The following is a 107607-nucleotide window of genomic DNA, read 5'->3' on the forward strand; positions in this document are numbered from 1 at the left end:
ATTTTTTTAATGTGCAGGGGGCCCCTCCTCTGAGTGCACCCTCACCTATAGGAAGATCCGCCACCGTACCCTTGTGGCTCTGTTTCACCCTCTGGCAGAGGTTACTGGGATCTCAGCTGCCTCCAATATATTCAGTTAATTATCCAGTGAATGAAAACAGGCCGTCATCTCGGTAGCTAAGTATCTGTTTAAACATCATTGAATATGCTGAGCCTCTCGCCTCCTCCCATCATGCCTCCAGCAACACGAGCTCTCACCTCACAATGAATGCATCCTGCATGCAAAGTATGCTTCCCAAAATAGGTTTTATTTTGGAAGTCTAGATTTTGTCTTTTGTTGCCACATCTTTGGTTATAACAAAAAAAAGTCACTTGTCACATTTTGCAAATCGATACATAGTTAGGTGTAACATGTACTTGAACCACATGAATGATCCTGTTCAACCAAAGTCCATACGTCAGGTTCGGATCACAGACCAAAGAGCGTGTGTCACTCACAGAAAAACCTTTTGAACCATTGAACAGAGAAAAGACTGCAAAGGAAATGGAGAAAATAAACAAGCATTTACAAAAAATATGTCCTTTATTCTTTTGGCTTTGAAATTATATTACCATATGAGTGGACAGTAGTCACTTCTTGCATGCAGTTCACTAAAACACTACAAGCGCAATGAGAGATGGCTACTGATTGCTTCATGGTGTCTATCTACAGATATGGGGACCATACATGTGTTTCATCGTGTGTTACAGTGCAGAAAGGAAAAAACGAGTTCTAGAAAAAATGTAAATCAAATCCGAGGACTGGAAAAATGCACTCATATCTACAGTAAAAATGTTATTTATAATCGGTGGAACACCCCGCAGACCCCAGATGCACACAAACACACGCACTCACATAAAGAGATAGATGCTTACATTCTCCCTTTCTTACAAATAAACACATAGACACACGTCTCGCACACACGCACACTTACATGTATGACCGCCACACGTGGTATTACATAGCAGTGGGGATAAAAAGTGCTCTTACATCAAATGTAAGTGTGATGCATACTGTGGGCCCAAATAGCGATATTATTTACAAACCAAACCACTACATTAAAACCACTCGCGTCTCAATTTAAACAACATGAAGGTCATACAAACATTTGTGATATTATAACCTTTAAATGTGATATATTGTCACGTTCTAGCTTGAGAGCAGTTAGAAAGACTGACATTTTCTTTTTAGAATATTTCATTACTTAAGGTTTTTTTCTTTACAGGAGCTCTGGGACGATAGAGGGGAGGACAACAAATGTGTTAGAGACACTGCAATACGACAGAGTAGATATGAGTGCCACCTGAAAGGAACGGTTTTGACGTTTTAGGAAATAGGCTTCTTTGCTTTCTTGCTGAGAGGTAGATGAGAAGATTGATACTACTCTTGTGGAGGTACAGCTAGGATTGGACTAGAAGCAGGTACAAATTGCCTGAATCACTACTGAAGGGTTTCCACTGTGCGACCAATGCGCAGGTGACAGGGTTGGTCAAGAGATGTAACATGTTAACAGGTCCTTCTCACAGCAGACATGTACAGAGTTGTCATAGCAGAAAAAGCACAGGTGAAACCACATTTACCGCCTTGTGTTTATACTTTTCTGCAAACCTGGTCAAGTTTGTCTTATAAGTTTACATCTGTGTCTCTGAAAACATGAATGCTTCACCCACACATCTTCCCCCTGACAGCACAGTTTCAAGGTGGGCACCAATCCAGTGTCCGACCAAATGTCTCCCCTTCCGTTCCTGAGTCATGGTGTTAAGAAAAGTGTTTCTGCAGAACGTTGTGGTGTCACAGTGAAGCTGACCTTTGACCTTTTGGATATAAAATGTCACCACTTCATCATTTTATCCTATTGAACATGTGTGTGAAATTTGGTCATGATTAGCGTATGAATTCTTGAGTTTTGGCCAAAACATGCTTTGTGAGGTCACAGTGACCTTGAACTCATTTTTGAAGCAAAGTGGACATTTGTACCGAATTTCAAAATTCCGTCAAGGTGTTCTTGTGATATTGCGTTTATAGGAATTAGACAGACAGACGGACGAAACATAGTGCCTTCAACCATGGCTATCTGACACAAAGACATAAGAAAACCTGGCAACCTCTGGGGCTGAAAAATGAAGGCAATGTGGATGTGCCAAAAACTGCAGTTCCACTAATGACCACTTGAGGCTGGCTCCAAAAGTGAGTCAATCCCCATAGACTCCCATGTTAAAATACCCAAATAAACATGTTTACAGCCTGGTGCAAAAAACTGTTAGGTAATGTAACCATAATATAAATTCAGATTCACAGAGTATAGGCGTAGTTATTGCTATTGCTGTTTCAGTGTGTTTTCAGTTCATTGAAATTAATTAACATTTTTGTGGTGAGGTTGCACTTAAAGGCCCTCTTAGGAGTCGGGTGTTCAGTTTTTCCAGAAAGTACATTTTGTTCTATAGTTTTACGACTGTTTTCTGTTAGCAACAATTAGCGTTAGCATTAGTGATATCACAGTTACCCAGAGCTGCAGTTGTCTAACCATGCTAGCAGGTAGTGTTGGGGTTCTCTCCACCCTGGTCACTCCTGGCTCCAAAAAACCAAGATGGCAACGGCAAAAATGCCAAACTTAAGGCTTCAAAATGTTCTCAGACCAATGGGTGATGTCAAGGTGGCTATGTCCATTATTTTAAACAGTTTATGGTGAAACACTGACAACGACTCTGCTCTATGAAAGTGTCCCAGTAAACCATGATGGTGAGCCACAATACGCAATCCCAGGGCTCGTAACTAGCTCACCTGAACTGAATGGAGCCATTTTTAATGTCATGGATTACACCTGTGCTTTTCCTGCTATGACAAAGGCAAAGGCCGGACATGAACGTGGTACATACTAATCTTCTCATCTAACTCTCAGCAAACAGAGTGACTAAAATTATGTCCTAAAACGTCAAACCATTTCTTTACCTGTGTCTCATTCCTTGCATACATTCAGCTTCTCTGTATTCAGAGACTTGTGTTTTCTACTGAAATGGGGAGATGGCAGTCCAGATAGAAGCACAGTACAGATTTCAACAATCACTGATGGCACACCAGTGAACACAATGTATCTGCTCATTGCACTTCAGCGGTATGCTGTTTGTTTCAGCTCCATATACTGTATGAACTGAGAGCATTCTGGCGCTGGCCCCTGCACTGTAGTTTCAGACGGTTGTCGCGGTTTCCAGCATTGACTTTATCTGCCCTTGGTGATTTTACAACAGTGAAAGCAGTGGACACATTCTCACGAGAAGAACACAAAAAAGTAGAAAACATTCTTTCTCATAAAAAAACAAACCTTGTAACCAAAAAAATGAGCAAAAAAAAAAAAAAAAAGCAGAGTACTTGTTACAGCGATTGTTAAATTCAAGACACTGGATTTATAGTAGTAGCAGCAGCACTAGCTACAGACAACTGAACAGTACACTCAAGTGTGTCAGATAGTAACAACAACCAATAGGAAAATCACAAGCGTTTTGCAGAGAGGCTTTTTCCATGTTCTGTTCCATTTCTGACAGTGTCTGCTGGATCATCTGTTTCCACATCCCCTCTGAGAAGACCCCATGTATTCACATAAAACATCACCACACTCCCATTGTAGGCCTACCTGGCATAGCGTTCCTCGTATTTTAACAATAAGCACACAAGCGTACATCTACCTACCCCCTTTAGAAGCTGTAAACAAATTTCCCCCATGTCTCTGATGCATTATTATTTTTTGTTCCTATTTAAAAAGTTTATTTCTTTCTGTCTTTCCCTTTGTTTTCCTTTTCACTTTTTTCTTTCTCGTATTTGTCCTTGTCTGATTTCGTCACACTGTTGTAGGAGGGCGGTGAGGCTGTGGAGGGGGTCATGTCCGTTTTTTCCGAGGTGGAGTTCTCATTAAACTTGCTGATGACCATCACGTCCTTGTCGGGGTCGCGGATGCCCTCCTTCAGCTGCTCCTTGTAGAGGGCTGAGGCCTTCTTCATGGCCACGCGGATCATGTAGCGCCGGAAGGCTCTCTGGATGACTATGGCCGCCATGTCCTCCTGTTTGCGGCGGAGGGTGGTGGTGATGGGCTCATAAGACACCTTAGAGGGGTTAGAGGCCATGAAGCGCTCCTCCATCTGCCCACGTAACACGTCCATCTCGCCGCCTTCACCCAACACTCGCTTGGTGAAGGCAAACAGGATGTCGAGGCAGTGGATGCGCTCTCCACTCACCATTGGCAGATCCATAGAGATGAGCTGGATCATATTAGGCTTGGGCATGCGCAGCGGAGGATCTAGAGCATCTGCAAAGTCAGAGAGCTTGCTGTACTCCATGAACTGAGTGGCGTCGGGATCAAAGCGCTCCCACACTTCGTAGAACATTTCAAAGTCATCTTCGCTTAGTGGCTCGGCGCTCTCCTCTGTGGCGACACTGAAGTTCTCCAGGATGACGGCAATGTACATGTTGACCACGATGAGGAAGCAGATGATGATGTAGCTGACGAAGAAGAAGATGCCCACTGATGGGTTTCCGCAGTTGCCTTTGTAGGAGTTGCCCGGGTGCTCCATCTGGCTGTCGCAGTCGGGCTCCCTCTTGTTCAGTATGGGTGCGAGGAGGCCGTCCCACCCGGCGGAGGTGGTGATCTGAAACAAACAGATCATGCTGTTCCCGAAGGTCTCAAAATTGAACATGTCGTCGATTCCCGCCTCCCGCTTGACGTAGGCAAAGTTGGACATGCCAAAGATGGCGTAGATGAACATGACCAGGAAGAGGAGGAGGCCGATGTTGAACAAGGCAGGGAGTGACATCATCAAGGCAAAGAGAAGCGTCCGGATGCCTTTGGCACCTTTGATAAGGCGAAGGATGCGGCCTATCCTGGCCAGACGGATCACTCGGAACAGCGTCGGGGACACAAAGTACTTCTCGATAACTTCAGATAAAAACATACCTGCAAAAGCAAAAAAACATTCAGCATATAATTTTCAACTTCAAATTCACTGGACAGCTGAGGCAACTGAAACGTCTCCTTACCTACAATAGACAGGATCACCACCACAAAGTCAAATATATTCCACCCGATGGTGAAGTAATAGTGACGCAGAGAGATCATCTTGAGCACACACTCCCCAGTGAAGAGCACAATGAAGACCAGGTTGATCCAGTAAAGAATTTTGTCCATGTCAGGCGTCTGGTCGTCCGTCTCCACCATCATGGTCACCATGTTAAGGCAGATGAGGATCATGATCACGATGTCGAAGGCCTGCTTTGTGATGCAGTCGAACACACAGCCTTGAAACGCATTCTGGGGACAGAGCAGGACAACAGACAGGAAGGCGGAGGTTATTTTACACCACCACTTGTACTTAATTAGTAAGAACTGAGAGTCTGAGCACTAAGAGTCTTACTGTTGGGCGAGGTATAGGTTTCTGTGGTTTCTTGGAACCCAGCTTCTTCATGGCGTTGTAGTATTTCTTCTGTTCTTCTGTCATGAAGATGTCCTGACCTCCAAAGTAAAGGGAGCAAAACAAATTTTGATTACAACCACATGGAAGAATCTTACATTTAGGAGAACAATGCAAACAACAGAGCAAGCACATGACTTACAAATATCTAGGTTTTGTTATCTCTGCCAGGCGTAATGCGAAGGGATCATGCACTTGGTTGTGTGTGTGTGTGTGTGTGTTTGTGGCTAATCTTGCAAATACTGGACCAATCAGCCTCATATTTTGAATGTACATGAATAACTGTATGTTCAAGGACCTCCTGTGGTTGCGGAAATTCACAGTTTTTGTAAAGGCTATTTTTTTTTTCCATGTTTTATACTGTCGATGACTGATCACTTCTCTCAACCGACCACTAGGGGCTGCAATTTTTTTACGGAAATTGGTTTGGCTAAAAACAACAAGTCATCTGTTGTCGTAGCTTAAAAATGAACATTAATTGAAAAGTTTAGTCTCATTTTGACTCGGAGCATCTGTAGATTAATTCCATATCTGATGTGTTATGGTCCACTAAAGTTAGGCACATTACGAGATGAATTAGTCCCCATTTTTGTTTTCTTTAATGCCATCTTGACTACAAGGGAGCCAGGAGGAACAATTCTACCAGGTTCAGCTGCGCCACGTTCAGGCTGTGACCTGGTTTTGTCATACCACACCAGGAGTGTTTAAGAAGTGAAGCATTTTGTCTGCCCAATTTTCTATGGAGTGCACTTTTTAGGTTTTAATTAAAATTATGAGCTTCACAGGGGGCAGAAAAGTACTGTCGGAGTCAGCAGGAGGAGTGATAGGATATGTGATTAAAAAGGGAGTGGTTTCCTTGAGATTTACAGACAATTGTACATTTAATTCACTGGTTCTTGCTTTCAGATGTGATTTGTTTGTCTCAGGCTTACATGATAGTAAATTCTACCTTGGGTTTGAACTGTTGTTGGACAAACAAGGAAAGGGATGTGGGAAATTGTGGACATTTTTCAGGATTTTTTTTGGCATTCATCCATAGTGAAAATAAAAAAAAAATAAAATAGTCATTAGATGGTGCCCTCATTACTACGCAGAGCCACATGTCAAATCAAATTTACAGAGAAGGCAGAGAAACTGAGTCCACCATCAAAAAATCAGCTAAAATCCTTCGATTGTTATGACTGTCTGAAGAGATTCATAGACAATGTCTGATGCCGAAGACGGAGAACACTGTATCCCTCGTAATAAGACACCTCTGTAATATAAATTGAATACTGTTTGTTCTCATTTTGCATTTAGACGTTATGATTTGTCAGCGGACCATTTTGGTTGCTGCTGTCTAGTGTCTTGTAACTCCATACAGGCACCGAAACCAACCAATCCATCAGGTGGTGAGAGGAAACAGGTGCACTTCTCCTGCACTGAAGCTCAGTTGGGTTCTCTGCCTCACTAAAACCAGCATGTCTGCCTCCATCAGAGTATGTATGACAGCAGTCAGGTCCCTTTTTAAAGGACAAGTCATGTGATCATTAATCAACAGAATCAATTACACCTGCAGGATAAACCTCCAAGATCCTTCTGCAGGTGTGATTGATTAGCTCTCCAGCTCTCAGTTTTCACAGGGACACTGTCTCAAAATTAAATCTCTTGAAAACTGTATTTGTATTTGATCTGAGGGTAAATACATTCTGTAGACTCTCTGCATCACAATTCTATCAAAATTAAGCTCAAATACACTTTAAAAATGAATAAGTGCCAAAGACACTATTAAATCATTTCCAAATTTCAGCCAGCGCAGTCACTTTATTCTCATTAATCAACGCAATGAATCCCCCTCCTGATATGATACATGAGGCACACATCACACTCTCAGTGCTGCTTGCTGAGTGTATGATGCATGTCTGGAGGGAGGACTGGTGTCAACACCGAACAACCATCTGTATGACGCTGTGGCCGCGGGGCAGCTGAACTCATAATACAGTGTCTCAGTCAGTCAGTCAGTCAGTCAGTCAGTCAGTCAGGTCGCCCCCTCCCCCCTTCCTCTCTTGGCTGTTGCTAATCATACTTGTTAGTGCTTGGTTGAATGAAGGCCACATTTCCAGACTACACTCACTGTGACACTGCGTGTGTGTGTGTGTGTGTGTGTGTGTGTGTGTGTGTGTGTGTCTGCAGGCTGGGTGTTTCTCAGTGACTCATGCCCCCTCAGTAATCCTTGGTAGCAGCAGGTCCTCACCGTGCTGAAGATAATCATTATTCTGCAGCTCAGTTCTTTCTTTAACACCGCTGCTGTGGCTCTAAATCTGGGCTGCTTTGTATCTGGGCTGTGCATGGAGTTGGCACAGTGTGGCACAGGACTGGTACCTGTTCCACTGCACATGTAATACCAACACAGCGCAGAACCAAAGCTGTGTGTCAACATTAATAACAGCGAGCAGCGTGGACCAAACGCCTGGGACCACCTGAGATTTCATCTCTGCTTTGAAATATTATTACATCTAAAAATAAAACAGAAAAAGTGATGGCTGTTTTTCTTCTCTGATGTGTTCCCAGGGCTGTATAAGCAAGATTTTAGTTTTTGGCCATATCACTTGGCTCCACTCAAGTGTGTTACTAAATGCAACTTATCTTCTTCTTCTGCTGGTTGAAGTTGTCGATGATGACACCGATGAACAGGTTGAGGGTGAAAAAGGAGCCGAAGATGATAAAGATGACAAAGTAGAGGTACATGTACAAGTTCGCTTCGTATTCAGGCTGGTCTTCCACCTGCAAGAGGCAAGACAGAACAAATTAAACATGTGACTGGCTGTCATAACCACAACTTAAAAGTCCCTTTGTTAGGCACAGAGAGACTTACATTTCGAGAGTCCACGGCTGCATACATGATGTCCGTCCAACCCTTAAAGGTTGCCTGAGAGCAGATGAGAGGAGAGTCAGTGTGTCAGTCTATAGGAGATCATTTCGGTCCTCATTTTGGTCCAATAATGCAAGATGTTATTTGGGATATAAGGTGGCTTTGGGAATGCCCTGTTGTTGCAACATTCTGTGAGAGGATTTTAATGAGTTTGGGTTAATATTTCCCACTTTTCAGTTATTATCTAAACTGCTTGGGACTAGAACAGAATTACTTCATATATGTGACTTATTTTTTTATTTTCAGTCACACTGAGGCCTGAAACACATTTTGAGTTGAATACACTGTTGGGGAAAGAGAAGATTTTTAGCTTTCTAATGAGATTGATGAGATGAATGAATCCATATTGTTTCTGTAACAAAGGCCTGAACAAAGGCCTTCAAACTTTGCCATATGGTGGCTGCAAAGATACATGACAGAGCACATTTACCTACAAATTTGAGAGCACCTGCTGTCCTCTGGGGTGAAAAATACACAGAAAAGCTAAAAAAAAACAAAAAACACCTGTTTTAATGATGGTGGACATCATTACAGCTGCAAGAATTATCCTACTCTCATATTAGGTATTTGTATTTATCTAATTCTTAAAATTCTATTGAAAAGTGCTTTTCCTTCACTTGGAGAGGGCTCTTAAGATAAGAGTGAGTGTGGCTGAGTGTGGATTTGGACAGAGGAAGAAAAGAAAATCTTTATTCTCCATGGAGAGGTGTGCCACAGCCCACAGAGGGTTTGCAACATGATTGCATCATCACAAAACTCAATCACATCATTTTGTCATTATCTGTTGTATATTATTGGAATATTTAAGACTGGTGCCATTTTTTGACAATATAAATATGAGGTGAAAGAGCTGCAACGATTCAGTTAGTAGCTCGACAGAAAGTTAACCGCTAAATATTTTGATAATCGTTTCAGTTATTCAGTTATTTTTCAAGCAGTTGCAGCTTCTCTGATATGATATTTTGAGATTATTTTTCCTGTTATATAATATGACAGTAAAGCGAATATTTTAAGGAATGTAAATTGGACAAATAAATCCATCTGAAGACACCCCTTTGTTAAAAGGCCATGTGTGCTAAGATCTTGTTTGTTCCGTATTAGAAGTTGACACCGTCTGTCAGCAGCACTCCCAATCTGCTGTGACTTAACAACACCTCTTGTGCTTCATATTGAGGCTTGAACAGGTTCCAGACTTGAGCACGTTTTTTGGATTACTCTGCATGCTCAGACGTAGTGAGATGTTGTTTTTCTGAGTCTTGTGGATTGTGTGCTTTTGATCTGTGTATTCAGCTGTTTTATCTTAACATAGAGCACTGGGAAGAAGCACTAATTTCCTCATTTTAAATGCCCAGTGCACTTAATTTCAATGAATAAATAGTGGTAATTTGTCGCAGTGTGTATTGCAGTAGTGTGACAAACTATTTATTCATTGTCTTAATGGTGTGGGTGTTATGGCTGGTGTCCCTTTTATCTCTGCTGTAGCTCTGCACAGGTGTGCTGTATTGCTCAACGAGGCGCACCTGACCTGGGAAGAAAACATTCCCGTACAAGCAGCAGAGGAGGGAGGCATGTCATGTGGGGACTGTCACAGTGTGGGTTTAGTGTTGTTTTAAAGTTGTTTTCTGTGGTGGGTTTGGGTCATTGGGAAGTGCTGTTTGTTCCATAGTTTTTAAGTTTAAAATCAGTCAATGATGGAAAATAATTGCTTAACGTGTCCTCTGTGTGAGTTAGGTGCGGTCAACTGTATGACAAAAGTAGAAGCCAGAGAGTTGCATCTTAAACCCTTCTAGACACACATGTATACCTTGACATTTCGTTTTCATAACGCCAACTGTGTCACTGAATCTAGACTCACCACTTGCAGCAGAGCCAGGTAGCCGGCTCCGACGTTGTCAAAGTTGATTTTGACATTCTTCCAGCGGGTGCTGGCGTTGACCAAGTTCATGCAGTCGCTTTTGTTGTTGACGATGTCGATGGGGAAGATCTCGTCCGTGGTAGTGTTGACACAGTAATAGTACTTCCCTGCAAACAGGTTGACACCCATGATGCTGAAGATGAGCCAGAAGATGAGGCAGACCAACAGCACGTTCATGATGGAGGGGATGGCCCCCAGCAGTGCGTTCACCACAACCTGGAGAGGTGGAAGCACACAGACAAACTCAGCACGCTCCTGGCGGTCAAACGGAGATCTCTGCTTGCCAAAATAGAGAGGCTGTTTGATTTTAGATAAGTGGCCATTACAATCATCTAATCACTTATTCTTAAGTAAGACACCAGATCTGATTGAGCTGTAAAGCTGATGCTACGGTTTTCAAAACAAAAGCCAAGACTGATTCAAAAATTCCTAACAACCCTATATTATTCAAAGCTCTATCTAATATGTAATGTCTGCACACATAAAGCTCTTAGCACCAAACATATCTACAGAGAGAGTCTAACAGCATGACAGTTGGAAAGAAGAAGGTGGATAGGTGAAAAAGTTAACATTTGATAAGTAAAAAAGCAAAACAGAAAAAAACCTTAGAGAGGCAGGATGAAGTCACAACATTTTGTTTGACTGTAAATGAAAAAAGACACACAACAAAGAAAAAAATTACTGGTCAAAGGCACCACACAAGCAATGTCAGAGAACAATGCCTGAGAACAGCTATATACAGTAATCCATTGACACAATGTGCAGAAAGTCATGCAGATAGAAGAAGTACAGTGCTGAATTGCAAGGAAAAAATAAGTCTACAGAAGTAATAAGCATGCAGTCTTACAGTCAGGCTCCCTAACAAGCTAATAACATTTAACAGATATCAAACATTAACTAAATATGGAAATATAAATTACACTATGGCATTTTCTTTTAGCAGTCCTGAGCTGAGGACAAACAGACACTGAGAAAATAATAAATGCTTGGGCCAGCTGAAAGCAGCTGAATGTGGTCGAGCCTCAGCAGGTTAATATCCTGTTAAAGTCTGTGACATTTTAACAGTAAATGTTTTTTGGGAAAATAAACACACATGCAGGCTTTCACCTTGCCCACAATCATTATTAACAAGTGGGTTTTGTGCCACTGTTACTCCAAGACGTCCTTACCCTCATGCCCTCAAACCGAGACAGGGCCCTCAGGGGCCGCAGGGCTCGCAGTGTCCTCAGAGACTTGATGGCGGTGAGCTCAGAGTAGCCCAGAGCGTTGGCTATGAGGCTGACCAGGGACACCTGCGAGATGACGATGACAGAGACAAGTGGGGTGAAAGGGGAGGAATGAAAAAGGTCTCTGCAGAGTGTCAGTCTGAGTGTTTGAACAAGATGGCTGATTAGGCATTAATGATGAGTCTGCACACAGTGAGAGAGATCATTAAGAATTTAAAGTGTTTAAAAATGAATTGAAATTTTAGATAAAGAGATGTGACAATAATGAACAATGACCTAAACTGACTGTTTATATCTGTATGATAACCATTAAGGGAATAGTTTGGCATTTTGGGAAATACACTTATATGCTTTCCTGCTCTGAGTTAGGGCCCTGACACACCAAGCTAACGGTAAGCTGTCAGTCAATGTCGAGCCATCGGTGAGTGTCTGTCGCCTGCGTTTAGCCACTAGTCAGCCCTTGCTGGCTTTTTTACGGCCGATTCAGCATGTTGAATCAGCATCGCAGACAGTTTAGCCTGTTGGTGAATGAAATCCCTCTGACTGGCAGTTCAGCTCAGCGCACGAGAAGAGAACCAGAAGTGAGGAAAGTAAACAAATGGTTAAAGTTAAGAGGGTGTGAGATCAAAACAAACTTGCTATATCAGGCAAGATTATTTTTTAGCCACTGAGCTCTTCAGCAGAAATAGTTTGTAATTGTTAGTATTACTGTTCACTGGCGCACGGTAACACATTTATGTGCTAACTGGCTAACTAGCATCTTGAACCGGCCCTGTTGGTCTTCCAGTTTTACCTTTTTGATTGACAAATACAGACTTTTGATGTCGGTTTGGTGTGTCTGTGCCTTTAGATGAGATAGATACTACTCTAATGTCTGTGCACTAAATATGTAGCTACAGGAAGCTATTAGCTTAGCCTAGCTAACTGAGCATGAAGAATAGAGACAGGGGAAAACAGCTAGCCTTGTTCTGTCTAAAGCTCAAACCAAGACCTCTGAAGTGGATTAACACGTTGCTTCTTATTTCTTTAATTTGTACACAAAATAGTGCTAAGCTAATCATATCTTGGCTTTAACCCCACAGTTAGCATAAACATAAGCAGCCAGAAAGCATGTATTTCCCAAATTATCAGACTATTCCTAAGTCTGAACTGTCTTTGATAATACCAGATTGTGAGCTTTACTTTCACATGGACTAATATACATACGTCTACGATGAGGAAGTCGAGCCAGCACCAGGCGTTGGTGAAGTACTTGACAAAGCCGTATGCCACCCACTTCAACAGCATTTCCAGAATGAAGACGTAAGTGAAGACCTTGTCTGCGTACTCCAGCACTGTTTTAATGGTCCTCCTCTGCTCAATGTAAATGTCCTCAAACGCCTGTACAGAATGGAAATAATTGTAAACACTGTAGGTGGAATCAGTGAGGTGGGAATCAGGTGTGACCATGATTGAGATTGAAACCCAGGAGACTGTTGCTCTGATATGTTAGGACGAACCACTTACCCAACATGCTGTTAATAATGTAAGCAATGATTTATCAAAAAAAGTATTAAAGATTATTACTGAATTTGGGTCTTAAAGAAAGGTAAATACACACACACACACATACAGAAACACAGACTTACCAGTGCTCCGCTGCTGAGCAGGATCATGAATATGATGAAGGATTCAAACCAGTTGTGCTCCACTATGATAAAGCAGGTTTTTCTGAGTGTCCACCAGTGCTTAAAACGGTCTCCATCCTCATTGATCTGGCAGCATTGGAACCTGCTCACACAGCCTGCAGGCATGTGGGAAATGTAGAGGAAGAGGCATATGAAATGGCCATGGAAATTAATATGAGGTCCATGTAGACTAAAGGAGATAGCATGATTAAACTAGCCATGTGACAGGCTTAGACTCAACAGAAACAACACCCATCTTTTCTTACTCAGTCAGTTTCCATACAAATTTAGAATTGAACCACAAATCTCAAGAAAATGGTAAAAGTAATGCAAATGAATGTGTCTTCCCAGCTACTACTATGGTTTAGACACCACTAAACCATTGCTCATAACATTTTATTTCTGTATTCCACGCTCAGGAAAGACTGCAAGGAGGTACTTGCAGATCCAGAATTGCACTGGTGGTGTGTCAAACTAAACGTCAGGTTACATCACAAACCAAGACAATCTCACAGACCACTTTTCTTTCTGTCCTGCCGAGCATTTGTATTCACTGTCACTCAGTGCTGAGTATAACACACCGGTGCTATACACAAGCAGTTAATGCGATTTACTGTGTGTCTTGAAATGTGCTGTACAAGCATTTCAGCTCCCACCTTTCTTGCTCTGTCCCACTTTCCCTCTACCCATCACCACCACTATCCCCTGCCTATCACCCTAACATCCCTCTCACCCTCTGTGAAGCAGGCCTCTGGGTCCAGTGACTCCTCTGGCTCCAGCTCCACTGAATCCACCCCATCTCCTGGGGGGCGAATATCAACTGTGCTCCCCTCCGATGAGCTCAGAGGTTGGGGCTCTACGTCAAGCTTCTGCATGGACGAGGAAGAAGATGAGAGTAGAAAGTTAGGTGCCTCACAAGTTCAGTGGTTAAAGGAGCCAACCTTCTGAGCTGGTTATCATTGTGATTCTCCATTCACATGTACTCCAGTGCCACAGCTATATACCTTAGCATGGAGACGAGGCACTGTAATAGCTCACAGAGTTGGGCTCTTTAAAGTCATCGTATTATCGTCATCACATGCAGCATCGATCAAATGTACCTACAGGCTTTGACATTAGTTTTATCTGATGGCTCAAATCATATTATGCGGCAACACAAGGCACAGAGAGGTTGCCGTTACAGAAATGCGCTGTGGGTACATTTGATGTGACCTCAGTTCGAGGAAGAGTGCATGCAGTATTCCAGTGCATTATCAATCCAAGCCTGAAATAGTACCAAGCAGAACATGTGCTGAAGTATTTTCATGTCCACTGAAAAATGACCCCAAATGGGCCCCAAATTTATCCCATTTACAAAAAAAGACAGCTATGAATAATAATTTCCCCCAACCTCAAAACTAGAATCCACCCATAGAAGGACTGCTGAGCATTTTCCTGAGTGACATGAAAACACGTTATTTCCATTCCTTGAAAGCAGTGTACAAGCTTCTTCTGTTGTTGTTGAAGTAGACGGATAACCACATTAGCTTACCAGCAAAAACCAGTACTGTGCACTGTTTATAAGACAGCATGTGGTCTGGCTTTTTTTTTTGTAGTTGTTCCATTTCAATGTTGAATTAGCTCCCATGCATACCCAGAAAACATACAGGACTAAGTGTGGTAGTCAACGATTTAGGTCCCTCTTCTCAGCAATATGCAACACATGTGAGGACAAGTGTTGCTGCTGCTGTCAAGTTCATCTGTCTTCCTTGCTAACTCTGAATTTTGAACCCTGGTAACACTCCTCTAAAACCCTAAAATGCAGTGATCTTTTTTTAATGTACATCACAATATCATCTGCATATAGTGAGACTTTTTGGTGTCGTTAGGCTTCCTGTCTGTTTTTCTTTGGGCAAACATGGTGTTATGTGGCCTCATGTCTGATCTGTCTGGCGTGTGAAGTGAAGTAACATGTCATCCTAGACAGTGCAGCAGCTCTGATTGCCGTGGGACCCAGCTAATACGGCATGGGAATGATGGAAGCATGCTGCTCACAAGGGCATCGCTGTGGACGGGTTGTTTCCCTCCGGTTTTTCTTTCTGTCCTTCAGCAAGAGACCCATTTTAACTCTTCTGGGCATGGATTATATGAGGCTTTCACTCTTAACCTAACATGCTTTTATTTGGCAGATATTGTTGGCATGTTTTACTGTATTTGCACAAGTTGTGTGACGAGATATTTGCAGTGGAACGAAAGTGGATAACACAGGTGTAGAGCCACAAAGTACTGGGCCGACTAATCCACAATAATTGTTTACATGCACCATCTCTGCTTGGATTAAATGTAATCTGGGATGGAGTTTCTTCAAGTTTATATTTGACAATAAAAAAAATTAAGAAATCATCCTCATAGTAATCATTAATAAGTCTGATTAAATATAAGTTGCCATGTGTTATCTGTTTTGCCACCCTGCAAAAATCAGCGCTTCAAAATGATCTCCTTGGAAAGAATTCTGGAAAGAATCTTTCATCATTTCACTATTATTCAAATATCACAGAAAACGGGTATGTACATGTATTTAACGTGTGTATGTATGGGCTATGAACCAGACAAATGAATTTTGTCAAACTACAGCAAAATTCATTCCTCCATTCCATCTCTCTTTTTTCCCCTTATTCTCTTCCTCCTCCACCTCCTCCTCTCTCCCTTCATTCTCAAGCTCGGAGTGTTGGATGCCAATCAAGTCCCAAAACCAAGTCAAAACCAAGCAATGAAATCAAAAGCAAAGATCATGTTAGATGAGATTGTCTATCGATGGAAAAAGGGTGGAGTTGCTCATTCCTAATGGTTTGTAACTGCAATACAGCCTGATGCTTGGAGATAAATTATGAAAGGGGTGGGGGGATGGGGGGGTAAAGGAAAAAAGATTACAGCATTGAGTGTGGTGCTGTATGGAGAAGAGGTGGGGGGGAGGGTATAAAGCAAAGAGGGTGGGGTTGGGGTGGGGGGGACGGAGGGCAGACCAGGCAAAGAACGAAAAACGGGCAATCCATTGAAAGAAAAATATGTTGTTTGTCTGTAAATGGCATAGGCAGTCCTCATGGTTAGTGCTATGGTACAATAAAGTGGTCCTTACAATTCTCCTCTCACTGAAAACCTTGAGAGCGCCTGTGACACAGCTGCAATAACAAATGGGGGGTTAAACAAAGTAAGTCAAACACACTAATAGCCAGCATACAACCTCAAGTCTGCTTTCACTGGTCAGCCGCAAGGCACAGTGGGAGAACATGTTAGCCACAGAGAACAATTCAAATTTCCCTGAAAGGAATTCATGCTTCCTTAAAGGAATACTTCAACACCCACATAACTTTTTGTATATCAATTACTTGTCCTCTGTTACGCTGAATTTGTAAAGAAAACTTTGTTTTTGTGGCATGCCTCAGCTGAACGAAGAAACCAAAAACTATAGAAAATTCTTGATGAACTGAAGTCATGGGGGCAGCGTTCCATAACAGCAAAACTATATCAATAATATAAACTCTCACACAACTCATGCAGGATAATCAAAACCCCATTTATCCAGTCATATGCTCAGTACTTCCCCAACAGACAGCCCTTTCCAACAGGGCACTGACTTGTGAGTGAGACTTGTCTGCATTTCCCCAAATCCAGACTCCATTGACAAAAACAGTCATTTTGAACACAAGAGCAGCCGGCATACCACTGCCTCAATTTATAGTTAGTTGGTAAAATTGTGAGGTTTGGTGAATTAGAACCAACCCCTTTAAATCACCAAAGTCACACAATTATGCAAACACACTGATTGAGGCAGCGGTAGACCAGCAGCTCCAGTGTTCAGTGAGGTAAAATTACTGTTTTTCTCAATGAAGTCTGGCTTTAAAGACAGCATAGGTTAGTTTAACTTTTAGTTCAATTCCCTGTCGGAAAGGGATGTTTGGGAAATACTGAGCAAACGTCTGGACATATGAGACTTGGATTACTCTACACAAGCTGTGTTTGTAAAGAGTTTGTAAAGGGATGTTTTGCAGTTGTTAAATGCAGACCCGCGGACAAAGTTTTCTTCACAAATTCAACGTAGGACAGGGTGAGTAATTTATACACAAACGCTCATTTGGGGGTGAAGTATTCCTGTGATAGATTTTTTGTTACACTGGCAATGACACTTAATAGTCATCTCACAGAACAGACACACCAAATGTTCATTGTGTAACGCTAAATGCATAAGTTTATACCGCCTGTCTCTGATTTGACTGTTTTTTGAGTTGAACTCTATGACACAATAGGCACAAAATGTCCAAATGTCTTTCAACTGGTGTTACTAACATTTCACCAGCCCCTGGCTACAGGGTGTCAGGATCAGCAGTGACGTGAGAGAGCATAGTCTGATCCAGATATGGAGCATGTGGTGCCATAGCTAGAAATAGCCTCCTGGGTTGTTTTTGAATCACAGGGAATTGGCACCACACCCACCGTGGCAGGTTGACATCATCAGGGAGCACAGTCCCAATGCTCTGTCAGCCTGGCAAAACTTAACAGCGAAGCCTGGCTTTTGCTCTTTTAAAACAGGCAATGAATTACAGAAAAGTGACACTACCACAAATATGTGCCAGTAGGGAAGTATTTGGTTTTGTTTAAATTGCAGTTTGCTGCTTCATTAATTTCATTTCAACACATGAACACATATACTGTACATGTTGGAACATGACTTTAGCAGTCTCTTACGCAGGTGTGTATCACACTGAACTGCATTTGCTTGCAGGTCAACCATGTAACACTGTACACAAACACACTGACACATACATTCTAATGAGTGCATCTACAAGTGCACCTGCTACGTAGGTCAAAGGCACATTTGAGTCATTATTTGTGAGTCTTTCTTCCGCTGCCAAGGGCTTCAGAACTGAGTGTAAACTCCAGAAGATTCCCTCAGCAGGATGCATGTACAAATGAGTCAGCAGGTGTGTTATTTTCAAACTGCTTGACTGTTGGACATTTTTCTGAAAAGGCTATCTCTATGCAAACTTGACACTCATTCATCGTCTGGCTCGGGTGTTAACTATTACACATATAGAGGAGCTAATCAAACACAAAAGCTGTGTCACTCAAGAAATGTCAGTCATACAATCAGTCTTTCTTCTTACCTCTTTGCTTCCCTCTACATCTGACGAGTCGCTGCTGAAATCTTCTGTGTTTAAGTTCTCGAAGTCCGACTCACCCACAGCGATGGGCACCGTGACTGTCAAGCTGGGGTTGTGAATAAATGACATGTAGTCGCATTCCTCCATTGGGTACTTCTCAGTAGTGTCCCCACCAACCCCGACCCCAACTACCAGCCCTCCACCTGGCCGTCCATTGCCCTCCGTCATGTACACCCCACTGGGGTCTTTGGTGATCTCCACTGTGTGGTTGGAGATGCAGTTGCCCTTGCCATTGCTGTGCAGTTCATCCAAGGGTTTGCTCTCCTCAGCCAGAGCGGAGCCCTTACCGCCCCCGCCAAAGCAGAGGCTCTGGAGGAACTGCCGCACTGTGGATTTGACGAACGCGATGCCTCGCTGGATCCGGCCCACTGCAATCTGCAGGTTGTTCATCTCACTGTCGTCGTCGGTTGCTGCCAGGTTGTCGGCGCTGAATGAGCTCAGGAGGAGAGCCAGGAACAGGTTAAGAACCTGGGGAGAACACACATGAGGCAGGAAAATGAATTCTGCATGATTTTGTTGCATGTACACAGAGCGACTTGACTTTCTAACAAATCCAAAAACTTCAAGCTCAGTTAAAGATATTGCCATGATCTTAACAGTGTTATCCGGACTATAGAAAGGACATAAAGAGGAAGAAACCATACCACCAGGTTTCCAATGACCATAACCATCATGAAGACGATCAGGCACATGGTCTGTCCAGCCACCTCCATACAGTCCCACATCGTCTCGATCCACTCTCCGCACAACACCCGGAACACAATGAGGAAGGAGTGGAAGAAGTCATGCATGTGCCAGCGGGGCAGCTCGCAGTCTTCAGAGATCTTACACACACACTCCTTGTAGCTCTTGCCGAACAGCTGCATGCCCACGACGGCAAAGATGAAGACGATGATGGCCAGCACCAGAGTCAGGTTCCCCAGAGCTCCCACTGAGTTACCGATGATCTTGATCAGCATGTTCAAAGTGGGCCATGACTTGGCCAGTTTGAAGACCCTCAGCTGTTTTAAACCAACATTAAAAGCACTGTGTGATTTTCTGGATTTTTGCTTGATGATTAACATTCAACAGATGAATAAACTAACTAGGTATAATTACATTTTATTTGGATATTGCACAAGTAAAGAGTGGTGATCAGTCTCATCGAAAGCATAAAAGCTTATAAGCATATTCCCATAATGTCAAACTATTGGTTTATCACCAGACCAAAAGACGTTGTGGTATAGAGGTTGATCGAGTTATCAGTTTTGCCTATTAATCGGCAGTGACAGGACGTTTTTAAAACTATTGTTATCAGCAGAACTTGGCTCTGATAGTGTCTCCACCATTCACTCATGGGATATACATCACCAGCCAAAGCTGGAAGGGAGGGGTTGTTAAATGATCAGTGGATAAAGGCTCCAGAGAAAGCAGCTCCCTTCTGTTGTGTGACTGTGTCTAAGTGTATTGTTCCTGATTTTATGTTGTATTTACATTCATTTTTTGGCTTGACTGCAACAGCATGTCTAGCACTACAGTGCTAGAATGAAAGTCTGCGAGTCTGTGTTTGACTGAATGCTGGCACATGCTGTTTCAAATTAAAAGCCCTCAAGCGTTTTGACCTAGTCCTATTTTTTTGTTTCATGAATCATGGAGAAAGTATTTTGAGTATTCTGAAAACACAAAATGACTCCACTCTAAAGTATCTTGTTACAAATTACATTGAAATTTTTCAGCCCCAATTACAAAATACACCAAAGTACTGCAGTTTTTCATACACAGATTCAAGGTGACATCATTGTGCTCCTGAGAATGTCAGGTTGACAGAGACTTTCAGTCTCTTGTCCAAAAATGGTCATTTCCGGCTTTAAAAACAAAAACAAAACAAAACAAAAAAACCCCAACAACAACAGGATGGCATCGGCTGAAATGCCGAAATCGAGGCTTCAAAATGGGAGTCCACAAACCAATGGGTGATTTACCAGTGGCTACGTCCTTTATTTTTACAGTCTATGCTCCAGATATCTAAATTTATTTAGGCATTTATCGCTTTGAGTTTGATTTTCAGTGATCCAGATTTATTTAATTGATCAATTTAGGTATTTATTGCTTGGACTTAGAAGCTCAGTTCAACGGTAATCCAGTTTTTAATAAAGTAAAAGACCGTTTATTTCCGACACTGCCAAATTTTTCCTCAGTGGGTGGGGTGTAGGGATGATATCTGCCAATTAATCAGCTGGCAGCATTTTCCTGTTCCAAACTATCTTTATTAAATCTGCCTTCTCGGTTGACCTCTGCTGTGGTATTGTTTATCAGCTTGTCTATGTGTGTTTATTTCCTATCTCATTGTGTAAGAGAACACTGACTGTGCCCTCACAGAGTGTAGCAGCACATCAACAATCACAGAAAGCTCATCAGGTGAGCAGAAAAAACACACTGTGCCCCAAAGGCCAAGCCAATTCTCAGTGGGGCTTTTCATGTTTTGCACAAAAGCTCTCATTACATCATTAATAACATGAGTGTTATTGAGAGCGCCATTGTGGCCTGACCCTAGGAGCACAGGTCCATCAGGGCATCATCATCTAAGATAACATGAATCATGTAATGCAGCTTTTGTAGTAAGATCAGCAACCAGTGCTCTTACCAATCTGAAAGACCTGAGCACAGACAGGCCTTCTACGTTGGCCAAGCCGAGCTCCATGAGACTGAGACTGACGATGATGCCGTCAAAGATGTTCCAACCCTCCTGGAAGTAGTAGTAGGGATCCAGAGCGATGATCTTGAAGCACATCTCTGCTGTGAAGATGCCCGTGAACACCTGACGACAAAGAGGGCCGAATTCTAATTTTACACCTGAGTCTGCATCATGAGAGATATCTTGCATCTATGTTCATCTGGTTTTGTGCTTTCAGAGTTTGTGAGCATATCAATACTTGCCAGGTTTCCAACTGAGAGAACGTTATCAAACTCTTTAGTCATGGGGTAATGCTCCATGGCCATGAAAAGAGTGTTGAGGACAATGCAGATTGTGATGGCCAGATCCACGAATGGGTCCATTACCACCAAGCTGACGACCTCCTTGATTTTCAGCCATTGGGGGCAACAATCCCATATCAGACAGGTATTGGCAAATCTGTACCAGCAGGGAGGGCACTTCTGTCTCGACTCTTCAAGCTCTGGAAAAGGAGAAAGGACCACACTTAAAGATAACGACATACATCTCAATTGATGCTGGTTCTCCAGGAAGAAAACAAGACGAGAAAGACCAAAAATATATTGCCTGATCCTGACCTTCCATGGTGTTAGTGAGGATACTGGCCACACTCATGGCTCTCTGCCTGCCTCCAGGTTCATCTAAATAATCCATGGACGGCTGGTGAAAACCTGACCGGCGTTTCTTCAGCTCAGTGTCTGTGGTCGTCCCCTGGAAAATAAATAAATAACACAAGTAAAATAAATCATGATATCTGAGCAATGTTTTGCAGAAAGGGAGGTGTGTATAGAACACAAGTCAAACAAGTGTTGAACTCTTTTTGCAAGTGTGAGTCTTTTTCTTTTATTCCTAACTTTAACCTGTTTGGAGATGGCATTAGACCTCCCTCCTGACCTTGAACTGTTTTGAAATGGGAAAAACCTGGCCCCAAACCTCTTCTCTCATCCTCACTTAGCCCGTTTCCTTCCTTAATTGGTTAGTTTTTATTTTTTCAATTAATTCATTCTTATCATAGCTTTAGAATTTCTTGGATGGCAATTAATTGACAGAAGGAGCAATTATATTTAGACAGATCTGTGACAGTACTATTACATCACTCTCTAACCTTACCTAATCTAACCCATGTCATACGAAGCAAATACAGAGCTAGGGAGCATAGGACCCTTTGTCATGTTTCCCTTATGTGTTCTATAAATTTGGGGAACACAAAACCCTTGGAATATAGGAAAGACATGAGTCTGGTGATTTTCTTGATATTTGTTCTCTTGCACAGCCTAACCAACAATGAATGTACCCTACTGACAAGTATTGTGTGTAAAATGTTCATGCTTGCCGTTCCAACAGCTAATACAAAGTGAAAATATGTATCTGTGACCTGCTATAAAAGATTTAAGACTTCAGTAGGAACCAGTGGGCTTGGGGCTGAGAACAACAGATGGGGTAGGGAGCTGGGAAAGTGCTGATGAAAGAACTTTTGATTCAAGAACTTTTCATTTTGGCCTTTTTATGAGATTCGTTGACAATAAAAAAATATATAGAATGGAGACCTTTTGGTTTGAAAAATGCACCAAAACAAGGATTTGATTCTTGGGAGTTGCTTCTCAAGCGTTTGATGACATTTCACTCATCACCAACATCAGAACAAAAGGATGGGAATAAAAGGAACTGCATGCAGGTCAATGGGAAAATAAAGCACAAAACAAACAGTCACCTCAGGCAGCAGGAGACCTACAGGAGAGGTTGTTACAGAAGTTCCACCGACCAGCGACACTACACCGTTGCAGTCCACGGCGCAGTGCATCTTCCCGTTGGCGGGCAGCATGATCCGGGGTGCCCCGAGGCTGGTCTGGCTGACAGCACTACAGCGGCGCTCCAGACGGCGTGGCAAGAACAGGGAGCCCCGACGGCTGTCGCTCTCCTCGAAGGTACTGTGCTCATCATCGGCGAAGTCGTTCTCGGAGCCCATGTCGCGTGCCCGGCCACGGAAGCTGAACAGGCTGGCGCGGCTGTTCCTGCGTGGTGAGAAGAGGGATCCACGGATACTGAGGAGAGACTGACAGTGAGAGACGGAGAAAAAGAAAGGGAAACTGGGGTTAGAGGGTGGGTAATAGATATAAATATTTCCTGGACTCCCAATGCTTAACTGTTGCTTTCACTGACAAAATGGAATCAATAGAAATGTACAGGGCTCAAATAAAGTTAAAATTCATCCCTGGTTTTACATGTTTGTTTTGTCTTAAGTAGCTTTATTTAATGGCATGGTGTGACATGTGTGAAATGTTGTAAAAGACAGATATCATTCTAATTTTAGCTGTCTAAAATCAGGTAAAACTCACTGACAAATCCTGTTTGTCAGGAAGGTATTTACCTGGTTGGGTGAGGAGCATCTTTTCTCATAAGAAAGTCTGTTGGCATCAATGGAGAAGCGGAAGCTGGTCCTCTTGATGCTGTCCTCAGACTCAGACTTGTGGAACTTGTCGCGCACCGCCCTCTCCTCCTCCTCCTCCCTCTGCTTCCTCTTCTTCCGCCTGTTGCGTCGCTCCTTGGCACTTTTCGAGCTGAGCTTAGACGTCCCCGAGGAGGACTCAGAGGTGGGGCCCCCTCTCCCGCTGTACTCGCCGCTCTCCGTGGCTGCTGCCGCGGCAACCTGCCAGCCAATCAGAGCACAAACACAGTTGTCATGGCGACCCAGCGCCTGTCTCAGAGGCTCTCGCGGACCGGAGTGGAGGAGAGAGCCTGGCAGCTGAGAGCAGGAGCAGCGGCAGCAGCATGAAGAGCCAAATAAGCCTCAGACACCTTCTAAAAATGGACGCCTGAATGTTTTCATGCAAACAAAAACACTAAACACTTCTGAATTCTTGCATTTGTAATACTCGTCGAAAAAGAGTTGTGTTGATGCTGGGTTAGGTAACAGCCGCTTTGATTTATCAACAAATGGGAGATCCTACTCTTAGAAGTCAAGCAGCATTAATCAAATCACTGCTTAGAAAAACATCAGAGGCACAGAATTTCTTACATCCTCCCTTAAGGAATATGATTTACTACCATGTTCATGAGCAGACATACTGTTTCATATTAGGCTTTATCGTCATGAAATGCTTTTTAGAGGCGAGGCTGGGGGATGTGAGCGGGTAAAACATTTCCATACAGTTACAGCATGGCCAAAAATATCAGAGACGGTATATCCAATAATTAAGCAATCAAAGAATACAGCATGTCACTTAATTTAGATGTTTATACTTCCTCTTTTCCACCTTTTATCTTTGCTCTCATGGAGAGAATTTCTACCAGTCCCACAAAACACACAGCACTTAAATACGAGGATTTAAGAGACTGTCATAGCAACAACAGCACCAACAATCTGAATATGCACGCGCCTGATAAGAAGCGTTGAGTCGAGCAGAATAGCCCTTGAAAGATTGAGCAAAAGGGGGGGATTAGGTCTGAAACGAAACATTAAGCAAGGCTGCAAGATAGAAGACAATGTACCTGACCTTCCACTAATGAAAATGAGACGAAATGTGTAGTATTGTAATTTGAAATGCAGACATCCCTGGTTGGGAATCACTGCTGTATATCACCAATCATTCAGAGGTTCAGTGCCCTCTAGGACATATGTTACTCTACCTATCTACTTCAAAATTGTACATTTCCATTTATTAACTGTAAATTTCCCAGATGCAGCCTGGTACCATGAACATTCATCATGTTGCATGCGTAGCAGGACCGAAATAGACTGTCTGGCTTTGTCATCACAAGCTTCAATATAACCAGTTATTTCTATTTCCATTATCCAGCAATTCACTTGCACTCAATATCCATCTGCTAATTTTCCTCTCTGTAGGTCGACCAAGGACTCCTGACCACTGAGGGAGCGGCAGAGGGGTGTCAGTCACCCAGGACAGTGAATCCCTCCACTGCTCAGGGCAACACTGGTTTGGCAGCTGGCACAAAACTTTAAGCTCAAGAATCAACAGAGTCTCTCCAGTTACTCCTAGCCACTCAGCTATGCTCCAAATTGGCACTTAAGCAGTTTAAAAACATCATTTTCCTAATGGACTTCTCAATAAATGCTTTTGCTTTCCAACAAATGGGTTTCAAATGAAATTTCTGCGATAATCACTCTAATGAAATGGACGCACAGAGCGACCGGTAGCCTGCATCATAGTTCTAACTTGAGTTTGAACAGACAAAGATGAATGTCCTGCCTGTGCCTCCTCCTGTTGCCTCTTCAGCTGCTCCAGCATGGCCTGGAACTCCTCCTCCTTCTGCTGGGCCTCCTCGATGGTCGCCTGGTTCTGCTCGTCGTACGCCATGGCCACCACGGCCAGGATCAGGTTAACCAGGTAAAAGGAGCCCAGGAAGATCACCAGCACGAAGAAGATCATGTAGGGTTTTCCTGCCGCGCGCAAAGTCTGATGGATCCAAGAAAAACAGACATATCATTAAAACAATCAACCTATGTATGCGAGTCAAAGAAAGATGCCATAGATGGATTCTTCTTTGTTCAGTTGTGGTCATCCGATTGTTTGGTGACTTTGCAAATGTCAAGTTGCCGCACTGTGCTGCTGCAGCACAAAACAAAACACAAAACAGCCTTACATAACAGGCCTAGTCTATAACTGCACAATGACACACCCTGGTGAAAAAACACTCACCAAACTCAGTGAATGTTTGCTTAAATATTTACTGACTGAAGGCCAGGCTTTTATTGTTCATACTTTTGTTGTTGAGCATGTAAATGCTCTAATAAAACAGATGTACGTTAAGATACGATGCGTTAACCATCAACAGCCATACTCTATAATGCTCAGCCATGAGTTCAACCGACCTGCTGGTAGAGGTTTTCCCAGTAGTCCTGGGTCATGAGTCGGAACAGGGAGAGGAATGCCCAGCTGAAGGTGTCGAAGCTGGTGTAGTCGTAGTTTGGATTGCGACCAGCTTTGATACACATAAAGCCCTCTGGACAGAGCCTGTAGAGACACACAGGTGTTAGGGACAATACTTTGCATCACAGGTGTGATGTGTAGAATTTTAACAGATAATTATCAGTTTAATTACCATTAAATTTGTATGCACGACCTTAACGCAGCCAAATGCACCTCTTCACTTGTGTTTTTCCAACAGACACGCAGCAAAAGGCAAGGGGAACTCAGGCCACTGCAAAGCTCTCAGCTATACGGGCTTGATACCAACTAAGGTCTTATCTTTAGATGAATGAATTCAATCGCTTGTAAGACTTTCTTAAGGATCCGTGGGAACCCTGATATAACTTAATGATCGCGTAGCAATTTTTAAGAGCAACATGGTGTACATGAAAGCTTAATTAATCCAAATGTATAAAGCATTAAGGGTGCTTTCAAACCTGCCCTGTTCGGTTTGATTCAAACAAACTCAGGTTCATTTGCCCCCTGAGTGCAGTTTGTTTGTGCAGGGGTGAACACAGAAGTCGCAGTTGGGTGCGCACCATAACAAGTCGACTGAGACCTTCTTGAAGAGGTGGTCTCGGTCTGGTTACAAACGAACTCTGGTGCGGTTTGTTTGTGGTGAGAATGTGTTCTGACCTTGATCTGAGCTTGTAAATGCTGCGAACACGAACCAACTCGGGACAGTTATGCAACTTTCTCACGAAATTAGTTCCTGATTCGGACCAAAGCAAGACAACTCCAGGCCTGAAAGCACCCTGAAAGTAAGACTGACGATAGAGCATTCTAAGGATTTATAATATCAGTAAGATGTGCTATACATGAGACTTCCTGTTGAATCAGACTTCACCTCTCAAACAAAGTTGGAGACCAACACTTACATATCTGGTCAAATTAAATACCTGTACTTAAAGACATATTGCCTCCCTTCAACAGTGGTCTAAAAGTTTCTAAGGAGCCAAAGTGGTTTGCATGATATTGAGTGCAATCTTTCTTGACATGTGTCTGTAGAGATTCTTAGCCATCCATGTCAGGGTATATCCAGAGGTGCAGTAAGTCACCAACAACTGGAGTTGCTTTAGATGCTTGTGGACATTTTGCTTTCATCTAAATATGCTTCATAAGGCCGAACAGTCTGGGCGTGACCCTGGACCGTACACTGTATACGAGAGTATGTTCTGCAGGGTTACCCTCCTTTCAGTCACAAATCTTGGAACTGCAACTGTCTGTGTGTCTTCTTGGAGTGACTCTTTGATAAACGCTTCAATATTAACATAAAGCATAAAGGAAGAAGTTTTAACATTTGCCACAACACATTAAATGAAATGCACCCCTAGTTAACCAGCGGTTAAGATTCCCGTAATGCCTCAGCGCGGTGGCGAGTGTCGACACTAATTGTGTATGCTCAGCTTTGTGGTGCATCTAATTGGCCATATAAATAAAACATGTCGAGCCTTACCCAGCGCCACTGCCGTTCCCACAGAGCAGAGCATCCCTACGGCCAGGGAGGAAATAGTAATTACCTAGAGGAGAGGGGGGACAGAGGGACAGTCGGTCAGGACCACGTCACAGGAGTGAAGCAGCGCATTTGAGAATACAGAACAGATCGATGTGGGTACAGAGAGACAATATGCACCCTGTGGGGCTCCCTTCACTTTCTGTGTGTGGTGTGATATTGTACATTGGCTGAGAGACAGAGAGGAAGGTGGTGATTTGTCTGTTTAACCACCCAACCCCATTAGTCATCTTTGTGTGTTTTTGTGTGTGTGCATCATGTAACTCTGGGTGCAGTCTTGTCCTCATCTACCAAATAACTGTCACAAAATCACATCAGATTTTTAGGGACCAACATCACTGATGCAATAATGGTGCCAGGCTTTATAACATCTTTGCATTTTTAATCAGCTCTGTCTGTCTCTTTGTCTTCTCCTCTTGCTCCGGCATCAGCTTGTCACGTAGCTGGTGCACGTCTCCTCGATATCCTGCTGGCGGTCAGTGACTCACCCTCCTCTAGCACTTTAGGCGGCTCATGCCACACAGATGGGCTATGGGAGAATGATGAAGGGTAGTGAGGGGGTGAAAGTAGAGGGTTTTATTGTTGTGGCGATTATCCGCCACATTTGCTGCGTTCTCCCACCAGCCCTTGTTAGAGAGCGCAGCCCCTGCTCCCAGCCACTGCTGTCACTCCTGATCACGGCAGCAGGCCAGGCCGCCTGACCTCCCCTACACAACCACCACCACACCATCCTGACCCATCTCTGCGTACGAAGTAGCCAGTATCTGATTCAGGCCGTCTGGGGCAGACGCTATCTTGACCCCTGTTAACCCCTATGTGCTCCTGGCGGACATGTAGCAGCACTTTCACATCACTTACGCTCATCACTGATGTACTCTGTCCAGTTGAAGGAGTCCTCCGTCGTGTTTTGCACAACCGTGGTGTTAAACTCCAGCAGGCTGTTGTTGAAAAGCATTGTGTCATCAGCGGTGATGTTGGTATTGCTGCTGGCGTTGATGGTGACTGGCACACGCACGCACTTCTGCCGCAGGTTGCCCATGAAGAGCTGCAGGCCGATGAGGGCGAAGACACTGAGGCAGAACACGGTGAGGATCATGACGTCCGACAGCTTTTTTACCGACTGGATCAGTGCACCAACGATGGTCTTCAGGCCTAGATGGGAGAGAGGGCAAAGGGGGCAGGAGGGGGACATCGCAGGATGATTACTGCCTGCTAATTACAGCCACAAGCTTGTATAGAGAAGAAGCTGCTAATAAGAGCTCACAGCAGCAAGCAGCCAGGGGGATCTGCAGTGGAGGTTCCTGTATGAACTGTGTGCTGTCATACAGGAACCAGGCTGACACAGATCTCTGCTAATCATGGATGAACCACTAGAGAATGTTAGCCCATTATAGTGCTATGGTATTGGGCTCTGGGGAAATAATCATTAATAAATATTTGATATAATGTTCTATAAATGTGTACTCCTGGTTGGATTGCTACAAAAACATTAAACTGAGCTCTTTTTAGTGCAGTCGCCAAGCACAAGGTCAGTGAGGTTGTTTTAATCCATAAAGGCACAGCGCTATGCACAGGGGGATTGAGTGAAGTGGTAAATATCCTCTCAGCCATTCACATCACTAGTCTTGTGCCTAAAAAGCTCTAGAGCATAACTCCTTACAATACCACAACCTTCACTCTTTATGATGTGGCTTTTGGACAGATAAAACAAATGAGATACAGTGTCTTTATGATTGAGCTTTATGCGTGTGAAAGGATGTATTTTTTAACTTTGGACAGGGCCAGGCTAGCTGTTCCCATCTGCTTCCAGTCTCTATGCTAAGCTAAGCTAATCAGCGCCTGGCTCTAGCTTTATACTTAGCATACAGGAGTGGTATTAAATCAGTAAATCCAGTTGGCCTTTTTCCCAAAATGTCAAACTACACCTGGTCTTCAGATGACTATTCTCAACTTTTAAAACCCATTCTTCACCAAACACCACTCAAGCTTGTTGCACCCATAGATGTACTGGAGAGTGCAAGACTTGTCTGTAAGCAGATGCAAGTGGTAAGCTTTGTTTTTCTGGATAAAAGTATTATAGTGTTTCTCAACTGATTGCAATAAGTTACTATAATGTTCAAGGGTTTATGATCTATGTGTAGAAGAAAAAAAAAGCTAAATAACACTGTGTACTTATCATCAACTCCTTTAACAGAATATAGTACCTTCCATCACTTCTCATTTTAGACAGGCCACTGCAAGAAAACATGGTCTTTATGTAATGTGAATTTTGATTAGTTTCCATCTGCACCCAGGTATGATCCTGGGAAAATGACGGCAGCCAGAAACAAACATCTACAATCCACTGTCCTTTTGATAATCTAAACTTTTTGGGGTGGCCTTTCTAAAATGAGCAGTGGCGAAAGTTACGATAATCTGTTGTGATCGAGTCATGGCAGCTTTAGCTGGCTAGCACTCTTTGAAAAAGTTGTCTACTTCGACATTAAATTATGTAACAAAGGGACATCTCCACAATAACTAAACAAGGATTATAAGACAAATCTATGCTTGACAAACGTTAATTTTTTACAGCAGTGATTATAGCCAAACTATTGAAATTCTGATTAAATGGAAATGTTCTCAGTTCAGAAATATAAATGTTATAGTGCTTTTTATCCAGAAAAACCTCCAGTCCCTCTGATTACTTGCATTTATTTAAAGCCAAAGTGCTGCAAACACAGTCTGTCTATGGTTGCACCTCTTCTCCCATCTCTGTGCCACGTGCACTGTGCTCTGCATATAAATATTAAAGGACAAGCAGAATGTATTTAAGGGTCAAGGAAACACCAACATGTGCTTGGCTTTGCACTGCCACATAAATAGAGCCCAAAATGTTTGAACTGGGTCCAAATGTGGTCGTGGCAGCTAGAATATGTAATGTAAGCCAGAGTCCTGCACTGGTCACGGGTACCCGCAAAAACAGCTGTTTTGCGGGTGGTTTTTAAAAAAAAAAAAATTTCCCGGGTTCGGATCTGGGTGGAAAAAATAACATGCGGGTTGGATCGCAGGTTTTAGATAAACACATCAGTCATTAGGATCGCCTCCGCCTCCGCTATTTCGCAATGGTCATTGGTTCAGCTGTTTACACGTGTTTAACCATCTAATAACACAATTTATGATTGGACAACAGAATCAAGATGGCTGCCACCGTCTAACAAGCGCCGCTTCCAAAACAGTAAATAATTATTTAGGTATTTGAGAAATAAGTGGATAAAACGTACAACTATCACTTTATAATGTTTCTGAAGTGTTTCCCCGATGGATTACTTCTCTCCTTGATGGATTCTAAAAACACGTGACGACTCGTAACTGCTCAACGTCGCTCTGGACAGAAAGTAAGTCTATTATTACACATGTAAAGTTCCTTTACATAGATTAAAAGTTTAAAAGCATTAAACGTAACAAACGAGTGCTTTTACACTCGTATGGGAGAAGAACAAAGAGGGTTGATGATGGAGCTGAAGTCAGGTTTTTATTGTGAGAGCTGCTTCATTCAGGTCGTTGTTTACTTAGTGGCACCTTAACTGTGGCGATATGCTGTTCAATATTCAGCCAATATGACCCAAAATGATTACTTTAAATCCGGGTTACGGGTTGGGCTGCGGGTTGTGTTTCAACGGGTCGGACCAGGTTGCGGTACTAATTGGCCTGATGCGCGGGTTTGCGGTTCAGGTGCGGGTTTGTACATCCCCAGGTCGGGTCGGGGCGGATCTTGAAAACTGGACCCGTGCAGGACTCTGATGTAAGCTGTGGAATCGGATGATCCTGTTTATACAAAGAGCCAATGACAAGTTCTCCTGGATGGTTTACATATGACCTTTTTTGTTAGTTTGTGATGTGAATAGTGTTAGTGCTTAGTATGCCATTACCCAACCACCACTCACCATGTCACAATTTCCCCCCAAAAACACACAACACTGAACAGGACATGCACAGGAAAAACAAGGTAAGGAGGAGCCCTGCACGCACAAGTGCTTGCCACCAGAAAATCGGCTTTTGCAATGTCTCATGCAAAAAGGAAAAAACAAATAGTGCACAAAATCTACTTGTGAGTCTCCCAAGGCAAGAATAAATTTCAACCAAAAAGAATTCTGCCTTAAAGGATGTGTCTAAAAGCTAAGAATCCTGTCAATCTGTGCAGATTGGAGCCAGATTCCAGCTTTTACGGGCCTTGGGACGAAGGCAGCATGAGGGACGGCGACGGGCGTCATCAGGCTTAGCTACAGTGAGATGAGCTGAGAAGGGACGAGGGGGGGGGTTGCTTGGATGTTAGCGAAACGCCAGTTAGCTGATAGCATTTCATTAACCCTATGGGCCTTGATGGCTCTCTCACCTGGGATGACTGATATAGTTTTCAAGGCTCGCAGAACCCTGAAGGTTCGCAGTGCTGAGACATTGCCCAGGTCCACAAACTCTGTGACATATCTGTAAGGGAAGGGAGGGAAGGAGGAGGAGGAGGAGGAGGAGGAGGGAGGGGAGTCGGGTAGAGGGGCGTTTCGGGAAAAGGTGTGGGACACACACGCACATACGCACACACACGCACAAATCAGGCACCCACACACATGGCGTGACGAGACAAAAGGAAGAAGGGGAGGGGAAGAGGAGGGAACGGCAAATGGTCACACACAGAGGACAAATGGCAGGAGTGCTGGCAGCAGGCGCGAGCAGCCTTACCTGGTATTACTGAGATTGTTTTCAAAGCTCGCAATACTCTGAACGTGCGCAGAGCTGAAACATTGCCTAGGTTTACAAACTCTGTTATATACCTGCAGGATCAAATGCACAGTTACTACACAGCAAGACACAGGCAGAAACCCATCACACGTGCACAACATCTGAGAAACACAACCACCTCTCATAACAGCATTAGGAATTACAGGAATCTCTTAAACAAGATTACGGTTTTATTATATTATGAGAGCAATGAGTAATCCTTCTCATGATCACAAAAATCATTCACAGTGTAACCTAATGCTGAAGGCTTTATTCTCTGGCTTCAAGACAAGTAGCTGAAGTCATTGAGGCGTGGGACAAATATGGGCCAGGATACTCCACGCTTTAGGGGCTCACATCCATTACGACGGAGCAGATTTCTGGCCATGATTTCAAAACATACACATCTAATCTGCAGATAATCATGCCCTTCTTCATTCTCCCTGCTCTCCTTCTCACATTCAGCAGGACTTACTGTAATAGGCTGCTGGGCTGATTAGCATTAAAAGCATTCGGCCTCTTAATCTACGCCAGATCATGTTAAGATGATCCTAACTGTGCTTGTCAGAATACTTACGCCATGAGGATAACACTGAAATCCAGCCAGTTCCACGGGTCCCTCAGGAAAGTGAACTTCCCGACACAGAAGCCCCTGGCCAGGATCTTTATGAGGGACTCGAAGGTGTAAATCCCTGTGAATGTGTACCTGGTGAACAAGCGAGGAAGTGTGGGGGGAGAGGAGGAGAAGACAATGATGTTGGTCACCGTCTCCACTGCTCAGAGGGAAGGTGACATTATTACATTATCTCCTATATTTGCTGCAGTGTGTCCTGATTGTTTTCCTTTTAATTTCAGTTATTGTTCCCTGTTTTATTTTGATATACTCACCCTACTACTGCTTCCTGCTCTAATGTGTCACCCATCTGTTTGAATGACTGCCCCGCCCTGATGTGTTTCACCTGTTCCTTGTCAGCCCTGCTGTCTCCTGTCTCTTGTTATCACCTTCCTTCCTGGTGTATTTAGTCTGTGTGCTCCCTTTTGTCTGTACCAGTTCATCTTTCCTGTTTCAGTAAACGTTCCAGTGTGTTTTCCTAGTGTTTATTAGACCATTCTTCAGTTTCTTAGACTCAGACTAACATTTTTTGACTGCTTACCTGTGGATCAAACCCTGCCGTCTAGTAAAGACCTTTTATTCAAACATGAATATAACGTAAAGGACTGTCTTTCATCTGAGCAGATTTGTATGTGTTTATCCACAAAGACATCATCATGACATCTCCAGAAAGTGAATGTCGTGCTGATTATAGTGTGTGTGTGACATGTCATATCTACACCAAAACCAAAAAGCCTTGTTCTACAGACAAAAATTAGAGAAAATGCAGACTTACTCTACATTCTTGGCCCATTCCGGGGGATTACTGAGGGTCATGAAAGCACAGTTGGTCAGGATGGTGAACATGATCAACATGCTGAACATCGTGGAGACAGAGTCAAGGAACACAATTGAACATGTGGGTTTTTGAGCATTAACTGCTTTAGGCTATGTGTGATGGACTACAACCAAACCTGACAGCAAACTAACATCTCCCAAACCATAACGGCTACATTAAGAATGAAAAAGCATGTTTACAGTCATCCATAATCTAAAATGTCCTTCATGACTCATGTCTGTATAGAAAGTCTAAACCAATCATGACATTAAGTCGTCTTCATCATGTAAATCCCTCTTTTGTCTGATAAACCCTTTAATCCAAGTCCGTGGCAAACTGTTAAAGGATATGAGTGTACTAAAACTCTAATAGCTACCCTCCTCAGAGGGTTGAAGGGGTTTAAGATGTACAAGGCAGGAGTGGCGTTGAAACGGAAGATTGCCTTCCCGCGATTCAATACTATGAAGGTCTGAAAGAGAGACAGAACAAAACGTGTTAAAATCCGCTTCACACACAGCCTTGTCTTTTCCCGGCTCACCTCATGTGGTGTATGTGAGAGATGCAGCACCCAGGGGAGATGTAAAATCATACTGAAATTACATATCATAAATTTACATGTCTTTAAGCTTGTGTCCTATAGAGCCTGTTATGGAGAGCCATTTGGCCATTTTCTTTTGTAGTGTAAACGCTAATGCGCCCTGATGCATCAGCGACGAGGACTATGACATTAATACATACTCAATCCGAACACAAGTGGTCAGCTGGAGAGACATGACGGACACAGACATGAACTTCCATGTGTCTTGGCTGTCCACATGTGTTCTGATCACAGACATGCATGTTCACACCAGGTGTAAACTGGCTCACAGTGTCTGCTTATCATGCCATGTGTGATTAGTCATAAGAGCAGAGCAGACTAAGCTGGCTGTTATTATAACGGAGCCGGATGAGTCCACCTCAGGCAGGACATGTTGGCACTGCATATCAACTGGCACAGCGGCCCAGATTAGCATTTAGCACCTCTGTTGGCCCGCGCTTTAAAGGCTCTGACTTGGCTGAGCTCATTACTGTTGGAATGGGTTTTGCACCTCGCCTGCTGTTTAATGTAGTAAAGTATTAGCCATTTTACGATAAAGTCGTTAGTAGAAATAGTCAGATCTTTTAGTTAATCAAAAGTAGCACAACCACTATGTAAAAATATGTTTGATGTCTGCACCCTACACATGAAGCTAGAGCCAGCAGCCTGTTAGCTCAGCTTAAGTAACAAAAGCTCATTAATTAACACATTCTGTCTCATGGTCCAGCAAATATCCTGTAAAACACAACTTTTGATTTTACATTTTGTTTTTTGTATAGCTTAGACTAAAAAGATATAACATGTTAGTCAGTGAGAGGTTTAGAGGTGTGATCGGACAGTCAGGCCTGAAGTACTTCCCGACATGTTGAAATAAAACTGCAGTGTTGTCAGTAATATGTTCCTAAAGTATCAAAAGTAAAACTCCTCATAATGAGAGAAATTAATAGCATTAGCGTCATCGATGCATTTATGTGTAAGCAGCATTTTACTATTGTAAACCGAAGCTTGGCATCACCAGAACCTCTCTGATCATTTTCAGTTTCTAAGGGGCGTTGTTAGGTGTAGCTCTGCATGTGACGTATTGCGCACTGCTTGTGGGTGGGTTTTTGTTATTTGTTTCTCCCTCTATTTCCCTGGCGCCCCTCTAACTGTCTTCCTCTGCAGGAGTGGAGCACTTGAGAGTAATCAGCCATCAGGAGAGAACAAAAGGGACCTGAGGAGCAGGGTGTGCCTTTTTTAAATGTAAGCTCGACTGCAGCACAGATTTTCAGGGAATCTTTCCCCTTCTTTTTTCGTCCCCAGTATGTTTTACAGTGTTGGGTTTTGTTATTTCGGTTTGGGTTGTAGATCACCAGCAGTCCAGTTATCAGGTTTTGTGTGGTTTATGTAGGAGCTGGGTGCAAGTGCCCACTGGATGGCTGACTCAGCAACTTCCCCATCTTTTCTTCTGTTTGACTGGGAACTCCAACCCTTTTCTTTGCTTCTTTTAAACTGTTGAGTATGATTATTTGTTAACTAGTTGTGTTTTTCTTTATACATTTGGGTCCCCAGAAGAGCTTTGGTTTGTTTAGAGAGGCGGCAACAGGCATAGACCAAAATACCTCTGGACCCAACTGGATAGATCTACAACCAAATCCAGTTGGAAGTATGGAAAACACATTTCTTATCACCAAAAGCTTTAAAGGGAAAATCTGACAATTTTCAACCAGCTCTGTGTCATAGGAGTGTGTGCAGATGAACAGTGTGATTGAACAGACTTCCCTTTATGTTGCCTGTGCCCAAAGCTCCAGGCTGCACAGGAGGAGGCTGAGAGTTGTTCATTTGCATTCATTGCCTGTGTTGCTTTGACACAGAGCTGGATGAAAATCACCAGAGTTTCCCTTTAGGTGCTGTTGTGTGAAATATAATGTCCAGTTAGTTTTACCCTGAGACGATTTAACATCAGCAATCTTGGCTGTTCAGGAAAATACCTCAGAGCCCTGTTCTGTCAATAATCTTATCAAACCTGCACCATATGAGATAAATGGTTGAAAATGAGGTAGATAAGGCCAGGTTGGCTACAAAAACTGTTTGAAGGGGAACCAGATACATGATAGAACATCAGCTCTCAGATATGTCTGGACACCAGGCAAGCAAAACCCTCAATCTTATGAATACACTTTGTCTCTAAGGCATTTTTTGACTCTTAAGAACTTTATTTTTTGCAGTAAGTTTACAAATGTACTAGAATTGAATGTCTGTTAAGAACATATTTGAATTCAATAATTCAATACAATAGAGAGACAGTTTTTTAGGGATGCACCGAATATTCGGTAACCAAATATATTTGGCTGAACATTGCAAAAAAACCACACATTCAGTATTCGGTGGAGTAAGTGAAAAGCAAGGCCGAATAATAGCGGCGTGTTTTGATAACGCAATCAAACAGCGTGCAGTGACGGACGTAAAATGTTGGCAGTGTGGCGATAATTTACTCTGTCCGTCACTGCACTTGCATTTGCGACTAAAAATAGTTTTGTTCGAGCAAAATAAATCATCAGTCAGTTGATATATTGAGCTGTTACCTTTCTTTAGCAGAGGTTTGTCTGATGTGGGAGGAAACTGCTACACCTGCTTATGTGTGTCCTTGAAATAGTTTGTCAAGAGCATCAGGGCAATTCACTTAAAGCTTTTAGGGGCTCAGAAGCTTGGATAACAAAATTCACTGCCTGAGTCATACTCTAATTGAAAGTTAAATCAGTATGCATCATAATGCTTCAAGGCCAGCACACTCAAGAACAAGTCTTCAAGGTTTCCATTCACATTATTACAAACATTTTCCTTTCATAAGATGGACCGGAAGTGATTCTTTTAATAACTTTGAAACAGACCTTCTCATTGCTGTAGAAGGGATCCAAGTCCTCCAGAGGGGTGGACACCAGGCCGGGAGGGATGTCCCCATAGATGAAGGGGAGAGATTTCCCCGCCTCCAGGTCACTGTTGGGCTTGGGCCCATTTTCATCGTCGCTGTCAATGCGTCGCTCCGCCCGTGGTCTCCGAGCCTCCTCCTCGGCGATGCGCCTCTCGATGGCGGCCAGCGACTCGGGGACGAAGGGGCGGAAGCTGTCAGGTCCGGGCGGTACAAGCAGCTGTGCCATCTTGTCATCCTGCTCCTTCAGAGGGCAGCGAGGGGCTCAGCTGGGGCAGGGAGCTGCAGCGAGAAGGGAGCGAGGGGGAAATGGGTCAGCGGTCATGACCGGGCTTCTGAAAATAGTTGGTAAATTCACCTGTGGAGGTTATCTGCCTTGAACACGCTGAAAACTGGAAACCCCACCTGGACAAATGAGATCACTTAAACAGCTTGATGAAGAAGAATGTTGTCAGACACTTAAAATAACAATCTGAGCCTGTCAGTGGCAAAACAAAGACTTTTAATGGATGTAAATTGATGGTGCTCAATTGCCTGCAGGAATTACATCACAGTTTTATTGTTGCCTGCTACAGCGGTCTAGCGAAATACTGAACAAACATGTCAGCTGAAAATGACTTACCCCCTGCTCAATTTGTACAACGTGAACCAAAATCAAAGATGTTACGATCAGTTACATTGCTTTATATGAATGTGTCTTCTTCCTAGTATGCGTTTTACAAAAGAAGAAGAACATATGTCATTTTTGGTTACTTTAAAAGGAATTACAGTAATAACTTGGGAAATTGGTTAAAGGTTTTTTGTTTTTTTTCGTGCAGCAGACTGAATATTTCTTCATCTAGATGGTTGGTGGAGTATGTCAGTATCCTGGAAATAACTTCACAACAGCAGTACAGTAAATGATGTTAAATGACTTCCTGGGTTTTACATCAATCTCTGGGTATATCTTTCAGAAAAATCAGATGCTTCTGTCTGTGACTGGAGTGTAATAGATGAGAAGCACACACTGGGAAGAGATTTAGCCCAGCACGGCTACATATTCTCTGTCTGAGAAGGGCTTCAGAGTGGGGGGACTAGAACTTACTCTTACCTATTTCATCAAGCTGTTAAAGTGATGTCATTCAAACACATGTGTGCTATATTCAAAGTGTTACACAACTGTTTCTAGGCCCAACCTGGTAAGATTGCCGTCAAGACTTTTACATAAAAGTGACTCATGTACTCGGTCATGCATTAGACTGGCATGTTGAAGTGCTTTAACATTTACATAAAGTGGCGGATGTCTGAAGGTGACTTACAACAAGCATGTGGACATTAGGGGAGTCATACAGACATGGATTTGAGATGCTGGAAAAGAAGAAAGCTCGTTTCACAGGCATTTGTATAAACTACCAGTTTGCCTCACTGCATAACACAAGAGTGTTTCATAACTGCTGACAAGATTTTACATCAGAATCATCATGTGGACAAATGTGCTGAAGGCACATTGATGTGCTTCTAGTGTTTGAGGCAGAATAAATATTGTGCTGTGTGTCACGCTGACCGCTGGGTGGAACATTTCAATCAACGCAGTGGGAGGTCATAGGTAGGGTGGAGGCTTTAAAGAGGCAGTTAATAGGGGGTCTAACGTTGGCGGCATGCCTTCAGCTGACTCACAGGGTAACAGAAACATGACAAATAGACTCTCAGTGAACATAATCTTTTCACTTTGCCCCATTTATTGTTCTCTCTAAGTCTACTTATGGCTGCACTGTCCTTTTATCACATAATCAATTGGTGGATGGTCTCAAATTAGACAGAAAATGAGTGTGAACCATTTATCTATCACACTCAGAAGCCCATCGTGGTCCCACAGGAAATAGTGGGAAGGCACACAAACAAGATCTACCCAAAAAACCCTGGTGAGCCATTATCAGTCTCAAAGGTGGGGTTAGTTCCTCGTGGGACAGTGTCCTGGCCCAGAAAACAGGAACCTCCCCTCTGGCAGAATCTCAAAAATAATGTCTCCTTGACTTGTCAGCTTTTCTTCCCTTTTTCTAAATAGAAATAGAGGAACAGAGACTGCCCTACAACCTCTTCTTCTTTCCATTTTAAAACGCAGGGGTAGAGCAGGAGACAATTTTAAGCTATTTTGACATTCAGCCCGCGCCTGAGCAGCAAGCGGTTCAAGGGAAAGTCTGGAGCACAGTGACATCCCAGAATCATAGTGATGCTTAGCCATGATCTAAGTATGAGTGTAACCAGGTTTAGACTTTATGCCACATCTAACAATGGCACAGCACATATAAACTCATCCCTAATTTTTTTTACACATCCTCCTGTTGCTTCACATTGACTGAAATTACCACTGAGGAATTAACCAAGTATTTCTATGCCCACATTTAAACCATTTCCTGATGAGAGGGCAGAATTGGAAGCAACAACACAACAGATAAGTGATATGGCTTATAAACTGCGGTGAACCAGTCATAACATCCTTTGTTACTGGAGTGGAGGCTCATTAAAAGCCGCAGTAGCCAGCAAATGTGCTGTTTCTAAGAATTCATCAGGCCTAAACTGTGAATTAATTGAAGCTTCTCCCATAGGGGAAGCTCATGAAACACATCTGCTTGTGTCCCAACGACTGCCCCGGGACCCACTGTCATGATGTGTGGCCTGACAGCTTGTCTAGCATGAGCTGCAGGGTGGTGGTAGGATTGCGAATCCTGATGGAGCCCGTAGGCCCAACATCCACACCCACCTCTGAGCTCAGCTTTCAGCGTGGTCATCCCTGGAGTCAAATATAACATGACAGACTGAAAACATATAGGGACCGCTGACATTTCTGCACTTGTGTATCGTGGCACTGAAAGGAATCACAGTATCGATGAGAGCAGAGGTAATCTGGTTCACATGTGGCAACCCAATTGCCAGAATAAATGCATGTAAACGCAACAATGTCTTGGTAAAAACAACCGCTATTTGTGGCACTATCCTGGCAGGAAATGCAGCAATGTCTTGGTAAAAACAACTGCTTTTTGTGGCACTATCCCGGCAGGAAACACAGTGACAGGTCGCTAAAAATCACCCACCTTTGGTGGCTAAAAAGCAGCTGCAAAGAAAGTAATAACTCACTAACAAGCAACTGGTTTCATTGTTTGTTGTACTTCAGTAGTTGTCTGCAGCTTGGCAGGTGTCTAGTCTAGCTGTCATGCCATCCACTATCCCCTCAACCTCCCTGTAACAAAGTCAGCTCATAAACTACATCACTTTAGAAACCTTGATATGATACATATATGCAATGTATAAAAGTAAGGTATCTGTGGTTTGAAGAAATAAAAATGCCAACATTGTGCTCTGGCGACTAGGCTGCACATGGACACAGCACTTAAAACAAATTCTTAGATTATTTTAAGGGTTTCTGCACATTGGCATGATGACTAAGGGATCAAAAGCCTTTGGAAAATGGAGAATAATTTACCTCAGTCTTGTTTTCACATTTACAACCTTCTAAATAATGTCTATATCATACTCTAAATCTCTAAAGCAAGTTTATGTTTGCTGTAAGAAGAGTACGGACCATGAACGCATCACCTCCTGATGCAATTCCAATGTCCACTGTTCTGTACAAAAGCAAGCAACCATAAGGCTTCAGCAGTCTGATTTAGACAAATTAAATATGTGTCGTCCATGTTACTCTTCTTTTGTACAAATTCCCCCTGTGTTACTATCCTTTAACATAAGCTACACTGTCCGAAAACACACAAAGAGGGACTTTGCACCAAATAGCAAAGGTGTTGACTTGACTCACATGAAATGAAATGAGTCAGACTTGAGTCACAGACTTAATGATTTCACACTCTATCTGACAAAATCAAAGACCTGCAACTTGACTTGGACGGCGGCTCAGCACTCTACCCGGTCCTTAAATGCACCTGAATTTCATTGTATGTTTGAACAATGACAATGAAGAAAACCGAATCTGGATCTTAACACCTATGACTTGTGACTTCGATTGACTTGACATTACTTGAAACATTCCCCCAAGCCCAAAGATCTTAACGTATGTGATTTAAAAAGTGTGCCACTAATAAATTAATTTCCCGTCATTTCCTGAATTAACTTAACAGTATTAATTTCTTGCAAGTCGACACTTAATTCCCCGGATCCATTTTGTTTGAGCCACTCCAACAGCATCCAATAAAGTTGCAGAAGAGAACAATGAAAAATGAAACCAAAAATAAATCTGCTCATGTGCAAAAACTACTTTGCGGTCAACAAAAAACGAATCACAGTATGCAAAACGTGGACCCAACAACTTCCAACTTTGCTTGACATTTGAAGTAGCACAAACAACAGTAAGTGAATGCTGTTATTAACATACTTCACGTAAGCTAACATTAGCCTGAGAGCTAAGTAACTGCACATTTTAGAAAGCATTTCGACTTTTGTAAATGTCATATTGGCATTACTATTCATAATAAGTGCATTATGACTTGTTTAGGACTTGGGACTTGAGTGCAAGACTTGAGACTTACTTCTAAAATATATATTTATATATATATATAAATAAATAACCTGCAAAACAATGACTACATCCCACCTCTCTCGTGAAATCTGTAAAGACATGGGACTATACAGGCTTGATTTGTGCTTTAACTTCAGCTGAATGAGCTGCAGGACTCAGTTTTGGACAGTATGGTGAGCCATGCAGCACATAGCTGTCTTTATCTACATGTGAGCATGTTAGAAACCTGTTCTTTTAGGCACCTATCACAACACATCCACACCTCAACAGCAGTAAAGCACCCTTTAAAGTGCCCTTGAGTGTATCTGCCCTCTTTCAGGAGACAGATGTTTCACTGTCCGTGGTGCTAAAGAGAGAGCAGCTGCCTCAGAGAGCAAACACCAAGTGGAAACCTGTTTGAGTGTGTGAGACAACAACAACAACACACACACACACACACACACACACACACACACACACACACACACATCTCTGGAGTGTTCTTGAGGTAGACATTTGCTCTGTGCTCTGCTAAATCCACCTGAGTTACCCACATTTCACCTGAGTAACTACAACTGCAGCTGACATGGAGTCAGAAGGGCGCTGCTGTCCATGGTGCTTATAGGAGAGGAGCACAAATGCCTCAGAAAATGAACTGATATATTTGACATTTTAAACGTGTTTCACTACATTAACTCAAATATGTGTAATATTAATACACATTTGCGACTCTACATCGAGTTTATCGTGACCTTAAAGCACTTTGAGGACGTCTCCACCTCCTCTATCACCTGTAATGAGCTAAGCAAATGCTATATTTGCTGTATTGATTATCTTATCAGCTCCAGATAGAGGCTAGCATGGAAGTATGTAGCTCAGTAGCTGCTAAGGCTAATGATAAATCAGAAATACAGAAACGACGGATGTCACCTTAATCGTCTCGGTTTCAAAGAGAGCCGCTGGGGCCGCAGCAGCAGCAGCTGTCGCCATGTTGATGATGTCTCCTCGTTTTCTCAGAGGCTCCGAAAACCGACTCTTTTTGTGTTTGCCAAAAAACCTGTCGGATTATCGTCGGCGGTCATGTCCTCCTCCTCCCCTACAGATACGCCACCAGCAGCACGACGACACCCAGCAGCGGAAAACAACGAGAGAAGGCACGTACACACCGGTGAGACACCGACTGAGGTTGAGCCGCTCAGTCGCTTCAGCGGCGGCAGCCACCCATCAACATCCCCTGGAAACCTGTGGTGCCCAAACTGAGGTCCGGGGGCCACATGGCGTCCTTCAACTGAGGCTGAAATGCCTCCCAGAAAAAAAAATCCTATTGTGTTATACTTGTTTCCTCCTCACCTCCATATTCCATATAGGCCTACTTTTAGGGACTGTTCTCTACTTATTAGAGGAGGGGAGAGGCTGAGGTGTGACTTGGTTTTTCAGCCCTCCCGAAGCTATAAATATTTTTCCTTGAGCCTCCCTGAGTGACATAATTATAATTATTACATTTTAAAAACATCCCCATGGATGTTTGTAAGTTAAAATTGAAATCCTAGAGTTGAAAACAAAAAAGCCTCAGATCCCTTTTTCGAGTTCATATAAGAGCTGGTATTTCCAGATATTCCTGAATTAATTCCTGTTTTCCTGTTTTTTAAATTGTGATGTGACAGACGAGTGTCCGACCAACGACCATGACTATATGTTTTAGTATTTAGTGTGATTTTTTTATCGCTGTCACCTCACAGCAAGAGGGTTCCTGGTTCGATCCCAGTTTGCATGTTGTCCCTGTGTCAGCGTGGGTTTTCTCTGGGTACTCCAGCTTCCTCCCACAGTCCAAAGACATGCAGGTTAATTGGTGACTCTAAAATGTCCGTAGGTGTTGTCTGTCTCTATATGTCCACCCTGTGATAGCCTGGCGACCTGTCCAGGGTGTACCCCGCCTCTTGCCCTATGTCAGCTGGGATAGGCTCCAGCCCCCCACGACCCTCAATCGGAAAAGTGGTCACAGAAATGAATGAATGAATATTTTTATATTTTAATTTTACTCCTACGTTGTTTTGTTCTTTGTCTTGTTCTGAGTACTGATTTGGTTTGTAGTATTTGTCTTGTTTTAGCCCTTTTGTATTGTTCTTTTTTTACTTACGACTTACGTTTTTGTTGTGTCCTTATTGGATTGACAAATATTATTGTGCTTTCTATGGCTCTATTTGGAAAATCTCAATAAACAAATCTGGGGGGGGGGGGGGGGGGGGGCCTTGATTTTCACTGCTGGTTAGTTTAAGCAAAGGGTTTATTTTTGGCAAACTTTTAAATGACAGTGATTTTGATGAAATGTCATTATTCTAAGCTCAGTTTTGGTGATGGTTTTCTTTCTGACTGAAGCGTTTGTCCCACATAATGTGTTCAACGACTGTCGGAAATATTAAAAAACTAACAATAATTTCTATTTTTACAGTTTCTGGCTATAATAAACGGAGATTTTGGTGATTTTTAAAGTAAACATGCATATTTTCTTTTTAAAAATGGTGGTAAAATAAATACAAAAGATGTCAAGACTTAATTTTGTTGTCTGTTCTTAGTGCTCACACTGAGCTGGGAAAGAAAGCTTTTATGTGCTCAACTCCTCTCACCTGGAATAACCTACATAAAGATTTGAAACTACGTAAATTGGTCTCTCTGCCTTATCTGAAAGCTCTCTAACTACAAGGATGAATGAGTCGGCTGGGTCTTGTCATTGCGCGTAGGTGTTCTCCTATTTCTATGTGTTACTGTATATGTTTATGTTTTTTATTGTGTAGTTGTTTGGCTACAACTTTTTGCGTTCTGCTGTCTTGGTCAGGTCTTCCCTGGTTAAATATGGGTTAAATCAAAAATATACATGCCTCCCCCGTTTTGCACCACCTCCTCCCCTCATTAGTAACGAACAGTCCCTTCCACTACTGAATACTGAAGCAGTAACTCAAGTGCTCACATGGGTCTTATCAAATGTGATATCTGTAAAACTATAAGTGTATTTGGGCTCGCTGACGTAAAAGGTACAAGAAGTCCCACCATGAAACACTCAATGGGTCTGAGTGAGTCTGGGCGTGTCCTTGCCAGATGTGTCTAATGCTTGTACTCAATCCTGGCCTCCCAAAAATAGACACAGACCTTTTCTGTCACCTCTCTCCCTGTTTTATATATGAAACATATGCAAATGTCGGCTCTTGTCGCGTCACATGGTATGATTAGGACACATTTTCACACCAAATGGGCCTTTACTCCCTCCCAGCACATCGGGTGGGTGCTTATATTTGAAGCTCATATTGTTTGTCACGACGTGGAGGTTATTTTCGTTCATTTCGTCCATTTGGAAATGAAGGGGAGTGTGTCCTTTACGCGCAGATGGTGCATAACTGCTTTATAATAAGCCAATTAAATGGAGACTAACATTATGCGTAATTAAAATGACATTTTAAAATGGAAAAGCTTATTAAATAGCACCTTTCTGATACACGGTGGCTGCACGGAGCGTCACGCGCGCAAATAGCGGAATAATATCATATAAACGGTTTTAAAATCACCACACGCTGTTTGTATTGATCCAGTTCACACAAAATACATGACAAGTATTTTCTCTAGAGGGAAATAAAACCAAAGCGCGGTTTTTTATCAGTAAGTGTGAGCTGTCACATCAGTGCGCCTGAGAGACTCTCCTCCAAAGATGTGGATACTCACCACCATTACGGTGCCCAGCAGGTGGGGACCCTGAAGGTAGATCCCATATCCAAAAGAATAATCCTTTATTTAAGCGGATAGTCTGTCAATTTGAGACTCAAATGCGTCGTTCCTTTTGTGCAATCCCGTCCGGGGGTTGACTGGATTATCATTTAATAAGCGCTCCTTTGATTTTTTTTAGCCGTCCTTGCCATGGAGAAATCAATCCGCGCTTCCGGTTGGATAGGCATCGCAGGCTGGGAATGAATGTCTTTATAGATGTGACTGTCGCAAGATGGCCTGGATGTACACTTCTAGAAAATATCAGAGTCAAAGGGGAGGAGAGCAACCTGTTGTTAGTGTCATAGGACAACCATAAATTACATAGACTGTGTTATTATTTTTATTTTTGAAGGCAGACTGAATAAATCAATAGGCTACTTTATACTGAACTATTCAGATTTGTTTTATTTTGGTAGCTGCTTGTCCTAATTATCACTTCCTTAATGTTATTATTCTACATATTTATCATAAAATCTCTGTAGTTATTCAGTTTCAATTTAAAAGTTGCCTATTTTTTTTTAATAGCCCCATAAAGCTACATTACAGGTGTTGTTGTTTTTTTAAGAAAATATATTAGGCCTACTTTTTAAAAGCTTTTTCAGCAGTGGCAATGTGTGCAATAACTGAAACCAAACTTAAAGTAAAAGCTTTTTAATCTCTAAAAGTTGTTGTATTGGCAACACAATCGATAATTTATAATAATTTTGATTTTATGAAAGTTCAGATTGAGGTGTTAGGAAACTGGCATGTGCGTGCTCACGTGGAGCATGGACACCACATTGGGGTGCAGACGTCAGTGCACAGTGAGTCCTCTGGATTTTTCTTGTGCATTTATGCCATCTGCTGGACACTTGGCAAAATTACACCCAAACATGATTACATAAAGCACACACTGGAATCAAGTATCTTCTGGAAGCTGCAAGTAAAATGGAGCTCTTGTGAAACTGTTGTCGTCTGTGTAAAGCAGAAAGGTCAACAAAACTTAAATGTTTTGTATGGATTCATTGCATAGTTGTGTGATTGAAACTCATTCAACTACATCCCTCACAGTCGCCAGAGGTGGACACACCCTTAAGCGCTCAGTGTTGCATGTCACTCTCACATGGGTGCAAGTAGTTTCACTTCACCATGAGAACATAACTGACAATTCCTTTAAACACATCTTATTGTTTCAAGTTATTTGTTTCACTGCTGCAGCATTTATGCATTCATGCACAGGGACTCTCTATTGTTAGTCTTTTTATGTACACACAGAGCAAAACTTTAAATGAAGTATTTTTGTTTTTGCTCCCATTTTTCACAGGTTTAAGTGAAAGATTGGAGACTTTCTGTCTCAAAGTTTTGGTCACAAATTTGTGTTAGTGAGCACTTAGTGCTGATTAAACAGCATGATTACAACACAGGTGTGCCTTGGGATAGTCACAATTAAAATGTCTCACTCTAAAATGTGCAGTTTGATCTTGACAAAAGACATTTGTTAGGATTTCACATGACTAGCGCTACAGAAAAGGCTTTTTTGGGATCACAGATACCCCCAAAGAATCAGTCAGTATTTGGTTCAACACATCTCCCTCACATAAAGTTGATCAGGTTGTTGATTGTAGCCTGTTGAATGTTGGTCCACTCCTCTTCAGTGGCTGTGTGAAGTTGCTGTATGTTGTCAGGAAGGGGAACACACTGTCGTACATGCTGAGAGCATCCCAAACATGCTCAGTGGATCACTAGCCATGCAAGAATGGGGTTGTTTTCAGCTTGTACAGATCCTTGCATCATGGGGCCCTGCACTATAATGCTACAACACGAGGTTGTGGCAGCTGATAAATGGCATGACGATTGGTCTCAGGATCTCATCACAGATCTCTGTGCATTCAAATTACCATTATAAAATGCTCCTGTGTTAGTCATCCATAGTTTATGCCAGCCTATACCATAACCCCACCTCCACTATAGGGCACTCTGTCCACAACGTTAGCATTAGCAAACCACTCGCCCACACAACACCATAAGCGCCACCTGTCCTGGACAGTGTAAACCAGGATGCATCTGTGAAGAGAACACATCTCCAAAGTGCCAGACGCCATCGACGACAAGCAGTTGCCCACTAAAGTCGGTTACAACAACAAACTGCTTTCAGATCAAGACCCTGATGAGGCTGCTGAGCATGTAGATGAGCTTTCCTGAGATTGTTTCTGACCAATTGTGCAAACCAATTATTGTATCAGCTGGTCTCAGTTGATCTTGCAGGTGAAGACACTGGATATGGAGGTCCTGAGCTGGTGTGGTTATATGCAGTCTGTGGTATGTACTGTCAAATATACAGAAACAACATTTGAGACGGTCATTAAGGTTCAGGGCAACAGCTGTGGTAGACATTCTTGCGTTCAGCATGCCAATGGCACGCTTTCTCAAAACTTGTATCATCTGTGGCAGTGTTGTGTGATCAAACTGCACATTTTAGAGTGAGGCCTTTAATTGTGACCATCCCAAGACACACCTGTGCTGTAATCATGTGGTTAAATCAGCATCTTGATATGCAACACCTGTCAGGTGGAGGGATTCGCTTGGACAAGTAGAAGTGCTCACTTGCAAGGGTTTTAACAAAGTTGACACCAAATTTTGAGAGAAATATATTTATTAAGTGGACTGTTGGTGGTGGTGGTGATTTTTTTTTACCCTGAGTTTCGCCTCTTAGGGCCATGCCATGGCTGTCAGAGTGCCAGAATGGAAAGCATAACTCTTTAAAATTGGTCCTTGTAATGACAGATGAAGCCATCAAACACTGGCTCAACCCAAAATCATACAAAATTGGCTGCATGTGTGTACACAACACTCTCAACTTGACGATAATGAGATTCTAGGACATTACTTGAAATTTTGAAACAAGTATTTATGATTTACAATCAAAAATACAAATGCATAATGCCTAGGAACACATGGAAAGCTGCCACATATTCAGTGTTTCCCTTGTTATATTCCACCAGTGTGAACAGTGTTTCCAAAGCTGGGTTTTCCTTCTTGGCAGCTCTCTGTGACTTTGCTGCATGTTTCATTAGTAGCAGAATGATGAATGTTGAAGCCTTGTTCAAACAGCGGCATGTCAAAAATAGGTTGTAGCATTTTAGACGAATGTTTCCATTTAGCATTTGAAACTCTGATCTAGCCCTCTGCCTCTGGCTGTGCCACCTTTGATGTCTATGTTACAGTAAAGCTGGAAAACAGCAAAAAGAGACAGTTGTGTCTGTCATGTTCAGACGGACAGACAGGTCAAGGATGGAGCAGTACACATTCTGTACACTGCTGGGAACAAACTTCCTGAGTTTACTGACTCTGTTCAAGAAAAGAGTTTACCTCAGCCTATATGAATGTTAACAGAAGATAACACGGGGAAATGAATTCATATTGTTTCCATTTTGATTTCCTCTGACAGGAAAAATAAAGCTCTCCAGTGTCACGCCATGACAGGTCCAGGGTTGAAATCATGCAATAGGCCTGAGTTTAATCTATCTCTGTCTTCAAGTCAAAACATTTTTCTGAGCCGTCTTCCATTTCACAACATGGTTAGTGATGATACAGAGCGACAGACTGGATGGTGTGACTAACAAGCTTTCTGTTCATCTGTTAGTCATCAAAAGAAGTTCATTAACCCAGACAGTTGCACTGCGATCTGTTTACTGCAGCCATCGACGGTAGAATCCCATTGAGTCTCCACCGACAGACCTCACAATGAGATTACAAGATTACAGTAGGTGTGAACATGTGTTCCTTGTGCTTAATTTGATTAAAACTCCCACTTAACTGCCTGCAACCGATCACTTAGTGTATGCAGATAAATCAAGAGCTTTGTATGATGCTACTTCAGTCTACCCCAGGGCTGACATCCATTTGAGTTTCTGTAATTCATTAGTGTGTTATGAATGGTCTCTGTAAGAAGGCCTGACTAATCACTCATTACAAAATCCAGGAAATCCCTCTCTGAATCAGAGCTGTAGGTAAATAACTGTCCTATAATTACTCTACCCTACATACAGCACAACTAATTACTGTAAACAATAAACAAGAATGACTCAACATGTAAATAATGGGATAACAGAGACTTGATTTGAGACATATTGATTAAATCTATAACTGTGTATTTTAGATATAAATTACAAAGCCTGTGCTACAGAGTATTTTTACATAATTCATGTGAATGTCAACCTTTAGGAAACACACGTGTCATAAATATACAGACACAGGGGTTAAGCAATCTGCATTGCCAATAAATCTGACGTTATGTAATTGAACAGGCAAATCTGGCAAGGCTAAGAGCTGTAGTGGCTCTGTGAGGCTGTAAATTCTAATGTTAGCATGCTAACCTGTTTACACTGGCAAAGTACATCTTTAACAGCAAATATATAGCCTATAAAATATTCAATGTATAAAATGTACTCTGATATTATACACAAATATTAAAGGGACGATATGTAAAATTCAGAGTGTAGGAGTTGTCTGCACACAGTTTTCAACATGGAGGTGGCTGCAGCTGGCGGCTAACAGCTAACGTATTCACTCCATGCACTGCGACAACATAGCATGCTAATGCTAGCCCGCAACAGCTAGCCCACTCACTCTAGCAGCCAGAAACAAACATCTATGACTCACTGTCCTTTCAACAATCCAAACAAAGAACATATTTTCTTTAATTACACGGCTCTAATAAATGCTGTATTCTGATTGGTCAGTCGCGGCATTCATAGGTCTGATATTACTGTGTAGTGACCGTTGCTATGTAGCCCAGCGTTGCTAGGGACACTGCCCTGACAAGGAGATCAAGCTGTTGCCAGCATTTTTTTTTCTCCTCGCAATTTAATTTATAAATCAATAAAAAACGTATAATTAATCAATACTCAAATTATTTATTTAACTGATAATTAGCCGTGTAATAAGTGGGATAATGTATAATGAGCCCGTGAATACTGGGAAAACAACTCCCTTCAGGGGAACAGAACTTTAGCTGCGCGTCGGGGTTCTATTCCCCTGTCGGGAGTTATTTTCCCAGTATTCACGGGCTCATTATACATTATGCCTTATGTAGTGGCCTTTCTCAAAGGAGCAGGAATGAAAGTTCAAGTTAGAGTATTCTGTTATGATCAAGGATTAATGCTAGGCAGCTAACGCCCTAGCTGGCTAACTGTTAGCTCACCTTTGCAAGCTAATGTTAGCTTATTTTTCCATGGTGGCAAAATACTAACAATTAATCTCAAAAGCAAATATTTTGATGTCTGTAGTAGCAGACTAGTGTGAACTAAAGTAAAATTTTCAGGTTGTGTCTCTTGTAATTTGCGTCTCTTAGCACAGCCATTTTGTATATATTTTGCAGGGCCCTGGCAGCAGGGCGCTCTTTGATGACATCACAAACGTTGATTGGCTGAGACAGTTGTTGTCCCAGGCTTGGGACAACAACCGCTTGGCAAAATCACTATACCCCACTACATCTATGCTGATATACTAATGCGCTAAATGTCATATAAGGAGGCTGAAACTAACGTTTTATTTTTGATGGAATGTCACAAATGGAAAGCTCCACCCTTATATTTTTGTACAATGTTAGATATAGCCTACCCAATTTTTGATCTGTAATGCAAAGGTTCTCAACATTTTATGATCCTCTAAAACAAAGCTATGTTAACTTGTTACCGCTTGTCACAGGTTGTATGTGTTTACAAGTTGTCATTTGTAGTTGTCACCAATACATGATACATAATACATGCTTCTGTCATGTTTTATATGAATATATTTTGGGGCCTGAAGAGGTCAAATTATGCACTGGGTCTCCTTTTTTAAGTAATCGCTGTGTGATCCCTTAAATTTATATCAAGATCTCTTGTGGGGTTTCAGACCCCCAGGTTGGGAACCACTGGTGTAATGCATCCCAGTGGTTATATTTGGTCTACTCCCCTCCCTCAGATTGCCTGAACTACTTCTTCTCAATTAGTGATTCACTAAGTTTCCCAGAAGGCCCTAACAGCTCTGCGAGGACTGACATGAACATTCGGATGGGTTAAACATAGAGGTGGAGAGAGGAAAAGTGACAGAGAGAGTCGAGCGGGAGCAGGAGAGTGTGATTTTCCAGTGGAGCAAAGACACTATCGTGCAAAACTGAAAGCCCAGTATAGTGGCTGTGGTTATTGTGGACCTCCTTTTTACATTTCTTTTTACATGATTGCTTATTAAGTTCTGTGGTTGAAATTGTGTCTGTATGCTGTCCAGAATGGTGGACTATAGTATATGGCTGATCAACAATGGTTATACCAGGTCTGACTGTGTAGAGAGGATCAGTAGCTTATGTGGATTAGGGTCCTTTTCACAAATTGAATGGTATACTCTTTTACGAATGATGCAGTTAGGGAGGATCTTTCACATTGTAGACTGGCTCACCAGGTTACCAGGCGCATGCTCACGCAGATATCCCCTCTCACGACAGCCACCACCACAGCATACACTCAAACAAACATGCAAAGTGATGTCACATGACTGGGCAGGGCCTGTAGGTGTGGTAGCTTTGCTAAACAGGGATTACAGGGGAAAGCACCTCTCTCTTCCTCAGCCTCTCTCCTCCTACCACTTCACAACACACAAGAGTTGACAGAGAATGGGAAGAATCTGCAGACGCAGGTAAGTGCAAAAGGCTATGGATGCTTATATAGTCAGCTGAGAGTTTCTGAGTGTGTTTGCATGGAGAGGCGCAGCCATTTAGAAGCACTAATCCCTCTTCCTGGGGAAACAGTTTAAGCTTATTTGGATCTTACTGCTTGAACAACATGGCTGAAGACAGACAGGGACTGCATGGAGCTTGTGAAGACTCATTGTGGACAAACATGGCTTTTTATGATGTCATGTAGTATTATTCACATAGATGTTAACTATATAGTTTCTCAGAAAAATAGCAGTGAAGATTATTTGGCTTTTTCTACCACTGAACCAGTGCTTCTAGTGCTGATATACTGTACTTTGGGAAGAAATGTATTAATTAAGCTTACTCTAATACTTGTATTTAGCAGAATTAGTATGAATAAGCATAGCAACTATCACATAATTATAAATAAAATAGGCTATGTTTTCGCATGAATACATAATCATGTAAACAGCTAAATAAATAATGAATGATTCAAATTTTTAATATAAACTGACATGCTACATATTTAATTTCTACAATAAACCGCATGTAAATAAACATAAACTATGTTTGAATACATTTAAATAACTAAGAAACTACGTTATTCAATGTGTAGATGTGCTCGCGCTGTCCTCAGCGACCTCTTCACATGCGCGCGCCTCAGTGCCCGCGCGCTGAAGGCACAGTAGCACGCGCGTGTTGATGAACAGTTACACACAGCTGTTTTGCTGGCACGCTCCGGTGCACTGCCATTGCCTAAAATAAACCGAGGGCGTCGACTTTAATCAAATTGTTTAAATAGACTCTTCCAGTGACATGATAAAAGAACTACAAAAGGTCAAAGGTGAGGTCAGAGAGAGGTTTAATTCTCGGAGGGAGGCGAGGAGTCTCCTTATTTAAATGAACACCGTCGGCTACCGTCGGAAGTTGCTCCGTAGTATTCGGGAAAAGTTAGCTAAGTTAGCAACAGTTTCAAGTGGAAATACTTCAGTTGACGAAATTGGACTGTCGTGTTTTAGGTTTGAGGAAGAGGCTTTTCAGGTAACGTAACCGTTTACATTTGACATAACATAATTTGCTTGTCTTTTCATAGGCTTGCAACGTGAGTTTCAAAGGTAACGTTAGCCTACAATTTTAAGGGTTAATTTGTGACGTTACCAAAACAAATATTCAGGTTAATAGCTTTCAATAAAGATGAATCTGTGTTTGGCAGAGCATCAGTGTCGATTAGATTAGTCTGATTAACTGTACTGTGACTTAGAGTTGAAATAATCTATTTCTCAATCAATAAATGGACAGAAAGTAAATCAGTAACAATGCTGATAACTGTTTTATCTTAAAAGCAGAGGTGTAGATTTGGGGGAGCTCAAGGAGCATATGCATTTGGATCCCCTTATAAAAAAAAAAAACATAAAAGTTTGAAAATAACAAAAGACATTTACACTATAAACTGATGCAAAAAAGGCAAGCTTTTAAAAATTCTCCAGAATGCAGTTAATTAAGTGTTTAATGCTCAAAATTTTCTGTCTGAGGACCACCAAGCCCACCCTTTCATATAAGACACCCCTAGATGATGAATCAAAACCTACGCCCTTGCTTAAAATGTGACTGAAGGTTTTCCTGGTCTTCTGTGATGATAAATTGTTGACTATTGGTTGGCCGACTTGGTCCCAGGAGAAAGTTAAAGATCAAATGATTAATCAAGAAAACTAACAGCAGATTAACAGAAAATGAAATTAGTCATGAGCCGCAGCTCGACGGTGAACAATAGATTTTTCAGTGTATCTATGGGAGTTAGAGTCGAGCCTTCAAATCTCATTGTTGAAATGTTTTAGAGCAGCTGTAAGATATTTCACACTAGCGCTAGGCAACCCTGTCACTGACCGTGTGGTGTTTCTAGAGACGAAGCCTCAACTCTCTTAGACATGAGGTATGTTTTTCCACTAAAAAGGATTTCTTTCCTTTCAGGAGGTTTACCTGACACTGGGATCAGCTTCAGATCTAGAGAGAGGGTTTTGACAGCCCTTGAGGTCCATTGAGATGGATGAGCAAGTGAATCCATTGGAGAGGGACCACTCTCTGTCTGTGGTCCTGCCAGGGGGGATGGAGAAGAGTGCCACAGTGCATGGAAGGTAGGCCATATTACAAGCTTTTTAAAAAAAAAAAAAAAAAAAGCCATTGTTTGATGCCTTGGACCTGTCTTGGTCGTGCTAGTGTAGACTGCATTATGGGAAATGTAGGATCCAGTGTTCATTGATTTTAAATGTTCTGTTTTCATCTGTCTCCGGCAAATCCCCAATTGTCATTCCAAAGTCGTTTAATACTGACATTTTATTACACTCCTTGGTGCCTCATAATACAGGGCCCCCTTTAGCATATCCATGTGACGCACAGCTGAAACATATTGTAACAAGCGGTTAATGTTGTTTTCAATCACTGTATGAACTATGTTCTCCTGGATGAAAGTCCAGTTTTGTTAGACCCATCCACCTCCCCTTCATCCCACCCTACGCTGACTTTCTCACCCTTTATACTGTGTCAGGAGGTCTCAGCATCAAGCATTGCTGTAGATGGGTTTACACTGGAGTTAGATAAAAGCCCAGTGCATCTCATAATGATGTTAAAGAGTGTCTTTGGAAATCATATCACAGACTAAGCAGTGTGAGAAAGTGTCTATATTTGATCCCCTTGGAATGAGAACGAGCTGAAATCCCTGACGAGTGCCCCTTTAACCTTGTCCTGGTCTTGGCCACAAGTGGAAATTGAGTCAAGTTTGCTGATAAAAAGCTATTTAAATAGTTTTATTGCCAATGATTGGTATGTTTCCTCTGTGTAAAATTCTAGTTTTATGATAAACTTGCACCTGCGTACTTTAAACATGCTGTAATCATAACACAACAATAACAGTAATCACACATAACACTCACAGGTTATTTATGGTTATTTATTTCCTTTGAATTTTCTCCTCTTCACAGTAAACCAGTGATGGACTTACTGGTGACCCTCTGTGCAAGTTACCACCTGAATCCATCGGACTACACTGTTGAGGTTCTCTCGCCCAACAAGAACAACATCAACTTCAAACCAAACTCTCCTATTGGCTCGCTGGAAGCGGAGAAGATTGTGCTGAAGCCCAGAGGGGTGGAGGAAAAGATCAGGAGGCCGTACATGCCTGAGGTAGCATTAAAAAAGTTGTGTCTATCAGCTTCATAGTGAACGGACACAAACATAATTTAAGTCCTAACTAATGGGAATTCAGCATTTATCTATCTTTATCTTCCTTAGTTGCGTAAGATAAGTAGAAACTGTACTTTCTCTTTGCAGGCATCTGTACGTCTGTTGATCAACTACAATAAGTCCCATAAGGCTGTGGTGCGAGTGAACCCCAGAGTGCCCCTCGAGGTGCTGCTGCCAGTGGTGTGTGACAAGTGTGAGTTTCATGTGGAAACGACCATCTTACTGAGAGACTCTCAGTCCAAAGAGACACTGGACCTGACCAAGACCTTAAATGACCACGGCCTGAGGGAAGTGTTTGCCAAAGACACAGCTGGTAAGGAGCCTACTGACCACCAGCACCAACCCAAAACACCTGAAGCAGGTATGTTAGAGGATACATTAATATGAAAACAATACATTATGTGCCCCTCTGAGTATTTCAAATGCAGATGAAATCCATCCCCAGTCTTGAGGATTAATCAGAACACCATACCACTACACATGGACACACTAAACAGAGTGTTACAGGCTCAGTTGGCAGGGCATGGGGGGTGTATTGGAACTGAGCCTTTGTGTACCCAAATTGGCACCACAAAGTTTGTCTTTTAGTTTTGTTTTATACTTTTGGTGCTCTGACAAAACCCTGCAGTCAATAAAGCTTATCTAAAAGAATGTTTAGAAGACATTTCACTCCTACTGTATACCTGCTTCTAAATATATCTGCTCATACTGTACAATCTGACCTGATAATGGCATTGTTTTCTGTCTGAAACAGCTGTCACGCCAACAGAGGTCATCTCACCACCTCCGCTACAAGGTAACACATTCATGCACAGTCTCAGTGTTATCCGCCCGCTCTGCTACCCACCCGTTACTGATCAAGATCTTCTATTATTACACAGACCTGCCAAAGAAGGAGAAGAAACAGAAGGAGAACACAGGGTTTCTCAGCTTATTCAGACGAAGAAAGAAAAACGCTGAAAGGGTACAGTGTGTTATCAGCTTGTAGGAGAAATGAATGTAGATTTTTTAACCTTTTCTGCTTGTGACCAAATATTTCCCTCTTTGTAGGAGGGGGCAAGGAGCGCCCCAGCTTCTCCTGGTCTCATCAAACAAGGGGGAGTCAATAATAATGAGCAGGGTGTTTCCCCTTCTAACACCCTGCCAGCAGACATGCCCAAGAAGAGGCGAGCCCCTCAGCCGCCCATGGGTGCATCACAGAGTGTCCCAAACAACCTTGGCACCTGTCATATAGGAGGATCACAGGTGGGTTGATGGTGGGGAGGAAAGTCTTCTTCTTTTGTTCTTCTCATTCGAACTAAAACGTAGAGTTTTGGAGAGGGTGATTACAGTTGTTCCAACACAAACAGTATGAGAAAAATATGGTGTTTTTTGAACATTAAATCATATAAACATGCTCAAGTAGAAACCCAAAATATGTGTATGGATCCGTAAATGAACATTACAGCCCCCCCTTTTAATAGATTTAAATAAACGGTGGAAAATGAGTGCATGGGCCAAGTTTGTGATATAAATAACTCACAAGAATGAAGAAGCACTAATGCCATTCAACTGTCTCTCTGTAGAGGTCTGCAGAATCCACCTTAAAGAGAACCAAGGGGAGGGCCCCACCTCCTCCCTGTGCAAACAGCCATCAGGAGCTGCAGGCAGACACCCAGGTTAAAGGTAAAACCTTCATTGATGATTGATGACCTTTGGCTTTAGTGATTGACATTTACTGGATCCTGTGCTGGACACATTTTAATTCTAATGATTAAGATCTGAGCCTGCCAACCCAATAAAATGGGTGTTAATTCTGGCTATTTAAAGGTATAAATTAGGGTCAGTGCCATTACATAAAAGTCAATTCTGAGTTAATATTGACAGTCCAAATGCAGCCTGATCCCACTGGTAAGCTTTCTGTTTGTTTTGCCATCTGGTGGTGACTGTGGAGGCAGTATCACTGAAATCGCAGAAGTTATGAAATATACTTGTACGTAATCCCAATTGACCTTTTACAGTATTTCAGTGGGAAATCAAAATAGGTTTAGAGAGGGGTGAGTTCTTGTATCTGCCAAATCCTCATGGCTTCAGCCAACGCCACGCGAGGTCAAGAGAGATTGAAGTTAAATCAAGATTAAAATGTCAAACCGAATACGGTCAGACAAGAAGATTCTGCAGTTAAATCCAGCGCAAAACGCAGCTTTTATCAGTCAGAACAATTTAACCCTGTTCAGGGCAATTAAAGTGACCCGGAGAGCCATGTCTATAGAATGCACTGGCTTCACTTTGTTCCAAGATAAATCCCTCTATTGTCCAAGCTTTCATTCCCCTGTATTAGTCTGTCTGATATGCTTTCCCCACCTTGGTTCTCTCTGTGCACAGCTCCTTTCCACTGATCTGCTGTCACTGACTTGAATGGACAATGACCATGCAGTTAGGAGATGTAGGTTATTAGGGATCTGTAATTAAGTGAGAATCACTGCATTATGCACTCAGGTGGCATTGGTTTAAAAAAGGAACATAAAAGAAAAGAAGTTTAAAACATAAAGTGTTGTAATTATCTGGCTAAATTGCCCTCAGCAGTGTCTTTGCTTCACTCCCTTGTTTTCTTTGCCACGATCATGCAGCACTCTGCTGAGTTGGTGTCAATCCTAGGCTGAGAAAACAACTCCCAGCCAAGAGTTGTTGATTGCATTCTTGAGCTGTCCTCCTACACGTTCACAAACATGGTCTTTGAGAGTTCAAAATGGCATTTTCATGTTATAGACGGAAGAAGTTTTTTTTTATCACTGGGAGCTTCAGGCCAACCCTGTTTCCTAGAAATTATGTTTGTGTATCATTAAACTGCTTTCTTAAATGCTGTCTTCAGATTGTTTTAGGTAATGAAACACTACATTTATGTGCCTCGTAGGCTGTGGCAGGAGTAGGTTGGGGAGGACAGTGGACGTACAAACCGCAGGATCTTTACACCAGAACTTCAGGTTCATGTCTTGACTACTGTCTTAGTTTAGGCAACAAAAGAACTTCGGATAGGGGAAGGAAAGGTCATGATTTTGATTAAATGTTAAAGGTTATATCTAGGAGACAGGGCTGCACACTGACTAAACAGAATTTTGCGTCATTAATAGACTTAGCTGTACACGTCTTGGAATTGTGTTTGTTGGACATCTTTAGACTGAAGATCGCTGCCCTAAAGCCGAGCTTTCTCTCCTCCCTGCTTACAGACTCTGTGTTACCTGAGGGGGGTGATTGAGGGCTGCTGCCGTCTCCTTTTCCTCTCCTCCTTCCACCATCCCTATTCCTCCTCTGCGTCCTCCTCCTGCGCTGGCCTCTTCTTCCTCTTTCCCATCTTAGTGGCTTTTACGGATGTGTGTCACTGTTGCCTGCTGCACTTGATTGCTATTTATTATTTGTCCTGTTTTTGTTTTTGTCTGCTTATTCTGTTATTTTTTGTGAAAATTCTGTATCTTTCTTTTTTCTCTTTTCCGTGTGTTCTCGTTTCAGTTGTTTAGACTTTGTAAACTAATTGCTGTGCCTTTACTTCATAACAGAAGCCAGATCACAGTAGTACTTGGTAAATTAATCAACTCTTGCGGTACACCTGTGAACAACAACTGTTTTTCCAGACCAATTTGTAAAATGACAAATGTTGTCTTTTCTAAAATCATTTTTAATGTTACATGCTCATTTCTGTCTCTTTTATGTAGATCTACGTATTGTGTATGTTTGTGGTTCATTATGATTCTTCAATCTTGATGAATAATGTGACATTTTACAGTTTTATATGCAGGGTTTATTCATTATTAATTAGTATTTATCTTACTACAATAAAAATGGGAACAATTAATTTAACTTTATTACTTGGTTTCATTTTTAAAATGTGTTTAGGTCTCTAGGAATTTTCAACTAAGCAGCCGACATGGCTGTTATGAGACCATTGAATGGCTGTTATCAGTGGTAATAAGCATCACAGATATGGTTTAGGAGGGGCCTTTCACACCTATTGTCAGGATGAGAAGGCCATTATCAGACCATGGAATGAAACTTGGTGCTAAAAAGGGCTTGTGAAAACCCTTAATTTGAATAATTCAGCCTCTCCTGTTTCTCCAGGGACTGTAAACTCCCTGAACACTGTGGAGGAGCTGAGAGAAAGTGAAGAGTCAGACTATGTAAACCTCCCACTATCCTCATCTTCATCACCACATCCATCACATCCACGCTCATCCTCCTCCCGTCCATCATTCGCTCACCTCCATGAGGCTGCTGAGCCATATCTGCCTTCGTTTCGTGGGAAAGACTTATCCGACGCCCGCTGTGCTCTTGCCAAAATCCTGACGTCCTCTGTTTCCAAAGGAACACTAGTCAAGCGTTTGAGTAACTCTGCCACCTTCTCCAAACTACACATTGGCTCCTCCTATATGTCCGCAACGCAGAGGTGTTCAGATAATGGGGTTTTCTGTGCAGAGCTTGAACCTGTTATAACGTCCAACCTCCCCACTGAGAATGACTGGGAGGATCCTGTACACAGGAAGGGAATGACCACGTTCAAAGTGGTTCCCGCAAAGAAACCGAAGTCTCATGATCCGGAAGTCACCTCAGACAAGATAGCAGTAGAAGATAACCCTGAGAGTGAAGCTTCTCCCAAGGTTGAGACTGAGGAGGATCTGTGCCCTCCTGACAGATTAGAGGCTGAAACACCGCCGCAGAGTCCAGAACCTTCCCATCAGACTTCTGACAGGCCAGCTTATCTTTCACCTCCACTTCACCATCAGGATAGTCCAGGTTCACCTCTGTCTGAGGCTGATGAAAAGCAGATGGAGGAGGATGAACCTGAAGATACCACAGAGGTGACAGCAGCAGCACAGCCAGACTGCATTGATGGAGAACTTACAAGTGATGTTCAGATCAACTCAGAGGATCAGACTGAGTTTCAAAGCCTCAATGGACAGTCTGGAAGGGCAGACGTCGACCACTGTGGTTCATACACTGATGAGGAGGAAGTTGAGGAGGTAGTAGTACAAGAAGAGGATGACGATGTGAAGGACGCAGAGGAGGTAGTGGTTCAAGAAGATGATGATGATGAGAAGGAAGCTGAGGAGGAAGTGGTCCAAAAAGAAGATGATGTTAAGGAAGAAGCTGAGGAGGAAGTGGTCCAAGAAAAAGATGATGTTAAGGAAGAAGCTGAGGAGGAAGTGGTCCAAGAAAAAGATGATGTTAAGGAAGAAGCTGAGGAGGAAGTGGTCCAAGAAGAAGATGATGTTAAGGAAGAAGCTGAGGAGGAAGTGGTACAAGAAGAAGATGACGTTAAGGAAGAAGCTGAGGAGGAAGTGGTCCAAGAAGAGGAAAACAATGAGAAGGAAGTTGAGGAGGAAATGGTCCAAGAAGGAGATGAAGATGAGGAATGTTTCCCTCCCCCTCCTCCACCTGTCTTCTTTGACACAGAGGTCATGGAGGCAGAGAGAGAACAAACCACAGCTTCCTCTCTGCCATCTTCTGTGCCCCCAAGTCCGACCTCCAACGGACAAACCAATGCATTCAGTGAGGACCATGAAAACGAGCCCACCACAGCCATGGCCACAGACCAGTCTGCAGCTGCACCAAAACCTCTGGATAAAATGAGTGCGGCCCCATCCAGATTCGCACAGGCAGTAGCGTTGGCCGTGCAGAGATCCCGTCTCCAGAGCCGTGGAAAAAGTTTAGGCCCCCAGACCCCCGGCGGTCCACACAGCACACTTCCCTCACCACCCAGGTCCACGTACCAGTATGGTGCGTACCACACACACAGTAATCACTGAGATATTAATATGTGGAACCTTATTAAAACCCTCTAGATGTCCTGCACCATAATTTATATGTGGTACATTTCAATGGAAATCTTACAAACAGAACAAATTCTGACAAAATAAATGACGAAACATAATAAGCAGAAATATTGATATTAGAGGTCCTTTGCTTTCTTGTAGTATTCAGCGTTACGGTGAAATATCTGGTCTCAGAAACAAGATCAGTATAGCTGACGAAAACTAAATTAAAGCTAAAACTACGTGTGAAAAAACATTTTAATTTACTGAAATAATAATGAAAACTAGATTTAAAAAAGAAAACTAACAAATGATGATGTGCACTTACAGAACTAATGAAAATGAAATTAAAATATACAGGAAGTGTCTTTAGTTTTAGTCTTTGTCAGTTGGTGCATGTGTTTACTGAAGCTAAAATCAGATACAGTTATTAAAAGATGTGATTACAAATTTTGAATGGCTCTTTTAACATGCTTTTTACTTTGGACAGTGTTTAACCTTGTAGATTAAATAAGGCTCAATTTTGACTGAGTGTTTTTTACTTTACTTTAAAATGTCAGGGAAATTAGTCCTTAGTTGTGTTTGTATTGTAATACCTTTTCTGAAATTCTTAAATCTTGCTCCCGACAAATACCCTCCACATTATAATAAAATGCGACTGACAAATAAAATGAAACATTTTGAAACAACAAGAATTAAACTGAAAGGAGCAACCCCACTCTGGCAACTAACTTCATCTAACCTGAATGGAAAACAAAATTTAAAAATGAAATGAAAATAAAAACTAATAGAAAACAAATAAAATAAATAAATAAAAATGCAACTGAAGTGTTATAAAGCCTTAAAAATTTGAAGAATAACAGTTGCTTGTTTACCTTCATAGTGAAACTTCACCGTACACACTGAATTATAAATGTCACACAGTAGATTCTCTAACATTGAGAAAGAAGAAATAGACGTATATTTTTTAAGCTCTCTTGGAGTAGAAAATATAATGGAGACACTGACAGCATGATGACAAGTGTATTTCTGGACAACTGATGTCTGACTGTTTTTAATTCCTGCCTCTTAAGGAAAGATGTGATGTAAATATTTCTCTCTGCTGCAGGTGCCTGACTGGTTACCTCACACATCTTTGAACAGAAGTCCGTGTTTAGGGTGAGGAATCAGAGCGAGGACGCCGGCATGTGACCTCCAGATAACTTAAACAAAAGGTCAGCTGAATCATTTCTACGCAGACAAACTGTTCTATGACGACAAGCAACCGACTTGGTTTCTTTCTACGATTGTTTTTATTTTTTCTCTCTTTCATTTTTGTGCAAGACACCTTGTTGTCTCATTTTATGTTGGACTTTATGTTCACAGGTTGAACATGAACATTTTCTGTTGTAAGGAAAGCCAAACGCACAGGACGCGAGCTGTTGAGCTGACAGTGTCCTGTTTTTTTTCTTTACTTCCCTTTGAATTCTCATTGAAGACGTGCCAAAGCGGACACAGCACTGACGTGAGAGCTTTTTAATTTTTGTTTGTGTAAAACAAAAGATGTGATGTACTCACAATAATAGGCTTATTGAATGTGTTTGCCGGGATGTGTTGTCTCCCTCGGGGTGTACGTTTGTCTGCTTCAAGACGTGAAGAATGCAGTAAAATCATGAACTCAGACTGGTTTGCTTTTTAGTCAGCAGGTGGCAGAAGAGCATTGTTTCTGAAATGAAAGTCCTGACAGCATCCATTTGTGAGGTCTTTTTCATCACTGGAGTTCTGCTGGATGTAACACAAGTGACACATTTTGTATTATTCTTAAAGAAATAACCATAAATATTGTTTTCTAATTACTCATGAGCATGAATGACACATTATTCTAATATTAAATCATCTTTAAATGTCTTAGGATTTTTCCGAAGGTTATCTCTGTCCACATCCATTTCAAAGACTTTCCCAGAATAAAAACTACATACAGTATTTAATGGGGACATGAGATTTTCCTGCATTTCCAGCAATAACAACAAAAAAACATCCTTGTTGGAAACATCAGTTTTATGCCAAGCATCTCAACACCTTCCTGAATAAACTCAGTCCACTTTGCTCACATGCACACACTGTTATGTCTTTAACGGACCCATACCTCAGGGCAATACTGCATAGCTATACTTGGGTGCCAAAAGAATCCGCACTACTATACGTATTGATCCAGCCCTGGCCTTGGAGGAACAGCAAGGAGCTATGCGAGGTAGAGACCTAGCCAGAACCGCCTGTGGCTAAAGCTCCACGTTTGCCAGGCCTGGACTGAGTGGGCTTGCTTCAAGACTTTCTTTCTCTCTCTAACATTCCTTGCTCCACCTGAGGAGAGAGGGAGAGAGAGAGAGGCAGAGAAACAGGAGGACGGGTTGCTGGTGGATGATGGGAGGTGACCGTTGACCCTGTCGTGTTTCCGCGGCGCTCCCCCCAGAGGGGGCGCCCGGCCCTCAAGGGCACAGCCGTGTCACACTGCCGTTGTCATGGAGAATGCCATTACCGCCCCTAAGGGAGAGAGCCATGTCTAACGTTTAAAAAAAAAAAAAAGAAAAAAAGTCTGTGGAAAGAGAAACACACACATGCTGGAGAGGAGCTCTTTTTCTGCCCAAAGCAATGATACCAAATGTAAGTGACAACTCTGGCATTATCCTTTTTTAGCAGTGAAAGGTTGGATTTCAACCCGAGCAGTGATGTTCATGATTATGCAGACAAAAGAAAGCTGGATTTATAATGCGGTATAACATGAAATGCTACGCTGTCATGTACATTCATGATCCAGCACGTGACATAAGATGCTATCAGCACAGATGAACCTTTGAACAAAAACGTCTGCACAAAGAGGTTTTGTTGATTATTGTCTCGGGAGAGAGACATGAACAAACGGGCTATTCTAAACCCTGGAGGACACCTCAGTCACATGAGCACTTCCTGGTTCTAACAAATTGATGAGGAGGCCGTGGCGTGCATGCAGAATCACTCAGTGGATCACTCTTGTTTAAATTTACACACCTGAACAAACAATCAATCAATTGGCCACAACTAGACTTTTTTTTTTTCAAGCTCGTGTCGTGTGTTACTTTTGAGTGAAGATGATTGACAATATATTGTATATACATGAATCTTTTTATAATCACCTTACCGCACACACACCACCAAAAAAAAAGATGTTATAAATTATTTTGAGATTTTTCTTTGCAACGTCAGGTGTTTTTAAAAAAAATTGATTTAAGACATTTAAATATTAACTTAAGCCTTGTTTTTGGATTAATGAATTCAGAGCCTTTTAAGACTTTTCCTTGGGAACTTGCTGTTATATATTCAAAAGAGCACCATTAGATAGCTCTGCACCAGCTTCCTCCCATTTCGTTAAAAGGAAAATACTTAAACTTAAAAAGAAAAAACAAAATAAAGGGGTTAAACTGTTTGATTTCACAGTGATATATTATGTAGTCTCATGCATTCTGCTTTCAGAAAGATCCATTGTTGTGTTTATAGTCTCGAGGAAGAATAATTCATTAATTGTAAGAATTTGGGGCAACAAAGTATGAGCAAATTAAGTAAATGGCATCGAGTGGAACAGCAGGACTCTCCCAGTGCATATGTTAATGATGTAAAAATGATGTAAGAGTTTGAAATATTTTAGTCTTTGTGCAGGATCTTTAGTAGTATTGTCCAAACACTTTGCCAGTTAAGGTCATTAGATCCAGATCTGTGAAAATTAGAAGGGCTACGAATTGATTTCATTAAAATAGAGTGCATTGGAGAAACCAGCATCAAACTAAGAGTCAGACTTCAGATAGATGTCTGAATTCATGTGTTGTATGAAACTGTCTAATTCTTGATTATCTTAAGTGAATCTAATTTGACACGAATTTAAGACTTTTTAAAAACAAATTATACAAATTCCTGAAGGAGCAAATGCATCAAACTCCTTGGCTCTGTTCACTCCTGCAAAAATGTCTTCTGAAAGACTTAACAGTTACAAAGTCATTTTACAAACAATAACAAATTATAAGCCATGTTTTTATGCACCACTTTGTGCATTTTCTGCATCAATTTATGGTGCAAATGTCTCAAATTTTGTCAAAGTAAAAGTCCTCTGCTATATGTTTTTATTGGAGGGGACAAATGCACATGTTCTAAATATTGATGGGAAAGTCTCCCCTGCATCCTCCCCAAAATCTACACAGAACTTTTTAGGCTCAGAATAAGTCAGTCTTTATTTTCTTGGACTGTCTAACTTGGATTAGACTAATCTAAAAGCAATATTCACACTGGTCTTGCACCTAAAATGTTTTTGTGAAAGCTAATACACAAGTTCAGAGGGAAGTTGTGAAAGTGAAGTTTCCAAAGTCTGCCTTTTGTTCACATAAAAGTTTCCTCATGAATTGCATGGCGCACAGAAATCATTGAACATTGTTATTCCTTTGTCATCCCATGATAAAACATGGATATCCTCAGCGCTACACTGAGCAAAAAAATCCAATTTTACACATTTTGTTTAGCACAGAATGAGCATAACAATGTAACTTGGCCCACATACTGTAGCCTACTGCGAGTATACATAAAAAAAACCACCAGCTCTGATCAATAACACAATAGTTGGCCCACACAAATAGCGGTAATCCACATTTATCATTTATTTATTCCTTCATCTCTTCATTCATCTCTATTTAGCTATCCATCAGATGCATCTGCCTTGTGGTTTGAAGATGCCCACGAGCTGGTAGAAGTCGGAATGTGATTATAAAACAGTGAGTAGGCCCCGAGGCGTGCTTCACTGAATCCACTGTGTCTGCATGTGTGTCAGGGGCGCACATGTGCATTGTAGACTACTAATATATGTGTGTTTACATGGCACCTCCATGCTTGGGTAGAAATAATCAATAGATGAATCACCCAAAGCAGTGTAGCTCTCCCCAGGCAGTGTGGTGCAGCTTAATGCTATTCTTTCCATTCACCTTGGGAATGGCATCCATCAGGCCTCCCCCCAAAGTGAGGCACGGTTGCCTAAAACATCACCACTGCTTGAGGGGCTGCTTGGAAAGTGATGCGGGGAGAGCACAGTTGACCTCTCACCTCCTCCATGTTTGCGCTCGCTTCCCTCCTCTTTGGCGGAGCGGCAAATCACAGAGTTCCTGCCTCATTGGCATTGTCAGGCGCTTACAGTAGTGTTTATCTGCATTGTGCTGGTGGTTAACTGGTTCAAATGTTATGGAAATGATATTTACCTCTTCTTTGATCCTGTAAACTCCAAACAGGCAGGGCTTTTTTTTCCCCTGGTTGAGGGAAGAAGGACTTAAAGAGGTGCTAAAAATACAAACAACAGGAAAAAATAGATGTCCAAAACGGAGCTGCATGGTGTTAAAATCAATCACATTTCAAGGCTCTCTACTGCAACTGAAGCCTTTTAAATCACAATCCACTGTTGCTCGTACGTTAAAGGACGTAGTGAAACATTTCTGACACAAACCGCAAAGTCAAGCCGGTTTGATTCATGATGCTTGGCAGCACTATATAAAATAAGCAACTAGGAACAAAAGCAGAAGCAGCGTTTGATGGTTGAACGTACAGTAGACGGCCCCTGTTGCTCTGTGATAGATAGTGGACGAGCCCTATCTCTCTGTCATTTTTCTTCATTCATCCCTTATCACTGAATCCTGAGAGAAGGGGGGAAAATGCGTCTCTCCTCCATGATGAATGGGCGACGTCTCAGATTCAGTGCAGTGACAAACTGACACAATCACTGCGGTTAATTTGTCACCGGGGGCTGCTGCTTTGATCAAAACAGACGGCCCTGCCCTCTTGGTTCTATACAATAAAAGCACTTTAATGTAAAACAATGTATTTTTCTCCGTCTGATGTGACACGCTTGTGTATGTCTTTGGCTTCGCTGCTGCTCAACTCTAATCACTCTAATGATCACACCAGTTGGCCATAATCTCACTATAAGAACTTGCTTGTAATGATGCTCTGTATGACAATGCAGTGCTGATGTATAACCAAGAGGGGGCACAGTAATCCCTGCTTCAGATCTGTGGTATTAAGATGGACCTGAGAAATACATTGACTTTGATGGTGGTATTGAGATATAAGCACGGGACAGTCAACAACGATTGTTAAAGTTGTTGCAGATTAGCTGGAATTATCTTGTGTTAAGAATAATGTTATACACTTAGGTAAGAAGCTTTATTTTTAGGGCTTGACTAAGAGCTATGCTGAACTGCACTGCACCCACATTTTTTTTGTATAATATGTCTAACTCAGGCCTCAGAGTGCTTCCAACTTATTTCAAGTTTACAGTGGTAACGCATTAAAAAACACCCTGTGATTTATAGCATAATACAAGGTATGAATTAGGTTCCTGCTGGTACTTAAATGTAGTGGAATGAAATATGAAACTCACCAATATTAGGGTACAGCAATTAAGTTTTGGGGTGGGAAGCTCAAAGAAAAAGGGGTACAAATCTTAGAATAACGGGGAATTGTCAGTCAGAATTGTGCTTAAAAGGGACTTTACTAGTTTAAATCTAGCTTCCTGCATAGGTAATTTAGTTTAAAATATTTGGATTGACCACAGTTTAGGTGCTTTCCCTTAGAATAATGGATCAAGTGCAGTAAAAATGGCATTGCAGTTATTGGGCAACAGAAAATCTGGTGTCCGTATGACAGTAAGTACTATAAAGATATACGTCCTGTCACAGTATACCTACAATAAACTTGAAAGAATTTAAAATACACATACACACTTAAATGCAATTTGTAGGACAAAAAAATACAAGTCAAAAGATCACTGCTGTCTCAGCTTATTATGGGTACGCTGGAGTAGAAAATAAATGTACCTTTCTTGAGTTAAAAAATAAATGAATGAAGTCTGCAGGCCGTGATTACACAGAAAGAACAAGGTGTGTGTGTTCTAATGACGAGGTAAGAACAAAGTGTGCAGACTGTAACTACACAATGAGAACAAGATGTGTGGGCTGTAATATAAAGTGCTGGTTGTTCTACCCCTTTTAGTCACAGTAAGAAGTCAGTTATATGAAGTGTTGACCAGTTTGCCCAAACTTTAGTTTTCTTACCACTCCTGTACCCAGTATTAACTGTCTCAGCAAAAATGTATTTCGCCTTTCCTTTAAAATGTAAAGTACCAGGAGGAAACCAGTAAATATTTATTGGTACCTGATTCATACAACAAAACGACACTGTAAGTCACGGGCTGCATTATTAAAATACTACCTTTTACAGTCTTATTTGCAGGCCTCTTGATGGAGCCGCAGCACTCAGCAGCATTCCTAAAAATACTAGAGCTTTTTATTCTTCCTCTTTCTTTTTTGTCTGTCATCATTAATAATTCATCTCTTTTCTTGGATGCTAAAACAACAACAAACAGAACAACAGCTCAGATAATGTATTCAGTCAAAAGCTCATTGTCTAGGGGAGGAGGAGAGGGGACAGCGAAAATGTGCACTGGAGTGAGACAAGAGAGCACCCCGACAGGGAGAGGCTCAATGTCACTCCACAGCATGGCGGGAAGGAAGAAAAACAAACGCCAGAGGGGAAAAATAGAAAAAAAAGAGAGGAAGATACAGTTTGTAAGTCATAAAAGCCCAATTAGAGGCATTAGGGTCCTAAAATGGAGGATTACAATGAATAATTTGTGACTGCAATTTTTCCTGACTGATTGTGTCATTAATGTGGGTGACAAAAAAGGATATATTTTTGAGAAGGGCCAGTAGAAAAGCTTTCAGTACAGAAAAAAACAAAACAATAATTCAAGGTTACATGAATATGGTGCCAAATTTGCACCCCGGCCATCCATTGACTCAGCTGCCTTACTTTAAATCTCTTCACTCCCCCGTCACCCCTTCATTTGGAGTAGCTCGACCTTGAATGTCTCCGGTGTGAACCAGTGCCCCAGCTTTCACATTACGCCAGAATGGATCCTGACTCATTCAATTTAAACCCATCAAGAAAGCACAATACAAGGCAAATTAGCTGCCATTATTTAGACACTTTTATGCCCCCAATTTGAGGTTATATGACAATTAGTTACATTTGTCTCCGCTGTCTTCGTAGTTGTCCTGTTCTCTGTCACATACATGGGCCTCTTCAACAGGCTTCTGGCACTTATATCATCAGTTCTTTAAGAGGAATGGCTAATTTAACACTTATTATAGAACATATAATCCTCAGTGTTCCATTTGTCAGGCTTTTTTATTGTAAAATTACACACTGAACAATTGAGTCACTGTCCTATAATGACAGCTCTGATGTATAACTTTTTTCTTTTAACCGTGGCAGCATTTATTCAGGTAGGATATCTGAAGATTGAAACTTCAAAATACCTAACTTTACATCACTGTAGGGTTTTCCACTCGACTGAAATTAAAAGAGAACATCAAAATTGATGCAAAACAGACAGAGATACTGTCTTTTTTATCCCACAACCTGAAATCTACATTACCCACAATGCAACTTGACCACTGTCACTTTGGTCGCAGATTTGGGTGTGTTATGCTAGTAGCAGCTAATGCAGCCGCACTTCTCTTGAACTCAGCACCTCCAAAAAAATTTTTCATTTTCACACTTGTAGTCTTCAGACCCAACAGACACTGACTCAAGTGATATCACAATGGAACCATTATCGCACAGACCTGCTGGGCACAGGCCCAGGGGCCCAAAGTGTCAGGGACCCCGCTGACCTTCAGCTTCAAAGTGTCACTCAAGACAGTCAGAAAGACCACAAAGAGAGAAAAATGATGACAAAGAGATAAAATGAAACAGCAAACAAACACAAAATAAGTACAAAAGGGGGCAAAATAACCACTAAGAGACAAAAAACAACTGAAAAAGACACAAAATTACCTCAAAGAGACACAAAACTACTACAAAGAGACACAACGCAACTGAAAAAGATAAAATTATCTCAGAGATACACAAAATAAGTAGGAAAAGGGACAAAATAACCACAAAGAGACACAAAACAACCAAAAAAAGACACAAATGACCTCAAAGAGACACAAAACTACTCCAGAGACACAAAACAACTACAAAGAGACACAAAACAACCAAAAAAAGACACAAAATGATTTCAAAGAGACACGAAACAACTAAAAAAAGACACAAAAGTACCTCAAAGAGACACAAAACTACTCCAGAGACACGAAACAACTACAAAGAGACACAAAACAACCAAAAAAAGACACAAATGACCTCAAAGAGACACAAAACTACTCCAGAGACACGAAACAACTACAAAGAGACACAAAACAACCAAAAAAAGACACAAATTGACCTCAAAGAGACACAAAACAACTACAAAGAGACACAAAACAACCAAAAAAAGACACAAATGACCTCAAAGAGACACAAAACTACTCCAGAGACACGAAACAACTACGAAGAGACACAAAACAACCAAAAAAAGACACAAAATGATTTCAAAGAGACACGAAACAACTAAAAAAAGACACAAAAGTACCTCAAAGACACCAAACCAAAAAAAGACACAAATTGACCTCAAAGAGACACAAAACAACTACAAAGAGACACAAAACAACCAAAAAAGACACAAATGACCTCAAAGAGACACGAAACAACTAAAAAAAGACACAAATTGACCTCAAGGAGACACAAAACAACCAAAAAAAGACACAAAATTACCTCAGAGACACACAACAACCAAAAAAAAGACTAAACAACTACAAAGAGAAACAAAATGGCTACATTAAGACACAAAGATGCATTACAACTACAAAGAAATTCAAAATAATTCACAAAAAGAAGGTGAACAACAATTGTATCTGTGTGTGTCCTATACTGGGAGAGATGGTGGGGCCTTTTCTATATCTGTGCCCAGGGCCCCATTGTGTCATAATCCGTCCATGAACTTCACACAGCTCCCTCTGGCCATGCTGTTTTCTGAATGCTTATTTAAATCCCTTAAAAAATAAAGTGTAAATGTTAATATTTTTCCAAATCTTTAACTCTTTGTCATCTGTTGGCTGTCTAATATATGTATTTATCTCCATTTGAAAAGCGTCTTTGTAATCAGTCAGTGTGTGGGCATTTTCCATATGGTGCTGCTAACACACACCTGACACTGCTTTTTGGGAAGCTGAATCCAAGAGCACAAAGTCTTCACATTGCTTATTATGACATCATTGTTTTGCTGCCTGGGATTAGTCCTCAGGTTCATATTTAGCCTCAGATGGAAATACAACCAAAAGCTGCCTGTGTTGTGGGAATCGACTCCAGTATGTGGTTTATTTTTTATATATCCACAGTCTATCAGTAATACGTTGTTTCCTTTATTAAAACGAGAGGGATCGAAAAAGTCAAGGAGACACAGGAGAGAAAGATCTGGCAGGAATCCATTCAAGGCCAGCGGGAGTACAGAAGTGCTTTGCTTCCAGAGGGAAAAGATAAAAGACTATCTTTGAATGCAGTTAATGACTTTTCTCACCTGAAGTCTGTGTTGATAACTGTTCCCTGAGTTTACCTCTCACCAGGCCTGAGCAGTGACTGCCCAGACCCAACCTGAGCATCACTTCCCATACCTCCTCCTCCTCCGCACACACTGAACCTTCCCTCTCCAAAGCATATTATTTACAATATCCTTTCTTATCTTATGCATTGTTGTGCTGCGGTACGCACGTGTTACATCTTGCTACGAGTTTAAGGTGGAAGCTGCGGAGCCTGATGCACTGCTGCTTTCAAATCTCATTTTGAAGAGTCTGTTGAAGAAAAACCGTCAGGGCAGCGCTATTAACAGGTGTTCCCGCCACCTTCCAGCTTTGGCTCTTTATTAAGCCTAAAGGTAGCTTTAACCTCAGTGCCATCACACTTAGGGTAAACAAACATGAACTCTACACACAGCAGGAATCTTCTATTCAGAATCTGTTATTGCGTGCAGGAAATCGTGATTGTGAAGTGAAGATATATGGACTTCGCCATTTTATCTGAGGATGTTTTTTAAGAATTCTGGCAGGCTTTTTCTGTACAATATGAAATAAGGGGAAACATCCAAAAACCCACTTTGTATTGATGCAGATGTTTTATGTAAAAAAGCAGTAAACAGAAGGTCTTTTTGACAAAGTGGCCCCAGATGTCATCCAGGAATAATTTGGCACAAGTTTTATTCATGTTTCTGACTCCTGCCTGAGCTGTGTTAGTTTAAGAAGCTTCAACCAAGTTTTTTTTCCACCAGCTTTCATGCGCCTCATTTCTTTCCCTAAATATAAAATATAATAAGGTTATTAATAAATAAAAAAGACAGTTAGGAGCAGTGCTGACTATTGCCTGATGGTAGCCTTTTAGAAATTACAGGTTTTCAGCCGCTGAAGGAAAATCTTTATCGTGTGCTCTTCATTTGTCAGTGTCACTGAAAAGAGATGCTTTCCCAGCTGATTGAATGATATATGTTGGAATCATTGACCTGAGCATCTGTAAAAATAGCACCTGAATGTGTGTGTGTGTGTGTGTGTGTGTGTGTGTGTGTGTGTGTGTGTGTGTGTGTGCTTTGAACTTACTTTTAATTGTATGTTTTTTTTAGGATATTGTAAAGGAAAAAAAGGGGTGTGGGGTGTGGGGGTGTGGGGGGGCTGCATACCTGGCTCTATCCGTCTCAAATGTAATATGAATTCATGGTATGATACCTGGAGTTTATTAATTCAGGGCCACAGAGACAGCTGAATAATGAAATTTAATGAAAATTTTAGATGGACTAAAAGTCAGAGTGCTTCCGTCATTAATTTTAAAAGCACACATACCATCAGGCTTCGCACAGTAATGATAAATTCCTCCATTGGGCTTCATGCTATATAGCAAGTCTGCTTGATACTCTTTAAAAAAAGGACTTTAGGTTGTTCTGCGTCCAGTTGAATTGAAGGATGGAATTCTGGAAAGTGTGCACAACTTAAAAAGAGTTTGTTTTGAGGTAACAATAGGGACCGAAGGAAAACTATTTGTGGTTTGGAAAGGCGGCTGATTCAGGTGGCCTTCAAGGTCTTCTCTAGATGTATTAAAAACACCAGATATCCCAAGTAAAACATGTGTTGAATGGATACAACTGGTTTAATCATAAAACCTAAAGTGCTCAAAGAATTTTAGATGGTGTACCATTTTAGATGCAACACTTACTGGGGGCATTGTGAAAACTTTTACTTTTGATGCTTCCAGTGTTTGACAATACTTGTGCACTTTTGCTTAAATTAGATTTTGATTACAGGAATTTTTACTGGTGATGGAGTATTTTGTGTTGTATTGCAAGGCCATAGCCATAGAGTCGGCACTGGTGAGGGGAGGTTGACCAAATCTGCCGCAGGGTCTGGGGTTTACGTTCCCCCCCAAATATATATTATGATTACCGCCTTTTTGTCTTGGTACTTATTCTTAAAAAGGGCCTAAATACTTCTTCCAACACTTATTCTAAATAAGCTATTTTAAAAGCCATGCAATTATCTAAAAAATGGCAGAAAAACAACGTTGTTTCTTTTTAGTTTATTAAAGATTAAAACATTTTGGAGATGGTTTATCCACCAAATTGCACATTACAAACCATAGCAAACACAAAATAGCCTTGCCTCTTTTTTGACACCCTGATAATTTTTGTACAGTCCCTTATTTAAACTTGCTAATAAATGGTAATTGTTTCAGTAAAAGAGTTAAAAATTTCCAGGCAGGGGAGTACATTGTATCTGCACTTTAACTGGTTCATTATCAGGAAGAGAAAACAGTACAAGCAGAGTCTAATTGTACTATCTTGTGTCACAGAGGAGGAACACTGAATCTCTGTAGCCTTCAACAGCTTCGCAGGTACCTCACTGAATCGAAAATTAATTACGTAACTCTGAATGCGCGGATAAAGGTGAAAACGAAAGGTAGCCTAAGTCAGGCGCTTCTCAATAAATCATAACACACAGGCACAAACAACCATCTGAATTGTTCATTACTGCTACTGCTATTGAGCCGCAGCACAGTGCCTCACTCTGTGTGGGTATTTAAGGTTTGAACATCATAAAGAAACAACTTTTCAAAGCGGTTTCTTCAACGAGAACATTTTATAATCCTCCTGTGACCCCTCTCTTTTTTTTTTTTTATTCCAACACGAATTCTCAAAGACTAGTCTCGAGGTAGGTCTGTAACTAGATAACTAATGCAGTGCTTTATTTCATTGTCAACACTCTAAAACTTAATTTCAGGTCAGAACAATAAACGGGAACAAATCAATTAAGTTTTAGATGTGAGTAGAATGATATTCTCTGAGGAGTAGCCTTCAACATTTTATCTTAAATAAATCTATTTAAAATAAATCCACATTCTCTACATAGCAGACTTCTTCACAATTAATTGGGTTATCAACTTCTTTTCAGATATGTAAAATTAAGTTCTGAGTCAAGTTGTATGGCAGTAAACATGAACCAAAAACTATACTTCAAGTGTTGATAATTTACAGGCTGATGGCCTTCAGTTCGTTCTTTCTATGGGGCTTAATTTTTGCCATATGATAGAGAAACAATTTTTAATGAATTAATAGAAATGTGTCCTTGTTGCTCCACATCTCTAAGCACCATCTTCTGCCTGCCTTTATGTGCTGTCTCCCCGAGTCCCTCTTTGTCTCCGTGTTGCTTATAACGCATCAAGCCAGCACAATAGGTCCACTACCAACCAAAAAGGATGCTGGCAGGAGAGTAAATCCACTCAGATCCCTGTGGTTTACTCATCCTACCTCACGTCCCGTGGACTTGCCACTATACCTCGGGCCCAGCGTGGGCTGCACTCAGCCAAGCATGGTGCTATTGGACCAGCCATGGAAGCCCTATGTACTTTGACCCCAGAGGAGATTGGATCCTTGGTCGTGGAGGAACTTAGCGGCGGCTGCCTCCGTGGCACCGCAGTACGACTCCTGACAGTGGGATAATGTGTTAGTTGTAGAGTGATAAGACTCCAGGCTGCAATAAATCAGGAGTCAATACAGCATAGAAAGGATGATCCTCTTCACTTTTTCAACTTTTTCTGTCGGTGGAGTGGATTTAACAGTCGTGCATTTCCAGCTGTACTCGTTAACCTAGTAATCTGATGAATCCTGGACTTCCAACATTTACAATAGATCAAAAGTTTCGTAATATTCTGTAATTTTCCAATCACAAATAATCACAAAAATATTAAATCAAAAACAAACACGTCCCGTTTTTAAATATCTAGGAACTGTATGAAAATTATTTGATGTGGTGAGGGTGGTTAAATCTTATGGTTCACTCCCCATCTTGACGAAAAAAAAATGGACCCTCCTCTTAGTTTAGAAAAAAGACAACACCCTTCCCTTAAAATAACACAGTGTTGAATTGGTACAACTTGTTTAAAGTTTTTTTTCAATCATCTTCTTATTATAAGTGATGGGATCCCACATGAACACACAATTCTCTGCCAAAATTAGAACAGCTTTGCCAGGTTTTCTGTATTTTTTTTTTTTTTTTTTTTTTAGTTTGTTTTATCCGTGTAAATGGACGGGGCTCGGGTTGGAAATGGGGGATGTCACGTATTTCTGTACACAAATCAGGATTTGGCAACATTTAAACAGAGATGTGGTGGATGTTGTGGGGTTGTTTGCTTAAGTTAAATAACCTTGGAATTTTTGTTCTGAACTTTAGCTTTCATTTGTGCTAATTTAGTCATGAATTTTTAATGTTAGTTTTTTCAACATGGTGTATCATTTTGAACTTGTCACTGTTACCAGTTAAGAGAAGGGTAAAATTGAATACAAATCTAGGTTGAGGAAAGAAAGAAAAGACACTCCTTCAGCAAAAGTAAAAAATATATAAACGTTTTGCTTTTTTGATCCCCTAATAATTTTTACACAGTCCCTTAAATCTTCACTAACAACGTAAAGGACTGTTTTGTTTTGGTATTTGATCATTATATAGGAAGAATAAATCACAAATTTGAATTCTTGATGAAGATAAAACTACAGGAAGAGTAAATTTATCCTTTCTTTGCCAACATCTTAACTTTTTTGATCACCTAAGACTAAGATTTTGCATACAGCTGCTTATTCCAGTTGAGCAACATTAAGTTGTGTATTAAAGGCACATCTGCCAAATGTAACCCTGATGTTTGAAATACACTCCAAGCCCTGTTTAAAATGAAAATAAAATTAGCCTGTCAACTTGGTGTACATTTGGCAGCAAAAAGGTATCCCTATATTTTTTGAGCAGGTATACTGTCGACTCTTTTGAAGGTGTTTGTCTATGGAGTGTCAGAGCTGTCAAATGATGTTGTCACATAAACATGTCACTGCGACATCCAATATCTAGCCCCCGTCCACTCGCTGACAGAGCGACGCTTCCTCTGTTAAATCCTCTCCTTGCCTGCACAGTATGACTCTTCATAAACAAACAAACAGAGACAAAAGACAGCCGAATTCTTACATGTCGAAATTCGACTCTTTGAAAGCCAAAAAAGAAGGAAGCGCTTCCAGTGAGCGGGTGTAACAACCAGCAACTGTCTTCCACTTAACTACCCATAGCTTTTGAATTGCATTAGAATACATGAGGACTCCTAGACAGCAAGGTGCTCTCCCCTGGTTCCTAATGTATGACTATTTCATATGGACAGGAGAGGGGGGCGAGGGGGAGCTGTCTGTGGGGGTGATTGACACAGGCCCACATTAGGAGCAGCTTTTGGAAATAGGTCCGTGGAGACTTGGCGGATTGGGTCTGCTGAAGGAACGGTGTCTCCGCGAGGAGCCGTGCCTTCTTAACCCCACTCATTGGTATGCCGATGTGCGGGTAGCGAGCCGTGCTCCAAACGGCACAGCCTTCCAGACTGCTTCCCCCCAACACACTGCTACGCAGACACAATCCCACTGAGGACCCGTGACGATATGCAGCGTGGAATACTGAATCAAAATAGACTCCAATTAATAATCACATAGTTAGTTCATTTTTGGGCTCCCTGTGTGCACACCGTGGCCTGCAGGAGAGCTCTTCCTTCCAGAAGTTTCATCAGGGAAAAGTTTGGTTTAAATTTCACCGACACACACACACACACACACACACAAACACACAGGAGGCGTCAAACATGTCAACTCAGTGGAAATAAGAAAGCACAGGCCCTTGAGTCTGTCTCTCCTTTCCCTCCCACATGTGACAAAACACAGGCAAAATAAAATGTTTAAATTTGGTTTTAGATCTCACTTCTGGTCTCTAGAATGAGAGGAATAACATGTCAGCATTGAGACATACTCTGCTGTCAGGTAAGAAGACAGAATATCACTTTACCCTATTGTGACTTTGAACTATATGACGGTAAGCAGACAGATTGTTTTTGTCACAGAACTAACTGACCTTGAACCCAACCGTTCTCTTTTCAAACTCTTCCTCCGTACATCTAAAAATATTCCCATCAGAAGCAAACTGATAGAATTTACAAGACCTAATGTCATTGCAAAGAAATATTACCACAAACATACAGTACATATTTTTGTCTTTATCATTCGAAGGGAGTTATCATTTAGCAAGCTTTGAGGTCCAAGGTGAGACAGGAATATTTGAGTATGCCTAATGAAAGGCAATATAAAAGGTGCCTCTTGTGTTGTTTGAAATCAGCTTGTTTTGTTTTTTGGCTATGTTACATGTGCTGGCACTAATTATACAAGCTAGGTAGTCCTCGCACATTCAAAAAAGAAAACTCGACCATTTTTGACATGTTCATTTAAAGTTACTAATCAGATGTAAATATGCAAAGCAGGTCCCGATGGGATTTCTTTGATATGCAAATTGAAAGTGCAAACAAAGGTGGGGGAGATTTTTTTTTTTTTTTTTCAAAATAGTAAAAAAAAAAAAAAAAATCTCAGAGATGGTATTGTCATGACATTCTGTGAAAAAAAGAAAAATGTGAGATACTACCTTTAATGGCATTTTGTAAGACCAAGGCCAGAGCTGGTAGCATTGCTGCAAATGTGTGGACATGATAGGAAAAAAAAAACACTCAGTTTCTCCACAGCCAAATTTTTGACTCCTATTCATATATCAAAGGCAGAGTCCGATATGAATCTTGTCCTATTTGCCATTCGCCTGCATCAGAACATGTAAACAGGCATGACAGTGTTCTTCCCCCTCCTCCTATCATAACAGCAACTTACTGGCCAGTTATCTGTTTGATGGGATGTAAAGGGAAGGTCAGTGTTTCCATAATTCACTCCAGAACCATAAATCACATTATATGATCTCCTCTGCACAGGGAGCTGGCGAGTGCTGTTCACTCTGACTGCAGAAAACGACCAATTCACTGCTGTATAATATGGCACTTACGGACACAGGTGGTGCTATTAAAGACGTTGTTTTCCTCTTTCTGTCGCTCCCTGTCTGCATGTATGTTCAGATTAATCGTTCAGATCTCACTGGTTGTGAACGCAATCACCATTTGCTGCACGTTAGCAAAATGTTAGCCGTGCGGCGCTCTGACTGTAGCTGACAAAAGTCCCTTTGTGGTCAGCGATGGGAAGCAATGGAGGGAAACTGACTTTTATTGACACGAGGCTGTCAGAATGGAGACGGCACTGCTGTTCATTTCCAATTTCAGCCCACAGATTGGAATCCGCCGCTGGGCTCTCCAGTGTCTCAAGCACCATTTTCTGAACCTATGGTGTGGAAAACATGATTTAATTCCTGTTCAGTGCTTTTCATCAGATTCTCCATCTCTCCAAATCGTCTTTGTGTGGCATCATATTGAAGGAGTAATTGTGCATCACTGTGGATGGTGGAGTGCAACATCCTCTGGTAAAGCCAGGGGTAAAATTACAGCCGGACAGTTGAACTACAAAATATTATCCGACTCAAGTTGCAGCTTGATTACTTATGTCTGTGGCACATTTACCTCTTGTGAACTGCACAAAAATGAGACATCCTCGAGCGCTGTTATTGTTTCAGCGTACCCTGCTCCTACTGTCTTGGCCCTGTGCTTACTATTTACAATACTATAATGTTGTTTTTCAGTGGAAGTGACTCAGGGACTGCAGTCACAGCTGTGAAAACAACTGCAACTCATGAAAAGTGACTGCAAACCAATACCTGCTACAGGATCAATATTTTAATTACATCTTTGTGGAAAGTACCATGATGCTGCTCCTTCACCAATAATATGGAAAGTAAATAAGTTAGATTTTTTTCTTGCACTTTGATACAGTAGACTTTTTTCTAGTTACACTATTTTTTGCCTAAAAAAATCTCAACACAATGTCCAGTTCACTTGCTAATGAAGAAACATTGATTTCTGCTGTGAAGTCTGGCATTTTAACATCAGGGTCTACAGGGACTGACTCGATTTTGGAGCCAGCCTCATGTGGCCATTAGAGGAACTGCAGTTGTTGGATCCATTGGATGAAGTTAAGTTAGTTGTAAAGCAGGATTCATACTTGGGCGTCAGCTCTATGCAGAGCCTACGCCACCGCATTTATACTTGTGTGGTTTGATCCCTAGCTCCGATCCACATGTCAAAGTATCCCAAGTATCCTTGAGCAAGATACTGAAGCCCAATATGCTCCTTGTGCCTGTTCCACTGGTGTGTGTGTGTGTGTGTGTGTGTGTGTGTGTGTGTGTGTGTGTGTGTGTGTGAGTGTTTAAAACTGAGTAGCAGGTGGCACCTTGTATGGTTGCCTCAGCCACCAGTGTGTGAATGTGTGTGTGAATGGGTGAATGTGACTCGAAGTGTAAAAAGCGCTTTGAGTGGTCGGAGGACTAGAAAGGTGCTGTACAAGTGCAGGTCCATTTACCATTTGTTAAGTAATTTGAAAATGAAGTCAATTACCCTTTTAAAAGTAATGTCGTGACTTTTATTACACTAGGTACAAAAATATAAGTAGTTACATGACTTGTTACATCCATTACACGGCTCAGTCCAGAGCATGCAGCTGTTCAGGGGTCCCATCCACACAGTTAAGCTGTGTGGGTTCACACCATGGATTTACTATAATACCTAGATATAGGATGTCAAGATGGCGCCTATTCAGTTCAATGGAGTTGCTCGCCTGGCTCATACACCCAAAAAGATTTTTGCTTATGTGCAGTATCATTTCTCCTGCTGGCCCTGCCTGCAAGTTCCCAATCTGCTCATAGGCTTCACATTGTGATGACGTCACATAGGTTATTTTTAAATTGCTTTTTTCAGCTCCAGTAAAGTTTTACATATGTATATATATATATATATATATATATATATATATATATATATATATATATATACCCTCCATGGATCATACATCCATTATAGAAAGAGTCATAATTGACCTGGATTGCAGTTTGAGGTATTTTGTCAACAGTTTTACAGATGTCTACGAGGAAAATGCTTTTTGGGGTACAGGGGATTTTTATGCTGCCATACAGTGAGTGGCCACTGGTGAAAACTGGCAGGAAATTTATACTTCTGCGCCTTAGCTATGGCATAGGTTTAGGGTGACCAGACGTCCCAAAAAAGACTCTAGACAGACACTAGAGTCTGGAGTAGTTATTGCCTGATAAAACATTAAAAACCGATCATGGTGGTTGAGTCGTCCTGCAGCTCCCACCGGCTGCACATTGGCTGCAGCAGTTCCTACATTAATTATGAGTGTTGCAGTTTTTAAATTGTGTACAGCAGTGGAGTGGAGATGAAGTAGATGAAGAGAGTGTAAGTTGCAGCCGCTAGGACAGGGAAAGCGCAGGCAGCCACAAGAAGGAGTGATTTGCACGTTGTAGTGCAGCCTCTTGTTCTAACTGTTCAAAACTGTTTTACAATCTTGTTCTACAAACTGATACGCCTGTAACGAACAAACGCGTCTTTTGTTTTGTTAGCTTTTATTTTTTATTTAGTTTAAAGGACAAGTACACTTACATTGATCACTTCCATAAAATAAAACAAGAAATTGGAAAAGAGGAATAGATTGAAAAAATTGATAAAAATAAATTAGGAAACTGATCACAGATGTATTGTCTCTATTGTTGCTTTAATTTGCAGCTATGCTTTTAATGAAGCTTTAATGAAGTCATGACATACAAGCAGCACAGAATGAATAAATATACATATGAATAAATCCCGAAGTGTAAATCCCTGAGGGATGAATCACACACAAGACTTAAAATGTTATTTTGTGAAGGCTTTATTATCTTCACAATTTATTGTTTCTTATCTGTGAACTAAAAGTAAGTTAATGGAGTCACATTGTGTGCCGTTACCCTTGTGAAATGTGTGAATCAAGCTCAAGCTATTTGGAGACACCTGGAGGCTGCTTGACATCCTCCACGATCCATCTTCCTCCAATATGTTTACACTCTGTGTATCTTATTTTGATTGTCTGTAATTTATTATGTTGGTCTATTCTGTACACATGGCATTTGTTAGACGTCACCCTTTGCTCTTTTTGGGGCGAGTCACATACTGTAAAGCCCCTTGAGGCAAACAGTGATCTGGCTGGGCTTAATGGAATTTAAATTGTAATCCATGACACTACTCATTACTGAAAAGTAACTAAAAGAGTTACAAAAGTTACTTTCTCATGCCACTAAATACCATGTCACTGCCCAACACTGGGCTGAATGGGTGGTTGTATCGGAGTGCGGCTCCTGACCCCTCTCTCTAAAGATGGTCTACAAAGGATAACCTCTTAACCATCTCCATGACAACTGCTCAACTCCATCCACTGAGGAAGCCCATGAGATGTGGTTGAAAGCTTGAATTTTTGAACCATGTTTGATCTTACATTAAGATTTTTTTTTTTTGCACTTATTTCTCATTTTAAGTTTTTACGTAATAACATCTTTTCATACGCATAACTCACGAGTATGCAATGACAGGCATTTCACAAGTAATTACAGTATTTTGAATGGCGCTCATGGAATGAGCTTTCAAAATGGAGCTTGCCCTGAACCTCCAGTCAAGACTGACACATTATCATGATTATAAAAAGGATAACAAACTGTAAATTGTAAGGGTGAAATGTTAAGGCTTAAGTCCTTGGTGAATTCATGTGTAAATTAACTTAAAAAAAACTTTATTTGCAGATTGACAAAGCTAAAGCTGGGTTCATAACCGGTGCTGACTTTGATGGATAAACACTGCACTTACATCCATTATTCTGAAGGTAAATGTAATTCACTTAAAATTTGGCTTTATGTGTTATTTTTAATGACTCTTCAGACATTAATATCTCTGTTTAACAGTTGTGAGGTAGAGTTCAGTAAAAATCCATCATTATTGCTTTAGGATGGAGAGATTTATCACACAGAAGACAGTACGCACAGAAATATCCATCAAGCCACGTATGTTTTCCTACTTGTTGACGGGCTATTGTGGTAAGGCCAGCGCTGTAAGCATGGAGGGAAAAATAGAGAGAGGGATTTATTATCCTGTATTGAAGTTCACCCCAAAAGAGCTAGCATTTCACAGGAGCTGCACGCTGACCTTTCCGACAGCCAAAAATGTCATTGAAGGTTTAAGGCAAAGAAATCCAGTTGTATTTAACCAAGCCTTCAAAATCTTTGACATTTCTTCTGATGTTGCCACAGGATGGCACCCTGAAGACTGAGAGCTGGCCTTCTCATAGAGAGCTATAGCTTTCTACACATACAGGCTTCACATGGAAGCAGCCCCTGTGCAAACACCAGTCTTCACTATGAAAAGAAAGGATTTAGAGATATGGCATCGCAGCTGATAAAAGATATGATTTGATCCTTTTTTAAAAGCCTCTTTTTGTCTTCTTTTCTCTCACATGAATGGGTTATTAATTAGAAAAGACACACACGGGTCATGTGGCAACAGTTGCGGATAATTTTAGAAAGATTATAGAGGTGAAATCAAGATATTGTTCAGCTGCTAATGCGCCCTTTTTCTTTCTCACACACATATACACTCTTAAACCTTATTTATGTCTTCATTTTTTCCCTCTCTCACTCTTAGCGGTTTGTTCTCCCTTCAATTAACCCACACATAATGGCTCACACATCCTGCGCACACACACAAGTACACACACTCCACTGAATCAGTATGGTGTCAGTCTGCATCTTCCCTGCCACTCACTAAATTGGAGAGAGAGCTGCTCTGCGCTCAGGCAGAACTAAACTAGGAAGTGCTAAAGCTGGAGGCAGAAACAAGGGACAAGGATTGGGGAGGGGGTGGGCTGTGAAAGAGAACACAGGGGTGGAGGTGGGGGGGAAGCTGTGCGCGTTGAGGGGGACACACTCACAACACCACTGGATACCACCGCGGTGGTCCCTCCACTGATTCACATTCCCCTAATGCCAGTTGGCAACCTCTTGGACAGGCACACTCTCTCCACACACACACACACACACACACACACACACACACACACACACACACACACACAAACAAATGCGCACACACAAACACACTCGGAGGCTTGCTCACTACCCCCACGCTGCTCTAACTCACTCACTCTTTTAGAAAATGGACACAATGGTGTGGATGGGTCCGGCTTTAGATGAGGCACGGCCGCAGATTGAAGGCTTTACACTTGCGTAGTCATCTCAGTGGACTGACATCACCTCCAGGAAAGAGGCTGAGCCACTGAAGAGCTGACCGTCTATCAGGGAGAACTGAGGATGGTATTTATTGAATCACTAAAGAGCATTTTGAAAAAGTGAATACCTACGACCTACGTATTGTCATGTACTCTGTACAGAGTTATTTACAGATTCAGTCTTCTTTAAAATGTACTCACATCTTTGGATACTAGCAGGAAGAGATCTTGGAGATGTGTAGAATGTTTTGAGAAAACCAATTACTGCATATATAAATTATATAATAACCATGGAAAGTAGCTTTTGGGTTACTTTAAAGAATCTGCTTCGATTCTCCTTATTTTAATGCTGCTGTAACACACTGTGGGACAACTGTCAGATTTTAATCTGTGATTGTACCCATGATCACAATGATGAAATGTAAGCAGTGGAACCATCAAAAACATATTTTGATAGGCCTATTTTATGCAGCTTCACAGTCCTTCAAATCAAATAACTTAAAGTAAAATGGAATAACAGTAATTTCTAAAACACACTGAGGTTTATCCTTTAATAGTAATTCAAATCCACTACTATAGGTCTAATTTTTTCTCAAGAAGAGAAAAATAACATCCATATTTCCAGAAAAGCAAACTCAAATTGCCCGAACATTGTGTGCACTGACAGCCTGATGATGATTGACTGATTGAATGATTCACACCATCTATTGTGCCGCCTGTAGGTTGGGTGATTAGTGATTCGCCAGTCAACCAGCAGGGCCCATGTCACTCTGAGTAAAGTTATTAATGACTTACAGAAACATTACGTGCAATAGTCCACCTTCCACCTTCTCTTCCCCACTTTGTGTCTCTCTACAAAACACACTCAAACACACACAAGATGGAGGGACTCCGCTCAGCTCATCCGGGTATCATTCCAGATGACATTAGATTGACCCCGTTCTCACTCCAAAGTCGGCACTCGGGCAGTTACTTGTGGTGTCAGAAACCAGCGAGAAAAGGCACCCTTTGATGTTGGCATGGGGAGGGGTGGTGGATGGGTTCAACAAACACCGACTTTTGCCCGAGAGAGAGGTGTTCACACCAGCCAAACTTCTGTGGGTCAAGTTGCAGGTAACGTAACGTAGGTGCCATGTTTTGTCCTCAGTTTTGATACATTTTATCCTTTCACTCATTTTACCATTAAACTATTAAACCAATTAAATGTCTTGCCAACAAGCTAAGAAGCTGCTGCATTAGAGGCTTTTCAGAGCGTTGTGGAATGACGGCTGCTTTTATGATTGCAAGGTGGATGCAAGTGGAGCAATAGAGAACAAGAACTGCAGAACTATTCAATGTATGGGCTGTTTGTTCGGGCTATCTGAAGGTCTGACTCATTTCTTTTAGTAGTTCATGCCGGCCTTTTTTAGTTAACCAACCCAAACATGACAAAGTATAGAAATGTATTCATCTCTCTGTGTGCAAGGAAGGAAGAGCAGAATGAAAGTGCATAAATATATCATGGCGGTTATATTTTTTAGAATTAATTTAGAAAACTTTTTATATTTAAGGATTAACTTCAGGTGCTTTTTATTTATCAAATGGATAAAATTTTACACACACACACACACACACACACACACACACACACACACACAGAGACACACACACCTGCGTCTTTGGCTCTGTGCCAGGAGTTGTGACATGCAGACAGACTTTAGTTTTGTCCATCTGGCTGCGCGTCCACATTCCTAAACATTTATACATGCATCTTTATTCACACTCAAACCTCTGTGATTCTATTTGATTCTCTGCGAGCTCTTCCCTTGAATCTTGAATAGCATGTGTAAACAGAGGTGTCTATATGTTTGCTTAAGAAAAATATGATTTGATTTAGTGAGCTTTTCTCTTTATTTTGATATGTGATTTTGACATGTACCACTTTGGTGTGTGTCCTTTCACAGAAACAGTGGCGGTTACCTTGTGCTGCAGACCATTCATGGCCAGTCATTTAGAAAAAGGGGGAAAGATTTTCTATATGAATTAATTACAAATGCTTCGAAATGTCAAGTATAGATAAAGCTTAATACCCTGTCTCCTCCCTTCTGCAACAGAGACGCTTTTAAATGGCTCTCTGCCAGCCCCTATCTGCCAAACGACACCAAGGTTACTGGGAGAAGCTGAAATATTCATAATATATGCAAAACCACCGCTGTCCATGGACAGTGTTCATTGGAATTCAAGAGCAAGCTTCAAACCTTTGACAACTGCTTAAGTAATTAGTTGCTGGGAGAGCGACACCCCCCCTCCTCCACTCCCTCCCTCCACATAGCTGCTGAAACTGGCAAGTAAATATTAGAGCATTTTATCTTTTCAGTTTGATAGTGTAATTGAATGTGTTAAGGAAAGGTTGTTAGATTTCCTGTAATCTAAATTCATCTAAAGATTGTTTGATATGAAATAATCCAGCTTGGATTCAGTAAACTGTACGACCAAAGGGATGTTGTGCTCAGCTGATTTGAACTACAAAGCCTGCGTTGCTTTTTTCTTCTTTCAAAGTATTTTGAGGAATTGCACCCAATTGCACTAAAGGCCCATTTTGTATTCTAATTTAAAGGTGGAGTGTAGGTAAAAGGTTGCTTACATAGGCGTAGATTTCATTGGGGGTGGGGGGGACACCTCCCCTTTGATATTTCAGACTGTTCCCATGTACTGTTCGTACGCTTTCCTACGACAAGTAAAGCACCAAAATTTGTACGCAGCCCATGTAATCATGAGCAGGTAGTTAATCTAAACCCTATGTGTTTGGGAAGTCTGTGAGTGCGTGACCTACGCACTGATGGGAGTAAAAAAGGAAGCGGCTCCGTAAGGATGTAGGTTGGGGTGGTGGATAGGTCACAAAACACAGGACTTTCCCCAGGAGACCAGTGTTCAAAACCGTGTGAGTCATTTTAAGGTATGACATCACCATTTTTCTTTTCCTAATAATAATAAAGCTTTATTGCAGACACAGGTCCATGTAACACGACATACAGTATAAACAGTATAAAACCTACCCTCCGTAACTTTACATTAAGTACAAGGATGAAGGATGTCATACAAGCAGTTGTATGAGGATACACTGAATATTTACAACATGTATTTGCCCCCCCCAATTTTGACTAAAAGAAAGACATTTCCACCTGAAATTGATTCAGGAAAGGCAAAAATTGGTGTTTAAAAATTAGCAAAATGTGAAAATTAAGTGTTTGACCTTAAAAATTTCCTGCATGAGGACCCCCAAACACCCATTTCGTGAGTGCCCTCCCCAGTGTTGAGGTCGAGGGGAGTGGACGCAGGGGACAAGTCCCTCTCAATATTTAGAACATGTTTAAACATGTGCTCTTGTCCCCTCCCAACACAGAAACGACTGTAGGAGAGGCTTTTCCACTTTACCTGAAGCAGAAAAAGCAAAAATTGGTGCATAAAAAAAATTACCAGAATGCAGGAAATTACATGATTGACGCTCAAAATTTACTTGGGAAGGACCCCCAACCTCCACCGTTTCCTCCCTGTTGTGTCCTCCCCACAAAATAAGATCTACACCCTTGGCTGCATATTAGACTGTAAATTAATTTGCTGAAATAAGCATGTAACTTTAATCAAGAATCTTAAATTCTGCATTACAGAAAAGGCTCCCTGCATGCGCATACGTTACGTAACACTCAGTTTAGGTTTTGAGCAAGGTGCCTCATTCCTAATTCTGCCGTATTAGACTTACAGATTGTGGCCAATGTATTATTAATAGCAGACAACAAAGAACAACATGTTCTGTGTTGAAACAATAGGAGAATTCAGTGTTAGACACAGGCCTGTATCTTCACTCTCCCCCTCTGCAACTGCTAGTCACTGGTCAGTTCGTCAAGGCTGGGAGCTGCTGCACAATGAGAATCATGCCCGAATTGGAGCGGAGCCAAAGCCCATTCAAAGCAACTCCTCGCGCCTAACGCATTACCCCGGCCTATTAATCTGAAGAGACCGTGTTTTTGTGTTTACTAAGCATGATTCGCTTCTAATTAAAGTGAAATAATTATACTTCAAAGGAGCAGGGAGACAGGATAACTGTTCAAAGACGAGAGCACCTCTTGTCACAGGGAGAATTGCTCAACACAACAATGCAGGACAGCAAAATTAATCAAATGGATTGCAGAGATGTTAAAGTCTTTTTATTACACAAGTTAAAGTGTGAGGTAAATCACAGTCAACTTCACATACACAGCACCACATATTAATTACTCCTATATAACAAAATGATTTGATTTCATGCCTTCACCATGAAGTTAGTTATAATTTCCTATCTTATAAATGATTAGAAATGTAGATGTCCCTCTGAAATGATCAATAATTTGTAGTTGCTGTTTTTTTTTTTTTTTTTTACAGTTTATTGGTGTATTTATGTAACAAAGAAATGCTAGATTAACAAACTCACCAATCAAAGAAATCCAGTGAAATACGAGCCGACTAAGTGAGTGTAATATGGTCATGTAAGCCTGACTCCAAGGCTTGGTTCAGCAGCCATGGCTGGTGTGAACAATTGAACCACCCCTTTTTACGAGCACAAGTGTCCTTGTCCTTGGTGAGGCGAAGGTCGATGTGTTCCCCCCTCTCTCTCCTGCTGTGGCGCTTCCACTGGCCATTCATTTGGGCCTGTGATGGCTCTAATAACATCTCCATCACATTAAAACCGAACCAGGCTGAGGAGATGTTAATACTCCCCTGCACTCGCTGCAGGGAAATTGGTCATGTATTACAACAAGTGCTTTTTAAGGGCCTCTGTGGCCAAGTCTATGGAAACGGCAGATATTCATGGCTGCCTGCATGTGAAGCTCTTAACACGGTGGATTTTCAAGTTGTGACAGTTCAAGGGAAGCGGCGCTGTTAACATATTCAGAATGGTCCTGTAGCAAGGCCGTTCCTCCAATTCCTCTTTGCATCTCCACTGCTCGGCTGACAAGGTTGCCTGTTATTTTTTTTAAAGATGGAGATTAGAGAGGAATGCTGCAAACACTCAACTCAAAAGCAGGGACTGCTAAAAGGATAATATTGAATTCAAAACATCATGTGAATAGATGGCAGAACAGGACAAACAATATGGATGAACAGATGGACGGATAGATAGATAGATAGATAGATAGATAGATAGATAGATAGATAGATAGATAGATAGATAGATAGATAGATAGATAGATAGAAAAAAAAAGTTGAAAACCCTCTTGCCCTTTTGCTTGCACTTTTGAGACGGTCCCTAACTTCAGCTTGTTGTCTACTATCAAGTCATGCAGGCCTAAGCATCTTCTTCAGTGATATTTTAATGTATTTATTGATACATATCCTGGATGATTCATCCTCGTATGTACGATGTTTGTGTGTTTCAGTTTGACTGAGCGATGACACTGAGAAAAAGTAGTCTGTTGGGACCAGAACTAAACCTAACTGCAAATATGTGGGTCTGTTCAGAGCCTATTATCTGCTAATATCCCAATAATGTGTTTGTTTACATGCCTAATAAGATAAAGATAGATAGATGATAGTTAGATAGAGGCCGTGGTCCTCGGCTAGCTGTCACCGCCAGTCACCATGGTGATGGGGGGATTGATGGCACCCATTGGCTAGTGAAGATGTATACATCATGTTGGTCCAGGGCTGCTGCATCCAGATGGGCCTGGGCCATCCATTGTCTGTCAGGGACACAGCTGTCTGAGAAGTGCCGTCCTCCCCTCTCCTCCTTTCTTATGGCACTAACGAGTGTTTCACCCGCCACGTAGGATGATGTCGTCTATAGGGGAAGGAGGGGATTTTTCTGTCAGTGCACAAGGTTTTCAAGACGCAAGCTGATAGGCACACATGGTTTTCTGACATTGCATCAGGGAAGCAAATCTCACAATGATTTGTTGTTCCCTTTTTGTCAGAAAAGATTAAAAATGATTTTAATGTGATATTTTGAAGTGTTGGGACTTGAGAATCTAAAGGGAGAGAAGGTGAAGGATGATCCGTTAAAGGCATGGTTATTACTGCTGTTTATTTCCAAAGTGTTTTTCAAAAATGAAACTGGTGAAGTGCTGGAATGTTTACTTTTGTCTTACAAGGACGTAGTGTAGCTGAAGTATCAGTTTTTGATTTTTACAAAATATGTTTTTTCACATAATGGCTCAAAAAGCAAGAGTTGCGTTTTTACTCCAACATCCATACACCACATATGAATAAAAAAGTTGATGTGTGCCTTGTGGCCCAAGCACCGGTGTTGTTTTCAGGATATCCGTATTTTTCAACCTGGGTCACATTTTAATAACTATGTCTGTTCTGACAAATGAATGTGATAACATTGAACTCATCACCTCAGTTGAAAGGATTCAGGAGGCATGATTCCAACAAATTGTCTGGCATTCTGTATGAAACTTATTAATTTACACATAAATCATTTCAAAACAGTTTTATCTGGGTCTAACCAGAAGCAAAGACAGAAAAGTAGCAAAGGTGTGGACTCGTGTCAGACCTGAGCCATGTATTTGATGACTTTAACATTGACTTTACAAAATCAAAAAAGACTTGGGTTGGAGTGCATGCTTAAAACATGTTTAATGATAAAAATGCATTAATTTATTGTGTAAATACATAAAAAATTGTATTGTGATTATTGTAAATTGTTATACTTGATCCAATTTAAAGGTCAACCATAGACTTTTCATGGGTCCCCCTCGGCCTTGGGCCTTCTTCATCCATACCCTTTGACCACCCTGATTTGAAGCCAATTTTTGTAGTGGCCATTACAACTTCCAGGTCCATCATGTGATGCCATTGGGCCCAAAAGGACTCTTTACCATAGACTTACACTGGAAGAGACATGTCTGTAAATCGATAGATTTTTTGGAGCGTCACAACTGCACACAATTTTATCTTTCTCTATTCAAGTTAGCAGAGGGCCCAACCGGAAGATATCCACTGAACCAGTTAGCTGCTCACGCATGAAAGTTTCTCTTGCATTTGCTCTATGTGCCCTGTGATGCTTAATGTTACATCTGGGAAGTTGAACTTTTTGGCTTCATCCCCCACTGAGAACTTTAATAGGAATGAATGGGGCCCTGCCTTGAGCGCTGTATCCAGTTCTCTTCATACATCCATGGTCTGGCCATGAAGCAGCGAGTTCTCATTCCAACTCATCAAATATCACCCATTTGTCCGTGGACTTTAACATCTAAATGTGACTAGCCGGGTAACCTCCTGCATCTGCTTCCAAGACAGCATGTGAATTTATACATGTTACATATAATTGTTTCTATTCAAAATACACTTTGGTTTTCAAAGCAAATGTACAGCTCAAGCTCATTTGATGCATACAGTCATTTAAAAATGAACTTACATCAGTACATTATTTCCTTGTGCAGCAAAAGCACATGGTTAGGTTTAGAAACTAACATTATGATTTGGCTTAAAACTCACACAGGAAGCCAACAGCAGACTCCTGGGCGAAAGTCCAGGGTTTATTGGACTCATCCATTTCCCCTCCTGCCCTCCTTATAGGGACTTTCCAGCTTCTTATATTATGTTGTTGCCAGCAGCATTACAAGCTGACACTGCCCAGTGTATCATATCGTCACGAAAGATGCCTCTGTGTGTCAGTATATGACACACAGAGAGAAAGGCAGAGAAATCACTGCCAAAGTGGCGGTATTTGGGAACTGGGAATAAGGGCAGGCTGTCAGAACATGACCACAAGTTAAACCACAATGGTTTTTGAACAAGATATAATGTGTTAATTAGTTTGCTTTAGAGGTGCTGTGAGCTGTTTCCGGTTTGTGTGCTAAGCTAAGCTAACCACCCCCTGGCTGCAGCTTTACATATAACAGACATGCATGAGAGCAGTTTGAAGCTTGTCATATAACTCTCTTCAAGAAAGCAAATAAGTATATTTTCCAGAAGGTTGAACTGTTCCTTTAACTTAACCAGAAGCAGGTGTGACAACTGCACACCCTTATCCACATGCACACATGCGCACACACACACACATTCCAGCCAGCCAGCAAGTTCATCTCTTCCCCCTGTGGTGTGAGGTGGGACCAGAGAAGCATGGAGTTATTCACTGTCTGCCTACTTGGTTCTAATAGTCTGGCACAGCGTGACTGACGCTGCCCCTCTCAGCCGTGATTGAGTGTATTGATCCTGAGCCGCTGCCGCCGGCGTGCTCCCCGGACACCAGGCGGGAGGAGACCAACAATCAGATCCTTCACTGGGGGAAAAAGCCCTGCTCATCTGCCTTAATCATCCGATCGATGATTAGCGCGCCGGCCCACTCATGTCTCTCTCTCACTGACAAAGACATCTCCTCAGTCACTGTTTGTTTTTTAAATCCTCACTTCCTCCTCTTTATTTTTCCTTCATCTTGCTCTCTGTGTCTCTTCTATGTTGAGCGCTGCATTGAGTTTAGTGAGAGTGTGTGCGCGTGCATGAAGCCAGAAATACTTTTCAGCGAAAAGGCCTTCTGCTGACCATCCATTTTTTTGAGTGAAAGTGGGGAGGACAGGGGAAGAACTTGATTAGAAGGGGAATAGGAGAGACGGACAGAGAAATAGAGGCGGAGAGAAAGAAAGACAAAGACAGAGGGGATGTAATGGAATCTGACAATAGGAACTGTTGAATCACCAGCTGCTTTTTGGGGTTGGGATGATTCCAACCCTCTCTCCTCGCCCCCATAACCCCTCCCTGCTGGCGTCAGTAGCCAATGGTGCACTTCTCCCTCCTTCGTTCGGCGTTGATTGGGCGGCAAATTGCTCCCATCACCTGGCATTAGTCCAAGTCTCACCAGTCAAAGCTTTTAATCTGATCATTATCCCGGTGCTAAGCAGCAGCACCACAGCTTCTGTTTGCTGGAGCAAGATATTGTGGCTGATTGAGTGAGGCGGACGGCTATAGAATTTCAGTTCCATCGCTGTCGAACCGTTTAAATGTGTGGATTATCAGAGCTGGAGGAGGATCATGTGACCTCTGTCTGTGCGCTCTACTTCTCAGGGAGCTCCTCTCGCTGTCTCTTGCTCTCTTCCTTTTGTTTCTCTCCTCTTCTTCTCTAAATCAAATCGTTTTCACTCCCAAGGTTACCAGTGTAAATAGAATTTGTATCCACACATCCTCATAGAACACAATGGCAGCAAATAGTAACGTTATTTTGCCATTCAGCACAATTTTCTGACCATTTCACCTTCACAGGCCGCCTGTAGCGACTGCTCAAATCTATGTAAGGCTGTCAAAAGTAGCTAAAGGTAAGGGTACCATTTGTCCTGAAAGCCACGTACAGAGACAGCAGGAGAAAGACAGACTGACAGAAAGAGAAAGCGTAAGAATACTGAAGTGGAGGCTCTTTCTGTGAGCCATCCACTTCACATCCTCAAGCAGCCTACTCATTCAATTTTGTCACATTTCAGTAAAACTTTTCAAGGCTGCTGCTCTCTGCCCACCAGCGACAAGAAGTTCAGCGGGAAAGAAAAGCTTCAGCAGGCTGTGAAAAGTTGTTTGAGCAGGCACATGATCTTTTTCTTTCTGCTTTTGTGTGCGATTGCATGTCGAACACCTACGTATATAATGCATAGTATCCACTAATGAGCCCTTCCACTGCCTGCTGAGTACGGCAGAGTCTAGCACATGATTACGACAGTGCTTCATGGCACATCAGGAAAATACCAGCCAACGGCTTCTAAGTGCTCATTTTCAATTACCTTCTATTAGGAATTCCAGCATCTCCTGCCCCTCGCAGAGAACCCACTCCTGCTGCCCACCCGCTAACCTACACACACTCAATCCAGCACCCGAATGGGCCAAGAGCCTGCAAAACATGCCAGCCTGTGAAACAATGCATGATGTAAGTTTTGAGAGCGTCGAGAGGCACTTCACGCAGAGAATCAGCCCGCACCATCTCTCGAGATGTAAGGGCGGAGTGGGGGGGGAAGACGCAGAAACAAAATGACTGTTTTTAGAAGATCCACTTCTTCCTGATGAAGCAAAATCATTCTCCCCCTTGGCGAAAATGGCTCTTGTGGATCCAGAGGATAACTAACACTACAGATAGGTAGTTATTGTTCAAGTGGCATTCTCTAACTTGCAAATAGACCCTCAAATCTGTGTGGAGGGCTTTTCTTTAATATAAATGCTGGAGTGTTCTCTTGGAGTAAATGAAATAAAGAAATTAGAAGCAGCATTAGACAACAGAGGCTGAGTGTGAGAAGTTAATCCAACACTTGCAGGCAGCATAAACAAAGGCCTCATGATTCTTTTTTTTTTATGATAATTGAACAAGTTTATAGTTTGTTGGCTGTGGCTGTAACCCAAACAAAGACGAGGAGGCAGAGCAGGCAACGGACACAAATGGATCCCCCCCTGTAAGTGACTAATGCACGACATCAGTCTTCACTAATGCTCGACTGACTGTCAGTCTATTTGGCGTGACACGAGACCACCACCCTGTTGTTTCACTCCCCAATTCTGAAGGAGTTGATGGAGGGTGTTGATTGTTGTGTCGTTCCCATGACAAACAGGAGGCAGGGGAACCAATTAGTTACGACGGCTTTTAACATTCCCCTCAAACCAGGAGGAGACAGAGGTTTGTGCTCAGGTTTGTTCGAGTCTGCCAGTGGCTTAATTATAAAGAGGGGATGTTTTCCCAAGGCCAGTGCATGCAGACATATTACTAATTCATTCTCCTAGCTTGAATACATTGAGTTTTGCTTGCAGAATACTTGGGACACATATGTATTGCTACATTTTTTTCATATGGATGAGCACAGATTTTTTGTTTATGCAACATTCAGGGCAGAGGAACAAGATCAGCTACAGAAATCTAATAATTCGACAGAAAAATATTAATTAATAAATAGTTTTATTATGATATATACAGCCTTTAATTGCAGTCTTTCACTTCACATTCCTCTCCTGGGTCGTGGGTGTCTGAGGTCTATATCAGCATACAGTGTGCAGAAGGCAGAAAGACCCCCTGAGCTCACCAACCTGTCACAGGGTCCATGACAGCTCTGTTAATTTCAGTGATGTATTTCAATTTATTCTGAGGATATTAAAGTAGCCTAACTAACCCCACACACATCTCTAAGTGCTGTTATCATGAGTCTCTCAGCTAGTTTTGTGTACTTGTACTTTATTTTGTTTTGATTTCCTACAATTCCCAGAATGCCTTCCCACAGGGGTCTGCCCATTGGTCCGACAGCCCATTATTCCGACATCCCATTGTTCCGACCATATTAAACCCATTGTTCCGAAATCATCATGATGCCCTGTGGTTAAGGTCTGGTTAGGTTTAGGCACAAAAACCACTTGGTTAGGGTCAGGAAAAGATCATGGTGTGGGTTAAAATGAAAAAGAAAGTGGCAAACACATAAGCCGTGAGCCTGCTTCGCCTCAAGCCTTTCCCAGCTGACCCAGAGCTGGTCGTGGAGCCGCCGGGAGCCGTTCAGCACCGTGGAAAGCTCCCCACACAACCCCGACCCCAGAGTTAATAACAGGAGGTTATGGTGTTTCATTCTCTCCTCTCTATGACACTTGTATCTCGACCAGTAGCCTACTTTTGTTGCGTTTGCTGATCCTCTATGGTACACAAATACAGTATAGTCTAGTATAATCACATATCGGAACAATGGGACGTCGGACTAATGGGATGGAGCCTTCCTACAGACCCCACAGATCATGGCTGATTTCACATGTGGGTTTTATCTAAGCAGCAACCTCCAGGGATGAGTGAAGCCAATGCGGAATTGCCAAAAACTGCAGTTCGTTGAATGGCCACTTGAGGCAGGCTCCAAAAGTCAATCCCCGTAGACCCCCATGTTAAAATGCTCAAATTTACAGCAGAAATAAACATGTTTACAGCCTGGTACAAAAAACGGTTTTGGTCTCTATAGCTAATTTTCCCTTTCATGACAACTGTACGGAGGGGTGAATTTTTTTTATAACTCATCTGTTTAAATTTTATTAAGGCTTAAAGTTGCGCATAATTAAGGGCGTGGTCACTTTGAGTGACAGGTGGTTTGAGTGATTAACTAGCCGCTGGCTGTCTGCTAGGCGTCATCTCAGCCAGTTCGCAAGTCATTGAACCTGACCTCTTAGCTGTGTTTGTGCCTTTTGGATATTTTGTTTCGTGAGGAAGCTGGCACCAAGGAGGAGCATGAGCGGGAGCAGTCAACACCACAGGGCTAGCCAAAGTAGCGTAGCTTGTTAGCCTAGCTTGCTAGCCTTAGCTAACTTAGCAGCTTCGAGCCAGGTGGGCGTGTTTAAGCAACCAGGCTTCATTTAGCCTGCCTCTTTGCCCATTTTTGATTGGCTGGGAGTTGGGCGGAGTCAGACACTGCCAAGATGGTGACGGCCAGAGCTGCTTACTTTGAGCTTCAAAACTGCTCCTCAGAAACCAATGTGTGACGTCACGGTGACTACGTCCATATTTTTATACAGTCTATGGTTTTATCTTGCATGTGTTTCTTTGACGAAAACTGTGACCTAAAATACTTGTTGACCACCTATTTTCCACCACAAAAACATTGCATTTTTTTCTTTCGGCCAGCTAATTGTATTTACTTTCAATGATAATGTTAAAGAAATGTAAAAATCTTGTTCTTATTCAATGACCTTCAACGCTCCTACATTGTCCACAGCCAAAGTATTCCTCAGATGTTAGCTAGCAAGATATTTAATGTGTTATGCTTATTAGCCTCTCTGCTAGTAAAGTTACAGTCCCACTTTCAATTCAGGCAGCCTACTCGTATGTTTTCTTTAAAAGATAAGATAATGCAGCCCATTAACCCATATTTTAGAAGGCTGCGATCTCGGAACCAATACACTGACAGGACAGAAGGAAAGAAGGAGGCGGTTTGTTAAGGAGGCAGGTTGGGGAGCTGGATGGGTCACAAAACACAGGACTTTCCCCAGGAGACCGGTGTTCGGAACTGTGTGAACTTGGAGTCATTTTAAGGTACGTCATCACTGTTTCTTTAACTAAACCTAACCACTCACCTAAACCTAAAGATGTATAACCATGTTTTTTTCCCTAAACCTAACTGTGTAACTTTACATTAAGTATATATATAGTATAGTTTATGTAAAGTACCTGACGTATTTCATGGGGTGGTAATTCGTAAAACATCTTACAAACCGTTGTGTGTGCATTTTGGAGGATATCATACAAACCAGCTGGGACAAAACACTAGCACATACGCACAAGCATACCAGAATTTCTAAAGTGACATTTTTCACAGGCTGTAGATGTAACATTATTGTTATTCTCAGGCATTTATCTTTTGCATTTGTAGCACGGATGTAGTATAGGCCAGTGGTCCATCCACAAGGTGCAGATTTCTCCTTAGACCTGTATGTTCAAGGTCCACACAGTTTAATACATTAAGCATCGTACTTGCATTTAGCCATGCCATCAAGCTAGTTTGCCGTCTCTATCAAATAGCTGGATGAGTAAATAGAAAACAGCACTTTAAACTAAAACTCTGTGCTGGAAATTCACTGTACTTAACTTAATTTGCACGTCATTTGCCATCCATTCAGAATGGACCCGCGACCCACTTTTGGACTGCGATCCACCAGTTGGGAACCACCGGTATAGAGAACTGGAAATTGTGCTGTTGCTTGGCCTTGCTTTCAATGTTTTCCAGTGGCTACTCGCAGTATTGCAACGAAAAATCCCCATAGACCACCAGTGTAAAAGAGACATGTGTAACACTGTTGACAGATTGTTGAAGAAAGCTTTCATAAATCATTTAACTTACTGTATATGTGATAAGTTATGTGATGTGTGCCAGCAGTGTCTCATCTTCTGGCACAGATGACTGAAGTTCACCAAGCCTATCATCTGTTCACAACAACCTTATTAATTTATTTGATGGCCTGAATGGTCTGTGTGGAAAAATTGTACCAAAGTTACCAAATTATACCATCACTAAAGCTCACTTTCCTCCTTTTAACTTTATCAGAGCAGTCGCTGGCACAAGCACAGAACATTAAGTTGTGATTGTATTAACTTTACATGTATTAAACTACTTATTTTGCATGGACAGGAGAACCCTGAATGTATTATTCTGTAGAACACGCTTTGCTTGTTCACGCAGCCCCGGCTGGGCCAGAGGCATGATGGGATTTAAACTACCGTGCATATTCAGAGGGCCACATAACCCCTGAAGTAACCTGGAAGCTAGAAACTTTTTTTGGCATATTCTTATTGGACTGAAAAGGTGCCATCTTTGGATCTGGTATTCAGTTCTAATAATACACTCATGGTTTGTAGCCTGTGGATAGGTATAAGTGCAGGGTTTATGTAGGCTCTCAGCCATCAAAATCCTGAAATATATGTTCATCAAAAGTTAATACGAATATGAATCATCATATTAGAATATTATTGTAAGGTACTGTGTGTAATTTTGCTGCATGTTTTGAAGTTAAACCCAGACATTGTAAAGTATTTTATTGTATTCTATGTCAGAGAAATGGATTTCTTTGTGACTATTAAATATTGTTGACATAATGGAGCCTTCAAATATCCACTTATTCTCTTTGATTCGGACTGAATGATAGCTGAAAAATGTCTATCTTTCAATCTCCACCACTGAAAACATAACATACCATAACCTGGCCTGTGTTTGGCACCTTTTCCTTGTCTATAAGAGTAAAGACGCACCACCAATCAACAAAAATGTCCCAGAAATGTGGAATGCAGCACCATCAGCCGTCTTTCTAACATCGCTGAGGTTTTTTCTCTCTAACAAATCATCTGCCGGGCTGCTGCTGACTTGTTGGACTTCACTGTGTAAATGGTTCAGCACATATGGCAGCTGCAAGCTTTCGGGCCAACTTGTTGAACTTGATGGATAGTGAAAAGGCCTTCGGGCTGCGTGTGTTGGCCCTCCCTACCCCATGCTTTATTTCCTTCCTTCTGTCTTTGTTTCTTCCTCTCCGACTTACTCTCCCTGCCTATTGATTATCAGAACTTCCTCTCTACACTCGGATACATTACCTCCTCTCCTCAGCGTGTCTTCGCTGCTCTGACTGTTGGAGGTTCTCCAGCACTCTCCAAACAGGTCTGATCCTTAACAAAGGTGAGGGGCTGGAGCTCGTTGTGTTCCAGCACAACAGAGGTGAACGGAGAGATTTCTGTGTTCCTGGCACACGATTCCTTCAGCACGCTGTCACGTCTCTTCAACTCTTCCCCTCTCTGATGTTACCTGACAGGTGAGGGTGTGTGTAGGTGTGTGTATGTTGTTTCATGCATTCTGCAGTTGGGGGGTGGGGGTGACGAGGAGGTGAGAGAGGAGGACAAACAACAGGATGCGGATAGGGTCGAATTGGAAGGATAGGATGCTAGGAAGAAAAGAGGTGGGAGGTAAGTAAGTGGGAGACGAGGGGAGCAGGGTGTATATGTGCATTGTGGATCTATGTGTGTCTGTAAGTATGTGGGCATCTGTGTGTGTCTATCGATTTATGTATTTGTGTGTGTGTGTGTGTGTGTGTGTGTGTGTGTGTGTGTGCCACGGACAGGGAGGGTGTGTGATGGCAGTGCCCTCAGGCTCCTCCAGGCGTAAGAATCAGTGAGCAGGTGGAGCGCACCGGCATCGCTGTCTTCTGACGAGTCCCCGCCGTCTCCTGTTTTGTCAGGACCCCTGGAGCGAAGACCGGAGAGTGTGTGTGTGTGTGTGTGTGTGTGTGTGTGTGTATGCGTGTGTGTGTGAGCTGACCGGTTGGGATGCACTGTGATCATTAGGATTCACAATGGCTTTGACAGCGGTGCTCTGGAGCAGTGGACACAGCATATGCCCAGGGAGATAACTGGTTGGCTGACTGGTTATCTTACTGTCTGGCCGGAACGCTAACTGTGTCCACTCTACTAATAAATCCAGATCCTTTAATTCAAACAGACTTGGCTCTGGATATAAGGCCTGCTCTGTGCAGCTGACAAGTCTGTATTGCATCAGGCAAGACCATGAGTGTGAATTATTTGTTTGCTCGCAAAGTTGTGATTAATTTTGCAGCAGTCTTGCCTCTATTCAAGTGAATTCAAAGCTTCAGAGAGAGAACATGCTGGTTTTGTAATGTGAATATTCGGGACTGCTGCTAACACATATAATAATTCCTAAGATAAATGAATAACAAGCCTGTTTCCCCACAAGCATCATTTGTTCTTACGCGCAGGCTCTTTTGACAGAGGAACAGTTGAATGTATGTGTGTGTGTGACTATCTTAAGTGTGTAAGTGGCTCAGGTGGTAAAGAAAGGACGTCCTAATAATAGCCCCCTGTCTCCACACTGGTCCACAGGCTGTAGCCGTATCGATTCTGCCTCTCCATCTTCTGCGTTGCCCGGCATCGTTATAGACCAGATACTGAGGGTTTAGTTTGGAATCTTGTGCAGCGCACAGCAGCGATTTCTCCAACCTGAGCTGGATAAAGCCGAACACCCTGGGGGGAGGCAGCAGTGGTTTTTAATTGTTTGTAGTGTTAGTTGGCCACGCTGGAGGCGAGCTCTCCAGGGACGGGCCTCCAGCCCAGGTCCTGACCTCGCAACTTGCACACAAACACCAATGACAAAATGAACGCACTGATGCACACAGCCTCGCGCAGGTACACTGAAGCAACAGTGCCTGAGTACACATACATATATGGGAGGTTCCTGCTATATAATGAGAAACCCAATTAACATTTGAGCTAAAGCTGAGAATTCCCCTCTTAGAATTCACATAGTTTTCAAGATATATTGAAAACATTAATCTTTGCTCTTTGCTGATGTTTGCCACTACCTCAAGGTCTTTATAACACTGTTAACTTAGATGTGGTGTTTTATTTTCTGCCTCAAAACTTTGTGAAAAATAATTATTTTCGTTAATTTCACCGGGCATAAATTAACAGTACATTAATAATTTAGCCACAAAAACTGCAAAATATATTTTTTTACTGTTGGAAATGTATGGGTTAAGCTACATAATAAATGTGCTTTGATTTTTGCTTAAGTGCCTTTTAATCGTGTGCGAGACTATAATCATTCGTAACAGTGAGAACCCAAATGGACTTCTCATAAAGAAAATCTAAAATCTTCTCTGCACTTCAGTTTTTTTCCTCATCTGCAGAAGTGGTTGTTTTATCCTTTGATCCACAGTACATTAAAGTAATACTGTGGGTTTGAAAAACCATTAGATGGCCTTTTGCAGGGCGGCAGGTCTCTTTTAAAAGCACAATGAACCTCTATACAGATCAGGTTAGAAACTTAGTTAAAGGCACAATAACACGTAGTCTCAAATTAGTCTTAAATGGTGTTAGCCCTCAAATAAGACCGTTGACTCCTGACCTGCGCTGCTGCGGTCCAATTACACCTACGGCTTTTTCCTGTTTTCAGCTGTTTGGAGCGAGACGGTGAGTTCTCGGATTCAGTCGAGAGTTAAAATATTCACATGCTGTGTCTTTTGTCTTTCCGCCCGCCTGTCTTACTGTCCGTCATGCTCCCTCTCTGTCTGTCTGTCTGTCTGTCTGTCAGGGTGGCAGGTCTTGTTGAATAGAGAGTGGGTCATCTCCCTGACAGAGCTCAACTGGTAGTTATGGCAGCCTCGCCACGGCTGGCTGGCTCCACACAGTCACCAGGAGACGGGGGATCATCAAGTCTGTCCTCCTGCTCCACCACACACACATACACATCTATGTCGCACACGATCATGTGCTCGCTCTCATAGACACAAAACATGCACCTATAATAATAATGGCTGGATAAAGTTGTAAGATTGTTATGACAGACAGGGACATATTTGTCTATTTCCTAACCTTATTTGCAGCTTACAAATGGTCATGTTTTCATGCTGTCAAGAATTGCAACTAAATATAATTATTGCTAAGAACTATAAATATATAACTTTGATTTATGTGTTTCAACTATGTTCTTCTTTGGCTAAAAACGTAAGTAGCAGAAAGAAGAAATGTAATTATTTTTCTCCCTCCCACATTAATGTCCTTCAGGGGGCATGGATTTTTTAAAACCTGACTGTCAGTGTTGGTAATATATGAGTTCAAATAATTAGTTTGTAATATAACTGAAGTTCCAACAGCAACACAGAAAATCAACCAGTTGTTAGCCGTTTCTCACCCGTATTTTTAATTTGAATGCTTCAGACCTTTGTTTTCTGCGTGTTATTCTGTGTTGTGATTTAAATCACTGGGTTATGTACAGAGTTACTCATTACTGTGAGTTTTAACATTTGCCAAAGAGACACTCTAACACTAGCCAAATACACAGTGACGACTGTGCAGGAGCAGCCGGCAACTCAGTTGGAAATAACACGAGCAAAAAGTTGCAGCTAATTAGTACTAGAATTAATATGAATGTATCCAGGTTAACTGGCTTCCACATTTCGAGCTTGCTAGCTGCCACTTTTTGACTGGAATCTTTACAGCTGGGTGGTGAATGTCGTTAAGTCCCTTTCCCACTGGACAAAAAAACCCACAAACATCTGGCTGTTGTTTTTAGTGGCAAAAGTTACCATAGGCATGGTTATTCATCAGCTCCAGCTCTGATGGGCAGTGATGAAAACATGCAGGTACTGTTTGAATGTATAGTTACAAAAAGTAATGTAATGTAAGTAATTGTATATACCCCACATGATCATGAGCCAATAATTAATGTATATCCCACGTAATCAGGAAGGCTGCGATCTCGTGACCGATGCACTGATGCAAAGTAAAGGAAGTCGTCTGCATAAGGACGTACGTTTGGTTGGTGGATTTGTCACAAAACACAGGACCCTACAACACAGGACTTTGGCCCAGGAGACTGGTGTTCGGAAATGTGTAACCAAGAGAACTCTGACTCATTTTAAGGTATGTCGTCACCATGTTTTTTTCATAACCCTAACCTACGTAACTAACATTACATACATAAGGCACATTAATGATCTCCCCTTTCCAGCGCGACCATCAGTAACTTCTGAAACTTTTTGTCATCTCAGCCACAAATTGCCTCTGTCTCAGCCCAAGCAGCACTCAAACATCGTTCCAAATCAGTCGGCACTAAGTTTGAAAGAGAGACTGAATATGTAACAGATATAAAAGAGAAGAAATCACCCTAACATTTTCACTGGCCTCCATGCTGCTTTCTATTGTTTACACACCCTGTTTTCCAGCAAATGTCACACACAGTGGAGTCTATTGCTTATTTTAAGTGGGTTTTCCTGTGTTTAAAATGACCCATACATACTTGCTTAATTTGGTGGAAAAGAAGTATAAGACAGCCGATGCTATGGACTTGTTGAAAGAAGAAAAAATCCCTTAATCAATGTCTGCAGGCTAAACAGTATGATGTTCTCCAGTTAGCAGCACACCACTGGAGTTGACAGCTTGTCTCCTGGCTGACAGAAAACTGCTGCCGTGGGAAAACTCTCCCCCAGTGGCTTATTTGTCCACAAACAAAATTATGCCCAAAAGCTGCAGTATTATTAGTATAATTTATATTTTCCTACATAAAAAGGAAAGAGAATTTAAATTTCAGTTTGAGTTACATATATTTTGACTGCTGGGAACATGCAGAATTATCGGTATAAAAGAAAAAAGGCATAATACTCCACCAGTGAACGTCCCAGTTATCCCACAAAGCCAACAGTGTTTTAATCTTCTTTGCCACTTAATGTCCCATTTAAATGTTCTGCAGCCTTCAAATATGAATCATGAATATCTGCACCCGGGGGTTGGCCAGCACAGTCTATTAGAATACATCACTACCGTACCAGGGGACCACTTTGTGCATCCCTCTAAAATGTATCATATCTCCACTGTAGAGAGGGAGACATGACTTCATGTGTCTTGTGATGTAAGTATTATTACAATTCATGAAATTCAAACACTTATGGCAGAGCCATTAATTTGAACCATAAGCCGTTGGGGAGAGATTTACAGTGGAGTTAAGGGCGATCACACCATTAAAGGACTTGGGAGGAAGATAGAGAGAGACTGCGAGAGATAACTGGTTGGAGCTATATCTCGGCAATAGCAACCGCTGTTTGAAATTTCTTCATGTATAAGTGCAGCAATTAATATTTCTGTTTCACACTCTTAGGTCAAATGCGCAAACATTTCCGTCAGAATTAGAGAGGGAATAGTCGAGTTCTGAAGGTTCACCAGTTAAAACATAACCCCTGCCTTCTGCCTTGGCTCCGTCTCAGTCTACATACAAAGTGCTGAATTTTGCATGAGCGCCTGAGCGTATAGCAACTGGAACCCTATAGCGTTGTTTACTGATACTTCCTTGAGGCGTCTCACTCCGCGCAGCCCATTCTGATAAGAGTGCGAGCAGCTGAGACCTGTCTCCCGTCGGTGCTGTGTGATGGTCTTGTTATACAGCAGAGCATGAAGAAACAACAGGCAGAGGTCAGGACATGCAGACGTACTTCTCTGCTTCAAAATGACCAATCAGGAAGTCTGCTCCCAGCCAATGTTCATTTCTCAGATAGAACTGGTACAAATTGACATGTGACTCACAGCAGAAATAGTCTGGGTAGTCCTTCATGCTGTAAGTGCAACAAAATGTATTTCCCTATTCCGAGGAAATCAATATTCGGATTTTACTCTGATATGGTCATGACAAACAAAAACTTTTAATACTTGTGTTACTTACTCTTACAGTAAGTCTCTCTCATACTGTATCTCTGTCCGTTAAATATGACACTGCAGCGAGGAGAGCGGGGGCATAAAAAACAGGAGCACGGAGAAACAGTTGGCTCCAACCCAATACCCAGAATAAATGTGGGTATTGTAACTTTTTGCAAACCATGGATACATTACATTTGTTATTATGTAGTGGATATGTTAAACCCTACATTTCAACAACACTGTGGTTATATCAAGGTACAAAAGGTTAGTTTTAAATACCTGGTTTTGGGGCACAATCCTGTCTGGAAATGCAGCGATGTCTCAGACAATTTTCATGGCACAATTCCTGGTGGAAAAACAACCATGTCTGGTGGCTAAAAAAACCACCGAAAACGCAGCGATGACTTGCTAAAAAGCAACCTGTTTTGGTGTTTGTTGGTCTGGAACAGTGGTCTGCAGCTTGACAGGCATCCCATCTAGGTGTCACACCATTCACCATCCCTTCCACCTTCTGATGACAAAGTTAGCTCTAATACATCATAATGCTGATATGATACGTATGAAACGTACAAATGTAATGCATTCATGGATTGCAGAGACGTACAACATTTTTTCACTAGCAACTGGGCTGCTGACTCTGTCCAAAGCTTAAAAAATAAAAAATGTCTACACTTCTTTTGCACATTAAAGAAACAACGTATAACATTTTAATTTGCGGACTTTAGGTGCTGGAAGGTGTATTTTATTTTGCAGAAAGCCAGGCTAGCTGTTACCCCCTGCTGACAGTCTTTATGCTAAAGTAAGCTAATGGTAGCTAAGCACTAACTTCATACTTAGCATTCAGGTGACTGGTGTCAGTCTTATCTAACTCTGCAATTTCCCAAAATATTGAGCTATTCCTTTAGTGTGCAGGATTTAGTGGCATCTAGTGGTGAGGTTACAGATTGCAACAAATAGAAACTTCTGTGTGCCAAGCTTATAGGGAGAACTTTGGTGGCCAGTGTTAAGATGTGAATAAGCCTATCTAGAGCCATGTTTGGTTTGTCCATTCTGGGCTACTGTAGAAACAACATGGTGGACTCTGTGGGCGCGGACCTGCTCCGCATGTCAATATAAACGGCTCATTCTAAGGTGAGAAAACACAATAATTCTTGTTTTCAGGTGATTATAACCAAATGAAAACATAGCTATGAATATTATACTCCATTTATCCTCCTAAATCCGACACACTGGACCTTTAAGTTTCCTTGACAGCTTGTTGCAGAAATATAAATAGGTTCTTGTCAACTGAACTGGACTAACGAATGATCACAAACATAATAAAAAGCTCAAACCAGAGGGGGGAAAAAAGCACCTTTAGTCTGAACTCAGCTGACTATAATCTTCTCTGAGTGACTCAGGCTCCGTGTTTGCTATCATTTGTCACATGGCCACAGTGTTATGGGTTCAAACAGAAATGTGCAATGGCTCAGTGCACTCCAACAGCACAGTTTTCCATCTCTGCTCTCCCCTGGCCCAGTTTCATTATCCTCAAGGTATTCAAGGAGTAATGGCTTCTAGGGCCAGAAAACCATGTTGGCCATTTCAAGTTCTTTGCTCCCAGTTATTGTTCAGGAACTGCGTTTGAGTGTTTGGAGAGGAAGATTTGTACACCTATAACTGCAGCAGCACGTGCTGACATCCCTCGGTCCTTTTTAAGCCGTACATCTTTTCTAAATCTGATTTTATGAGACGTAAATGTGTGTGTCTTTGATGATTTAAATACACATTTGAATCTGTTTGATTATAAATGGGTTTGACAGTTGAGAAAGTAAAAAAGCCAAAGAGGATTTATTTTGAGTGTAGCCTCTCACATGCTCCAACCATGCAGGAAATCTTCCACGTTCACTGAAACTATATGAAGCAGCAAACATAAAACACATTTTCATGCCATTGACAACAATTAAGCAATTTAGCTGCGCCGCTGCTTCATGTCAGCAAGTCAAAATGGCTTTGTTTATGCACTTAAAATTCAGGTTCTCTGTGGTTTCTACAGGGCTAAGAAGTGTCTGTACATGTAAACATCGTCTGAGAACCAGGCCGTCTTTTCTCCGAGGAGCTGCTGTAGTGTAACTTCAGCTCCATTGAACATCACCCTTCACTGGGTTTGAGGTATCTGATTGAGTCCATCCATGTGGAGCGCTATTGAATCAAAAGAGTAAACCTCAAGGACATGGTCCACCACACACACATCTACTGTGTGGAGGGAAAATGCTCACACATACAAACAACAGCACACAGAAAACACACAGTGACTGTAATAAAAATAATAGGTGCAGATTTAGGATTAAAATGTACTCAGTCACCTGCTTAAAATTTTAATTTACAATGCAGTCAATTAAATCATAAATGTAAATCTGCAGAAATTAAAGTTAAACAGGCATTTTATTGTTACAGTTTACTGCAGCTGTAATGTGGCAGTGATTTACAATTTAATCCCAGCATGTGTAATCTGTTCCTCCACAACCCTGGTGAGATGTATTTCTCATAATTATATTATTCCTGGTTGTCAGACGTTGATTCACATTAGTGGTAGGAAGGCAAATTCTTGCTCGGAGGGAGATTTGTCTCATTTCAAAAAGCCAACAGAGAGAGATGCAGAGAGCTGCTGAGAGATGGACTGGTCAGCAACAATAACCCTGCACTCACCACTGCAGGAGACAACGCTAGACTACTGTAGACTCGGCTACACCTCTCAAGTGGTTAATTAAATGAGTCCAAGCATAGAGCTAGCGCACAACGCTTGGTTTACCATAAACAATGTGATTAAAGCGGCCATGGGCCAGCCAGAACGTAGTGTGGAAAAAAAATAATTCAGATCACCATGGAGATGTGTGAAAAAAAGAGGTCTGAATACAGGCAGGGATGTCATTATTACTTTTTTTTTTCATTATTTTCATAATGACTGTCATTATGCGCAGGCTCTGATTGAATTCCATTTTGTTAGTCAGGTTTGTGGCGAGTGGAATAATTATCACTTAAGCGATATTAAGATTCATGCTAAACATTTTCATGGTCAGAGCCTCTGCATGTTCGGCAAAAGGACCAGCTCGTCTTTGATTATAAAAGAGGAAAAGAAGTGGAATGTGTTCTAGTTGGGACTGATTAGAAAAAGGACAGAAATATTCCGAAATACTCAAACAGCCATTATTTCCATTTGCATCGTCAGTCTCGGCAGGTCCGAGTGTGAATATTACACGCAAGTGTCACTTTAGCTTGATTACATATTACACACATAAACATCATTACCACCAGCTTCAGCATTCAAACGCAGCCATATGTAAAAGTGAT

The 107607-nt window shown here is 41.7% G+C and overlaps 2 protein-coding genes across 8 annotated transcripts; one reads left to right on the plus strand and one right to left on the minus strand.

Annotated features, from left to right (window-relative positions):
* Positions 1-563: 563 nt before the first annotated feature.
* Positions 564-45629, minus strand: scn1lab (sodium channel, voltage-gated, type I like, alpha b). 4 transcript variants are annotated; one of them, XM_049569926.1, is made up of 27 exons: positions 45410-45629; positions 37175-37494; positions 34078-34196; positions 33686-33775; positions 32875-33003; positions 31918-32009; positions 28404-28697; positions 27489-27552; positions 25936-26077; positions 25313-25519; positions 23473-23751; positions 22837-23157; positions 21683-21815; positions 21329-21567; positions 21036-21209; positions 19057-19413; positions 18356-18880; positions 13948-14083; positions 13176-13330; positions 12754-12927; positions 11491-11613; positions 10262-10537; positions 8350-8403; positions 8121-8258; positions 5439-5543; positions 5065-5335; positions 564-4981 (listed from the first exon to the last, which is right to left on the minus strand). In XM_049569926.1, exons 2-27 carry the CDS (start codon positions 37439-37441, stop codon positions 3798-3800), a joined length of 6048 nt encoding a protein of 2015 aa, XP_049425883.1. In that variant the 5' UTR covers positions 37442-37494; positions 45410-45629; the 3' UTR covers positions 564-3797. The 4 variants fall into 4 exon arrangements, with proteins under 4 accessions (XP_049425883.1, XP_049425879.1, XP_049425880.1 ...); XM_049569922.1 differs by having other exon boundaries at positions 22816-23157; XM_049569923.1 differs by lacking the exon at positions 31918-32009 and adding an exon at positions 32259-32350 and having other exon boundaries at positions 22816-23157.
* A 6168-nt stretch (positions 45630-51797) lies between these two features.
* cobll1a (cordon-bleu WH2 repeat protein-like 1a) lies at positions 51798-63193 on the plus strand. Of its 4 annotated transcripts, none has more exons than XM_049570657.1 (10): positions 51798-52105; positions 54075-54238; positions 55082-55283; positions 55431-55704; positions 56098-56139; positions 56225-56307; positions 56394-56588; positions 56909-57008; positions 59436-61091; positions 62235-63193. In XM_049570657.1, the coding sequence occupies exons 2-10, from the start codon at positions 54147-54149 to the stop codon at positions 62240-62242; spliced, it is 2652 nt and encodes an 883-aa protein (XP_049426614.1). In that variant the 5' UTR covers positions 51798-52105; positions 54075-54146; the 3' UTR covers positions 62243-63193. The 4 variants fall into 4 exon arrangements, with proteins under 4 accessions (XP_049426614.1, XP_049426613.1, XP_049426616.1 ...); XM_049570656.1 differs by lacking the exon at positions 51798-52105 and adding an exon at positions 52789-53147; XM_049570659.1 differs by lacking the exon at positions 51798-52105 and adding an exon at positions 52789-53147 and having other exon boundaries at positions 55431-55656.
* Positions 63194-107607: the final 44414 nt, after the last annotated feature.

This window comes from Epinephelus fuscoguttatus, linkage group LG24 (assembly GCF_011397635.1).
Source record: "Epinephelus fuscoguttatus linkage group LG24, E.fuscoguttatus.final_Chr_v1".
Lineage (NCBI taxonomy): Eukaryota > Metazoa > Chordata > Actinopteri > Perciformes > Serranidae > Epinephelus > Epinephelus fuscoguttatus.

Coding starts and splice junctions, on each gene's coding strand:
- scn1lab (XM_049569922.1), bottom strand. CDS start 37,441: ATGGCACAGCTGCTTGTACCGCCCGGACCTGACAGCTTCCGCCCCTTC. Junction 26,078..27,488: donor GGGAACGGCAGTGGCGCTGG/GTAAGGCTCGAC, acceptor GTGTCTCTACAG/GCTCTGTCCAGAGGGCTTTA. Junction 18,881..19,056: donor TGGTCATTGGAAACCTGGTG/GTATGGTTTCTT, acceptor TGTTCTCCCCAG/GTTCTTAACCTGTTCCTGGC.
- cobll1a (XM_049570657.1), top strand. CDS start 54,147: ATGGATGAGCAAGTGAATCCATTGGAGAGGGACCACTCTCTGTCTGTG. Junction 56,308..56,393: donor GAAAGAAAAACGCTGAAAGG/GTACAGTGTGTT, acceptor CCCTCTTTGTAG/GAGGGGGCAAGGAGCGCCCC. Junction 57,009..59,435: donor GGCAGACACCCAGGTTAAAG/GTAAAACCTTCA, acceptor CTGTTTCTCCAG/GGACTGTAAACTCCCTGAAC.